Below are 128,413 nucleotides of genomic sequence, written 5' to 3'. Positions count from 1 at the left end.
CAGGAGGCCACAGCTATGGGCAACTGGTGACTGGCAGCTTCATCATGACAACGCACCCACTCATGCATCACGTCTTGTGCACAGTTTTTTGGTGAAACATCAAATCAGCCAGGTGACTCAGTCCCCTACAGCCCAGATTTGGCACCCTGAGACTTCTGGCTTTTCCCAAAAGTAAAACCACCTTTGAAAGGAAAGAAATTTCAGAATGTCCATGAGATTCAGAAAAATACGACAGGGCAACTGATGGTGATTGGGAGAACTGTTTGAGGTCCCAAGGTGCCTATTTTGAAGGGGACTGAGGCATCATTGTCCTATGTACAATATTTCTTGTATCTTCTATTTTTTTAAATAAATGTCTCTTTTTCATATTATGTGGCTGGATACCTTCTGGACAGACTTTGTATGTTCTCTGGGCCTTTTAAAAAACATGAAGTCGTCCCTTTGGCCACATACGTGCGAGTCTACAGGAAAGGTAATGTAGCAGACACTGTTTGAAAAGGAATGCCCCAGCAATGTTACCACGCAAAACCGGAGGGTCTACAGTGTCACTCAGCACGCGGCAGACACTGCTGTGAACGAACAAGTTAAGGGCAAGATTCTTGCCAGGAGAATTAATGTACGTATTGAGCACTCTAAGAGCTGAGATAGCTTCCTGAAGTGTGTGAAGGAGAACAATCAGAAAAAGAAAAAAGCCAAAGAGAAAGGTACCTTGGTTCAGCCGAAGTGTCAGCCTGCTCCCCGCAGAGGAGCACACTGCGTGAGAACCAGTGGAAAGGAGCCTGGGCTACAGGAACTCATTCCCTATGAGTTCATGGCATGTAAAGAGTGAGAAAAGTAAAAGACCTGTGTACTGATTTAAAAAAAAAGAAAAGAAAATGCTAGGTTAATCTTTTTTTTTTTAAGTTCATAGGTTGTAAAACTGTTTTAAAAAGTTATGATAAAATAAAAATTTAGGATAGTCATTTCTAGGAGGAAGTCCAGGAAGATGGCAGAGCACACTTGGGGCTTCATAATATTAGTGATAACGGCCTATTTGTAAACTGGTTGTGTATACATGGGTTGTACTTAATTATCCTATACAATTTACAAGTACAAATATATTATACACATTATGTTTAATTTTTTAAACATTGAAATATTTTATTACATATGTATGTGTGTGTGTGTGTGTGTGAGAGAGAGAGAGAGAGAGAGACTGATCCATACATTAAAAAAAAATTATGTCCAAAGCAATGTGTTAGAGGGGAGTTTCAGGAGCCTTAAGGTGAGACAGACATGTAACTGAATTGCAAAGTGGCAGCAGGTCACTTCTTGAGGATGTCATGGTACTGACTTTTTTTCAGATTCACATTGATGTGGGTTTACCCTAATATTACTAGTCCTATGCTATTTCATATTAAAAAACAAACAGACAAGAAGTTCACATAGCAGTGAAAATATAAAAGATTATAATGGCTATCTGTAAATGTGTATAGACATGACATTAAAATTTTTAATCTATTTAATTGATATATAATTAAAATATAAAATTCACCAATTTTCAGAGTTGTTTGATGAGTTTTGTAATACATATATGTCGTCGTCGGCAGCCGTCCGTCTCGGGAGACGATGGTGTAGCTTCTTAAGAGTCTATCTGCACCGCCGAGAATGGCTGTGCAGTCCGACTCGGGAGTGACACGGTATCTGTCTCCTCCCGTGTTGAATCGACATCTTGCGATGACGCTGGAGTGTCCTCTCCAGTGAAGCTGAAGCTACAGAGCCTGGGCAGGGTGATATGGAGGGTCTGCTGTTGCCCATGCAGCAGACCCCCCCTCTCTTCGCAGCTGAAGGGTCCAAGGGAAAGACGGAGTCAATACAGCTTGGCTTCAGGTGCGCCGCAGGAGTTGCCGGTGTTGACTACAACGTCAAACCGCCTTAGGGACTCCGGCTCCGGATTTTCTGTCGGGGTTTACTCCCTTAGCCTTTCCCCTGAAGAGGTATGCCGCAAGGCAGCGGAGGTTTTTTGGAGTCAGAGTTTTCCTTCCTACATACATATATGTAGATTTAGAACATTTCAATCATCTCAAAAAAATTTTTTATGTCTCTTATATTAATCCCCTCTTCCATCCCCTGCCCCTGGCAACCATGGATCTGCTTTCTGTCACAAGTTTTACTTTCCTAGAATTTCATATAAACAGAATCACACAGTGAGTAGTCTTTGTTTCTGGTTCCTTTCACTTAGCATGATACTTTGGAGATTTATCCATGTTGTTGCATGTATCAGTTTTTTGTGTTTATTTTTAAAATAAGTTTTATTGATTATGCTCTTACAGTTGCCCCAATTTCTTTTCCCTTTCCTCCCCTTCAGCCAGCACCCCCCTCCCTCTAGTAATTCCACTGCCCTTAGTTCATGTCCATGGGTCATGCATAAAACTTCTTTGACTTTACCCTTTCCGGTACTATTCATAACTTCCCCCTGTCTATTCTGCACCCTCCTACTGTGCTTCTTAATCCCTGTACCATTTCCCTCCTTTTCCCCCTTCCCCCCGCAAGATGACACCCCACCACATATTTCCCACACCTATGATTCTGTTTTCATTCTGGTTGTCTGCTTTATTTGTTTTGTTTTTATTTTTTAGATTTTGTTGTTGGTAGTTGTGATTTTGTTGTCACTTTAATGTTCATAGTTTTGGTCTTCTTTTTCTTAAATAAGTCCCTTTAACATTTCATATAATAATGGTTTGGTGGTGATGAACTCCTTTAACTTTACTGTGTCTGGGGAGAACGTTATCTGCCCTTCTATTCTAAATGATAGCTTTGTTGGATAGAATAATCTTGGTTGTACGTCCTTGCTTCTCATCACTTTGAATACTTCCTTCCAGTCCCTTCTTACCTGCAAAGTTTGTTTTGAGAAATCAGCTGATAGTCTTATAGTTACCCCTTTTTGGGTAACTCTCTTATTTTCTCACTGCTTTAAAGATTCTCTCTTTATCCTTAACCTTTACCATCTTAATTATGATGTGTCTTGGTGTGGTCCTCCCTGGGTCTAGTTTGTTTGGGACTCTGTTTCCTGAACCTGTATGTCCATTTCCTTCCCCCAACTGGGAAGTTTTCCCTCATTATTTTTTTTACATAAGTTTTCAATTTCTTTCTCTTCCTCTTCTCCTTCTGGCACTCCTATGATTCAAATGTTGGCACGTTTAAAGCTATCCCAGAGGTTTCTAAGCCTCTTCTTATTTTTTTCAATTCTTGTTTTCTCATTTTGTACTTGTTGACTGTTTATTTCTTCCTTGTGTTCCAGTTTGTTGATCTGAACCCTGGTTTCCTTTCTCTCACCACTAGTTTTGTGTGGATTTCCTTCATTTAACTTAGTATAGCCTTCATTTCTTCATGCTTAATCTTTTCTGTCCAGTCTGTGAGCATCATTATCACCAGTGCTTTGAACTGTGCATCTGTTAAGTTGGCTATCTTCTTGTTGCTCAATTCTCCCACTGGAACCTTGACCTGCCCCCTATTTTGGGCCACATCTCTCTGTCTCCTCAAGTTGACAGGCTCCTGTGTTTGCCTCTGTGTCTTAGGTAGAGCTGTCACACCTGTTACATCATAAGGGGCAGAGCCTTAGAGCCTTAGGTATTCATCAGTACAGGTCAACCTGTTTGACCACGTTGTGGCGCTCTGTGTGGGGGAGGGGTCTGAGAGGGAACAATGCTGCTGGCCCCGCATTTTCCCCTTTTCCAGGCACTTCTTCCCCTTCCCATACTAAACAAGCTGCCTCTGTTGAGAGACTGGCAGTTTCTTCCTCTGCCCCAACGCCCCACTGGTTTTCACAGTCAGAAGCAATGTGGCTCTATTTTCCCTGGCCCTGGAGCCATGATCTGTGTGGTCTGGTCTGGGGCTGGGAGTGCTTCCCAGGTTTAAAATGTATGACTGCACTTTTTGTTGCAGCTACAGTCCCTGTGCTGCTGCCGCCGCTGCTACCGCCAGCCACCACTGCTGCCAGCTGTCCCCACCAAGCTCTGCACCCCGCAGCTGCTGCTGCAGCACCGCACTTCTTTCTCTCCACCCTGTCTCCACCCTTCCTACCTATCTGACTGAATATTTCTTCTTTATTTCTTTGTTTGTTGAACTTCAATGTAGTTTGATTTTCTGGATGTTTTTTGTTTTGAAGTGGTTGTAAATTCCTTCCTAGTTGTGAGGGAGATGCAGCATCTCCTATGAGATGCCTCCATCTTGGCCAGAAGTCAGTTTTTTGTTCTTTATTGCCTAGTAGTAGTAGTACTCAATTGCAGAGATATACCACAATTTTATCTATTCACACTGATGAACAATTGAATTATTTCTCTCTGTTTTTGTATTTCTCATTTTAATTGATTTTTTAATAAAATAACAAAGCTTGTTATTTTATTCATTTTAAAGTATACAATTTAGTGGCATTAATTACATTCACAATGTGTGTAACCATCACCACTATCTATTTCTAAAACTCTTTTATTACCCTAAACAGAAATTCTGTAATCATTTGCCCCTCCCACAGTCCCTGATAATCTCTAATCTACTTTTTATTTCTATGGGTTTGCCTATTCTGGATATTTCATATACATATGTGGAATCATGCATATTTGTCCTTTAGTGTCTGGCTTGTTTCATTTAGTATAATTTTTTCAAGTTCCATCCATGTTGTAGCATGTAACAAAACCTCATTCATTTTTATGGCTGACTAATATGCCATATATATGTATATGTATATGTATGTAATACATATCTCACATTTGCTTACCCATTCGATTAATCTGTTGGACACTTAAGATGTTTTCCTATTTCTAATTTTTAGTTATTATGAATAAATCTGCTATGGACATTCACTTACTAGTCTCTCCATGAACAAGTGTTTTCATTTCTCTTGGATAAATTTGTAGCAGTGGAATTACTTGATCATTTGGTAAGTGAATGCTTAACTTTATAAGAAACTGCCAAGTTAATTTTTCAAGTGGTTGTTCTATTTGCGTTATCATCAACTCTCTCTGAGAGTTCCAGTTGCTCTACACCCTCACCAACACTTGGTATAGTCCAACTTTGTAACTGCAACAATTCCAGTGGGTGTATATTAGAGAGTTAATTTGGTTTTAATTTGCATTCCCTTATGTTAATGATGTTGGGTGTCTTTTCATGTTCTTAGTTGTCATTCATATATATATTTTTGTGAGATAAAGTGAAGTATCTTGAAATCTTTTCTCCATTTTTAAATCATTGTTTGTCTTCTTCTTTTAGAGTTTTAAGAGTTTGTTATGTATTCTAGATATATGACATTTGTCAGATGTGTATGTATTCATATTCACAAAATATATGTTGTGAGCATTTTCTCCTATCATGTGGTTTGTTTCTTCATTTCTTTTATTATATCTTTTGAAGGGAAACATTTTTTTAAGAGTTGAATTTGTCATTTTTATGGATTGTACTTTTTGTGTTTTATATAATAAGTCTTTATCTAAACCCCAAACCCCAATGGTTTTCTCTTTTGTTTTCTTCTAGAAATTTTTATTAAATTTAGATCTATGGCCCATTTCAATTTAATTATTGAATATGATTAGGAGTAATAGTCAAGGCATATATATTTTTTGTTTTGATATAGATTGTTTCAGCACCATTTGTTGAAGAGACTGTTTTTTTCTCACTGAAATACCATCTTTTTAAAAATAATTTGATAATATGTGTGTAGATTTCTGAACTCTCTAGTCTGTTCCAGTGGTTTGTATATCTTTACATACATTACTTCACTATAGTAATTACTGTAGCTTTATGTCTTGAAATTACATAGTGTAAGTTCTCCAAATTTGTTTTTCTTTTTTGAAATTGTATTTGGCTAAGCTAGGTCCTTTGTATTTTTATATAAATTTAGATTCAGCTTTTCAATTTCTAAAATAAAATAAAATAAAATAACCCTGCTAGGATTTTGACTCTGCATCAGTTTAGAAAGAATTGGCATGTTAATGATAGTCTTTTGACCCATGAACAAGGTATGTATCTCCACTTTTTTAGGTCTTTTTAAATTTTTCTTAGCTATGTTTTGTAATTTTTAGTGTACAGGTCTTGCACATATTTTGTTAAATTTATCCGTAAGAGTTTTCTAATTTTGTGCTATTGTAAATGGCATTTAAAAAATTTTGACAATTTATCATTGCTTATATATAGAAATATAATAGAATTTTTGTATATTAATGCTTTATTCTGTGATCTTGCTAAACTCACGTATCAGTCCTAGTAACTTTAAAAGAATAAATTTATTTATTTTTCATTTTTAGAGAGAGGGTAAGGGAGGGAGAAAGAGAGGGAGAGAAATATCAATGTATGAGAGAAGTTGGTTGCTTTTCACACAACCTGGCCTGCAACCCAGGCATGTGCCCTGGTGGGGAATTGAACCAGCAACCTTTTGGCTTGCAGGCTGGCAATCAGTCCATGGAGCCACATCAGCCAGGGCAGTCCTAGTAACTTTTTGATAGATTCCTTAGGATTTTCTACATAGATAATCATGGTACCTGTGAATAATGACAATTCATCCTTTCTTATCTGTATGGCTTTGCTTCTTTTCACTTTTTTATTGTATGGAAAGGACCTCCTGTACAATGTTGAATGTGGTGATAGTGGCATCTTTAAAATGACATCTTTTAAAGAGAGATTTAAAAATTTATTTTTCTGTACCAAATAGAAATAATCACTGGCTATAATAGAGGTACAAACAAAATATGATGGGATGAGGAGTGTGTGTGAGTGGAAGCTGGCAGAAAATGGAGCAATTAAATCCTATCTGTTGGGGAATATTTATGAGGCAGAATTTTTAAGCAAGTACTTTGGCTCTTCTTGATTTGACCCTGGGAGGTGACAATATCTGTAGTCTGTTTCCCTCACCTCATGCTCCTAGTAGCAGAGCTACCATGATCTTCCTTCCATTGTTTCAGGACACTCTCCCCTCCCTGCATGATGGCATGCTCAAGGACCTGCTCCCGGATCCTGGGGCTGAGCCTCGGGACTACAGCCTTATTTGCTGCTGGGGCGAACATGGTGCTCCTCTTTCCTAACTGGGACATGACCTACTTGTTAAGGGGCCTCATTGGCAAGCATGCCATGCTGGGCTCTGGGCTCTGGGCAGGAGGCCTCATGGTAAGTGTTCTGGGTTCCCTTAGTGTGAACTCCCGAAGTGCTCCCCAGGGGTGGAGCAGAGAGGTGATGAGGGAGGAGTGTTTTGGTTCCTTGCAAAAAAGTTTGATCTAACAAGCTGTTCTTGAGTCTATAGCAACTCCAAGGGATGGAAGACTCTAGGAAAACTTGTCAAGGGTTGCTGAATTTTGGACTAGGCATACTAGGTGTGAACATTGCCATCAATGAGTCATATCAGTCTAGTCATCCAAAACTGGGTCCTGACATTCAAAGCCAAACCTTATGGGAAAGATAGGGTAATCAAACCCATTTGAGGTGCCCAGCTACGCTATTTCAACAGTCACAGGTGGTAGCTAGAAATGTAAATTATGCAGTCTCTTCTTAATACCCTTCTCTCCTCTCCCAGGTACTCATTGCAGCTACCCTCATCTCCTTGATGGGCTGGAGATGTGGCTGCTTCAGTAAGAGCAGGCCCTGCCGAAGCGTAAGCACCAGATCCCACTCTTCTAATACCTAGAATGTCCCCACGTTCCATTACTTCAGAGGCAGAGTGGTAAAAAGGCAATTTTGATCTTGGGAAGTTGCTTAACTTTTCTGAGCCTCAGGTCCTCATCTGTAAAATGGAAGTTAACAGGATCAAGTCAATGATCCTGTTATTTAATGAATCATAAAGGTCTGTACAAATGTGAGAACTGTTATTATTATTTGTTAGCCTACTGAACAATATGGGCATGAGTTATGTACATTGTAATCATGTGTTATGACAGAAAATGTCCTGGCTATTTTACTTAATTTTACTGAGAGCTGGAAGGTTCTCCAGAGCTCATCTAATGACTAGATTCTAATCTAACCTCTCCATTTCACAGATAATGCAACTGAGGTCCAGAATAAATTTGTACTTTATTAATTACAGCATCATCTATATTTATTTGAAAATTCTCAGTATTCTTACACACTATATTGCTTATTCAGTCTCAGACACATGCATCTGTGGCTTCCTTATAGTAACTCCACAGCCTGCTTTGATATCTGCAGCCCATATATTGGGGACCCTACTGATTCAGAATTAAATATAAACACCCACACATTTCATTCACTATCTGTTCTCAGTCATATCTGGTTTTCCCCTAAGTGAGTGTGCATCAGAACTCCTGCAGGGTTTATTAAAACATAGATTGCTGCCCCCCCCCCCCAGAGTTTCTGATTCAGTTGATCTGGGGTAGAGTGGGAAAATTTGCATTGTTTCCAGGTTTCCAGGTGATGTGATGCTGCTGGGACATTTGAGAATCAGTGTTCTAGGCTTCCATCAGACTAATTCACCTTGAATCCTTTAACTTAGAGTCAAAACTTAGTATATACCTTTCTCTGTGTCCTCCCAAGCTCCAAACCCACTTGACATCATGGGTAAATGACCATGATTCTGTACAAAAACTATTTGTATGTTTTATTTAAATATTAAAAATATGTATTATTTGGAAGGGAGTAAAAAAATCCAGTATCCTGGCAAAGAAGCCAATTTGGAAGCAAGCTAGAATCCTGCCAAGAAAATAAACTTCACTGTTATCTTTTGAGAGGGAAGAGTGGTGCACAGTCTGGGAAAGCACAGGGACAGAACTGGTGCCATTTCAGAACTGGCTAATTTTTCTGTCTCTGTTTCTCTTCTCTGTCTCTGTCTCCCTCTTTCCTTTCTTTCCTATCCTCCTTCCCTCCTTCCTCCCTTCCTTGCTTTAATGCCTGATTTGAAGAAGACAGGAATCAGGGATGGTAGCTTGGAACTTTTGAAAATACAGCTTTCTCTTAAAAGAGTCAGAAGTGGGCGTGCAATAATCTGACAGTCGAACTCAGGGGCTGCATGACTGCAGTCTGAGCTTAAAAGTTTTTGATGTCAGCCTGTTGAGAAGCTTGGAAGAGCCTGCTGAGTCAGGGAGACCCAGGTTCAAGTGCCAGTGTTCCCCACTTCTCAGTCGGTTCTCTTCCATCCCTTCCTAGCTCTACCCAGTGACCCATCATTAGCGATCCTACCTTGTTAAGCTTTAAAGGAGGTGCCATGGGTAGGAGTAGTGCCATGTGATGTTATGGGGGAAAGCCTGAGCACCAGAGAAGTTTCCAGGTGGCCCCACAAGTCACCTAGTTATGACCCCACCTCAGGCTCACTGGTTCTCCTCTCCCCCTGCAGATACTCACTGCTTTGTTGTCAAGTGGCCTGGCTTTGCTTGGAGCCTTGATTTGCTTCATCACGTCCGGAGTAGCCCTGAAAGATGGTCCTTTTTGCATGTTCGACGCCTCATCCTTCAGCCAGACACAAGCTTGGAAATATGGTTACCCATTCAAAGACCTACATAACAGGTAAATGGGTGGAGACTTGGATGGATTTGCAGCCTTTTCAGAGAGAGAAAGAGAGAGCAACTACAAACTCCTTTTGGTGATACTCTAGCATCTCACTTCTCTGATGCTCAAAATGCAACAACAGAGCTAGCTTCTTCCACCCGTGTCCTGCCACTGGGCTCCTCTGACCACATGTCCTGCGCTCTGAGCCGCCCTCCACCTTCTGCCTGCTGCCCGCCACCCACTGCCCACTGACGCCATGGCCAAGCCCCTGACTGACCAGGAGAAACAGGGCAGATCAGCATCCACAGTATTGTGGGCATGGAGAACGTGGCTGAGCTGAAGAAGGGCTTTAACCAGCACCTGCACTTCACACTGGTCAAGGACCTCAATGTGGCCACCACCCTCAACTACTTTTTCAAGCTGGCACACATAGTGTATGACCACTGGGTGGGGCGCTGGATCCGCATGCGACAGTATTACTAATGAGAAGTACCTCAAGAGGGTTTATTACTTTTCCTTGGAATTTTATGTGGGCCAAACATTACAGAACACCATGATCAATTTGGCCTGCAAAATGCCTGTGATGAGGCCATTTACCAGCTTGGATTGAATATAGAGGAGTTAGAAGAAATGGAAGAAATGCTGGACTTGGCAATGGTAGTCTTGGGAGGCTTGCTACCTGCTTCTTGAATTCCATGGCAACCTTGGGACTGCAGCCTATGGATATGGCATTCTATATGGATAAGGAATCTTCAATCAGAAGATCTGAGATGGCAAGCAGTTGAAAAAGGGGGTATAGAATCATACAGACTTCTCGTCAAGATGGTGGCATAGGTAAACACAGCTTGCCTCCTCGCACAACCACATCAAAATTATAACTAAAATACAGAACAACCATCACTCAGAACCATCAGAAATCGAGTTGAATGGCAGTCTGATAACTACAGAATTAAAGAAGCCACATACATTCAGACAGGTAGGAGGGCAGAGATGTGGAACAGGCTCGGACTGGTCCCACACCCACGTGTGGTGGATAAAAATTCAGGCGGGATATCTCAGGAGCAAGGAGTTCCAGCCCCACACCAGGACCCCAGCCCAGGGTCCCAGTGCCAGGAAGATAAGCCCCCATAACTTCTGGCTGCAAAAAACAGAGGAGATTGAGTTGGTGGATGAAACTTCTGGAGTCCCAAGCAGTTCCCCTTAAAGATCCCACACATAGACTTACTCAGACTCACTCCCTCTGAGCTCAAGCACTGGGGGAGCAGCTTGAAAGACACCACTGGCATATGGGGAGGGACTGAAGTGTCTGACATCAAGGTGAGAGCTGGGGGACAGCTTTCTCCCAGACAGAAAGGTGGGCAGAGGCCATTGTCCCTTTTCTGAACCATCCCCCACCAGAGCCACAGAGCCGGCAGGTAGGAGCCATATCTGAGATTCCACCAACCTGGCTAACACTGTTTGCTCTGCCCTGGAGAACCCCTGAGACTCTGTCACACCCAACTTACTGGCCTACTCAGATTGTTAACAGAGACTTTTCCATATGAATGGCTGATTTTTGAGCTCCCAGCCCTTGTATGGCTTGCTAAGTGGCCCCAGGCCTGTCATTACCAGAAGCCAGCTTAGAGTCACAGTTTGGCTTCTCCTGAGAATCTCCAAGCCCAGCACAAGTAGCAGCCATCTCATATTGCTTTGTAGTTCAGGCAGGGTGGCCCCTGGGCAGAACACAGTTGGGAGCTGAACTTGGCCTGTACCACTCAGGAAACCCCAGAGCCTGCGCACCCAGTAGACAGCCACAGAACACATTGGAGCACAACCATCCTGTCCCTGCACAGCTGATCCTCCAGAAGGGCAGAGATTGGTGGTCAGTGGTCACAGCCAGTCCTTGCAGCTGATTGACTTGGGTAAATCCCTCCCATTGACCTGCCAATAACAATCAAGGCTTAACTACAAAAAGAGGGTGTACTCAGCTCACATGGAGGGTGCACTTCAAGTACCCAACTTGGGTGATACAGGAGGCTGTGCCACTGGACCCTACAGGACACCTACTACATTAGGCCACACTACCAAGACAGGGAGTCATAGCAGCTCTACCTAATACATAGAGACAAACATAAGAAGGCTGTCAAAATGAAGATACAAAGAAACATGGCCCAAATGAAAGGACAGATCAAAACTCCAGAAAAAGAACTAAAAAAAATTCAGATAAGCAATCTATCAGATGCAGAGTTCAAAACACTGGTGATAAGGATGCTCAAGGAACTTAGTGAGGACCTCAACAGCATTAAAAAAGTCGAGTCATAAATGAAGGGTATAATGAACAATTTACAGGGAGACAACAGTAGAGTGGATGAAGCAAAGAATCAAGTTGATAAGTTGGAACATAAGGAAGCAAAAGACAACCAATCAAAATGGCAAGAAGAAAAAGAATCCAAAAAAATGAGGATAGTGTAAGCAACCTCTGGGACAACTTCAAGAGATCCAACATTTGCATCACAGGGGTGCCAGAAGGAGAAGAGAAAGAGCAAGAAATTTGAAACCTATTTAAAAAAGTAATGCAAGAAAACTTTCCTAATTTGGTGAAGGAAATAGACATGCAAGTCCAGGAAGCACAGAGAGTCCCAAACAAGATGGATGCAAAAAGGCCCACTCCAAGACACATCATAATTAAAATGCTAAATGATAAGAAGAGAATCTTAAAAGCAGGAAGAGAAAAGTAGTTAGTTACCTCCAGGGGAGTTCTCATATGTATGTCAGCTGATATCTCAAAAGAAACTTTGCAGGCTAGAAGGGATTGGCAAGAAATATTCAAAGTAATGAAAAGCAAGGACCTACAGCCAAAATTGCTATACCCAGCAAAGCTATCATTTAGAATGGAAGGATAGATAAAGAGCTTCCCAGAAAAGAAAAAGCTAAAGGAGTTCATCATCACCAAATCATTATTATATGAAATGCTTATTCAAGACAAAGAAGCTCAAAACTATGAACAATAAAATGGCAAAAATACATACCCATCAACAATTGAATCTAAAAAACAAACTAAGCAAGCAAGAAGAATAGGACAGAATCATGGATTTGGAGAGCATTTTGATGGTTGCCAGATGGAAGGGGTTGTGGGGGAATGGGTGAAGAGATAAGGGGATTAAGAAGTACAAGTTCATAGTTACAGGATAGCCATGGGGATGTAAAGTACAGTATAGGTAATGGAGCAGCCAAAGAACATATACTTATAACCCATGGACATGAGCAATGGTGTGGGGATTGTCTGAGGGGGTGCTGATGAAGGGGAATAAAGGAAAAATTGGGGCAACTGTAATAGCATAATCAATAAAATATAACTTAAAAAATGCAACAGTAGTCATCCCTAAGTGTCTAGGCCTGTGACTTGAGCTCAGGTGGGGAAGGCCCCAGCTGTCTGTTGAGGTTTTTTATTTGGCTTTTCTTACTGATTCCTCAACCACTGGTCTCTTTATTTTTTGGGACAGGAATTATTTATATGACTATTCACTCTGGAACTCTGTCTGCCTGGAGCCTTTTAAAGCTGTCATCTGGCACGTGTCCTTCTTCTCCGCCCTTTTGTGCATCAGCCTCCTCCAGATTCTCCTGGCGGTCATTCATCTCTTCAACACTTTCCTGGGCCTTTTCTGCAGCCTCTGTGAGAAGCCATAGCTAATGCTCTTTCATGGATGGGAGTTTTCATCAGAAACTACCTTAAATGTTTTCTGCAACTAAGATTTATGGGTATGAATCATAAACAAACTTCCCTTTTAGGTATTCTTGTAGTATAACAATAATAATTCCTTGCATGTATGTTGTAATGCATTTTAAATTACATTGTAAACTGCAAGATGATATATTAGTAGGAGGAATAATTGTCATTATTATTGTGTGAGAACTTATAGTCCATAAAATGTCCTCTAGGCACGATTCCATTTCAGCCTCTCCACAACCCCATAAAATTTGCCATATGTAATGGCTAAAGTTAGGGCTCCTAGAGGACAGTGGGCTTGCTGCTCAAAAGCACTCTGCTAGGTTCAGATAAAGTCAGTGCTTGAGCCCCTATCTTCTAAATGCAAGTTTACCAGTTGTTATGGACTAAACTGTGTGGCCCCCAAAATCAAAGATTGAAGCCCTAACCCCCAATGTGACTTTATTTGGAGATAGGACCTTTGAAGAGCTAAGAAGATTAAACTAGGTCATAAGAGAAGGACCCTAATCCAGGAGGGCTGACATCCTTATAAGAGGATGAGATAGCAGATCTCTCTCTCTACATAGTCGGCAGCCGTCCGTCTCGAGAGACGATGGTGTAGCTTCTTAAGAGTCTATCTGCACCGCCGAGAATGGCTGTGCAGTCCGACTCGGGAGTGACACGGTATCTGTCTCCTCCCGTGTTGAATCGACATCTTGCGATGACGCTGGAGTGTCCTCTCCAGTGAAGCTGAAGCTACAGAGCCTGGGCAGGGTGATATGGAGGGTCTTGCATGCAGCAGACCCCCCCTCTCTTCGCAGCTGAAGGGTCCAAGGGAAAGACGGAGTCAATACAGCTTGGCTTCAGGTGCGCCGCAGGAGTTGCCGGTGTTGACTACAACGTCAAACCGCCTTAGGGACTCCGGCTCCGGATTTTCTGTCGGGGTTTACTCCCTTAGCCTTTCCCCTGAAGAGGTATGCCGCAAGGCAGCGGAGGTTTTTTGGAGTCAGAGTTTTCCTTCTCTGATGTGCCCTGACTGGAAGATCGAACCAGCGACACTTAGCTCGCAGGCCGACGCTCAATCCACTGAGCCAAACCAGCCAGGGCTAGATTAGAAATTAACGTGCTTAAAAGGACACATGAGGATATAGCCAGACAGTTGCCACCTGCAAGTCAAGGAGAAAGACCTCAGTAGACACTAACCTTGTTGGCACCTTGTTCTTGAACTCTCAGCCTCCAGAAAATAAATTTCTGTTGTTTAAGCCACCCAGTCTGGGGTATTTTGTTACAGCACCCTGAATTGATTAATCCACCAGTGTTCTTTTCATTAGTGTTCAGTGCAGTTCATTAAGCGGTGTCCAATGACTATCCACTGTGTGCCTGGTATTCACTGCTCTGCATGCTGCAGATCCAAAGATGACTGAGACATGGTCCTCGACCTTGGACCCTTCCCTGTTCTTGAAGAGCTCATGGTCAGGCTAGAGAAATAAACACCAATAATTTAAATGTAATATGGTCAGGACCATGTTAGAGGTCAACACAGTGAGGAATGAGAGCTCAGAGGAACAACAGACCTCCAAGGAGAGGATCTGTGAGGGATCAAGGAAGGCTTCACTTGCCTCTGACCTGATTCCTGAAATAGCCAAGCAAAGGAGGGGTTCCCCAGAGGAGGAAACAGTACACTCAAAAGCCAGGAGGGAAAACACATGATGGGGTGTGTGGGAGACTGGGATGCCACAGCTGCATCTCATGTGGAATGGGGAAAACAGAGGGCCTCCACTTCTCCCACTTTAGGACCTTTGGTTAGGGGTGGGTGTTGGATGGTGAGTAGAGTCAGGTGTGGGATGAAGGAGATCCTGGTGGGAAGATTTGATGGCAGAGAAAAGAATGAAGCAGGTAGAAGCAACCTGGTAAGACCAAAGAAGATGGATACAGTGAAGAGAAGAGGTAGTGGGCAGGTCCAAGAAATGAGCCAGAGAACCCCCAGCTTGGAGGCCACAGAGTGAACAAAGCCTGGAAGGGAATGTGGAGGCCCAGATGCTGCTGTACCCCTTCCACAGTCCCTTGGACCCCAGCTCCATCCCAGCACTCTCCCAGGTCAGAGAGGGTCTGGTGAAGCACCAGAGGCTTCCAGAATATGGCAGTTCCTATGTTCTCAGGGCTCTTCAGCAGGACTGAGGAGCATGGTTCTGTCTTCAGACAGCTAAGCTAGCAGAGCTTGTAGAAGTCAGGTCATTCCAAACACCATCTCACCCTTTCCTCTCTGGAGCTGATAGCTCAATAGCCCTGCCCAGGGTGGGTGGGTGGGGGGGAGGGGGACAGATAGAACTGTCAGGGACAGAAAGAGGCGTAGCCTTTTCAGTAGGAAGAGTGTCCTGAGGCCCTAACACCCCACATTTTACCCACATATAGTGTCAGACAAGCGTTGCCTGTGTCTGTCTCACATTTCCCTGCTGGTTGATTTAGTTTCAGGGTTATGGCTAGGATGTGCCTGATCCACAGGAGCTTCTCCTGCAGGGGAAAGCTGCTGAATCCCCCACCTAACTAACGGAGAATTTAAAGATAACTTACGCCTAGATTTGGACACATTAGGCACACATACACATAGTCATGCACACTCACACACATGGCAGGTTCACAACCCCCATCCTGGCTCAGCTCCACTCTGATGGCTCAGCAGCACATTGAGAAACATCTGTCTTTGGCACTAAAACAATTCACAGTGAAGAGTTGGCTCTTGCCTGAGCCTCCTCCATCCTTTCAGGAGCTTCAGACTGATGTAATCGTAGACCTTAACAGGACTTCAAAAGACAATGTCAGCAATTGCTGCCTCAGATAGGCCAATTGTTCTCTCGTTCAGATTCTGCACATTTAGTGTGGATCTTTCTATAGTTGTCTGCTGACACTCATAGATCTCAAGCGCACAAGGTCAAATACAGAAGTATGGGAATAAAGCCGACAGCCCCTTCTTCAGTCCCATCAAATGAGGGGTGCAGTGTCCTTCTAGAGAGGAGCTATAACAGCTCACTTACCTTCTCTATTCACAATTCAATTTACTGTGAATTGTGAAGGGCTGTTGTGGGGAAGGAGAAGGACCTTGGAGAGGCAATAAGGAAAGAAGGGGAGAGCAGAGGGGAGGGAGTTCTGCATTCATTCTGCCATGAGCCCAATAGCCCTCTACACATGGCTATTGGCTGCCTACTATGAGCTTCCGGAGGGCCACTGCATCCCCTTCCTTTTACCTACATCCTAGGACCATCTCACATGAAGAATGGGCTTTCAGCTTGGTTTTTTCTCCCCAAACAAAATCTACATCTGGCTCTCGGCTTGACTTCCAATCAAGCTTTGGGAAGAGAGTCTGATGCTAATCTGTTTATCAGGACAGTGTTAAACATTTTATTAAGAAGAAAAGATGTCTGGGACTTCCAGCCAACATGGAGGCGTAGACAGACACTCTGGGTCTCCCTCCACAACTAAGAAGGAATACAACTACCTCAAAACTTGAGACAACCAGAGGTTCCAGAAAATCAAGCTGCATGGAAGTCCAACAAACAAAGTTATAAAGAAGAAATACTCATCCAGACAGGTAGGATGGGTGGAACCGGGGTGGAGGGGATGCTGTGTGGTGGTGGCAGCGGCGGCGGCAGTGGCAGGCCAGCGGAAAGCGCAGTTATACATTTTAAAAAGTTGGAAGGGACACCTGGGGAGTGTTCCCAGCTCCTCACCAGAGCAGAGCACAGAGCTCACGGTCCCAGCACCTGGGAAAATCAAGCCTCATTGCTTTTGACTGTGCAAACCAGTGGGCTTTGGGGCAGAGGCAGAAACTGCCGGTCTCTCAGCAGAGTCTGCTTGTTTAAAGGGCCCCCATAGTCCTAGAATGTCCGCAGACCCACCCACTCTGAGAACTGTCGTCGGCAGCCGTCCGTCTCGAGAGACGATGGTGTAGCTTCTTAAGAGTCTATCTGCACCGCCGAGAATGGCTGTGCAGTCCGACTCGGGAGTGACACGGTATCTGTCTCCTCCCGTGTTGAATCGACATCTTGCGATGACGCTGGAGTGTCCTCTCCAGTGAAGCTGAAGCTACAGAGCCTGGGCAGGGTGATATGGAGGGTCTGCTGTTGCCCATGCAGCAGACCCCCCCGCCCCCCCTTCGCAGCTGAAGGGTCCAAGGGAAAGACGGAGTCAATACAGCTTGGCTTCAGGTGCGCTGCAGGAGTTGCCGGTGTTGACTACAACGTCAAACCGCCTTAGGGACTCCGGCTCCGGATTTTCTGTCGGGGTTTACTCCCTTAGCCTTTCCCCTGAAGAGGTATGCCGCAAGGCAGTGGAGGTTTTTTGGAGTCAGAGTTTTCCTCCTCTGATGTGCCCTGACTGGAAGATCGAACCAGCGACACTTAGCTCGCAGGCCGACGCTCAATCCACTGAGCCAAACCAGCCAGGGTAGACTCTGAGAACCATGGCCAAGGTAACAGCTAGAGAGGCGCCAGCCCCATATGGAAGTGGGAGAAGTGCCTGGAAAAGGGACAAGTGCTGAGCAAGTGACATTGTTCCCTCTCAGACCCCTCCCCCACATACAGCGCCACAATGAGGTGAAACAGGTTGCCCTGTACTGACGAATATCTAAGGCTCCGCCCCTTACAACATAACAGGAGCGACATAACAGAGGCAAACAAACACAGGAGCCTGTCAAGATGAGGAGACAGAGAAGTATGGCCCAAAAGAGGGAACGGATCAAGGTTCCAGTGGGAGAACTAAATGATGAGGAGATAGCCAACATGACAGATGCAGAATTCAAAATACTGGTGATAAAGATGCTTACAGGCTTGACAAATATGCTTGAGTACAGCAAACACATAAGGGAAGAAGTGAAGTCTATACTAAGTGAAATGAAGGAAAATCCACACAAAACCAATGGTGAAGGGAAGGAAACTGGGGTTCAAATCAATGATTTGGAACATAAGGAAGAAAACAACAGTCAACCAGCAGAGAAGGAGGAAACAAGAATTGAAAAAAATGAGGAGAGGTTTAGGAACCTCTGGGACAACTTTAAACGTGCCAACATCCGAATCATAGGGGTGCCAGAAGGAGAAGAGGAAGAGCAAGAATTTGAAAGCTTATGTGAAGAAATAATGAAGGAAAACTTCCCCAATTTGGGGAAGGAAATAGACATACAGGTTCAGGAAACACAAAGAGTCCCAAACAAGTTGGACCCGAAGAGAACCACACCAAGACAATATCATAAGTTAAGAATAATATAGAAAAGGGTGAAGCCAAAGAATGTATATGCACAACCCATGGACATGAACTAAGAGGGGTGGGATTGCTAGAGTGAAGGGGGGTTCTGGGACAAGGGGAGCAAATGGAAAAAAAAGGAACTACTGTAACAACATAATCAATAAAATATGCTTAAAAAAATAAAATATTTAAAAAAAAGATGTCTGTTCCTTACCTTATATGTGCCTTTTTAAATGTCATCCTGGAATGACGAAGATGTTGCTTTGTTTGTAATCCTGCTCAGAGAAGAGCAGGCCCATCTTTGGAACAGGTTGTCCCTCAGCTTTCTGTTATAGAGAGTGCCCCCCCCCCCATTTAGAAATAATTAGTTTAGCCCACTGTTGCTCAGCCAGGTCTGTTTACTCTTTAGGGCAAGGCCTGGGTTTTATTCATTTTGTTATCTCCAGTGCCTAGTACAGATGGCATAAAAATGTTTATTGGATTGAATTATGCACCAGCTCTACTGTGTTTTTAGTTGAATTGTAGTAGACAGGGTGAGAGAAACATAGGTGAAAAACTCATTAAAGGAGAGGGAAAGTCTGAATCATAGGGGTATGAGTTCTTAAGGCTGGTGAAACAGTAAGGGGAAAACACATTACCTGCTCCTAGGAGACATTGGACTTCTGCGCCAGGCAGGGACCAGGCTGGTGTGTGAACTGATGACCTCAGCCAGAGATGGAGCTGGTGCTGCTGAACCAAGCGGGCAACAGAGAAGGTGTGATTGAGGCAGCACTGAGCTGGTGCTAGGTGCATACCTGGCCCTGTGGCCCTTGCACAAACTCCACTCTGCTGGCCAATGCCAGGAAGAAGGTTTGGCAATCTAGCCAGATCATGAAGGGTCTTATCTGCAAGCAAAAAAGTGTGCTGGACAGCCATAGGGAGCCATCACAAGATTTCAAGCAGACCATTGACAAAGGAAAGCCATTCTGGGGGCAGTGTGAAAGGTGGACTGGGAAGGTGAGGGTGAGGTGAGTTTATTGGAGTCTGGGAGACCAATGCAGGCAATACTATCAAGAAAACACTTTGTAAAACAAAACGTGGAATAGTAAAATTAGTTGGGTTCTAGTGGAACTTGTAAAGGTATACTTTTATAGGAACTGCCCCTTGCATATTATGGTAGCATGTTTTCTAATTTGTTGCTCCAACCAATAGGTTAAATGTTATCAAAGGAAGCCTGGATGAATATTGGGGGAATTTTTTTTCTTAGTTTTTGAAGCTGGAAGAGGCCAGGATACTACAGTCTTGTAAAACAGGACCAGAGACTAGTGCTTATTAGCAGGGAATGCACCCGAAATATGCTCCTTCTGAATTTTTGGAGCAGGAGTGTGGGCGAGGCTGGGGAAATTGCAGGTTGGCAGTTATGGATTAGAGCAGGGTACTGAAAACTTTTTCTGTAAAAGACCAGATAATATTTTAGAATTTGAGAGCCATAAGGCCTCTGTTGCAACTGCTCAGTTCTGCCAATATAGAGCAAAAGCAGCCATAGACAATATGTGAGCATGGTTATGTTACAATAAAGCTTTATTTCTGGTTACTTAAATTTTAATTTCCCGTAATTTTCACTGGCCATGAAATATCATTCTTCTTTTGATTTTCCTCAATCACTTAAAAATATAAAACCTGTTCACGAGTTGTACAAAACAGGATGAAGGCTGGGTTTGGCCCGCAGGTCATAATTTGAAGACTAATTAGTCAGGGGCTGCCGCTCACCGGCTGTGTATTCTTGGACCTCTATGCGCCTCACGTTCCGTGTCAATTTCTTAAGCGAGTAGCGCGGTTAGTAAGAACTAGTGCGTATTAAAGTATTTTGTTAATCAGGCAAAACGACATCAGTTTAGGCCGAAGTTAGTCACCCGCTCGGCCGGTGCCTGCCCAGCAGCGGTGCGCACGCGTCAGGTCCGCGCCAAGGGCGGCCCTGTTGCCCTGGCGACGGTTTCCCAGCTCCGTGCCGCAACCCGTCAGGCTTTCATCGCGAGATACAGCGGGCCAAGAAGCCCGGGCCATGGCTTTGGTGGCCTGTCCGTCCTTCGCTATCGGCGCGTCCTTCTCTGCTGCAGAAGGACTGCCTGAGACTGAGAAGCACTCCGGGGAGTCCGAGAACACCTATATTCTGAGGCCCATTTTCCATCAAAGGCGGGTAGCGGACGGGTTGTGATGGGGCAACCTGCCAGACTGCTGGGCCAGGCAGGCAGAGCTCGCCTGGAAGCCTGGGTGTCGGGAAGGATCCCGCTGGGGAACAGCGGGCTGGGGCGCAGCAGGGCTGGGGAGGGCCGGGCCGAGGGCCCAGGGTAGGGGGTCAATGGGGCTGTGGGCGGTGCTGAAGAAGGAGGGGCGAGTGGGGGTTGGTGGTGGAGAGGGACGCTGTCTTCTCCGGCTTCAGCTGCAGGGGGCGGCAGAGGACGCTACGGGTTCTTGCAGTGTTAGAGCGCCGTGGGGGTGGTTGGCTGGAGTCTAGGAGGCCCAGGACGTACGCATAAAGGTAAGGAGATGACTGGAGCAGAGAGGAGCAGAAAACAAGCAGCTTTTTGAAGGTTGCTGTGTGCTTACGTGTGCCAGAATAACCTACGCTTCTGCAAGGGCAGAGGCCCGCCCCTCCCAAACCGGAATTATCTTCCGAAGTACAGGCCCCTGTTACTGTAGGCTTCTCTCATTAAATGAGTTTTCTAGGAACCTATCTGTAGCAGTGTATTAGCTGGTGGTGTTGTGAGAGGCTGTGTTGGGCTTTAGTGAATTATTTTTGAATACTCAATGCATTTTCCCATTTCATGATGGGTGATTTAAGAGCATACTTGCCCACGTCCATGCTGAGTGTTCAGTTTTTGACAATTAATGTCATGACCCCTGTGCCCCACTCTCCCTACTCACATGATCTCCATCCGAGTGACTTTTTTTTTGTTTCCCCGGATGAAAAAAGTCCTCAAAGGCAAACATTTTGCTGATGTGTAAGAGGTGAAACAAAAAATGGCAAAAGCACTAAAAGGCATCAGAATCAACAAGTTCAAAAACTGTTTTGAGCAGTGGAAAAAGCATCTCGATAGGTGTATTGCACCAAATGGAGAGTAATTTGAAAGTGACCGAAGGTGAAACGTGTAAGAATAAATACACAATCTTTAATAAATAAATTCCGGTTTATTTGGTTTCTCCCCTTGTATGTGGACGCTCTTGGCCTGCCACTCTTATACCTTCCCAGAATTAAGGCACACAGTCTAGTGCATAGGACAGTCTGCTAGACCAATAGGGATACATCACTAACTTAATTTTCACAAGAAAAAACATATTTTTAAGTAAAAGATTTCCCAAGTCCTTCCTCTGTTTCTTGAAACCAGATTGCTGGACCAAATGCTTCCCAAGTATCAGAAGCCAGGAACTTTGGTTATACTGTGATAAAACATTTCATGCAGCAGTTTTCTGATGGGTAGAATGTTCAGTTATCTTTGTAAAAGATTCTAAATGCATAGAATGTCATTTGCCTGTGTAACAGTGCAGAACATGAGTTACAAAAAATATGTGAGAATAATCCTATAAAGTGATTTATGACATGTCTGAAAAAACTTTTAACATTAACTGAGAATGAAGAAGGCTTAAAGGAAGAGCCAGATATAGTATGTTTATTAATAGGTAGACCACATTTTGAACAGATCACTGCAAGTTTGTCAGTGATCCTGAAGTTCATCTGTGAGAAGAAAGCAGGCAAGAGACGAAAGAAAATACTGTTAAAATGTAATAAGGGGCCACTAGTACTACCAAATATTAAACCACACTATCAACTCAAAAAACTTAAAAACATTCTGGTGACTTGGCACATGATAGACAAACCATCTATAGAATATGTATCCCAGAAAAGGAACTGAGTCTTATATGACAAATACAACTAAAATGCTAATGGTGTCGTTAGGGTGGTGAAATTAGGGAAGATTTTTTTCCCTCTGTCTTCATTTATTCAATTATCCATTTCTTTAAATAACTTTATTGTCTACTGTGTGCTGAGTGAGTGCTTTTCTAAGAAATTGGGATTTAACAGTGAACAAAACAGATGGAAATCCCTGTCCTCTTTTAGTTTATGGTCTAACTAGGAAAAAGGACAACAAACAAGATAAATAAATGGATCATGTTGTGTATCAGATAGTAATAAGGGAGATATAAAGTGGTATGGTAAGGGGATGGTTTGAAATTTTAGAGAGGTTGGCCAGGAAAAGTGACTTGTATAAAGGCTTGAAAGAAGTGAGGGAGCTCTGCATAGAAGGGGGAACTGAAGTTCAGGCAGAGGTTAGCAGTAAGTGCAGAAGCATTGAAGTTTGCGTGCCCGTTGTGGTTAAAGGACATAGGGAAGGTCTGTGGGGCCTGAATGGAGAGAACTAGGGAAAATAGTAGGAAACAAGTCAGAGAGTTTGTAGGGTAGATCAAATGGGACCTCGCAAATCACAGTTACAATATTGGTCTTACTCTGAGTGATGTAGGAACTATGTGGGGTATTTTGCATAGAGGAGTGTCATGAGCTGACATATAGTTTAATAGGACCAGTCCAGTTACTGTGTTGAGAACAGGATTTGGGGACAAAGGCAGACACAGAGGGACTTGTTAGGATGCCACTGTAGTCCAGGCAATAAGTAATGGTAGCGTGGAGTAAGGTGGTAGGGGTCGGGTGATGAGAATGATTGAATTTTAGATTACTTTGAAGGTAGAACTGATAAGATTTGTTCATGAGTGGGAGATGGGCTGTGAGAGAGAAAGGCAACAAGACTGACACCAAAGTTTTTGGCTTGAGCAACTGGAATACTGGAGTTACTACTGACTGAGATGGAGGTGACTGAAGGAGGACCTCAGTGTTGGATGTATTAAATTTGAGTTGCCTACTAGACATCCAGAGGGAATATGTGTTGGAATATGTGGTCTGAAGTTCAGGGGAGAGATAAGACTTGTTTTATTAACTTATTTTACTACTTTTATAATAAACAATATGAAAAAGAAGGATTAAATGGTTCTAATGACAAAGAGCTGGAGGAAGTTGAGCTGTGAAGGTAAGTTGGAGTTTTGTAGTTAACCAATTAGATGTTTCAACCTGTTTTATTCAGGTTCAAACCCTCTGTGGTTAAAGACTGTATCCATGTTGTGCTCAAGGAAGAACTGGCAAATGCTGAATACTCTCCAGAAGAAATCCCTCAGCTCACAAAACGTTTATCAGAAAATATTAAAGATAAATTAAAAGGTAATAATGCTGATAATTAGAAACGATTTGTTCCCTTCAAATGTACAGTTTTACCCATTTGTATCCTTCCCCCTCTTTAAACAAGGGACATAAGCTGTGGATTCTGTTCAAGACACATTTTTCTTTAATGTCTAGTTTTCCCAATTATTTGGTAACTTCTACTCATATAGGTTTTTGCAGATCGTGGGAAAGGGTAAAGATGTGAAATAAGACATTATATGGAACAGGTCAGGGCTTTTCTGAGATTCTGTTATGTATCTTGAATTAGGGTCCATGTCCCACATAGAAGGGTACCTGTAGTGTTCATATTGTTTGCCTGATTTACTGTGTAAATCTGAAGCTTTTACTTTCATCAGTAAGAGTTGGCTCTGCTTCAACTTTGCCCATTTCACATTTTTGTTGTTGTTACTGTTTCTACTATTCTCTGGTCAGAAAAAGGGAACGATAAAAATGCTCATTCAGTTTCTTCTCTCCAGATTTGTTGTTAGTGAGAATTTCCAGGATTTTGCTTTTCTAAGGTTACACACTTACAAGCTTACAGTTAGGATTTGTCCTTCATTCTCTGTGACTCCCAGGCTTCTTGTCATGCTAAGTGCTTGAGACTGAATGCTAATATTCTTTTCCAGGCGCCTTTATGAAGTAATTTTGCCATATATTTGCTTATGGATCACTTTCTAATTTTTTCTTTCTAGAAATGGGATTTGACCGATATAAAATGGTGGTGCAAGTAGTGATTGGAGAACAAAGAGGTGAAGGAATATTGTGAGTAGTTGGTTTTCCTTCTTGTTTTTATTCTTATGTGTTTATAAGGTATTTACCTTCTTGATAATTCAGTAAGATTGTATCTTTTCAAGAGTGAGAAGAAAGGACAGTATAAGATAATACAGGTGTGAACTCAAGAGATCTGGGTAAGATTGACAGTCTGGTTGAGCTCCAGGGAGTAATTCACTTTTCACAGTATCTGTAGGCTACTAAGTCTTTTGGGATTTATGTATACGAAGTCTGTCCAGAAGGTATATAGCCATGTAATATGAAAAATAGACATTTATTGAAGAAGATACAAGATACAAGAAACGTTGTACAGAGGACAATGATGCCTCAGTCCCCTTCAAAGTAGGCACCTTGGGACCTCACACAGTTTTCCCAATCGCCATCAGCTGCCCCGTCGTATTTTCCTAAATCTCATTGACAGTCTGTAATGTCTTCCCTTTCAAAGGTGATTTTAATTTTGGGAAAAGCTAGAAGTCAGAGAGCACCAAGTCTGGGCTGTAGGGGTACTGAGTCACCTGGGTGATTTGATGTTTTGCCAAGAAACTCCACACAAGATGTGACGCATGAGTGGGTGCATTGTCTTGATGAAGCTACCAATCACCAGTTGCCCATAGCTGTGGCCTTCTGACTTCTGAATCACCCGAATAGTTTCTGCGGAGGAATGTTCAAGCTTAACACAAAATTTGATGCAGACTTGTTGTTCTACTTGCTCAGTCATTTTGAATGTGACAGCCACACCGTACACATGCTCACTCAATGGCGTCTACCACCCCCACTGACTAGTACAGTGAAGTTGTCATTGTTCATGCATGTGCATTCCAGTCCATTCTCCATGGCTGCCAGGTTATTGGCAAACTATTCTCCTTATATTAACAATGGCTGGACTTTTCCAAACAGACCTCGTATATGTTCCCAAAGAAAATATGGGATTATGCATATATGTTTCCTTCCATATTTCTTGTTGCCTTGTTGTTGGTCCCTACCATTATTCAAAATTAATTCCTTTAAAATTGTCTGAGACCTCCTTATTATCAAATCTAAAAGCTCTTTCTTAGCTCTCGTATTGACCTGGGCTTCTGTTTCTTAAAATTCACTCTTGTTATATTGGCCCTGATGTCACTTATCTAACTTGTTTCTCTCCTGTTTTTCTAACTGATTATTCTCTTTCCTTCACTGGTTCCTCTGTATCCCCTACATCACCAGGTGTCAGCTTTATTCAAGGTTCAGTTCTTATTCTTCTGCTCTTCTATATGCTTTCTCAATGAACTCATTCATTCTCATGACCTCAAATTGTCATTCCTGTATTGGTGAGTTCAAAATATGTATTTCTTCTTGTCTTTTCCTATGCCAAAGTGTTAATCTGCTGGTTTCATTTGTAAATAGTGCCTTCCATAGTAGTATTTTGTAAGAAAGTACTAAAATATTTGTTGAATGAATTTTAAAAATACCTTATAGATAATATCACTGAGAATTTTCACTATAAAATGTTAGGTTTGAAAGGGACTACAAATAGTGGGTTGACCAAAAAGTGTGTTTAGTTTTTTCCGTAAAATTAAAGACACTTTTAAAAATTTGCACTAATAACTTTATTGATTTGGATATTTTGAGTATGTTAGCTATCTCCTGTGTGGTATAATGTTGATTGCTCTCAATTAATGTCACAATTTCATCGCTATCAACCTCAGTTGGTTGGAACATCATCCAGCAAGAAATCCCCAGTGCGAAACTTTGCAAACTGCTTTTGACGTATTTGATCAGTCCCTGTACCTTCTCCACAAATCTTTTTTGTGTTTCAGTTGCATTTTTACCTTTCTTGAAATAATAAAGCATGATATGCTGAAAATGTTGCATATTTTCTACCATCCTCAATATTAAAATGGCTACACAAAAACTCACCAATTTTGGTAAGTTTAAAAAAAATGCATGCTGATATGACAGCTGTCACAATATAATCTAACAAAATTGTTTAGAATGAAGTTAAAAACAAGTGCTACCAAAGCCACCTACGGAAAGAAACCAAATGAAATTTTTGGCCAACCCAATATTTTTTAGTATCTAGTCCCCCTATTTTATGATGACACTTGGAGATTCAGCGTGATTTGCTCAAAATTATAGATATGGCGGGTGTCAGGGTCACCACTAGAATCCACCCTTCTGACTCCTGGCACAGTACTCTTCACCATGGTGTCCTCTACTGTTTGTTCAAACTGCTTCAGAAGATTTTCTCACCACAAGGACTAAGAAATACTTTACTATTGTTTGTCACCTCAGATTCAATATGTTAAGAGTTCCAAATGTCTCTCCCTTCCTCTCCTTAAATCATCTTGTCATTTTAATTTCTTAGTCTCTCACAGTATTACCAAGCTTCTACTGATTTAGGCTTAAAACCTAGAGTCTTCTTTTATCTTATTTAGCCATTACTCCCTCCTGTCGCATGCACTGTAATCTGGATGCCAGGATTACTTAACAGCCCCTTATCAGTACTTCTTGACTCTGATCTCTCCTCTACAATTCATTCTGTGTACTAGACTAGTCTTCCAGGAGTACACCTTACTTTCCTTCCACAAACTCTATATAGAGTTTATTTCAAACTCTGTCAAATATAAACTCCTTTAAATTGACTTGGTTAAATGTGATCTGGCCAAACTCTAAATGATGGCATACCAGGTGTCCCCATCCCCTTTTAAAAATTTTATTGTCTAAAATTTCAAACATATGCAAAAGTGTAGGGACTAAGGATTCCATGGATGTGTTACTTAGCTTCAAAGGTTATCGGTACATACCTATGTTTCATTTATACATCCATCTATTCTCCCTGCCCCAGCTAGGTTATTGAGAAGAAAATTCCAGTTGTAATACCATTTCATCTGTAAATATAACAGTATATATCTCTAAAATATAAAGACCCTTTTAACATAATAAAATAGCATCACATCTAAATATTGTTGGTCCTTAATATTATAAAATACCAGTTAGCATTCAAGTATCCCCAGTTGTTTTATATATACATGTATATATATGTGTGTGTATGTCTGTATGTGTATTTATGTATATATTTTACAGTTTGATCAAATCAAGACCCCAAGTCCACACATTATATTTGGTTGATACGTCTCTTAAATTCTTCTAATATATTATTTATTTCCCTCTTTTGCTCTCTCTCCCTTTTTACCTTACCATTTATTTGTTGAAGAAATTGGGTTGTTTGTCCTATAGAGTGTCCTATATTTTGACATTGGCTGATTATATTCCCATGGTATTGTTTACTATGTCTTCTGTCTTCTGTATTTCTTGTAAATAAGTAGTTAGATATAGTCTTAATCAGTCAGAGGTTTGAGTTTTGGGCAAGAATATTATACAGGTGTTTAGTATACATCCTACTGCATCTCATTAGGAGGGACAAAATGTCTGGGTGTCCCTTTTTCAATTGATAAGATTGATCATGGAGTTCAGATGTTGTGAAATAGATCCATCTATTATAAAGCTCCCTATCTGCTTTATCATTAATGGTTTTAGCAGCCTGTCCTATATCCTTTATTCATCAGAGCTTACAAAATAGTGATCTTCTAGTTCTACTATTGTTCTTTATTTATTAGCTGGAATTCTATTAAGAATGACTTTTCTTTCAACTGTTTCTTTGCAGTGAGATATAACTTGTACAGGAAAGGAAGGCTAAGTTTACTAATTTTCAGAATAATGAATGGATTCCTTAGCATCCTCCAAAGGTTACCAGTGAGTTGTTCTTTTTTTCTGTATATGAACCCGTGGTGTTAAATATATGTTAAATATATTTGACATGTTTAAATCCATTGTGGTTATTATCCTTCTTAATGTTCAGATTGTCCTATCTTTTGTCATTGATAGTTTCTTCAAGTTAACTCCTGACCCTTTTATTTCTTTTCCTTTAAAAACAAAAAAAAAACAGAAGGTTTATTTCTCTTCTCAAAACACACCACACCAGTAGGAGTCCAGGTCTGGTGTGGTGCCTCACAGGTGTCAAGGACAGAGGTTCTCCTGCCTGCTACTCTGCTGTCTCATTTGCATGGTTGAAGATGGCACAGGACTATATTTACATTCCTTAAGGGAAAGAGATAGAAGGAAAGGCATGTGCCTTTCTTTTTTCAGCAGTTTAAAGATGTGATTACATTGTCTTCTGGTTTCCATTGTTTCTTTTGAGAAGTCAGTTCTAACCGTTATTACTGTTCCTTTGGAGGCGCTGTGTTTTTTTTTTTTTTTCTAGCCACATTAAAATGTTTTTCTCATTGTCATTTTACTCTGATTTTCTTTTTATTCATTCAGTTTAGGGTTCTCAGAGCCCCTTGAATATGTGGGCTATTGAATATTTTTTGTATCAGCTTGGGGAAATTCTTAGTGTGTGGATAAAGTTGACTCCATCTTGAAGCTAACCCACCTGCTCAACTTATGAGTGAATAAGTCTGGACTTTTGACGCCCCCTCCTCCCTTTCTCTTGGGTGTACTCTGGATTGTGTCCAGAGGTTTCAGGCTAGTCACAGAGCTTCCATTAATTCTTCTGCAGCAAGGAGCTCTAGAAGTTACCTATTTCTTAGCTCACTGTGGCACCAGGTCTGCTGGTATTTGGCTTTTCTGTTCCCCCTGACCACCCACACAGTCATTTTGGAACATGTAGGTTTGTCTTTGAGTGGGGATGAAAGATGGTGGTCTAGGGCCCTGGCCGGGTAGCTCAATTGGTTAGAGCACCCTCCCAATACACCAAGGTTGCGGGTTTGATTTTTGGTGAGGGCACATACAAAAAACATCTAATGAATGCATAAATAAGTGGAACAACAAATTGATGTTTCTCTCTCTCTCTAAAAAAAAAAAATTATTACATTAAAAATTTTAAAGATACGAAAGAAAGATGGTGGTTTAAAAGGGGAAAATTGGAGATTTGACTGTTTTGCAGCCAGCCAAGACAAGTGTTTCCTGTAAATTCTTTAGTAAACGCATTAACCAAAAAGCTGGACTCTTCTGTCTCATTTTTTGGTCTCTCAGTCCCTTTGTCGCCACTTTGCCTACATGGTCTTTTTATGGAATATTTAGCCATTATCTTCTTAAAAATAAACTTCTTATTTTATAATTATTTTAGATTTGTAGACAAGTTGCAGAGATAGTATACTGAGTTCCCATATACTCCACATCTAGTTTCCTCTGTTATTAACATCTTGCATTATTGGTATGGTATGTTTGTCACAACTAAGAACCAATATTGATGCATTATTATTAACTAAAGTTCATACTTTATTCATATTTCTTTACTTTTAACCGAATATCCTTTTTTTTTCTAGGATCTTCTCTTGGCTATGGTAGTTACTCAGACTTGGTTTTGATGACTTTTGACAGTTTCGAGAAGTACTGGTTAGGTATTGTAGAATACCCTTGAACTGAGATTTGTCTGCTCATGATTACCCTGGGCTAATAGGTCCTTGGGAGGAACATCACAGAGATAAAGTAAAGTGCTGTTCTTATCATATCAGGGTACATATTATCAACATGACATTTACAATTGATGTTCACCTTGATCATCTGCCTAATGTAATATTTGTCAGACTTTCCCCTGTAAAGTTACTCTTTTTTCCCCTTTCAGACTGGATAAAACTACCTTGTGAAGCCCACACTTACTAGAGTAGGAAGTTATGCTTTATCTCCTTGAAGGCAAGAGTATTTACATAAATTATTTCGTATTGTTAAGCACAGATTTGTTTTTTTTCATTTATTTACTTATTCAGTAATGGATTATAATCTACTATTAATTTTATTGCTCAAATTGTTCCAGCTTTGACCATTTGAGCTCTTTCAGTTGACTCCTCTATCTGTTTGACATACTCTACTATTGTGAATTTTGGGGGGCATTTCCTTAATTGCTTGCACTTTAAGATGCACCATATCACTCATACCCTGCTCCAGCCTAGAATCAGCCATTTCTCCAAGAAGCCCTCATTCATTTTATTGGAGAATGGCATTAGAAACTAAGATCTGAGTGCTAGGTGTGGCCATTATCTTTTAAGAATATCGCTTCTGCTCTATTTGCTCTCTGTTCTCCTTTTTTAGACTCCAATTACATGTACTTATATCTTTTTTACTGTATTCCATATGTCTCTTACGCTCTTGACTGAATTTTTGTTTTTTTCTCTTTGTACTTCAGTTTGAACGTTTTTCTGTTGATCTTTCAGTTGACTCGTTCTCTTTTCTGTTGTGTCTAATATGCTGTTAAATCCATTTACTGAATTCTTAATTCCACTTACTATATTGGGTGGGCCAAAAAGTTCATTTTCTTTTTTTTTCTGTAAAATAAAAGACACATTTTTCATGTTCACCAATAACTTTATAGATTCGGATATTTTGAGTATGTCGGCTATCTCCCACTATTGGCTTTTACTGGGCAGAGGCCAGGGGAGCTGCTAAACATCCTCCAATGCATAAGACAGCCCCACAGCAAAGAATTATTTGGCAAAAATGTCAGTATACCAAGAAACTTGGCAAAACACTTTTGATATATTCGGTCAGTCACAGTACCTTCTGTCTACACTGCACAGATCTTTTCTTTTTGTGTGTGTTTCAATGGCATTTTTACCTTTCTTGAAATAATAAAGCATAATATACTGAAAATGTTGCACGTTTTCTTTCATCTTCAATATTAAAATGGCTCTACAGAAATGCACCAATTTTGGTGAGCTTTTTTAAATGCATGCTGATATGACAGCTGTCACAATACAATCTAATTAAATTGTTTTAAATGAAGTTAAAGGCAACTAACCACTACTAGAGCCATTGTGCAGAAGAAATGTAACAGACTTTTTGGCCAACACAATAATTTTCAGGTCCAGAATTTCCATTTAAATATTTTTTATAGATTCAATTTTCTAGTGAAATTCTATGTTCTCTATTCTTCTCCCTTTTTACATTTTAGTCATAGCAGTTATGTTAGTCATTTTCTGCTTATTCTAGTGTCTGGATCATGTGTGAGTCTGTTTCCACTGATTTTTTTTCTCTTGGTAATCCTTCATAGGGTTCTGTCTCTTGGTATGCCTTGTTTGAATCCTGGACATTATGTTAAAAAAACGGTAGAACCTCCAGATAATAATTATTTTCTTTCAGAGAGGGTTGACCATTTCCTTTACTATTCACTTAAGAGTATGGGCTGCTTACCTTAATCCAGTCAGGTACAGAGCTGAATTTAGGTTTGGTTCCAGTTTTGATAAAGCTCTATCTTCAGTTCACTCTTCTTTCTTGAAAACAGCTCTCCAGATCTCTCAACCAAGAATCTGCAGTGTTCATTTAAACTCTACTCCAGCAAGTACTGACTTTAGTCCTTGTTTGCTCAGTGTAAAATGACTCTTCATTTCAGAGTCTTTTTCCTTGATGTATTAGTCTCCTATTGCTGCTGTAACAAATTACAATCCAGGTGGCTTAAAATAGCACAATATGTTATTTTACAGTTTTGGAGATCATAAATCAAAAATGGGTTTAATTGTGCTAAACTCAAGGTGTCCGTAGGGCTATATTCCTTCTGGAGGCTCTAGTGGAGAATCCATTCCCTTGCCTATTCCAGCTTTCCTCCATCTTCAAGACCAGCAGCATACCATGTTCAAATATCTCTCTGACTCTGACTCACCCGCCTCCCTCTTCCTTTTATGAGGACCTTGTGATTACATTGAGCCCACCTGGGTAATTCTGGGTCCTCTCCCCATCCCAAGATCCTTAACTCATTCATATATGTAAAACCCTTTTTGCCATGTATTATAACATATTCCTAGGTTCTGGGGTTTAGGACATAGACATATTTGGTGGGAGGCTATTATTTTGCCTACCACACTTAGTTTTTTTGAGTTCCTGCTTGCACAGTGTCAGAGTTCAGCATGTTCTGAGGGGAAACCTAACATGTAATGTTAAGGCTCAGTTCTGCTCACTCCATTTTTTTTACAGGGATCTTGGTCCTTCAAGTCTCCAATTTTATCTCCCTAGCCCTGCAAGACTGCCAGCAGTCCTGATGGTTTATTTTTCAGTAATTGGTCCTCTATCTGGGCAAAACCCATATTCTCAGCCTGTGGCTGTGTGCCCGGAGTTGGCAGATGCCTCAGGGAGAACTCGGGTGCAGAATATCAGTTTGTCTCCTAGTGTTCACCTCTTTAGAATTTTGGCTCCCTTAGTCCTGTTTGCTTCAGCAGCTCTGATTCATTTTACTCAATTTTAAAAATTGATCTGGGAAGGAGCATTGACCTGCTACAAACTGTTCAGTCACATTATGCTGTCATTTTGACACAATTTTATAAATACATATATTTAATTACTCAAGGTTTTGATATAACCCAAATATTTCAGGTTTATTTTCTACATTTCCAGCCCTAGATGTGGAAGTGGCCATTTTCCCAAGTTGCTCTAGTTCCTTTTACTGGGAAATGGTGTAAAGAGTTCACAATTTGAAGGCAACAATTGTATTTTATGCATCTCTATCATTTGCACCTAGCGCTTTGCTCACATAATGATACTCAAAAAACATTTGTTAAATAACATTTTTAAAATCTTCACCCGAGGATATACGTATTTATTGATTTTAGAGAGAAAGGAAGGGAGAGAGAAAGAGAGAGATCGATGTGAAAGAGAAACATTGATTGGTTTGCCTCCCATATGTGCCCCAACCGGGGACCGAACCTGCAGTCTAGGTATGTGCCCTGACTGGGGATCAAACTCGCAACCTTTAGGTGCATGGGATGATGCTCCAATTGACTGAGCCACCTGGCCAAGGCTGTTAAATATGTGTTTATATTTATGTCTTCATTTGGTTCTGCTCAGCTTATGTACCACTTCCTTCATGAAGTCCTCATTGGCTTTTCTCCTCTCTAAATTCTCTAAATTTCTGTAGCACTACTATAGATTTAATTCAAATACTGTGCAACTTGGACTTGGAGGCTTGAACTAGATAGATGTTATAGTCCCTTTTAAACCTAATAACCTATAAATTAGCACAACTCTACATTATCTTATGCTTTTGATGTGTTAATTTTTTCACCTAATTAAATGGAGAGTTGAGAATAAGCCATATTTTGCTCTATTTGGCATATGGTAGTTAATAAATAATTGTTGATCAGTCAATTAAGTAGGTTTATTTTATTTCATATTGTTACTTTGCAGCTTGGAAACAGGTAGAACTTTTTTGATTTAAGAATGTGTAAAATATTAGGTTAAGGGGAGCTCTTCTATGTAAAACTTTTAAGAAAGTTTTCAAAATTGAACCAATATAATATGGTATATGTATATCTTTTGCTACACACTTGAAGCTAAATTGCCTAGGTTCAAATTGAAGTTTTGTCAGTTACTATTTGAATGACCTTGGACAAGGTTATTTAATTTCTATGACCCTCAGTTTTCATGTTTATTAAATGGATGTAATAATAGTATCTACATCATAGGATTAAGTCAGTTAAAATATGTTAAGCACTTATGCCAGAGGCTGGCACAAGGTAAGCATTCAATAAATGTTATTCATGAATCATACATATACAGTTAATAAAAATGTAAAATATGTGTAATTACTTTTTAAACTTAATATTATATCGTGAACATTTTTTCACATTCTTGAACTTATTTTGTAAAAATATATCTTTAATGCCTGCATATAATTTCATTGCCAAGATATACTGCAATTTCATTTACCAATCTAATTCTACTGGGAATTTAAATTGTTTGCATTTTTAAATTTGTTTTTATTTTGACTGACATTTTTTCTTACCAAAAACTGGAGATGAGAATGGTCAAATTGGGAATTTAAAGGTACCATAACATCCTGCAGAAATAATACTGGGTTTAGAATTAGTTAGAAGATTGAATTCTAGTTCATAGTTTGCCTCCTTTCTTTTCTATGTTGGAGTAAACAATCTGTTGGGTCCTTTCCAGACTTACCTCCTCATATTATTGTGCAGGAATTAAGTCCATATTAGTGATAAATTCTTTAAAAGTCACACACAAATATCTAAGCTGAAGAAATCTATATAAAGAGCTTCCCACACACAGTACCAAAGACTTCATGGTAGTGACCCCTTTAGTCATTAGGCAGCTAGTCAGAGTCTGTGGCTACTGGAACCTTGGGCTGGTCACCTCCAACTGCAAGCAGCCTTGTCTGTGACTCCAGTGCCTTCTAGTTTACCCAGTATTCTCTGCTGTAAAGATGCTTTTCTGTTTGCCAACCTGTGAAAAGGTTTCCAAGTGCTGATCTAAAAGAACGTATCAAAGAAAACTTTTGCTGCTGGCAGATGTATGTGGTTCAGATCCTTGTTATATTGCTGATAGTTCTCCATTCTTTGAATTTCTAGTATGGCTGCTCGCTGTTTCTGGGATGCTGACACTGACAACTACACTCATGATGTTTTCATGAATGTAAGTCTATTTTGGATCTTTTTCTTCCTTTCAAAGGACACAGGGGCATTCCAAATGAAATTACTTAATATTTGTTGAGATGTGAGAACTCTTTGGTTTTAGAGATATCTCTTAGACTCCTTCTGGATGGGATGACTTTTCTTTTTTGTGTTACTAAAGCAGAAGCTAGTGTGCTGCATATGGGCAAGGACACATATGTGTACAGATGATATAAGTCTTCACAAGTTTGAATTTGGGAATAGGATATTGTTTAGTACTAATAGACACATAGCACTTTGCTAAACTGCAAAGAAATTTGGGTGGCAGGGATTCCATGAGCAAAGGTGATCTTTCTTTCAGTAACCAAATTAATTACTTAATTTTTTAAAAATCCTCACCCTAGGATATGTTTTGTTTTTTTTAAAGTATATTTTATTGATTATGTTGTTACAATAGTTCCAATTTTTTTCCCCTTTGCTCCCCTCTGCCCAGTACTCTCCTTCCCTCCAGCAATCCCACCCCTCTTAGTTCATGTCCATGGGTCATGCATATAAGTTCTTTGGCTTCACCCTTTCCTATATTATTCTTAACATCCCCCTGTCTATTTTGTATCAACCGATTATGCTTCTTAGTCCCTGCACCATTTCCCCATTTCTCCCCCTTCCCCCTCCCAGCTGATAACCCTCCAAATGATCCCCATACCTATGATGCTATTCCTATTCTGGTTGTTTGCTTAGTTGGATTTTGTTTTTATTTTTTAGATTCAGTTGTTGATAGTTGTGAGTTTGTTGTCATTTTAGTGTTCATAGTTTTGATCTTCTTTTTCTTAAGTAAGTTCCTTTAACATTTTATATAATAATGGCTTGGTGATGATGAGCTCCTTTACCTTTACCTTGTCTAGGAAGCACTTCATCTGCCCTTCCATTCCAAATGATAGCTTTGCTGGATAGAGTAATCCTGATTGCAGGTTGCCTTTCATCAGTTGAATATTGCTTGCCAGTCCCTTCCTGCCTGCAAAGTGTCCTCTGAGAAATGAGCTGATAGTCCTCTAGGCACCCCACATGTGGGCAGCTCTCCGCCTCTCTCTTGCTGCCCCCAGGACTCTGTCTTAATATTTCACCTTTGACATCTCAGTTGTGATGTGTCCTGGTGTGGTCCCCTCTGGGTCCAGCTCGCTTGGGACCCTCCGTGATTCCTGGACCTGTATGTCCATCTCCTTTGCAAAATTTGGGAAGTTTTCCTCATTTTTTTCAGTTCTTGCTTCCTTATTCTGCACTGGTTGACTGTTTCTTTTTTCCTTATGTTCCAAATCATTCATTTGAACCCCTGTTTCCTTCTCTTCACCATTGGTTTTGTGTGGATTTTCCTTCATTTCACTTAGCATAGCCTTCACTTCTTCTTTTATGTGTTTGCCGTACTCAAGCATATCTGTCAAGCCTGTGAACATCTTTATCACTAGTGTTTTGAATTCTGTGTCTGTCAGGTTGTCTGTCTTTTCATCTGTTAGGTTGGCTATCTCCTCGTCACTTAGTTCTCCCACTGGAACCTTGATCCGTTCCCCGTTTTGGGCCATACTTCTCTGTCTCCTCATTCTGACAGGCTCCTGTGTTTGTTTGCCTCCACGTCCCAGGTAGAGCTGTCACTCCTGTTACATTGTAAGGGACATAGCCTTAGGGATTCGTCAGTACATGATGACCTGTTTCACCATGTTGTGGCCCTGTATGTGGGGGAGGGGCCCGAGAGGAAACAATGCTGCCTGCCCAGCACTCACCCCTTTTCCAGGCACTTCTCCCACTTCCGCACTGGACTGGCCCCTCTCTAGCTGCTGCGCTGGCTGTTGTTCCTAGAGTGGGTGGGTCTGTGGTCGTTCTAGGACCGTGGGGGCCTTTTAAACAAGCGGACTCTGCTGAGAGACCAGCAGTTTCTGCCTTCACCCCAACCCCCACTAGTCTGCACAGCCAGAAGCAATGAGGCTTGATTTTCCCTGGTGCTGGGACCGTGAGCTTTGAGGTCCAGTGAGGAGCTGGGAACACTCCGCAGGTGCCCCTTCTGACTTTTTTAAACGTGTGAGTGCACTTTCTGCTGGCCTGCCACCGCCGCCACCACATCGCATCCTCTCCACCCTGGCTTCCCCCCTCCTACCTGTCTGGATGAGTATTTTTCTTCTTTATATCTTTGTTTGCTGGCGTTCCATGCAGTTTGATTTTCTGGAACTTCTGGTTGTTTCTAGTTTTGAGGTAGTTATATTTCTTCTTAGTTGCGGATGGAGACGCAGCTTGTCTGTCTACGCCTCCATCTTGGCTGGAAGTCCTGTATTTTTTAAATTGATTTTAGGACTTCCAGTCAAGATGGATATGTAGGTAGACATGCTTTTTTTCTTTGCACAGCCATAAGAAGGATCACAACTGACCTCAATACAAAAAATACCGAGAAACTGCCAGAAAATCAAACTTCATGGATGTCCAATAAACCAAGGATTTTAAGAAGAAATTTTCATCCAGACAGGAGGGGCAGAGCTGGGGAGTCAGGGTAGAGAGGATGCGGTGTGGCGGTGGTGGCAATGATGGTTGGTGGAATGAGTGGTCCAACATTCACATGTGGTGGATCGAGCAATCCCAGCCCCAGGCCAGACCATATAGCCCAGGGTTCTGGTGCTGGGAAAATAAACTCTCATCACTTCTGGCTGTAAAAACCAGTGAGGGTTGGGGCAAGGGAAAAAACCGCCGGTCTCTCAGGAGGGTCCTTTAAAGGGCACACGTTGTCCTAGGAAGTATGCAAACCCACTCATCTGGGAACCAACATCAGGGCAATAGCGCCAGTCGCATTTGGGAAGTGGGTGAAGTGACTGAAAATGGATAGAGTGTCAAGCAGTCCTCCAGCAGTTAGGCAGTGGTATTATCCCTTCTCCAATGCCTCCTTCACATACAGAGCCAAAAAGTGGTGAAGTAAGTTGTCCAGCCCTGGTGATAACCTAAGGCTCCAACTCATACAATGTAACAGGGTACACCAAGACAGGGAGTCAAAGCAGCTCTACCTAATACACAGAATCAAATACAGCAAGGCTACCAAATAGAGTAGACAAAGAAATATGGTTCAAATGAAAGAACAGAACAAAACCCCAGAAAATAGAGATAGCCAGCCTATCAGATGCAGAGTTCAAAACACTGGTAATCAGGATGCTCAGAGAACTCATTGGCAGTAAGCATAACCCTGTGGGGAACTTTTTAAAAAATTCAGATTCACTGATCCAACCCCTAGCTTATTTGATTAGAATCTACCTGAATAGTACCCAAGGATCTGTATTTTAAACAAGTTTCCCAAATAATTCTTAGGCTGCCACAGCCAGTCTTTGGGAAAATCTAGTAGTTTCCTAATGTTACTGATACAACAGACAAAAGTCCAATGACTTACCTAAAGTCATTAATTACAAAATTAGGGACCTGGAAATGGAATCTCTCCAAATTCACTCAGTCCAGTTTCTGTTCTACACTGCTATGCTTAATTCTGACTCTACTAATTCACAACCTGGGAGCATTTGAATAGAGGAATCAAGTATGAAACATATTGTTAAAATTTATAAAACATTCATGCAAATACTTCCTAATATTTAAATGAAAGCTCTTCTAAAAAATTCCTCACACTGGCTGGTGTGGCTCAGTGGATTGAGTGCCAGCCTGTGAACCAAAACGTTGCTAGTTTGATCCCCAGTTAGGGCACATGCCTAGGTGTGGGTCAGATCTCCATTTGGGGATGCATGAGAGGCAACCAATCAATGTATCTCTCACACATCAATGTTTCTCTCCCTTCCTTTCTCCCTCCCTTCCCTTCTCTCTAAAAATAAATGAATAAAATATTTTTTTAAAGGTTTTAAAAAATTCCTCTTTATTTTTGCCTAGTTTTGAGAAATAGCTTTAAGATAAAGTAATTAGCCCTGGCTGGGTGGCTCAGTTGGTTGTAGCATTGTCCTGTACACCAAAAAGTTACAGGTTCGACCCTTGCCAGGACCCTTACCTAAGTTTCAGGTTCAATCCCCTAGGGAGGCAATTGATCAATATTTCTCTTTCACACTGATGTTTTTTATGTTTCTCTCTCTCTCTCTCTCCCCTTACCTCTCTCTCTTTTTCTCTCTCTTCCTTCCTCCTTATCCTAAATCTATTTTTATTTTTTATTTTTTAAGTATATTGTATTGATTACGCCAATACAATTGTCCCAATTTTTTCCCTTTTTCCCCCCTCCACCCGGTACCTGCTTCCCTCCAGCAGTCCTCCATCTTAATTCATGTCCATGGATTGTGCATATAATTTCTTTGGCTTCTCCATATCCTTACTATTCTTAACATCCTCCTGTCTATTTTGTACCTACCAATTATGCTTCTTAATTCCTGCACCATTTCCCCATTTCTCCCCCTTTCCCATCCCAGCTGATAACCCTTCAGATGATCTCCATACCTATGATTCTCTTCCTATTCTGGTGGCTTGCTTAGTTGGATTTTGTTTTTATTTTTTAGATTCAGTTGTTGATAGTTGTGAGTTTGTTGTCATTTTAGTGTTCATAGTTTTGATCTTCTTTTTCTTAAGTAAGTCCCTTTAACATTTTATATAATAATGGCTTGGTGATGATGAGCTCCTTTAGCTTTACCTTGTCTAGGAAGCACTTTATCTGCCCTTCCATTCTAAATGATAGCTTTGCTGGACAGAGGAATCTTGGTTGTAAGTCCTTACTTTTCATCACTTTGAATACTTGTTGCCAGTCCCTTCTTGCTTGCAAAATTTCTTTCGAGAAATCAGCTGATAGCCTTATGGGAACTCCTCTTTGTAGGTAACTCTCTGCTTTTCTTTTGCTGCCTTTCTCTTGCTGCTTTTAAGAGTCTATCTTTGTCTTTTACCTTTGGCATTTTAATTATGATATGTCTTGGTGTGGTCCTCTTTGGGTCTAGCTTGTTTGAGACTCTCTGTGCTTCCTGGACTTGTATATCTATTTCCTTCACCAAATTAGAGAAGTTTTCTTTCATTATTTTTTCAGATAAGTTTTCAATTTCTTGCTCTTCCTCTTCTCCTTCTGGCATCCCTTGTGATTTGGATGTTGGCACTTTTGGAGATGTCTCAGAGTCTTCTTATTCTCTCCTTGTGTTTTTGAGTTCTTGTTTCTCCATTCTTTTCTGGTTAATTGTTTCTTTCTTTCTTTTGTTCCAAATCATTGATTTGAACCATGGCTTCCTTCCCTTCATTGTTGGTTCCCTGTATATTTTTCTTTGTTTCACTTAGTGTATCTTTCATGTCTTCCTTTATTTTGTGGTCGTACTCAGTGAGTTCTCTGAACATTCTAATTACCAGCGTTTTGGACTATGCATCTCATAGGTTGGCTGTTGCCATTTCATTTAGCTCTTTTTCTGGGGTTTTGTTCTGTTCTTTCATTTGAACCATATTTTTTTGCCTCCTCAATTGGGTAGCCTCCCTGTGTTTGATTCTGTGTAATAGGTAGAGCTGCTTTTACTCCCTGTCTTAGTAGCATGGCCTATGTAGAAAGGGCACCTGTAAATTGTGTGGGGCAGAGCCTTAGGTAGTTGCCAGGGCTGGGCACCCTGCTTCACCACTTTGTGTCTCTGTGTGTGGTGATGGTGGTGGGGGACGGATCAGAGAGGGGACAGTGCCACTGCTTGGCTTCTGGAGGTCTGGTTGGCACTTGCCCCACTTCCAGTCACTTCACCCACCTTCTGTATGTGATTGGTGCCCTTCCAGCTGCTGCTGGGGTTTGCATATGTGCTAAGACCACACAGGCCCTTTAAGTGGTGACTATCTGGCAGTTTCTTCTGCTGCCCTGACCCCCACTTGTTTTTACAGTCAGAGTAATGTGAGTTTATGTTCTCGGTGCTGGAACTGTGGGCTGTGCAATCTGGCCTAGGGCTGGGATCTCTCACTCCCAAGGTATTCCTTCTGATTTTTATCCACCACTTGTGAATGTGGGACCATCCATCCATTCCACCAGTTCTGCCTCTCTGCACCACAACGCCTCTCTGCACCATGTCTGAGACTCTGTCCCTAATACCTGTCTGGATGAGTGTGGCTTCTTTAAATCCTTGGTTATCAGACTTCCATACAGCTTGATTTTCTGATAGTTCTGGGTGTTATTTGTTTTTGAGATCTGGTTGTAATTCTTTCTATGGTTGCATGAGGAGGCGAAGCGTGTCTACCTAAGCCTCTATCTTGACTGGAAGTCTGTGTAGTAGATCTTAAGGTACCTTTTAGCTCTAAAATTCTATGGTCTTACCAAAGTTTTATATTATGCTCAACTACCTGAGGGATCAAGGGCTGAGTGCTGAGAAGTATTATGTAAATCTTCATTTATCAACTCTCTGGGGAAAGGGTCAAGTTAAGGTGTTAGTTTTCCCTGCTTTTTAGTGTTAAAATTGTTTATTTCCCTGAGTCCTTTTATAATACAAATTTAACAGATAATTCTGAGCTCCTCTTATGTGCCAGTCTCTGTGCTGGAGGTACTAGGAATAAAATGATGAATAAGATAAGCATGGTTATTACCTGTAGGGACCTTATAAACAGTGGGGACCAGACAATACTCAAATTAACAAATATGTAGTTTAAAACTTTATCAATTATTACTTAAAGTTTCTAGAACCAGGTGGTACAACACAGGGTTGGTGGGTGGGGTGTCTAAAAATCATTTTTGAGAGCCTGGTTTAGCTTGCTGAGGTAGTGTACTGTATCTTTAGTCCAGTTGGTTGAGTCGAGTGTTTAGGTGTCATTCTCAGAACTTAAAGTAGTTTATTATTTGGGAAAAGATCCCAGGTAGAGGATGAAGAAGTAAAAGAGGGGAGAGAAAGGCATATGATTTTGAGCTGATAATTACTGTGGGTAACTGGTTCAATCCTGCTGGAGAACGCTGGGTGACACTATAGAACAGTACCAATCAAAGTGGGGTCCACAGACTAGTGCCATGAACCATTTGTTACAGGTCCTTAATGAGGTAAGTACATAAATTGAATGTAAGGGTTTAGAAACTCTTACAGGAATTTGACAAAGTAATTTTATGTCCATTAATTCTAATAATAAGACATTTAGCCTGCATTTGTATCTTTTTTTCATTTTGTTTTCCTATTTACTAATTTTATTGTATTTTACAAAAGTATCAGTGCATGAGGGATTGGAAATTAGAAAAAAACAAATAAAAAACAGGTCCCTCACCTCAGATAGCACTGTTATAGAACACAGCTCATAGTTATCCCACCCAAGGAGCCAGGTAACTGAGCTAACCAAAGAATTTTGCTTTTGGTTATTAATCAGGTATTTGAGTTCAGATTTTCTCTCATTACTGTTGGGCTGGAGATGAGGTTGCTAGGTCAGGTGTTGCTGAGGCAGGTGGAGCTCCTATAAGAAGTACCTAAAAAGTGTTTTAAGCCCTGGCCAGGTAAAGCATCGTCCAGACATGCCAAGGTCACGGATTCTATCTCCAGTCAGGGCACATACAAGAAGCAACCAATGAATGCGTAGATATGCAGAGCAAGAAATTGCTGTTTCTCTCTTTCTCTCTCTCTTTCCCCCGCTTTCTCTCCCTCCTTCTTTCTCTCCCTTCCTCTCTCTAAAATCAATACAAAAAATTTTTAAAGTGTTTTAAAAAGTTTAACTGGGATCTGTAAAGCATTTTGATATTCTGAGCTAAAAGATAAACAAATGAATTTTATAAATTAAGAACAAACATCCAGAGACTTTTTGCTCTTATGACAAGGTACTGTTATTTTATTATGCTAGTTTTATTATTTTTATTATATAAAGTAGTTCTTTGAGTTGGGTAATACATTCACTCCAAAAAAACTCAAAGCATTTCATATATTATTTCTTGAATAAATCAGGAAAAATGAGAATGCTTATTTTATGAGTATGTATTACATAAAGTTTATTAGTTTGTGGTTTATTTCTACATTCAGAAAACCTAATTCTTTACTCATCCTAACATTCTGGATTTGTGTGTGTTTTCTGTTTTGTTTGTTTTGTAGGACAGTTTATTCTGTATTGTAGCAGCATTCGGCTGTTTCTACTATTGAATCTTTGAATGCTGGGAAAAGAGATGACCATGAAGAAATATGGACTGTTCTGTATTGTTAAATATCTTGACAAAATAAAGATAATTTGTCAGTTTGCCAACTGACTCTATTGAGTTTTAGGGCTTATAGTTAATGTTTTGATTTTGTTACATGTTATAACTACATTTGGAAAGTAGAGAAAAATAATAGGAGAAAACCCATAATTCAGTTGCTCTACGTAACCAACTATAAATATTTTGGCATATTTTCTACCAGTGCTTTTTATTTGCAAGGTTTAAAATTTTTTATATACAATTTTGTAACCTGATTTTTCATTTCTCATAATGCCATGTGCAGTTTTATGTCATTTCCATGATGATTTTTATAAACATAATTTAATAGTTGCATTTATTCCATTAGGTTATACTATTGGTTATTTTCACCATGTCCTTATTGAGGGATGTATATTTCTAATTTTTCATTGTTACTACTAAAGTGAATTTATTTGTGCATAAAGTTTTTTTTCTACATTTTGAATTGTTTCCTTTACCTGTCGTTCATTGTTGTTACTCAGCTCTTTCCACCCTACACCTTACACAGCTTATTGGCTAAACATGCATCTGTTTTCTTCAGGGTTTTTCCAGTGTCTGAGTTTCTGATAAGTCTGAGAGTTTCCAAGCTATGTATGAAATTAGCCCTCCCTTAAGACTCTCTGAAATTATGTTGGTTACTATCCCAGTTCCCACTATCTTTGTAGTGATCTCCTTAGAGTCCCTAGTGTCTTCTCCAGCTAGCTGTTCTTATTTGGAACACCTTAGTGTCTATGAGCTGACAAGGAGAAAATTCTGAGATATTCTGAATTAACTTATAGCAGCCAGAGAGTGAGAGAGACAGAACCATTAGTCTGTTAATAGCTGTGGACCAGCTAACAAAAGACTGCTCATATTCCTATGTCGAAATTTCAAATTAATTTTCAGGTGGCTATTACTGCGATTATTCAAAAGAGACAATAGCCAGGTGCCTTCTAACCCCAGGAGCCTCCACTTCTTGTTTGTGCATGAATTTTCTGGACTGTTGCCCACCAATCCAAAGGAATGGACACTTTTTCCTAGTGGACTCTGCGCCTATCCCAGAGCTGGCCCCACTTCACCTTCTCCCACCCTTTTTCCCTATAGCTAATGTAAAGTTTTTTAGGCAGTTTACATTGTTCTCCTCAGCCCCACTGCCCAACTGATGAGTAAGAAATGATTGCAAACTCCAGGATAATAGAAATGTATGCTGCTTGTTTGGACTCTGCCCTCAAGACTGGTCTTCTTGGCTAAATAAAACCTTTCTTGGAAAAAAAAAAAACCAGACTTTCAACTGTGGGAGTTAAATTTCTGTTTAAAAGAGCCTTGTTCAAATAACTGTTTGAAACTCAAAAGGGAAAGGGTCACAATTTAAATCTTTTTTCTCCCTGGAGGTTTCTCAGCAGATACATAAGTTTACCCACTCTTTTTCTTCTTAAACACTTTCAAGCATGTAGACAAAAATAAAAATGAATAAGAAAATATAAAGTTGTTTTACATACTTCTGCCATAGCATTGGGTATCTACTTGCCTTACATCTATAGAAGCTAAAGAAACCCCTCTGAAGTTTCATTCTAGCAAAAGAAAACGTTTCTTTTCACCAGAAACCCTGCAGTGTGATTTCCTATCAGTGGTCTCCCTCAAATCTGCTTGTTGACCCAAGAGAAGTCCAACCTGTAGAGAATTTTAATGAGTTTATTTGAGCTAAACTGACAGCATATGTCAGGGAACAAGATCTCAAATGCTCCCCTAAATAAGTTTGCAGCTACTTGTATGCATTTGAGATTATGGAGGGAACATAAGGAAGATCACATGAAAGGTGGGGGAGAAAGCAAGCTGGGGATCGGATTATATAATAAACTCTTGAGGGTGGTCATCGTTTAGAAGGAGGGGTCTGAAAGGGTTTTCAGATGTGGGTTAACGTAGACGTACAGAAACAGTGGACAGGACTTGCTACGCAAAGATAAGCCTTTTAAGTAAAAACATACGCCTGGGTCTGACTACCTACCGTGACCTGCTCAGTTAGGAGTTTATGATCAGGTCACCCTGTGAGGTCTCTGTTCCTCAGAACCCTTTTTTCTTCCACACTGCTTCCGCTCAACTATCCCTCAGTTGACTCCTAGGGGCCATTTCTTGGTGCTCCAATGTCCGTCAGAAATAACAGGATTCATTATATTCATTATATATAGGTAATACTATTCAGGAAAGAGTTTGGAGCCAGCCACGGGCTTCCACAGGACTGGGAGGTGGACCTAAGTTCTCTTTACATCACCCAGTAGGGAAAAGTTGGCGCTGTGGTGAAGCAGTCGCAGGCCGGTGGGGCTTGGGCGGAAGGCCGCACAGCCATCTGAATTGTGAATAACCCGGTACGAGTGTCTAGCACACGGCGCCAGGCGCTGGGGGCTAGAGTGGGAAGGATCCAGGCGGCTCCGCCTGAGAGGGACGGAGCTCGGAGCCGCCGGGTTAACGCTGCCTCTAGACGGATTGCGGGGGGTCACGCGGGTCAGGCCACATCCGTATCTCATTACAAGGCGGCCACTGCGTACACAAGTTCCGCACAGAGACTGACCCTTAGCCAATTTATCTCTTGTCTGGTGTTCTCTGCTCAGTCACTACGTCCGTGGGGCCGCTGTGGAGGCGGAACTACTGTGTCAGCGGTCGGTCGCGGTTTGCCGAGAAAAGTCGTGGTCGGATTGACAAGAGGGCGGGCGGTAGGCGGGATTTCCGGCCGTGTTCCTTCAGCTGCCTTTCCCGGGCGTCTCCCCATAACCTCCTTAACTTCCCTTGTCCGTGACGCTGCGCCCGGGAGAAATCCGACGGGACAGGGGTCAAGGGAACGTGAGCTGCAGGTGGGGACTCGGTGTGTGCATATCCTTGGGGCTCTGTTTAAGAGGAGAAACTGGGGGGCTGGGACCGCGAGGAGACTGAAAGGAGAGTGGGTCAGTGACAGCGAGGGGAGCGTGAGGCAGGGACTGCGAGGCTACTGTGACCCAGGGGCAGTGACAAGCGAGGGGACTGTGACTGAGATGTAGCTGCTTACGAGGGGTCTGCGACCCAGGAGCAGTGAATGCAAAGGGGCCCTGACCTCGGAGAGCACGCGGCAGACGTTGCGGGAGAACTATGACCGAACAAGTGGGAGGCAGTGACTGCGTGGGGACGGTGACCAAGGGCCAGTGATTCGGAGACTGATCTGCGGATAGTGACTGTGAGGATACTTTGACCTAAGGGAACATGAAGCAGCGGCTTTGCAACACTCTGACCAGCGAGCACTAACTTGGAAGGCTGACTTGGAGAAGAGTGTGGGACCAGGGACTGGAGATGGTACTGTAGGGTTGTGTTTGGCCATGGGGTGTGATTGAGTGGCTGTGACTGGGCAGAGAAGGTCTTTGGTGGAAAGAACACTGGTTTGGGACTTATCATACAGACCCAGGTTTAAGTTTATGGACAAACTTCTTGTTGCTGGAAAATTTACTTCACCACTACTACAGTTCCTTCCTCAGTGTATAGAAAATTTGGACTAATGTTTCCTCAAGTATGGGTTCCATCCTATTGCTAGGTTGTGAAATTCATTGAGTGGATGGCACCTGAATTTTTTAAAAAATAGAATAGAAATTTTTAGTGTGTTCACATGGTAAGGGTATTATTTCATGAAACTTGTTTCAGTTTTGTGTGTATGAGAGTGTGATATAAAATGGATTTCATATATCTTAAAATATGTGAAATAAAATATAGTAAAAAAGTGAAAACATTGGCCCGGATTATTTCTGAGTTTTCTTTCAGGTCTGAAATATGCTGATTCTATGGCTATTTGTAAGTACAAAGATGCAGTTGGGAAGATTGGCTCTATTGAGACACAGGCCTTACAAGATACACTTAACGGCAGAAGGCTCCCCAAATATAATTGAGGTGACTAGTTATGAAAGAGGATTGAAACTGAGGATCTCAGTTGGGAGAACAAGAACTTATATATTGAAATAGGGACAGTGATATTTATAGAGGCAGTGAGGATATAGGGGTTTATAATAGGAAAAGCTGCTAGGAATAGACATTGAGGAAGGGGGAACTTTGGGACAGATAGGAATAAGGCTTAGGAAGGGAACAGTGGATAGGGACAGATGACCTTCTGCCAAGACTAAAATGGGTGTAGGGAGATAGAACCTTCAAGGTCCTTTTCAACCTTGATATTTAACGATTCTGAAAGTACAAAGAATTGCTAGTAAAAAGATATTAGTTGAGAATAGAATTTGGTGCAGTAATCAGTGGCAAACAGATGATGATCATCGTGTAGAAGACAGGATGACTCTGGGAAGGTCAACAATAGTGACTAGAATGCCACATGGGGGAGGCTTTCATGTATTTAGCTATTCAGCTCAGAGATTTGTGCACTGGAGGCCAAGACTGGCATACTGGGAATGATGCTATGCCGTGGGGTTGTTCAAATGATGATTTAGCTGCTGGTTTTATTTCCTACCGATGCCCTTTCATGAGGGCTGTTTGTGATGCAGATGAAATGAACTAAAGTTACATTACCTCCTCCTCTTACAGCCCTTTGTAGAAGGTGCTACTGATTATGCCACCCAAATTTTTAAAAAGTATCTTAATACAAGAAGCTTGAGGGAATTTTAATTTATCAGACACTGTACTTATCTGATCGCCTATTAGTCACTCCCCACCTCCTATACACATATACACTTTGTGTTATGAAAAGAGTTTAGAAGGATTCTTGGATGGAAATGAGTTGGGAATCGTGAGGGATAGTCTTTGTTTAGCTAAAACAAAATGGCTAATTAAAGCTTTTCCTAGAGCATTAGATGTTTACTTGGCTTACATTATACATAATTAAAAGGAATTAATACTGAAGAATTTCTTTGTAGAACAATATATGCTTCCAGGTAACTGGCCATAGAAGAGAAGAGCTTTAGGCTTGGGAACTGCAGCAGTGCTGCCTAGGGTGTTTTGTGTTTCCTGAACGAAATAATTCTGTTTCACCTACCCTGTTCTGCCAGTTCCCCTTGAAAACCAGTATAGTGGCCTGATTGATAAAGAATTAACTTTATTTCTTCTTCAGCCTATGATTTCTCCTTCCATAAACAGGTGAGGGTTTTTTGTTTTTTTTCTTTTGAGCCCTCCTTTTTGGATATTTGATCCCTTGAGGAGAATAATCTAGTCACATAGAGCCTTGGATTTAGAAGTCCCAGTTTACTTTATCTGACGACATTGTGACTGTGGGAAGAATTAGTGCTCTCTTTTGTTTTAGATGTTCTAACTGTGGTAGAGGTAATGGTTCTTTTGGTTAAACAACCCTTTGATAATCTGAAATATATGCATATTCACCAAATTCTGTATACAGTCTTATGGAGTTTGTAAACCACCCGACTCCATTCGTGATTCCCCTGTGGAGCTGTCTAACCTCTAGGATGACATGATTCCCCTGGATAGTTGAGTAACTTCATCATGTTATAAACACTGATGAGAATTAATTTATGAAATAGTCATAGAAAAAGCAAACATAATAATTTGTTATTTAATTGCATAACTGATCTTAACTCAGATCATCTGGCTTTTCTACTAACAGAGATAATCCCCTTTCTGAATCAAACAGAACTTGGTCTGTCTCCCATCAACATCTGTGTTACCCTAAAATAGATTGGCAAAAATAAATTTTTCCAAAAGTCATGATTTTGGAGGGAATTTTTTCGGTTAGAGAATCCCTGAAGTTGGAGTACTTCCTAATCATCCTTAGACTGTGAGAGTTCGGTTTTGCTCAAGATTGTGACGGCTTTGTCACTTTTTACATTATTGCCATGTCAGTCACGTTGGAAAAACAATATGACTTAGGAAGGAGAGAGTGAGGAGGGCAGGGCTTTAGGCTCAACTCTCCTGCTTATCTGCTCAAAGGATGACTTTCAGCACCTTCTCTTTCCTAAGCTTAAACCTTTCTGTTTCTAGTCCTAAACTTCTCTTTTCAGAATATTTCTGTCAAATGGGTTCTTGGACATGTGTTTGAAGTTTGATTTTTTTGTTACTTGCTTTATGAATGCTTGTGGCAAAATTTAAATCCTCACTCCCTTCTACAATTCAGTCAGTAAATTTAAGGAATACACATTTTTACACACTATTTTGTAGCACATACCAGAGTACCACTCGAGAAGGGAAGAAACTGTGAATGTCTAATATGTATTTGGCACTTTGTTAGATTAGTTTATATACATTATTTCATTAATATAAATAATTGAATTGACTATATTTTACTGTTTACAAACCAGTTAGTATGTAGATATACAGCAGGCTTTTGTTGTTGTTGTCTTCTTTCTTTCTTTTGGTAACTCTCTTCTTGAAAGTTGAAAATTATATTATTTTCAAGCTTTCTGTGTTCGGACTAGAATGGCTCCCAATAAGCCAGTGGAATCCATGTGTCTGCTAGGCTGTTATGTCACATTCACAATTATTTGCAAACCAGTCACTAAAAATAGTGACATTTGATTTTTGCTCTATACTAGAGAACAAAATGAATGTATGGCACTTAACAGAAAATAGGTAGTGTTTTTTAATCTACAGAGCATTACCTTAGATGTGATTATATTTGTTTATTTTTTGGTCCTAGAGCAGAAGTCTTAATCTCTTTGTGACATGAACTTTTTTGGCTGTATTGTGAAACCTTATGAACTCCCTTTTTGGAATATTTTTATATGCAAAAAATAAAATACACAGAATTATAAAAGAAACAAATTATGTTGAAATATAATCAGAATGTTTTTAAATGTGTGATATAGCACTTATGTGCTTTTTATTAATATAGTAAATAATGTTTACTATCAGTGGGTCTTATAATAAAATAATTTATATTAAAAATTTATTTTTATCCTCACCTGAGGACATTTTGTCATTGCTTTTAGAGAGAGAGGAAGGAGGAGAGAGAAAGAGAACATTGATTCGTTGTCCCCAACCAGGGATCAAACCTGCATCCTGCACATGTGCCCTGACTGGGAATCGAACCCGTGACTGACAAAGTTCCATCCAACTGAACCACACTAGCCAGGGAACTATAATTATTTTTATTTTTATTTTTTAAAAAGATTCTATTTATTTACTTTCTTAGAGAGAGGGGAAGGGAGGGAAAAAGAGGGAGAGAAACATCAATGTGCTAGAGATACATCGATTAGTTGCCTCTTGTATGCCCCCAACTGGGGATTTGGCCTGCAACCCAGGCATGTGCCCTGACTAGGAATCGAACTGGCGACCTCTTGGTTCGCAGGACAGCTCTCAATCCACTGAGCACTATAATAATTTCTTAATATCATGTATTTAAATAAGATATTTGTAACAAGTGTAATAACATGAAAACATCTATGATTTCTATTGGTGACAAAGTCTATTATTCTAGTGAGTCTACTGTTACAGTTGTGGCTTATGTTCATAGTTGAAGGAAATGGTGAATTTGCCAGAGGTTAGTAAAAATAAACATAATTTTTGGGGGTCCAAATCCCAGACTCCCTGAATTTATCATAGACCTTGCTTTAGAGATATAAATTCCATAACCCACTCTAGACAATCTAAACACAGGGTTTACTCACTGAATCTTTTAGTACAATAGGACAGTGGCAGAGCAAAATCATTCAACTGTAGCAACGATTAGAACTGTCCTTTGTGGTTTTTAGGATAATCTCTTTCCTTAAATATCCTATTGTGTGGCTAGGACCAAGCATAAGCTTTTTTTTTTTGTTCCAGAGCTAACCCAGGGTTTGGCACAGAATAAGTGCCCCCTCAGTGTTTGCTGAATAAGGGTTTTTCTGGAGAAATGAGAAAAGAGTTCAAGTTCAAAGCTAAGATTTTAGGTGTGACAATTTACTGGCCTCAAATATTGAAGAGTAACATTGAGCTCTGCTTTAAAAGTAATCTGTCAGTGCAGGTCATGCTGTGAAATTTACCTTTACATTTAGAATTTCCCAAATCAGGCATTCTTTTGACTTACTTTATATAGTGTGGTGATATGTACCGGTTAGTGACATAAACTGAAGTAATCCTGTATTAGAAAAATATGTACAATTTCTTGAGATAATCCTATTCCTAGCACTGCTCTCCTCTTTAGAACTGTTTGCATAATCTAGATGAAATTTTCTACCAAATTATTGATAAATCTGGTCCTGTGTTCATCTAGAATAGGAGTTGGCAAACTTATTCAGTAAAGGGCCAGGTAGTAACTATTAGGCTTTGAAGATCATAAGGTTTCTGTGGCAACTACTTAACTGCAGTTGTAGCACAAAAGCAACCATAGACAATGTATCAATGAATGAGCATGGCTTTGTTTTAATAAAACTTTAATTACAAAAAGAGGCAATGGGACTTTTTTTGACCTGCGAGCTGTAGTTTGCTGACCCCTCTGACCCCCGATCTAGGATATATGATTCTTTAATCCAGGACCTCCTCCCCACTGAGTTAGACATATTCTCCCTCAAGCTTCAACTGCGTTTACAAAAGGGTAATGTGGCTGCACTGTTGTCTGTGGAAAGGCTGAATATAAAACAGATGCCCTGATTACTGCCAAGAGTATTAGATTGCACTTTAACCTACAAGTTCACAGAACTTGCCTCTTAGAGCATCACTTTATTAAGCTTTACAGTGGTAGAAGTTGGTAAAGATCCCCAATATGAAGTATACTTACTCTGCTTTGGAACTGAGCATTGGTATGCCAATAGAAAATTACTGAGCATAGGGTTTTATTGAGGAAGGTAATGTAGGCCCAGAGATGGGGAAGCAGAAATAGAATGCAAAGGAAAAATTTGTTTCCTCTTTTTGCAGATAGTGCCTAGTCAAATTTGAATTCAATTTTTGAAATTTTAAGAGTATATGTGATTGCAACTTGCTACTATTTAGGTGGTTACATAGTTTAGAAACAGGGTCCACCTCCTTTTTCACCCTGGGGTGCTTATACACCTACTAATAATCAGGAGGTAGAATGGAGGGGATTGGGCGGAGCCCCTAAAACTGCACTTATAGGAGACTTTCGTCTTTAAAACACAAGCATGTGCATGCCAGTGCCCAGATGCCATCTTCTGCAGCACATTCGTATTGGAAAAACAGTCCGTCTCACCGCAGCTCCTCCCGCCTCACACTCATTTCCACTTATGCTCTACTTCCTTAGTAGCAAAGTTGATGTATCCAAGCAGGCATCTACTGAAACACTGAAGAATAAAGCAAGCAGTATGTACTGGGAGGTGAGTCAGCAGAAATGAAGCCACAATTTGTGAGTAAAAATCAAGGCACAATACTGCATTCTGTATCTTGAAAGCAATTGGAGACACTAATGCATTTAGGCAGGGTGGTGGTTGGTGGCAGTGGTGTGGGCAGTTATGTCCATAATTAGAATATGTGCTTGAATGGGCAGTTTGAGTGACTAAGATAAAGTGACTTACTAGGGTCTGAACAGGTAACAATGTTAGAAAGATCAGGCCTTACAAATGTTAGCTGCTAGCTCCCTTTGTCTTCCTTTCACTATAGATTCTTTTAACAAACTTTTTTGGAGGATAAACTTATAAGGAAACAGGAAGTTTGGCCCACCCTAATGGACTCAGAGGAAGGCTCTGTATTCTGTCTCTAACTACTTTCATTCTGACTCAGCTCAGTTTAATGAACGCGGGTGCTATGTCTGGAAGTCTGGATCCGCTTGCTAAGTATTAGGCAACACCCTGCTCCCTATCCCCGTTTTGTTTTTCATATTGTATTGGTTTTGAGGAGGTGCCATCATTTTCCAGCTTCCTTGCCTGCTGGACAAACTGATATTTAACCAGACCGTGTGTATGTGTATTTTCTTCCCCCTCTTGAATGTAGATACTTAAAGCCACCTCTGTTTTCAGGGCTTTTGCTGTACCTTTACTTGAGTGGTGTTGGTTGATTACAAAGATACAGGTATCATAAATAGAGAATTTGGAAAGTCTGATCCTCATTGTTGGAGGTAATCAATAGTTAATGGGTGATTGTGGAAGTTGTAAAGGTGGTGTGGCTTTAGGCCTGCTGAGTTTCAGTGTAATGAACTAAAAAGCCAACATTTGTTTACTGTCCTCAGTGTGTCCTCCCCTGCCCACTACATTTTGTCAGCAGCAAAGTTGATGTGCCCTAGCAGGCATATACTGGAACTTTAAGGAAACAGGATAATTTTTTCTATCATTTTGGGCACTAATTATTAAATCATTCTATATGCTTTTGAGGTGCATAAGTTAGTAGATGTGAGGGAACATGGGGATGGTCTAAGAGAACCAGTGAAAAATGAAAAACTTGAGAGACCTATAAAGTCAAAGTTTAAAAATTAGTAGTAGTTCCAGAGGAAAGGTGTGAGGGTTAGTCTCTATACCTTCTAAATTCTTTTAGGGTTATTGTTATGGAATATCTGTGAACTTGGTGTTTTCCATCTCCTAAGAAAGTAGATAAAACATAGAAGTGTTCTACATTAAAAACCAAAAAAATATCAGCTGTGTTTGTTCTAAATCAAAGGCTCTTAAGACTTCAGTTTAAGTCTAATGTGTAATGTTCAAAGTATAATGTAAAATATAATGTAAGACACAAAAATAATCTTTAGAAAGCAGAAAAACTGTATGTAAGCAGATAAAGAATAGTGTAAGCAGATAAGGAAAAATAGTTTTGAGAGGGTGAGAACTTTGTTGCACCATCTTTGATGCACTTACCCCTTACCATCAAAACAAAACAGTAATGTATATAGTACTTTTCAAGATTTCAAAGCAATTTTCTATACTTCCTGTATTTATTCAAATAGTTATTGAGTGCTAATTGTGCTCCAGGGAGCATTGCTACATATAGAGTACATTAATAATGATTTTTGTGGTTCCAAGTGATAAGAAACTCAACTGAATTCAACAAAGTGGAATGTATTTGGTTGGCACAAATTAGTTCAGGGTCTAACTTCTCTCATCAGCTTTGCTTTCTCTCTGTTGACTATTTTCAAAAAATGCCCTTCTGGTAATAGGTTAGCCATTACATTGTCATGAGATTTTTCCTAAAGCTATGTCTTCAGGTTCAGATCTACAAAGATGCGATAATCTTTGTCCAAGCATCCCCATCTGGTGACTCCAGAGATTCATTCTGATTGGACTAAGTCATGTCACCTATCATTGCCTTATCCTCCCCTCTCCTCCTGCCTCTCTTTCCTACTCTGGCCCAAACCAAAACAAACCCCTGGACTTCCTCAGTAATCTGCCAGTGATATGCCCAGTAGGCAGGGAGCCTTAGTTTTTATGAAAGATGCAATAAATTCCTGCTTGGCGCACTATAGCACATGACCAGAGTTCAGTAAGTGATTTTGATTAAATTCGTTTATGACCATTTTATTCCTAGGCAGTACAATGTTGTCATTAAGTGCCCAGACCCTAGAGCCAGAATGTCTGGGTTCAAATCTTAATTTTGCCCGGTCCTAGGTGTGCGACCTTGGGCAAGTTATTTAACCCAGCTGTGCCTCAGTTTCCTCATCAGAAAAAAAGGGATAATATAGTATTAACTACCTCATCAAATTGTTGTGAGGATTAAGTTCTTTAATATATGCTAAAGGTTTATAACCTCCTGACACGTAGGAAGTACTCTGTAAGTATTAGCTACAATGATCATCATTGCTCTTATCATAATAACCTTTAGAGCTGTGATAGAGAAATGTTGGTCATGTGATAGTACAGTGAAACAGGTTTACATTGGATTGAATACCCTAATTCATTAAGATTTCTAAATATATTCTCTATTCTGTTTTCTAAAGATAAACTTTACTGGGTTTTAAATTGTGCTAACCTAAAGAATGTTAGGGATGGACCTCGACGAAGAAACAGGGTTCTAGTAGAATGTCACATTGGCATATGGTGACATATCTATCCCGATCAGTATTTTCACTAGTGACTTGGATGGAGACATAAAAACTATGCTTTTCAAGTTTATAGATTACATACAATTGTGGTAAATAGTTAATATGATAGATGGTGGTCAAGATTTGAAATTTTTACAAAACAAATTGATACAAACAAAAAAATCAACTAAGTTAGACTTTAGTAGGATTCTGACCAACAAAATGAATAAAGGTGTTCCTATACAATCTCTGCTTGAATGTCATGGTGTGCCAAAATGAAGTGTCTCCATGTCTCCTGACATCACCCACATCTCAGATAGTGCTTGTTCCCGAAAGGTTTTTATTAGGTTTAGTTAAAATTTATGTCGCTATATTTTCCAACCACAGATCCATGTTCTATTGTCTGAACTTTCACAGAGTAGTGTCCCTCACCCCCCTGGTTTTTTAACATGACAGGCATTTAAATATTTAGAGATAATTATCAGGTACCTTCTTGTATTATGTCATATGAAATACTATAGTAATAGTAAAGGGGATGTAGTCTGCAGCCAGGCTGACTGAATTTGATTTTTTTTTTTTTAATTTGACTTCTAGCTCTACTATTTACTAGCTGTGTGACCTCATCTTCTGTGCCTCAGTTTCCTCATCTGTAAAATAGCGATAAAAATAATATACCTGTATGGAAGGGTTGTGAATATTGAGCTTGAATATTTTCATTAAATAATTTTTTATTGATTGATTTTTAGAGGGAGAGTGAGAGAGAGAAACATCGATTTGTTGTTCCACTTATTTATGCATTCCTTGGTAAATACTTGTATGTACACTGACCAGGGATTGAACGCATAACCTTGGTGTATCAGGATGATGCTATAATCAACTGAGCTAACTGGCCAGGGCTTTTAATAGTTTTAAAGTGTTTAAGCATAAAGGTGTTCTATAAATTCTTGCTGTTAGGAGTAGTATAATGTTTCCTTCTTCATCGTAGTTTAACATCAAACTCTAGAAGAGTTCTTGCTACAACAGTGATTTTTAAATAGGGTTGGGGTAAAAATAGGGGCGATATAGCTTACTTCATATTTTACCATACTTTTATATTACGAGTTTACTTTTTATAATAATAATCATAGGGGGAAAACTTGACAAAAATATTTTTTGGATATAGGGGGTACATAGAATACTTTAAGGCAGATGATAACCACTACTACTAAATAATAATAGTAGCTAATACTTACAAGCACTTACTGTGTGGTAGGGACTGAACTAAGGTTTTACATGGATTATCTCATTAAACCTCATTTGTTAGATGATGCAACTGAGGATTGGAAAGGTTAAAAAATTTGTCTAAGTTTCCATGGCTAGTAAGTGGTAGTGATGAGATCCACACTTAGGTAAGCTGACTTCTAATGACTATACTATGCTGTTGGTGATGTTAAAGATTTTTACATTTCTTAGAATGGAGCACGGATAAAAAATATTGATTAATATTGCTGTAGACATTTGATTAAGGTGTTTATATAAGGCAGATGAGAGATTTTGTTGAAGAATGTATGTACTCAACTGAAATACAGGTAAAATATATTAGTATTATTATTATTTACTGAAGGTCTTTGTACTGTGTTAATAATATGGTTGCCTTGTTTTCTTCTGTTTGTGAATTTTACTTTAGCCTTAAATAGCTAGTCAGACAACTTCTTTCTCTTGCCTCAAGTCCTCATTGTGATATTTTATTTTATTTTTGTATTATTATTTTTAATCTAGTTGAATAGTTCTAGTGTCACAAGATCTAGTGACTCCATATATTAATTTGGCTAGGTAAGCCTTTGCTTATCTAGTATAATGATATTCACCACGTGTTTGGCTGGTAAAGTTGAATCATATGACAAGATAGTTCAGTACTTAAAGAAGTAAGCAGTTACAAAGCAAAGCAAATTTATGTTATTTACACTTTACCACAATATAAAACATAAAACAAACAGAAAAGCAAAGCAAAATCTGGGTTGGAAGAAAGAGTTAAATTACTAAGTGGCATGAGGAAACTTCAGAGTGATAGGTATATTCATTATCTTAATTTTGATGATTTAATGGGTGTATAGGTATGTTAAAACACACTAAGTTATACACTTTAAGTATGTGTAACTTATCATTTGTCAATTATACTTCAGTAAAGCTGTACAAATATTACAGTACACATTACCCCTTCCCCCAACACAGAGAACAAAGACTTCTGAGAAGTGCCTATAAGCATGACTTTGGATGTGTAAACATTAAGGAATTTAAACCTGCAGTTATGGAAAATAACTGATGAAAATATGAAATGGCATTTACCTCCTTGATTTTTTTATGGCACTCTTAAAACTTTTCTATTGTGAATGAAGAGTACAAGTGCTTTTAAAATACTACCTATTTGTAATGTCAGAAGATGGAGGAACAGATATTAAAAAATTCTTTATTGCTTAAGTTGAAGGGTTATCAGGAAACCGTAGCTAACCTGTCCAGCAGGAAAGATCTACAAATCTGTATAGCTGGCAAATCAGGCAGCCTCTGAACCAGTAGCCATGTCAGTTCTATTTGATTGGTCCCGGAACCTTGTTTACTTTTAAGTAACTGTGACCTTTTATCTTTTATTCCACTGTTCAATTAAGCAGGCCTGATTTAAGTGTGAAAAAGCACAGGGGGCCCTGGTCGGGTAGCTCAGTTGGTTATAGCTTTTTCCTGATAAGCCAAGGTTGCCGGGTCAATCTCCAGGCAGGGCACATACAACAAACAGACAATGAATGCATAAGTGGAACAATAAATTGATATTCTACCCCCCTAAAAATCAATTAATAAAATTTAAAACAAAACATAAGGGACCCATGCTGTAGAGAGAATGTTCTTGATATAAAGAAGCAATAGTAATGACGAGACAGCTTCTTCTTAAAAAATCTTAGATTTCTGGAAGACAGCAGAATATATTGGTAGGGACTTAGGAATTAGGCAAGCCTGAATTTACATCCTGGCTGTTCTAATTACTAGCTGTGTGATCTCTTAGATATGTTGCTTAACTTCCCTGATCCTTAGTTTTCTCACTTGTAAATTGGGACTAATAATACTTGTATATATGTGTATTAATTGCCTAGCATAGTACCTGGAACATAGTAACTATTCAGAAAAGATGGCCATTATTATCACTGTTGTTGTTAATTTACTTCCTTGCAAGACATTTGGATTACTAGACATACTTTTTGGAATATATGTATCATGTGTATTCTGACTTACAGACTCAGAAAGGAGAGAGAATCAGTTTCTAGAGACCCCCAAAGACAATGGAGGGCTTCTTTGTGTAGAAATTGTTATAGAATATTTTAAAAAATAAATTTTTTATTTTGAAAATAAAAAAGCCTACAAAAAAGTTAAAAGAATATTAAAATGCACTTTTATGTCCCACCTACATTCATACATTGATAACATTTGCCATATTTGCTTTACCTTTCTTATATGTAATATAACATACACATATACCTTTTTTTTTTTTTTTTTTTTTTTTTTGCTGAGGGTAAATCACAGAGATTATGACCCTTCATCCCTAGTACTTCAGCACTTATCTTCTAAAAACAAGGATAGCCCTAGCTGGTGTGGCTCAGTGGATTGAGCGTTGGCCTGCAAACTGAAAGGTCTCTGGCTCTATTACCTGTCGGGTGTATGCCTGGGTTCTGGGCTGGGTTCCCAGTTGGGGGCATGAGAGGGCAACAGATCAATGTATCTCTCACACATCAATGTTTCTCTCCCTCTTTTTCTCCCTCTCTTCCTCTCTCTCTAAAAAATAAATAAATAAATAAAAATCTTTAAAAACAAGGACAGTCTTTTACGTAACACACTGTAAAATCAAATCTGGGAAGTTTAACATTGATGCCTAATATTATCTGATACACAGTCTATATTCAAATTTTATTGTCTTAATAACTATTCTTTATAACAATTTCTCCTCCAATCTAGAATTTTGCATTACATTTAGTTGTCATTTCTTTGATCTCTTAATCTGGAACAGCCCCTCAGCCTTTTGTTGTTTTCATGATTGACATATTTTGAAGAATACAGGCTTTTTTTGTAGACTGTCTTTTAGTTAAGGTCTGTCTGCTTGTTCCTCATAACTCCATACAGATTATGCATTATTGGTGATATTAATTAACTTTGATCACTTAGCTAAGATATTTTTTCACTATAAAAGTAATGCTTTCCCTTTGAAACTGTTCCTCAACAAGCTTTCCCCCAATGGTTTTAGAATCCTAGAAGAGCTTTTTAATGTCATAAACATGGTTTCCTCACCTTGATTGAGAAAATAGTTTTTTTTTTTTTTTTTTAGAGTTGATAATATTCTTTTTTTTTTTTTTTAATTTTTAAATTTTTTAATTTTGGTTTTTCAATTACAGTTGTCCCCTTTTCCCCCAATTTCTCTCCCCCACCCAACCCACCCCCTCTCCCACAATGATATCCCTCCCTGTTGTCCATGTCCATGAGTCTTTCATACAGGCTCTTTAATTAAACCCTTCCCTTACTTATCCCCCTTCTCTCCCTCTCCCCTCCCCCCTATTGACTGCTATTCTGCTCTTTGTTCTATTTAGTTCCTTTGTTTGTGTTGTTCTTTAGTTTCCTGTATTAGGTGATATCATATGGTATTTTTCTTTCTTTGCCTGGCTTATTTCACTAAGCATAATTCTCTCTAGTTCCATCCATGTTGTTGCAAGTGGCAGGAGTTCCTTCTTTCTTTCTGCTACATAGTATTCCATTGTGTAAATGTACCACAGTTTTTTGATCCACTCATCTACAGATGGGCACTTAGGTTGTTTCCAGCACTTAGCTATTGTAAACAGTGCTGCAATGAACATAGGGGTGCATAAGTTCTTTTGAATTGGGGTTTCAAGATTCTTCGGGTATAATCCTAGTAGTGGAGTCATTGGTTCAAAAGGCAGTTCCATTTTTAATCTTTTGAGGTAATTCCATACTGTTCTCCATAGTGGCTGCACCAGTCTGCATTCCCACCAACAGTGCAGTAGGGTTCCCGTTTCTCCACATCCTCACCAGCACTTGTTGCTTGTTGATTTGTTGATGATGGCCATTCTGACTGGTGTAAAATGGTATCTCATTGTGGTTTTTATTTGCATCTCCCTGATGGCTAATGATGTTGAGCATTTTTTCATGTGTCTATGGACCTTCTGTATGTCCTCTTCGGAGAAGTGTTTGTTCAGGTCCCTTGCCCATTTTTTAATTGGGTTGTTTGTTTTCTTGATGTTGAGTCGTATCAGCTCTTTATATATTTTGGAAATCAGTCCCCTGTCTGTGATGTCATTGGCAAATATGTTTTCCCATATGGTTGGTTTCCTTTTCATCTTGCTGATGTTTTCTTTTGCTGAGCAGAAACTCTTCAGTTTGATGTAATCCCATTTATTTATTTTTTCCTTTATTTCTCTTGCTTTAGGAGATGTATCCGTGAAGAGATTGTTACATGAGATATCTGATATTTTCTTGCCTATGTTTTCCTCTAGGACTTTTATGGTGTCACGGCTTACATTTAAGTCTTTGATCCATCTTGAGTTTATTCTTGTGTGTGGTGTAAGTTGGTGGTCTAGTTTCATTTTTTTGCAGGTCCCTATCCAGTTCTCCCAGCACCATTTGTTAAAGAGGCTCTTCTCACTCCATTTTATGTTCCTTCCTCCTTTATCAAAGATTAGTTGACCATAGAGGCCTGGGTTTATTTCTGGACTCTCTATTCTGTTCCACTGATCTATATGTCTGTTCTTATGCCAGTACCATACTGTTTTGATTACAGTGGCTTTGTAGTATTGTTTGATATCTGGTGTTGTGATTCCTCCTGCTGTGTTCTTCTGTCTCAAGATTGCTTTTGCTATTCGGGGTCTTTTTTGGTTCCATATGAATTTATGGAGTATTTGTTCTAGGTCTGTGAAATATGTCATTGGTATTTTAATAGGGATTGCATTGAATTTGTAAATTGCTTTGGGTAGTATGGCCATTTTGATGATGTTGATTCTTCCCATCCAAGAACATGGTATTTGCTTCCATTTATTTGTTTCTTTCTTAATTTCTTTCTTCAATGTTATGTAATTTTCAGAATACAGGTCTTTTATCTCTTTGGTTAAGTTTACTCCTACGTACTTTATTTTTCTTGTTGCTATAGTAAATGGTATTTTCTTTTTTGTCTCTGTCTCTGCTATTTTATTGTTGGTGTACAGAAATGCCTTAGATTTCTGTATATTTATTTTGTACCCTGCGATTTTGCCAAATTCACTTATTATATTGAGTAGTCTTTTAGTGGAGTTTATAGGATTTTCTAGGTATACTATGAGAAAATAGTTTTTACTTTAAAAATTATGTTATAGTACCTTATACACAGTAAGTATTATTGATGACCTAATCTTGAGCTGCTTATCACCAGATTGCCGATTACATTTCTCCACTGGATTTTGTCTGCTTACCCTGAGAAGAACTTAGTGGATTCTTACAGAGAAGTCCTGTCAGATGCAAGTGAGAAATGGTCACTAAATGGACTAATTAGGCATTCTTTGCAGACCTGTCAGACCAGTTAGTTGGGAATAGTAATACTGGCTTGGATATTTTGAAATGATGATGATGATGATGATGATGATGATGATGATGAAGAAAAGCTCTGATCATCATCCCTGGAAAAATTTGTAAAAGTATAGTATCCTCCCATTTTAATTTGCATTTGTGATGAAAGGGAGTTTCTGGGTTAGTGTTTGTCTTTCACTTTGGAGTCATGTTTTTTTTATTTTTTATTTTTTATTTTTATGTCAGCCTAATACTTAAGGTATTAGGGTGTCACCTTCAATCTCTTAAGAATTAGGTCAGGTTTCTTATAGATGTGGCCACTTGGAATTTAGCTGGAGGAAAGAAAGTAAGGCTCAGTTGCTTTTGTTTAGATGAGAAGGGCTTATTAGAGTCAATTAGGCAGAGGAGAATGTCTTCATTCTGTCTGGCAGTTGTTGTTTTCCACCTTTGCTCTGAGGATCTCTCTTCCATCTTTCACTGTACCATATCTTAGGCAGAGATGGCAGCTGATCATTAAAATTCTTTTATCCCCAATTTCTGGCTGATTCTAAAATTTCATCAATACCAAGAAATTAAGTTGTTTGTGTAAATTATGTTACCCAAGAAAAATGCAGATATCCTTGCTGGGCATTCATTGGAGAGGTAGCACAAGCCTACATCTAAACATGAAATATCAAACATTCAGAATTTCTATATGATAGCTGGTTGCTAGACACTCTCTGCTAAATGTGTTGGTGATAAATAAGTTTTTTCTTGGGGGAAGGAGAAGCCTTGGTGGGGTTTTAATAGTTGGGAACTCTGAACAAACATAAGGTGCTTAAGATTCTGCAAGAGTAAGGGAAACTGAGTATTGAAGAAGGAAGAGGAAGGACATTTAGAAGATATAGTACATTTACACTACAGTTTTCATCGATCCCTGGTGGAGTGTTCTCTGTAATCTACAGAGCATTTGGGGTTAAGAAATCCATGCCTTGTTAAACCAGGAATTGGTGATGGTCGTTCCTTTAAAAAAGGCTCTTCTCCCCATCTGCATGGAAGACATACCTTTTACATTTCCTTGCTCTGGTCATACCTCCAGATGTCCCCGAAATGATATAAGTGGTAGTATTAAAATCTGTATAACTAACTTTCTCAACCAAGTTATTCCAATCTATTGAATGCAATCAAAATATGAAATTAGTAGTTAGTGTGCAGGCTTCATTTGTCAGGAGGAATAATTTCCAAGGTCAGGTGATTAATTATGGCCAGTGTTCCACAGAGAGGCACTTCAGAGTTTCTACTGGAGCCTGTGTTTTGTGAAGCTTTCTTTTTTCCAGATGCAGTTGGCTCTTCTTTGTGAAATGTGTGCTATGGAATTGATCTTTTGCTGAGTATATCTGTGTTAACATCTCTGAAATACTGGTGACAGACTTTTTTCTACCCCAATGAGAAAAAATTCTTTTTCACTTTGTATGACCGGTTCAAAGAAGATGGATGCACAGAGTTCAGCCAAAGTCAACACAAGGAAGAGGAGGAAAGAGATGCCTGGACCCAATGGGGCAACAGAGGAAGATGGGATTCCTTCTAAAATGCTACGCTGTGCAGTTGTAAGTAAGGAAGAGATTTCTGTGTTGTACATATAACCTGGTAGGGGGGTAGAAAACTGATATAACATTACAAGCTTTTTAAATAATGGAGAGAATGAATAGTAAGTGTGGATAGTATTTTCACAGTTGTTGGAAATCTTATATTTCTTATTAAATTATAACTCAGCTTTACATTGGAATTGGATAAATTTGGAGATTGTGTTGTATATTAGGCAAAAGATCAAATTCAAACTAATGAAATAAAGAAACTGGGACTCTAGGCAGTGATTTGATCTTGGTATCATCTCATGGTGCTTAGCTGTCTGTGTCTTGCTATCTTTTCTTCCGTATCACTTAACCATTCTATTACTGCTTATCTCTCAGATGAAAACTTTTTTCTATTGCTGCTTACCTTATGTTCCTTTATCTCTGGAACATTATCTTTGTATTTCTAACTACAATATTCCCTCACTTATTGCGGGTATTACGTTCTAGACTCCCCCGTGATAGGTGAAAATCCTCGGAGTAGGAACCTTACATTTATTTTAGTATTTATGTATATTTTAATGCTTTATAAACCCTTCCCACACACTTATAAAGTGTTCCCAGTCCCTTATTCACCTTTTCCACTCCCTTATTAACCTTTTCCACATTTTTATAAACACTACTTATGTTCTTAAACATATTCTACACTCTTAAACCTACGTAACTTTAATAACATATGTATACAGTACCACAAAATCCCACGATATAGTGAAAAATCCACGATAAATAATTAAATATAATCCCGTGATACAGTGAGGCCGCGATAAGTGAGCCGTGATATAGAGAGGGACTACTGTATTGCCAAGCCTTCAATGAAATACCCCATTCCAAATTGCTCATCCTGTCTCAGGTTTATATCCTTCCCAAATCTTCCCCCTAAAAAACCATGTCAAAGAACACACAATTGAAGTGATTATTGATATACAATATTGTTATGAAATGCATGTTTCAAAATCCCATGGCAAAATTGCATGTTTCTGTATTTTCTTTACCTATGTTGGCTATTAGCCAGTGATCAAACTGCAGTTTCCATATGTTAGTTCTGGAGCTTCATAGCCCAAATGAAGAAACATTTCTAGTCTGACACAGTTAACAGTCATTCCAAACCAATACTCTTTCTTGAGCAATGAAGGAACTGGACTTCACAGATAGGAAGCATGTGCTCCAGGCCTGGTATTGATGATATTTGTGGGGCAAGTGTATTCATTTCTTATTGCTGCTGTAATAAGTTACTGCAAGTTTAGTGGGCTAACACAATACAGATATATCTTTCAGTTCTGGAGGTCAGAAGACTGAAATGGGTCTCATGGAGCAAAAACCAAAGTGTTGGCAGGGCTGGAGGCTCTAGGGGAGAATCTGTTTCCTTGCCTTTTCTATCTTCTAGAAGCTGCCTATGTTGCTCTGCTCATGGTGCCACCCAGCAGTTGTATCAGATATCTTAATTCTGACTCTCCTGCTTCCCTCATTCACTTATGAAGACCCCTGTGATTACATTGGATATGCCTGGATAATCCAGGATAATCTCCCTGGCTCAAAATCCTTTAATTTAATCATATCTTCAAAGTTCATTTTGCCATGTAAAGCATAGCCATATATTCTAGAGCAGTGGTTCTCAACCTTCCTAATGCTGTGACCCTTTAATACAGTTCCTCATGTTGTGGTGACCCCCAACCATAAAATTATTTTTGTTGCTATTTCATAACTGTAATTTTGCTACTGTTATGAATTGTAATATAAATATATGATATGCAGAGTGTATTTTCATTGTTACAAATTGAACATAATTAAAGCATAGTGATTAGTCACAAAAACAATATGTAATTATATATGTGTTTTCCAATGGTCTTAGGCAACCCCTGTGAACCGCTGTTCTAGAGAGTAAGATGTAAATAGATATCTTTAGGGGACCATTATTCTGCATACCACAGCAAGTAAACGCAGCAAATGACTCAGCAGTCAACAAAACAGCGCATTGGTAATTTCTGAATATTTCTTAGACAGTTTAGATTAAGGAAATGGTGGTAGACACCAATTCAGCAATCTCACTTGGAGTGGGGACAAGTTATGACCAAGTAGGTGGTACTCTCAGGCACTTGCCATAGACAGGAATAGAGCAAAGAAGGCCTGTCTTAGTGGAATGGGCTCTGAGAAGACTTAAATTCTTTGGTCCTTAGAATCTGAGGAATCTCAGTGCTTTAAATTACTTTGCATCATATACTCATATCACAAATCAGTTGAGCGACTTCTGTTACCTATTCCACACTCTTCTCTGGCACACACTGGCTATTTAGTATGGGCTAATGTTTAAAGATTCACTCATCCAACTGGCTGGACTGATCCTAATGAGGAGTATGTGTTAAATAAACTTGTTTGTCATCTTCATCATATACCTGTACTTTCTGTCTGTCTCTGAACCCCTTTCAACTCTGTGGCAAAAGCAAACAAGATATGTTTTTAATAACAGCTTTATTGAGATCATATAATCTACCAATTTAAACTGTACAGTTCATAGAGTTGTGCAACCATCACCACAACTAATTTTAGAATACTTTTATTCTCCAAAAAGAAGCCCCTTTTCCTTCCAACTTCCCCAGACTCTGGAAACCACTAATCTATTTTTGGTCACTATAGATTTTTCTATTCTGGACATTACATACAAATGGTATCATATAATATGTGGTCTGTTGTGGCTGGCTTTTTTCACTGAGCATGTTTTTAAGATTCATTAATGTTATAGCATGTATCAGTACTTCATTTCTCTCTGTTGACTTAAATAGCATGCCATCATATATCATGTACCACATTTTATTTATCCAGTCATTAGCTGACATTTGGGTTGAGCAGACAAGATTTTATCATACACTTATAATATGCCAGGGTGGCAGTAGGTACTAGGAGTGTAAAGATAAGCAAGCCCTTCCCTCTGAGACATGTGAGCATAACGTAGAGCTCCATGGCTCAGAGTTCATGAGCTTTAGAAAAGTGCTTTCCTTGCAAGTGGGGAAAGGAATGGGAAGGATCACCAAGTATTAGGTAGCTGGGTTGATGGGTAAGGATGAAATGGATAAAAGAGAGAAAAGAATTGAGGAAAAATTAAGGTATAACTTTGATGGCTAGTTTGTTTATAAGTATAGAGAATTTACTGATACATATGTTTCAAAGGTATAATCAAAAAGATCACAAAAATATTTACAAAGAATAAGACATTTAGCCTATCATAATATTTATCATATGTATGAATAAGTCACAAAATACCTAAACTCTGGGGGTAATTTGCCATGGTTCTGCTTATGGAGATATCATAATCTCATTTTAATCAACATATATTGAGAACCTCTGTGTGCCAGTTGCTGGAATTGGAGATACAAAGATGAAAAGATGACTTTCCCCTTAAGAAGTTCACAGAAAAATATGGGAAAGAGGCATAATTAAGATACAATATGAAAAAGACAAAATGAAAGGTTAGAGGAACTTTGATTGAAGGGTGTGGACAGTGATTTTTGAAAAGCTTCATTGAGGAGATTATTTCTGACCTGAACTTTGAGGGATAAGTAAGAATTCAAGAAATGGACAAGAGCCTTCCAAACCAGTTACCTCTGAAGTTGCACATGTGAGGTCTTTCTACCGTCTCTGAGATGTGCTACTTTGCCTCCTACTTGCTTGCTCCCCTCTGGGGCATTGTCTCTTCCAGCACCAAGGAAATCAAGAAGGTCCTGGATAGTGTGGGCATAAAGAAAACAGCATAGGGACAACTACCTCAAAACTGGAGACAATTAGAAGTTCCAGGAAATCTAGCTGCATGGAAGTCCAACAAACAAGAATACAAAGAAATACTCATCCAGACAGGAGGGGTGGAGCCGGGGTGGAGAGGATGCAGTGTGGTGGTGGCAGCAGCTGCCACAGCAGCAGGCCAGTAGAAAGTGTAGTCACACGTTTTAAAAAGTAGGGAGGGACGCCTGGGGAGCACTTCCAGCACCAGACAAGACCACAAAGCTCATGGTCCCAGCGCCTGGGAAAATAAAGCCCCATTGCTTCAGACTGTGCAAACCTGTGGGGGTTAGGGCTGAGGAAGAAACTGCTGGTCTCTCAGCAGAGTCCGCTTGTTTAAAGGGCCCCCATGGTCCTAGAATGTCTGCAGACCCACCCACTCTGTGAACGACGGCCAGGGCAACAGCTAGAGAGGCACCAGTCTCATACAGGAGAAGTACCTGGAAAAGGGATGAGTGCTGAGCAAGCGGCGTTGTTCCCTCTCAGACCCCTCCCCCACATATAGCGCCACAACATGATGAAACCGGTCGCCCTGAATACCTAAGGCTCCGCCCCTTACAACGTAACAGAATCGACAGCTGTATCTAAAATACAGAGGCAAACAAACACTGGAGCCTATCAAGATTAGGAGACAGAGAGGTATGGCCCAAAACAGGGAACAGATCAAGATTCCAGTGGGAGAACTAAGCGATGAGGAGATAGCCAACCTAACAGATGAGGAGACAGCTAACCTGACAGACGAAGAGTTCAAAACACTGGTGATAAAGATGCTCACAGACTTGACATATATGCTTAAGTATGGCAAATGCATAAGAGAAGAGGTGAAGGCTATGCTAAATGAAACAAAGGAAAATCCACACAAAACCAATGGTGAAGGGAAGGAAACCGAGGTTCAAATCAATGATTTGGAACATAAGGAAGAAAAAAATAGTTAACCAGTACAGAATGAGGAAATAAGAAGTGAAAAAAATGAGGAGACGCTTAGGAAACTCTGATACAACTTTAAACATACCAACATCCAAATCATAGGGGTGCCCGAAGGAGAAGAGGAAGAGCAAGAAATTGAAAGCTTTTGTGAAGAAATAATGAAGGAAAACTTCCCAAATATGGCAAAGGAAATGGACATACAAGTCCAGGAAGCACAGAGAGTTCCAAACAAGCTAGGCCCAAGGAGGACCACACTGAGACACATCATAATTAAAATGCCAAAGGTTAAAGATAAAGAGAGAATCTTAAAAGCAGCACGAGAAAAGCAGAGAGTTATCTACAAAGGGATGCCTATTAGACTATCAGCTGATTTCTCAAAAGAAACTTTGCAGGAAAGAAGGGACTGGCAAGCAGTATTCAATGTGATGAAAAGCAAGGAGCTACAACCAAGATTACGCTATCCAGCAAAGCTATCATTTAGAATAGAAGGGCAGTTGAAGTGCTTCCCAGACAAGGTAGAGCTAAAGAAGTTTATCATCACCAAGCCATTATTATGTGAAATGTCAAAGGGACTTACTTAAGAAAAAGAAGGTCAAAACTATGAACATTAAAATAACAACAAATTGACAACTATTAACAACTGAATCTATAAAATAAAAGCAAAATCTAACTAAGCAAACCAGGATAGGAGTAGAATCATAGGCATGAGGATCATTTGGAGGGCTATCAGCTGGGAGGGGGAAGGAGGAGAAATGGAGAAATAGTGCCGGGGTTAAGAAGCATAATTGATTGGTACAAAATAGACAGGAGGAAGTTAACAATAATATAGGAAAGGGTGAAGCCAAAGAACTTATATGCACGACCCATGGACATGAACTAAGGGGGGTGGGATTGCTAGAGGGAAGGGGAGTACAGTGATCTCTCACTTATCGCAGGTATTACGTTCTAGACCCCCCCGCAATAGGTGAAAATCAGCGAAGTAGGAACCTTACATTTATTTAGTATTTATATATATGTTAATGCTTTATAAACCCTTCCCACACACTTATAAAGCGTTCCCCGTCCCTTATTCACCTTTCCCACTTCCTTATTAATCTTTTCCACACTTTTATAAATGCTACTTATGTTCTTAAACATATGCTACACTCTTAAACCTATGTAACTTTAACAACATATGTATACAGTACCGCAAAATCCCGCGATATAGCGAAAAATCCACAATAAATAATTAAATATAATATTTTAAAAAATCCTGTGATACAGTGAGGCCATGATAAGTGAACTGCGTTATAGAGAGGGACTGCTGTACTGGCTGGAGTGGAACAAAGGGAAAAAAAATTGGGACTACTGTAACAACATAATCAATAAAATATACTTAAAAAAAGAACAGCATAGGAAATGTAGTCAATAATATTGAAATAACGATGTTAGAGCTATTGCGGGGAACACTTTGTAAAGTATATGATTACCTAACCTCTATGCCATGTACTTGAAACTAATACAAAATAATATTGAATATAAACTATAATTGAAAAAGAAAATTATGAAATAAAAATAAAATAATTGTTGATAGATATGTATTTTATTATTCATATTTTGGGTTTTTTTATCCCCCTTCTTCTTTCTAAAGAAGATTCTTTAACATTTCTTGCAATATTGGTTTGGTGGTGATGAACTCCTATAGCTTTTTCTTCTCTGCGAAGTGCTTTTTCTGTCCTTCAGTTTTAAATGACAGCTTTTCTGGATAATCTTTGCTGCAGGTCCTTGCTTTTTATTACTTTGAATATTTTGTGCCGGTCCCTTCTAGCCTGCAAAGTTTCTGTTGAGAAATCAGCTGACAGTCTTTTGGGAGCTCCTTTGTAGGGAGCTGTCTTTCTCTTGCTGCTGTTAGGATTATTTGTCTTTAACCTTTAGCATTTTAATTATGATGTGTCTTGGTGTGTGCCTCTTTGGGTTCATTTTGTTTGGGATTTCCTGCGATTCCTGGACTTGTGTATCTTTTTCCTTCACAAGGTTAAGGAAGTTTTCAGTCATTATTTCTTCAAATAGGCTTTTAATCCCTTGCTCTCCCTCTTCTCCATCAGGTACTTCTATGATGTGGATGTGGTTATATTTGATATTGTCCCAAAGTTCCCTTCCACTATCCTCATTTTTTTGGATTCTCTCTCTCTCTCTCTCTCTCTCTCTCTCTCTCTCTCTCTCTCTCTCTCTCTCTCTCTCTTTTTCTTTCCTGCTCTGACTAGGTGTTTTCTGCTATGTTGTCTTCCAAATTGCTGATTTGATTCTCTGGTTCATCTAACCTGCTGTTGATTCCTTCTAGTGTAGTCTTCATTTTAGTTATTGTATTCTTCATTTCTGACTGGTTCTTTTCTTATGGTTTCTGTGTCCTTTTTATGTTTACTGTCTCTTTGTTTAAGTACCCATTGAGTTCCTCCTTTCTTCCCCTGAGTTCCTTGAGTATCCTTATAACCGTTGTTTTGAACTCACTATCTGGTAGATTGCTTGTTTCTGTTTTATTTAGTTCTTTTGGGGGAGATTTCTCTTGTTCTTTCATTTGGAGCATGTTTCTCTGTCTCCCCATTTTGACTGGTATTTGGTATTTATATCTGCTATGCCTCCCAGTTTTGGTAGGGTGGCTTTATGTAGTAGGTGTCCCATGGGGCTCAGTGGCACAGTCTCCCTGATTACCTGAGCTAGGTGCTCTAGGAATGTCCATTATGTAGGTTATGTGAACCCTCCTGTTGTAGTTGCTATTGGCCTATCTGTGGGTGGTGTTGACCCTTGGGCTTACTGACTATGAAGATTGATCCTGACCACAGTGTACAAACTGCTCTGCAGGGTCTGACCCCATGAATTGGAATTCCCCCCAACAGGGTCTGGTGCCTACCAATTCTTCCTTTGGGTGTGCCACTTGTGGATCTAATTGGGTTGTGCTCTGCTGTGATCTGAGTCCCATTGCCAGTGTGTTGGTTCTAGGGCCTCTTGGGAGGGACTCTGGTGCGGGTCAGTGTCAGCCTGTTACCAGCTCTGGGCTACCTGTTTGAAGCTACAAAGTAATCCAGTTTGTGGCTGCCTCTGCCTGGCCCATGCTGTGTACCAAGGAAGGTGTCTAGCAGCACCAAGACTTGGGGCACATCAGCAAAAGGCTCAAGGTACCCTGAGATCTGCCTCCACTTGCTGGCTTTCTGTTAGGCTAAGTCACGGAAATAGTCCTTGATGGTTTCTGAGTTGCATGAGGTAGGTTCTCAGTAAGTCACCAGGTAGAGGCAGATTAATATTGCTTCAAACTCAATACCAGTGCTGCAATTGAGGCCACTCAGCAAAACTCTCAGGTTATACCAAGGCCAGCTGCCACTTGCCGAGTGCCTACAGACCTTTGTGGTGGCATGGGGTCTCAAGGAGTCATCAGGGTGAGGCCAGCAGAGTTTATCAGACCCAAATAGACCAAGATTTGGCTGTGTGAAGGGAGGGCTCTGCACAGGAATGGTAATGTGGGTGGGGTGTGGGAGGGAAACATGTCCCCCAGTGTAATGCTGCAGAACTGCCTCCCTCCTCAAGAGACTTCCAAGAGAGTCTGCAGCAAGGGCCCAAGCTGGCCACAGCCATCTGACTCCTCAGCAGGGTGAGAGCTTAGCAGGACAGGGCCACCAGATGTCAGGAAGGTGGGGCTAGTGGATCTTGCATGGGGGGCAGTGGCATTGGTCAGCCTAGGAGTGAGGGGAAATGGCCCCTGCCCCGGAGCCACACAGCTCAGTTTCTGATACCCCCTGAGTTTACCATCAAGAACCCTACAAGAAAGTCTACACCATGAGCCCATGCAGGTGACTCCTACACAGGATGTGAGGTTGGCAGGGCAGGGCGACAGGGAGCTGGGTTGGTGGGGCTAGTGCATTCCTCCAGGCTGATTCAGTACAGAGGTAGTGCTTGACCCAAGAAGGATTGTGTCTGTGGGTAGTGTGGGAGAGGGACCCAGCATAGGCACACAGGCGGCTCTCCTTCAGCTCTCCCCGGAGCCATGCAGCCCAGTCTGTCCTTATGTGACTTCAGTCTGCTCCAATTTACCCTCCCTCTGCAGGAGCCCGGGGTGAGTGGCCAGGAATGAGATTTTGGCACTGGCCTTTTAACAGGGCACTTGGGTTTCTAGAAGACTCCTGTTTCACCCGGGCATACAGAATCCTTGCTGGTTTTCACAGCCAGATGTTGTGGGCTCCTTTTTGGGCTGGGGGGATCCTTGCATAGGGTTGAGATTCCCTACTCTTTAGGGGTCTCAACCTTTGCAGCTGAGATATGTGGTTACAGTGCCATATCTTTTCATGTCTCTACCCTTCCTACCAGTCTTTATTTGGTTTATTTTGTAAATCATTGGTTATAAGACTTCTGTTCAGCTAGTCTTCAGTTGGTTATTCAGGCTCATTGTTCTATGATGTGGTTGTAATTACAATTTGGACCTGGGAGGAGGTGAGTGTAACTCCCATCTCCTCCACTGTCATATTGGATCTAATAATTACTTTAAATGCAAATGGATTAAATTCTCCAATTAAAATAGATAGGTTTGGTGAATGGATAAGTTAAGAAGACCCTTACATATACTGTCTACAAGAGACTTTGGATCTGGAGACACACAGACTGAAAGTAAAGGGATGGAAAATGATATTTAATGCAAATGCAAAGAAAAGAAAAAGCTGGGTAGCAATACTTACACCAGACAAAATAGACTTTAAAACAAAGGCTGTAACAAGAAACAAAGAAGGACCCAGCAATTTCACTTCTGGGTATTTATTCAAAGAAAACTAAAACACTAATTCAAAAAGACATATGCATGCATATGTTTATTGTAGTAGTATTTACAATAGCCAAGGTATGGGAACAACTTGTGTCCATCAATAGATGGACTGGTTAAAGAAGTGGTGCATATATGAGTATACAATGGAATATAACTCAGCCATAAAAAAGAATGAAATATTGCCCCTTGAAACAACATGGATGGACCTAGAAGGTATTGTGCTGAGTGAAATAAGACAGAGAAAGACAAATGTCATATGATTTCACTTATATGTGAAGTCTAAAAAACAAAATAGACAAACAAACAATAGAAACAGACTCATTGATAGAGAATATTTTGATGGTTGACATGGAGGGATGGGTAAAAAAGGTAAAATGCCCTGGTTGTGTGGCTCAGTTGGTTGGAGCATCAATCCATAACTGAAAGGTTGCAGGTTCAATTCCCAGTCAGGACATATACCTATGTTGTGGATTTGATCCCTGGTCCAGGCGTGTACAGGAGGCAACCAGTTGATATTTCTCTCTCTCCCTTTCTCTCTCCCTCTCTCTCTAAAAGCAATGAAAAAGTGTCCTTGGGTTAAAATTTTTAAAAAAGGTGAAGGGATTAAGCACAGATTGGTAGTTATGGGATAGTCATAGGCATGTAGAGTACAGCACAGGGACTATAGTCAATAATGTTTAATAACTATGTATGGTGTCAGATGAGTTCTAGTTTTATTGAGGTGATCACTTTGTAAGTTATATAAATGTCTAACCACTGGACTATACACCTGAAGCTAGTATAATATTGTATGTCAACTCTAATTGAAAAATGAAAATTATTTAAATGTAAAGAAAAAGAAGCCTTAGAAGTAGAAAGAGTACTGGAAAGCCAATATTAAGTTCTAGTCTTAGATTATTTGAGTTATCTCTATTTCCCTTCTAGTAAGGACACCAGAATTTCTTCTTTTTCACTAGAATTTTGAGGAATAATGAGTTTATGTATGTGAACAAAATCAGGGAAAAGTTTTTATGGAAGCAATATTGCATTCAGACAATCATTATTAGTTATAATTTTTAGTTATAATGGTGTTAGTTATAATTTGCATAGGTTTATAAACTTTATATAGCAGTTAGAAGCTAACTTCTTAGATTAATACAATTTAATTAATTTTGTTGGCATAATGAAACCTATGTTCATAGAATGGAAGAGAAAGTGAGCTAACATTGTTGATGATGAACTAAATTTGTTGAGTGCCTACTACAGGTGAAATATTTTGTTACTTTGCATATGCTATTTTATTTAATCCTCATAATAACATTGTGGAGCAGATAGTATTATCTTCTGTTTTATAGAAGATTAAATGAAAGCTTTAGAAGCATGCTGTGATTTCACAGCTATTAAGTGATAGAGCTGGGATTTAGATCTAAGTTCTAAACCCATTCCCTTTCATGAATACTTCACTCTCCGATAGTCAAAAGACCTGGAAGCAATATTATTCTGTAGGATTCTCTTCAGGCCAAAATGAAGGAGGTATGTTTTATAGCACAGGTAGAAATACTTAGTCCTACTTTTATAAACCTCAATGTCTAGAGACGCTGTTCTCTAACTGAGATGAGAGTGACAGGGTATTTTAAAAAATACAACACTTTCTAAGTGGGGGCAACCCTGGAGAGAGAAAGATTTTGCTGATCTGCTGTAGCTGAAGAATCCCAGGTTTCATTCTCTATTATTCGGAGTTGATTCAGCACAAATCTTAGCCAGGAGAGACAGCTGCTTTTGCCTTGTTTTGAATGTACATGGTATACTACAAGGAAGATTGAGGAAATAAGAGTTATGAAAAGTAGGATACTTAATGTATCTTTTTAAATTGAGGTAAAATTCACATAACATAAAATCCACCATTTTAACCATTTTGAAGGGTATAATACAGTTGTTTTTAGTATACTCACAATGTTTTGCAACCTTCACCACTAATTCCAGAACATTTTCATCCCCCCAAAAAGAAACCCCCTACCCATTAGCAGTCACTCCCCATTCCCCTCACTCTCTACCTCTAGGCAATCATTAATCTTTCTGTCCCTAATTCTGGACATTTCATATAACTGGAATCATACACTATGTGGGCTTTTTAGTCTGGCTTCTTTTATTTAGCATGTTTTTTAGTTCTGTCTAGCTGGTAGCATATATCAGTGTTTCATTCCTTTTTATAGGTGAATAATATTCCATATGGACATATCATTTTGTTTATCCATTCATCAGTTGATGGGTATTTTGATTGTTTTCAGTTTTGGTGATTGTGAATAATGCTGTTATGAACATTATTTATGTACGAGTTCTTTTTAAAACATATATTTTTATTTCCTTGGTTATATACCTAGGAGTATAATTTCTGGCTCATATGGTATTCTATGTTTAGTAGTTTTTTGTTTTTATTTTTTTATAAATGCTTCCTGTTTTAAAAGATTTTATTTATTTATTTTTAGAGAGAGGGGAAGGGAAGGAGAAAGAGAGGGAGCAAACATCAATGTGTGGTTGCCTCTCACACGCCCCAACTGGGGACCTGGCCAGCAACCTAGACATATGCCCTGACTGGGAATTGAACCGGCAACCCTTTGGTTCGCAGGCCAGCACTCAATCCACTGAGTCAGGGCTGTTTAACATTTTTGAAAAACAGTTTTCCAAAGCTGTGCACCAGTTTACATTCACAGCAGCAGTGGATGAAGGTTCTAATTTCTCCTGGCCATTATTGTTATTTCTTGTCTTTTCTGCTTGTAACTATCCAAATGTGTAAGAAGCTGTAGCTTATTGTGGTTTTGATTTGCATTTCCATAGTGACTAATATTGTTGAGCATCTTTTTATGTGCTTTTTGGCCATTAGCATATCTTCTTCTGAAAAATGTCTAGATCCCTTTATCTCCTTAACTTTCAAGTCCTCTTTTTTCTCTCTTCCATTCACCAGGGCCTATTTCTCTTCCTGGACCCATTAACTTGGCTACTATAGTTTCTAGCTGATCTGAATTTGAATATAGTGCTCAATAGCCTCATTAATTATTTGGTAATGCTCTAATACATTTTCCATGAAACTATTCCATATATTTTCTTCTTTCCTCAAGTTTTCAGTCTCATTCCAGCCTACCTGTTCTTCATAGGTAAATTTATTTCCTTTTCTACTATACTGAGAAAATTGAGGCCATCAGATACAAATTTGTACATCTTTCCTTTTTACATTCAACATTGCTCTTTTTATCACCTTTCCTTTCTTCTGCTCTTAGAAAAATGTGATCTTTCTTATTTCTAGAGCTAACATCTTTCTCCTGCTTTCCTCTGAGGCCATTTCCCTGCCATTCTTCTAGCATCTTCCTTCCTTAATTCTCTGTTTTTCCTTCTTCAGTATTTTCAGTCTCATTGGCTCCTTTTCTTCTGTCTTGGATATGTACAAATCCTAATTATAAAAAAATACTGCCACATGATCCTTCTGTCTCCTCTAGATACCTTTCTGTTTTACTCATTTTTATGGTCACACATCTCTATTGAGAGATTGCTATTAATTTATTTCATTGTCTTCAATTTTCTTAAAGGCGCCAGTGTTCTGACTTTCACTAATATATTCTAGAAGTCTGTAATAATCATTTGAATCTCCAAATTCAAAGACTTCCCTCAGTTCTCACTCTCTTTGATCTCAACCCCGTCTTTTAAAAATTCTCTATTCCTGGTAATGGTACCATAAGCTTATTTTCTTCAGATCAAAACCTCAGTTATTGTAAACTCTTTCTCAGGTGACAATATTTTTTTCTTTTTATGATATCCTACTTATTCTTCCTTCACAAAATCTTTTATCTGTCACCTTTTCTATCCCCACTGCAACATTAATGGACAACTCCCTAAGTCCATGCCTTCCCTATAATAACCTCTGACCTGATCTATTTCTAAGTATACAAAATAACCAGTGGTATCCTGGTACACTGGCTTACTGGGCGGGGGGGTGAGGGGTGGAGGGGGGGTGGGGGAAGGGCGGCTCTGACATGTAGCATTTGCTGATTTCTGTGGTTGATTTTAAGCTACCAATGATTTAATAATTGGCCCACAAAATTCCTCAACATTTAACGGCCAAATCTCAGCATATCCTTGGTAGTAACTTTCAGAGACGTAGTAAGGCTGGTCTTTTATTTACATGTGTAGGCAGCTAGACAAGCATGGGAAGAGCAAGCATGATGGGCCAGCCAAGTACAGAAGGTCACCAAAGTGGAAAGTCCCAGGTGCCTAACAGTGGGCAAAACTGGAAAAACAAGGACCTTGTCCTACCCAGGGTAACCTTTCCTCCTTTAGCATATTGCTAGTCATGTAGTTAAGACCTCCTGACCTCTCATATCTCTGGTCATGTGGTTCAGAGCCTCCCTGACCTTTCCTCTTCCGGCAAAATGCTAGTCATGTGGGTTAGACTCCCTTTGAGGGGGAATGAACAGAGGGGCCAGAGAACAGCCCTTAGCATTAAGCCCCCAAGACACTGAGGTTCTGATCTACATCAGATACATCTAGGCCTCAGCTGTGTTTCAGTTCCAGGCCCAGAAAAGCAGCAAAGCCAGGCAGGTAACACAGTGGCTGACATCAGGACCAGCTGCATTGACTAATGACCGCCTCCCTGCCTTGGTGCTGAGTAATCAGTAGACACTAGGACCTGGAAGGACACACATGGAAAACTGATGAATATTCTATTGAGATCCTCTCCTGGGACCTCCCCTAAAAGCCCTTAGGATGGAGGACCCAGCTGCTCTCTAGAGCATGCCCACTCCTTTCCCCACCCCCTTCCCCCAGGGCATTTTCAAACTTGCCTCTCTCTGTCTCCTAAGCTCCAAGGGCCCTTTTTTTTTTTGCCTCTGTAACCTGTTTCCTGAGCCTATTTCTTTTGCAGCTCACTTCTACTTCTGTGACTTTCTAATAAACTTTTTCTTATAGTTGGAGTCTTGGCTCTGAATTCTTTCTTAGCCAGAACTCAAGTACTGAGGTTGCTGAACTAAGGTCTAACTCCTGGTGCCATTTCTGCTGCCAACACGTGTTATTGTTAATAATCGGATTTTTTTCTATTTGTTTCATATATGAGGGGGGACCCAAAAAACCCCAGAATTATCTTCTGGAGGGCAGGCCCATTGTAGTACAGGCTTCCTCCACTAGATGTGTGTTCCAGGAACCCATCTGTATCAGTGTACTAGCTGGTGGTGTTGTGAGAGGCTACATTCAGCTTCAGTGAATTATTTTTGAAGATTCTTTCAATGCCTTTGCCTATTTCATGATGGATGATATACGAGCATATCGGCCCACACCGCGCTGAATGAATGTTCAACAGTTTTTGACCAAAAAACGGCATGACCCTATGCCCCGCCCTCCCTATTCACCTGGTTTCTTCCCGAGCGACTTTTTTTGTTTGTTTGTTTGTTTGTTTCCCTGATGAAAAGAGTTCTCAAAAGGAAATGTTTTGCCTATATGGAAGTGGTGAAACAAAAAATAGCAGAAGCACTAGAAGGCATCAAAATTGATGAGTTCAAAAACTGTTTTGAGCAGTGGAAAAAACATCTCGATAGGTGTATTACACCAAATGGAGGGTATTCTGAAGGTAACTGAAGTTTAAACATATAAGAATAAATACACAATTTTTAATAAATAAATTCCGGTTTTTTGGGGGTCCTTGTATGTTTTTTATATTTTACATATGTACAAAACAACTTTATTGACATACAACTCATATACTGTTAGAATTCAATAACCATTTAAAGTATATAATCAAGTGGTTTTTAGAATATTCAGTTTCGCAGCCATCATATTATCCATTTTAAGACATTTTCATCACCCCAGAGAGAAACCTTGTATCCACTAGTAGTCACTCCTCATTTCCCCCCAATCTTCCCCATCCAACATAAACACTAATCTACTTTCTGTCTAAAAATTTTCCTGTTCTGGACATTATGTATAAATGGAATCATATAATAAGTAGTCTTTTGTGGTTGGCTTCTTTCAATTAGCATAATTTTTCTGTGTTGTAGCATGTATTAGTACTACATTCCTTTTTTTGGCTGAATGTCATCTGTTTCTTGAGGTATATCTTACATATAGACTAGCGCACAAACCTTAATAGTACAGCTTAGTAAATGTTTATATATGTAATCACCAGTACTCCCAGAACTCTCTCATACCCTCTGCTAGTTAGTATCCTCTTTTCCAAAATGTTCTCTTTGTTCTCTGGCTTCTATTTTATTAGCTTTGTCTGTTTTTGACCTTCATATAGATGAAATCATAGAATATATATTATTCTGTGAATAGCATATACTTTTAGAAATACAAATTACTGTTAAACAACTCTTTGAGTGCTAACTTCTAGAGGATAAATTGTTCCCTCTACTCTGTAGGAAAATCACTAACAATTTCAGAAAATTGCACATTTGGGTCCTTGGTCTCATTTTACCTCTTTTTAAAAATGTTCTAAAAAGGATAACACACATCTAAAAATGAGTGTTTTTGCTTATTTTATAGCTTTAGTATATTTTAAACTAAGCTTATGTAAGTGATTTTTTAAAAGAAATATACTTTAATTTTTAAAACAATTAAAAAAATCTATCCTTATCTGAAAACAGAGCAAAATAATGTCTTCCCAGTCTTTGGATTTAGCCCAATCAGGATATGATCTGTTTAGAATTTAAAATTCTAAGGGAACAGCCCAAGAGAAATTAAAGGGATTGTAAGGGAATATTATAAACAACTTCATGCTCCCCCCCAAAATTGACATTTTAGTTGAAATAGACAAATTCCTAGAAAGAGACAAATTATCAAAACTGATCCAAAATGAAATAGAAAATGTTGAACAGACCTATTCCCCCACCCCCCCAAAAAAATTGAATTAGTTTTTATTTATTTTTTTAATGTGTTTTATTGATTATAATATTACATTTGTGCCAATTTCCCTTCCCTCTGCTCCCCTCCACCCGGTGACCCCCCTCCCTCCAGTTGTCCCCCCCTTTTAGATCATGTCCATTAGTTGTGCATACAGTTCTTCTCAACCTCTCTCTGTCTATTCCATTCCCTCCTACCATGATCCTTAATTCCTATATCATCTCCCTCCCTCTCCCCATTCCCCTTCCCTGTTGACCTCCCCCCAATATGTTCCCCGTACCTAAAGTTCTTTTTCCACTCTCGTTGCCTGTTTAGTTTGCCTTTGTTTCAATTCCCTAGCTTCTGTTGTTTCTTGTGATGCAGTTTTCATTTTAGATTTCATTGTCTTGATCCTCCTTTTTCTAAACCAGTCCCTTTAACATCTCATATAACAGTGGTTTGGATCTAATGAACTCTTTCAGTTTTATTTTGTCCTGGAAACACTTTCTCTGTCCTTCTATTCTGAATGACAATTTCTCTGGATAGAGTATTCGTGGTTGTAGGTTTTGGATTTTCATTACTTTGAATATTTCTTGCCAGTCCCTTCTTGCCTGCAGGGTCTCCCTTGAGAAGTCAGCTGATAGTCTAATTGGGACCCCTTTGTACATAATTCTTTTCTTCTCTCTTGCTGCTTTTAAGATTCTCTCTTTATCTTTAATTTTTGACATTTTGATTATAATGTGTCTTGGAGTGGTTCTCCCTGGGTCCAGTTTTTTTGGAACTCTCTGTGCTTCCTGGACCTGTAAGTCTATTTCCTTCCCCAAGTCTGGGAAGTTCTCCTTTATTATATTTTCACTCAATTTTTCAAGTTCTAGTTCATCTTCCTCGCTCTCTGGCAAACCAATGATTCTTATGTTGGGTCTTTAATAGCTGTCCCAGAGGTTTCTGATCCTCTCATCGTTGCTTCCCATTTCCTCTCTCTGCACTGGTTGACTGCTTGTTCCTTCTCCATATTCCGGTTTGTTGAGATGAACTCTGGATTTTATTTCGTCACCATCTGTCTCATATGTGGTTTTGTTCCTTTCGTTATGAGTGTTTTTCGCTTCTTTCTCATCTTTTTCCAGATCTTTTGTGAATTCTGTAAGCCACCTGATAACAATGGCCCAGAACTGAGCCTCTGACAGGTTTCTTATCTGTTCATCTGTCAGGTTCTACATCTGTTGCCTGGTGAGCTGTGCCACCGGGATTTCTATAGTTGTCTGCCTCATTTTGACAGATGCGTTTTGTTTTCTTGGGCCGGCTGTAGGGGGCAGTGCCTGTGTACTCGTAATGACCCAGCGACCGGCGCCGTTCAGCAGCCTTTCTTGTTGTGCCGTGGTGCTTTGTCGTCACAATCCAGCGACCGGTGCCTGTCCGCGACCTATTTCGCAGCCCTGTGGCGCTTTGTGTGGGGGCGGGGGTCCAAGATGGATTCACACAGTTATTCCGCTAGGAGACCGGGATCTGTCCTCCCGCCCCCCTGGGCCTCACTGTTCAAGGCGATATGGTGGCTGCTTTCCCCAGCGTTGGGGTCGCGAGCTGCCGGGGGTTCGACTGCAGCCGGGGTTGTTCTCCCCGCCGCTGTCCCAGGTGCGACCGCAAACAGCACCGCCCCCTTTCGCTCGTCCTACGTGCCCAAAGAGCGCCGCTGGTTTATAACTTCATATGTTGGGCTTCCGTGTAGTTTTATTTTCTGGAATTTCTAGTTATCCTTTGTTTTGAAGTAGTTGTATTCCTCTCTAGTTGTAGAGGGAGACCTAGCGCGTCCGTCTAAGCCTCCATCTTGGCCGGAAGTCCCTGAATTAGTTTTTAAAAGTCTTCCTACAAAGACAAGTCCAGGCCCAGATGGCTTCGTTGGTGAATGCTATTAAACATTTAAGGAAGAAAAAAATACCAATCCTATACAAATACTTTCAGGAAATAGTGGAGAAGAGAACACTTACAATAACCTATTTTATGAGGCCAGATATCAAAGCCAAGAAAAACAGCACAAGAAAATTTTAGTTCAAAATCCCTCACAAACTTAAATTCAAAGTTCTTAATATATTAACAAATTGAATTTAAGAACATATAAAATGATTTATTATAATATGACTAAGAGAGTTTTCACTCAGGTATTCAAGGCTGGTTTAACATATTAAAATAATTAATTTAATACACCATAATTAATAAAAGACAAAACCAAAATATGATGGTTTCAGTAATGCATAAAGAGCGTGTTACAAAATCCAACACCTGTTTATTATAAAAACTCTCAACAAACTACAAAAAGAAGGGAGATTTTTCAACCCGATAAAGGGCACCTACAAAAACAAGGAACATAATAATTAATGGTAAAAGATTGCCTCAGATTGGGAAGAAGGCAAGAATATTTGTCCTTCCCACTTCTATTCAACACTGTACTAGAGGTTCCAACTAGTGCAAGAAGGGATAATAAAAGGAAATTAAAGGAATCCAGATTGGAAAGGAATAAGTAAAGCTGTCTTTATTCACAGATTACATCATCTCATATGTAGAAAATCCTAAGGAATCTACCAAACAAACTGCTAAAATTAATCATTGAGTTTAGCAAAGTCATAGGACATAAGATCAATATACAAGAACTGAAATTGCACACACAGATACACACACACACACTAGTGAGGAACAATCCAAAGGTAAAATGAAGAAAACAGTTGCAGTCACAATAGCATCAAATAGAATAAAATAGGAATAAAGTTAACAAAATTCTTGAGTAATGCTTTCCTTTGTAAAGGAAAGACCATACCTGCTTTATTTTAGCTTTGCCTCTTTAAGTAATGGGGTATAATTCATATAACTTCTCTGAACCTTGTTTTCCTCATCTTTAAATTGAGGATATCAACTATTGTACTACTTGCTTCACAGAGCTATTATGAGCATTAGAACATATTTACAGTGCAAAGATTTACACAGTGATAATTGTACTCAGTCAAGTACAGAGGAGCTGTTTGCCTTCCCAGTCCCTTTGTTGAAGCGATTTGAAATGCATTTATGAACATTGGCAATTTGAACACATAGAACAGGGTTGACTAGTTCTGCCATGCAGCAGAGGAGCCACCATTCTGTGCCCAGTTAGTTGGGACTGTTCCCAGCCACCTTGCTCAGTCTTTACCCTAAAATCACCAGCAAGACATTTATCTTTGAGACCTTGATTTACTCATTTGGTAAAAGGTCACTTTCACTTGTCATTTTAGAATGCCTTTTTTTCTTCTTTGTGTTATGAAGTTTTAGGAGGAATTTTAGTCACAGCATATTGAAAAACCGATTGTTCTTTAAAGCTGTCATTTTTTGAGTATTTCAGTTTGTACCATTGAATTTAACTTTTTTTCCATCACTTTCCTCTTTTAAGGGCTTACGGCAGCCAGCCCCTTTTTCTGATGAAATTGAAGTAGACTTTAGTAAGCCCTATGTCAGGGTAACTATGGAAGAAGCCAGCAGAGGAACTCCTTGTAAGTAAATGCCCAATTATTTTGCTGTTTTGTCATTGTTTTTAGCATTTAATTGTATTTATCAAATATATACCTATATTTTATATTCTTTCCTCAGTTTACCTATAAAGGCTAGTTGGGACAAGAGGGGCAAATTCCTTCTATGTCCCTTTCTGTTCTTTTGGGAGGATAACTGTATGCCACAAAATTTCACTTTTTTTCTTATTATTATGCGCTTGTTCCCCAGGATGTTGTCACAACTCTGAGACATAGTAGTACACACTTGCTTCCCAGGCTGTTGTCATAGTTATGAGATGGAGTGTAGTAGAGACAATAAGATATTAGCCTGAGCTGGATTTTAATCTTGTCAATTTTTACAAAGGTCCAAATAATACGTCAGGCTGTCCATCTCATTATTAATAACCTTCAGAATTGTTCCCCACATCTTCCTGTCAGTGAGTACCTTAGCTATGATACCGTTGATCATAGAGGACAAAAATATCCCAAGTGTGGAGGTGCTCATCATTTAATTTTATCTTTATTGATATTATAATTTTTCTGTTTTTTAAGTCACTTTATTATTATCAAAGCCCATACTCTTTATTTGTATGCTTAGTTTACATAATATATGTATTCTAGATACTTTTGTTTTGGGCAACTGGTTTTAGGGGTCATCCTAAATAGAAACTTCCATGAGCATTTGTTTTGAGTACAGAGTCATATAGGCAACTGTCCTTAACTTCCTAATGAATTTTTTAATTCTCCTTTTTTTCAATTTTTAAAAATTTTTTCCATTTACTATGTTAAGTATTCTGTCTACTGTGTAAACATAGGTCTAGACTTAAACTCAGGAAAGCACTATGGAATAAGAAGCAGTTATAGCCACAAATCTTTATAGAAGATATTTGTGGTTATTTCTTAATTGTGTTAGTATATTTGCTCCCTGTTGTAAAACTGAGGAATAGTGGAATACGAATAGAAATGAATGCTGGGATGCTGGGCCGTGTTAGGTCTGGGCTCCAATACCCCCGGACTATATTTGACTATATGGAGTATAGTTTCTTGGGTTCTCAAAATCCCAGAGAATGCTTTCCTTTTGAAAAAGTGTTTATGCGTGTTGGTCACAACCCTTCTGATTCACAATGTGATATTCTGGGTTTAGCTCCCCTTGCTTGAGTAATAGACAAGGCTAATGGGGCAGGTAATATGACAATGCGGAAGAACAGGCTACACGTAACAGGGTGTAATGGTGGCAGGTCAAATTTCAAAATGCCACCAAATTGTTCAAAGGTCACATTCAGATGTGATAGTAGAGTTTGCTGAGGGCAGGAATTGCTCATGCAGTCTCTAGTGGCACACATTCAGAATGCAATACCTCTCTCAGATCTGATCACGTTAGCTGTATCACCCAGCTTGTTGCTGATCTATCCATACCACTTGTGAGACATAAAATGTATGTGTGTGTAGATATACTTTTCATAAGTTTGGAAGCTTATAATTAACAAGCACTAACTAATGAATCTAATTTAAAAATTTTAGAGTAATAGAGATTTACAAGTAGTTTATTTTTGAGATAATGTACTTTATTTATACTCTCTTTATTATATACATGAAGCAATTAAGGTCCATAGAAACTTAGAAGTAAAAGCTCCTCTAACAGTAAAACAAATAATTAGTGATAGAATTGAAGCTAAAACCTAAGTTTTTCCATTTTTGTGTTCTTCTCACCCTGGAGTGGTGCAACTCTTCACAGGCATTAGTTATTAACAATAGAAGACCATCGGCCAACTGATTGTGTTTTAGACTGTATAGATAGTCACAGATTAGCCTATAAAGTTGGCCAGTCTAATTCCATCTCCAGTGGTTCTCCTATATCTCATTATGTCTGTTTAGTTTGATATTAAATAGCCAAATAACCAACTGAATTCATGCCAGTGCTAGACAAGGGATAAACCAGTAAGGAATCTACATATACGTACCACAGTGAATTTTAAACAAATAACTGGTACAAGGGAGCATTCCTCCCTTTGCTCCCAGGTTTTCACTTAGGAGGTTAAGGGAGTACAAGAGGGCAGTTTGTGTAATCTAGGAGAAAACTCACTACCAAGAGGAAAAAAAACAAATATGGCTTGAGAAATGAGATTTATCTCTTCTGAAAGATTTTAAAAATCAGTGATATGCTCTCTTAGAGAAAGGCAGAGAAAGCAGAGTCTGAAGGGCAATGGAAATCTGTTAGGGATAAAATGTTTTGGTGATAGGTATTTGAGAAAATATATCAAAAGAGACATTAAATTGAAACCCAGGTCTGTTCAGCCTGAAGGAGAACATCTAATGACTTAGCCAGCAGTCGTGCAAGGACTATAGTTTGTTATCCAGTCAGGACCATTTTGAGAGTGAAAGGGTTTGCTCTTAATAATATACTAAGACAACAGATGTAAATCAGAGGGAGGGTATGGTTATCCTGGCCAAGGGCCAGTTGGTGAAAAAATGGATAACTTGTGCTTTCTCCTGAGATTTTCTAGTTTGACAATGGCCCCTTCTGGCCACTTGGTTAATATACTAGCCTGGATTCACCAAAGACTTGGGGTGAAGTCAGAGGGAATTGAGAAGTTGGGAGGTTGGGGAAACACTGAAGAGGGCAAGAAGCGCATCTGGGGTTGGTCTAAGAAAAGGATTCAGTGGTGACAGGGCCCAGTATGGATGGATAACTACGGGCAAACAGCATTCTGTGCTGTTTCCACTATTGGGAAATCTCACTTTGCCCTTGATGTGAACACTAATGGCAAAAACAAAAACAAACAAAAAACCAAAAAACAAAATTATTCTTAATTTTTCTATTCTATCCTTTATCTTTTAGGATCAAATAAAGTAAGATCATAACCACTCTGGTCTTGTTTATGAAAGTGGAAGTATGTTAGTTACTTCATGGTCATTATTTCTAGAATGTAGATGAGAGATTATACTACTCAGGTTTTGTTTTGTTTTGCTTTGTTTAATAGATGAGGAAACTGAGGCTTAAAGAAGCTAGAAGTATAGAGGAAAGAGGATGATTGGCAAGCTGAGCTGTAACCTTTCTGACTTTTTAGTTCATCATTTTCTCATTGTATTGGTATATTTATTTTATTAAAAAATTTTATTTCCTATATTATAAAATCAATATGTTCCCATGCCTAATATTCATAAAGGGCAAATATGTATATAGAGTGAAATGTCTTCTTTTTACCACTGTCTCACAGCTCCCTAATATCCCTTTTATGGGCAACCAGTTTTACCAATCTCTTGTGGCTATCTGAGCAAATAGTGTGTATATCCTCCTACCCTTTTAATGGGTGTGTCATGGTTTAGTCAGCGTTCCACTGAATTTAGGTTGTTTCTAAACTTTTGTTTTTACAAACAATGCTGCAATTAATAACATACATTTTTACAAATATATCTGTGAGATAAACTCCTAGAATTGGAATAGCTGGGCCAAAGGGTATAAGCATCTGTCATTTGACTTTTGATAATATATTGCCTAATTGCCCATCTTAAGTTGTATCAGTTTATGTTAGCAAACTATGATTTCTCAGTTTAAAAACTACTTGCTTATGGATAAAGCTATCCAGAAAGAAAAATTCGTAAGCTTCCAAAGAACCAGTTTCCTCCCCCTTGATTCATTGTCTTGGTTCACAAGACAGGAGAGAGAGGTAGCTTATTGCCGCTTTCAGTGTGGTAGATCTGATGATACTCTGGCCCTTCTTTCCCAGAGTGATGTACATGCTCCTACTCTTTCTGCTGCTACAGTGAAATAGCTTTTCCTTTCTGCGCACAGTGGGAAGATGTTACTAGGACTCATTAAATTTATCATTTGAAGTATGATGAACCATAATATCAATTTCATTCTCAGTGTATTTATTTGGATTTGGAATTAGTCTTGTGCCCCAAGAGATCATTTCCTGGCTTTTCTTTAATAGTCCCTGACCACAAAAAATAAGTTGATGATCAATTATTTTCTCACTAATGGAGATGAGAAGAGGAAAACCTTTAATATAAAGTCCTAAAGTATTTACGTTTGATTTTCAAATACTTAGTACATCACCCTCTACTGAGAAAGTATAACATCATGCTCACTATCAAGAAAAAATGCTTGGCCCTGACTGGTGTGGCTCAGTTGGTTGAGTGTCATCTGGCAAAGTGAAAAGTCATCAGTTCGATTCCTGGTCAGAGCACATGCATGGGTTGTGGGCCCATTTCCCGGTTGGGGTGTGTTTGAGAGGCAACTGATTGATGCTTCTCTCACATATTAATGTTTCTCTCCCTCTCTTTCTTCCTCCCTTCCTTTCTCTCTAAAATAAATAAATAAAAATTTTTGTTTAACAAAAAGAGAAATGCTTGAAGGAATTCCATCTGTTATCCCAGAATAGGTATTGAGTGTGAATCTGGGACTAAGAAGCAATAAATTGATAACTGGTACTTACATTCCTTCTTTCTTAATCTCACTTTTTTTGATCATTCCTTACTCTCTGGGCAATAGTAGGGAGGTTTATTTTCAAAACAAAGCATTAGTTATTAGTATTCAGGGCAGCTTGAAAATGAGAGAGCAAACAGCCAGATTATAGTATAAATGTATTTTGTTTATATGTAACTGAAGTTTAACATAAACTGAAGGGGAGGATTTTGAAGTTTTTGACTTGTCTGTTATATAATTCTTCCCTTTCACTTCTAAAATAACTTTAAGAAAAACCAATCATGAAATCCAGTTACCTGAGCATTTGGTACAACCACGCTAACAAAGAGAGTTAATGGGTATGATGTCAAAAGGGTCTTTGTAGCCAACAACGTCTGTGATGTTATTCCTCACAACCCCCGAATTAGGGTGACTACCCAGAAACCACCTTGAGAGAGGGGTGGAAAAGTCACACGGTGCCATTTCCATTTGTCGAATGTGAAAGATTGAATCAGTGTATTTTTGTGATAAATTTTCTTTTGGATTTAGGTGAGCGACCTGTAAGAGTTTATGCAGATGGAATATTTGACTTATTTCATTCTGGTCATGCCCGGGCTCTGATGCAGGCAAAGAACCTTTTCCCTAATACATACCTCATTGTGGGAGGTAAGAAAATGTCTTTTATCTTTATAACCTGAGTATATTGGCTCTTCTTTTGGCTTTTAAATGAGGGATATAGTATAGCCTCTCTAAAACATGGTACAAAAACCTGGAGAGGGAAGTTCCAAGCTCATTGACCTGAAATGTCACTTTTTTTAGCTGAGTTTCTGCAGTCATGAGAGACCCGTCTTGCCTATTTCAGAATGGCATTTACTCTGGATTTCAATTTATCACTTTCAATCAACTGAATTACAAAATTCAACTTAACAAATGTTATATGGTCTACTCCAGTCTTATAAAAATATCATATGAAAACATTTTTAAAAACTTAATTGCTGCACTAATACACAGCAGGTTTATTTCAAAGGCAAAGATGTTAGTCCTGTTGGAGCTTCTCTTCTCCAAAGTGTGAACATACCATTTAGTGAGTGTTGCTCCTGAAGGTGTGTCTTGAATTAGAAAAAGCATTGTTACCTGGACTGAGCTACCTCTAGAAGATTTTTCTCCAGGTGGGGAGAATGGCTACAGTCCTAGGGAATGGGAAAGGTTGGTGACTGAGGAGTGGTTAAACCAAGGGGGCTTTGACTTACAACTTTCTGATTTGGGGAACTCAGTTTGCAGTGATGAGCTGACACACAACTTCAAAGGCTTCACAGTGATGAATGAGAATGAGCGCTATGATGCGGTGCAGCACTGCCGCTATGTGGATGAGGTGGTGAGGAATGCCCCCTGGACCCTGACACCAGAGTTCCTGGCAGAGCACCGGGTAAGAAACTGAGCACATGTCCCCAGTCCCTGCTCCAGAATTTCTTCAGTTCTCGGGGCTTTTGGTAGTTGATAGTTTTCCATTAGCCTTATTTTATTTCTACCTTCTGTGTAAATTTCACATAGTGTAGAGATGACAGTGATATTACTGCTAATAATGGTCATGCCTGACACTTGGGGTTTGATGGTTTATAAGCACTTTTACATCTATTATATTTTCATTTGCTCCCCATAACAATCCTGTTGGGTAATTATTATTTCCATTTTATATATGAGAACAAGGCCAGAGAGACCAAATAACCTGGTCCAGACCCCACTGTAGCAGGTAGAAATTGAATGTGTTAGTTTGGTGACCACCCTCCCCGGCCCCCGCCACCACCACACACTGTAGGTGTCCATCCTCATAGCATACCAGTCTCTATTTTTTTTCCAGGTGACTATGAGGATACATTTGTTAAAGCTGGGTACAGTGAAACAATAGGAGAGCCTAGGCTGGGTTAGCTTAGCTCACTGGGAAGTCACAGAACAGGGGGCCTTGGGATGGGCTCAGGGGATAAGCCTGGGACAAGCTGCCAGCTGCCCATTGCCTTAGAGTTCAGGATATGCGTGCCTGTGGGTAAAGAAGTGGGAGAAGAAAGGAAAAGGAATGGTGTGGGCTGCTTTGCAGAAGGAGGATGCGCACAGTGGGACCCGTCTCTTTAGAATACACATAGCCCCAGCCATGTTCTCAAGTTCACATTCCAGGAAATAAGACAGATAAACATAGACTTCTCTTGTGTTGACTTAAATTTAGTTTTGGGACTTTGATTTTGGACTAGAAGTTCTGTGCAACCAGAAATGAGGGAGAATTCTCACTTTTGCTCAGTGAGTTGGTATATAAAGCCCCTTACCTCCTTTTCATTCTCCCACATTAAATCAACAGGGTACCTGCAAAAGGCAGGTATAAAAGATGAAAGGGATTTATCAGGTCAGGTTGAAGGCCCTCAAGCTTGAGGAACCAGCGAGCTTATCATCAGTTCTCTAGAGGGGTGTGTGGAATGTTGAAAGTGAACTGTTCAATGAAACAGGAGGGAACAGAGTTATAGCCAAAGTGTTTCGAAAGCAATACTTTTGAAGGGAAGGTCTGAAGCTAAGGGATATTTGTTCTAACTATTTAGGATTAGGACACACCTTTTACAGTTCTATAGCTTTTCTGTGCCAACATTTAGCAGCCAGTGGTACCAAAGGTGATAAAGAAGATTATTCTTAGTAACACAGGTAGACAGGCCCAGGCAGAAGAGGTTAGAGAAACGTTTAATTTTGCTTTTCTTCTTGTTAGCAGTGTATCCTTAACCACAAGTCTTGCTTGCCCACCAAAGTTTCACTTTACTGCCTATGGATCCCTGATAAGTTGTTTATGGGTAACCAAGATGTTAGCTGAGAGTCCCTGACACAGTCCCGCTGAGTCTGCTTTGCACCGCAGTGGCTTTTGGGAGTTGGTTGTGGTACAATTATGTTAGCACAGGGTATGTGGCTTATTCAGGAAGGAGTAGATAAGTGGGGTTTAGCATATTTCCCAGAAAGATTATTGATCTCAGTGCCAGTGGTCTCTTCACTGTTGCAAGAGGCATATACACTAGTAAAATGGTAGACCGTGAGTCCTGAAGATCTTTTATGGCTTTGGATTTTGCATTTCTCAGCAGTTCAGATGTATCTATTCAAGTTAAAGGCTCCTTGGTTGCCATTTTTATATTCCCACTCATCTGGACTGAGAGAGAAACCAATTAATGAAGGAATTAACTTCTTTCTCATAATTTCAAAAACTCTTATTGGACAAACTCATATAGACTCAGGGCGATGAGAAGATTTCGTTTCTTCTTTCCTCGGCTCCACCTACTAACTAGCATGCTCAGCCCAATTCTCCAAGCATGGTGACTGGTATACAATGTGACGATAGCCCTTCCAGCAGACCAAGAAAAGTAGCTAAAAAAAGAAGTTTGGTGACTTCATATTTATGATCTGTAAATAATTGAGTGGCTTGTAAATGAAGCATGGAATTTATGAGCAAAACAGAGATAAAGAGAAAATGTCCATTTGAGGACTGGCCTCTCCTTTTTGTTGTTTTTCTGGGCCTGAGAGTATGTATTGGTTCTTTCTGAATGGCCGGTATCCTGGGTTTTAAATGATGTTTCCTTATTTTCAGATCGATTTTGTAGCCCATGATGACATCCCTTATTCTTCTGCTGGAAGTGATGATGTTTATAAGCACATCAAAGAAGCAGGTGAGTAAGTTGATGTGTATTCTCAAGCTTTGAGTGAGTCTCAAGGGCAGTGACAGAGATTCATCCACATTGCTGCCTTACAGAGAAAAGTTTATACATTGAGAAATTCAGCCCTGGCTGGTGCGGCTTGGTGGGTTGAGTGCCGGCCTGCTAACCAAAGGGTTGGCAGTTTGATTCCTAGTCAGGGCACATGCCTGGGTTGCTGGCCAGGTCCCCAGTTGGGGGTGTATGAGAGGTAACCACACATTGATGTTTATCTCTCTCTTTCTCCTTCCCTTCTCCTCTCTCTAAAAAATAAATAAATAAAATCTTTATTTAAAAAAAGAAAGAAAGAAATTCAACATCCACTTTCAGGTCACTCTTTGGATAGGAGGTTAAGGAGAGCATAGTACTGAGATCCAACAATTCTCAGTCTAAACATCTATTATTGATATCTCTTTTAATTTCAGGAAACCTTTCTCTAGCCCCGTGTTTTTCTTTATTAACGCCATATAGCTCCTCCTCTTTTTAATCCCTGTTCTTTGATTCATTCCTCCTTCTGTATGTCAGTATCGCAGACCTCCCTATTAGCCTGTTCTGCTTTTTGAGGAAAGGAGAGGAATGTTGTTCCCAGTTTCTATCTATTCCTACTGCCTGAGTTAACCAGAATGTTACAGTGTTTATATGTGTTTTGGGGTTAGGCATGTTTGCTCCAACACAGAGGACAGAAGGTATCTCCACATCAGACATCATCACCCGAATTGTTCGCGACTATGATGTGTATGCCAGACGGAACCTACAGAGGGGCTACACGGCAAAGGAGCTCAATGTCAGCTTTATCAACGTGAGTTCCAACCTCATCCCAGAGTTCCCCAGCCCTATTATGTTATTATGTTAGACACACATCTGAGCTGAACTTGCTTATCAATCTGCTATAATTATCTCCTCCAAAAGCTCAATGAATCCTCTTTAAAGATAATACTATGCTGAGCTCTTTACAAAGAGAATGAAACAGAGGCATTTTCTGCCTTTATGGTCTTGTATCAACACACTGATATAAAGACACACAGCCAATTAAATAAATAAGATTGTGTAACTTACAAAGTACAATATGTATATTAAATACAATTAAGCCGTGGCTGGTGTGGCTCAGTGGATTGAGTGCTAGCCTGTGAACCAAAAGGTCGCCAGTTCCATTCCCAGTCAGGGCCTGGGTTGTGGGCCAGGTCCCCAGTTGGGGGCGTGTGATAGGCAACCAGTTGATGTTTCTCTCCCTCTCTTTCTCCCTCCCTTCCCCTCTTTAAAAATAAGTAAATGAAATCTTTTTTTAAAAAATTTAAAAAAATAAATACAATTAAAATAATGGTCTTAGTGTTTTTGTTTTTCGTTTTTGATTTGATGGTCTTTTGAAAATCTGCTGAGGACATGTAGACCTAAGTTTTAAAATTTAATTTATGAAAGCAGTTTTTCTTTAGGTAAATATTGCCCTTTAGCAACAAACTGCTATACATTTTGTATATAAATTATACCTCTATAAAGTTTATTTTAGAAGAAAGCTGCTAACTATATCTTCTACATTAGTTTACCATGCTTCTTCACCTGTTCCTCATTATGAATTATCAATAGGTAAAGTGCTTTGATCTGAATATGATTTATCTATGCAGATAAACCCTAGCTGTTGTTAACCCTTTATGACTGGGAAATTATGAGAATACTTTTCATTTGACTAAAGGCTAAAGACTCCACTTCCTGCTCCCCACCCCCAGGGCAGTGCTGTCATTTTCTCTTATCTTTAAGGAAGCTGGTAGGACCAAAAAGTATCATCTTTATTTTGTGAAGAGCAAATAGACCTCCAAATACTAAAAATAACTCTTTTAAAATCTTAAAATAAGCCAGTGATAGAGGAGAAATCCAATACAATAAATAAGTGAAAGATCTACTACTTCCACTTTCAACCTATGATAGTTGGCTTATTCTTGGCAGTATTGTGCGGTGGTCATGTTGCTCCCTTCTCATCTCTGTCTAGAATGGGGTTTGGGTTATGCTGGGCATGTTTATGTTCTAAGTTTGCATTTTGTCCTTAAAAATGTAAGTTTCTTTGGTTATATACATGTTCCTGGGCCTGCCCTATGCATTTAGTTAAGTCAGGGTTTCCAAGATGTTAGAATTATCACACTTTTATATAAGATGACCATCCAGAGCATTTCTTATTATGCTAGACAAGTGTGGGATAGATTAAGCAAAGTGAAATTGTAAAGAGTAAAAAATGCCAGTAAAGTGCCAAACCATGTTTTTTCCCCCCCTCTATTATGAAAGGTCAGAGTGGGTATTATTTCTCAAACTAGTCCTTTCTTTACCTAGGAGAAGAAATACCACTTGCAGGAACGAGTTGACAAAGTTAAGAAGAAAGTGAAAGATGTGGAAGAAAAGTCAAAAGAATTTGTTCAGAAGGTAGAGGAAAAAAGCATTGACCTCATTCAGAAATGGGAGGAGAAATCCCGAGAATTCATTGGAAATTTCCTGGAAATGTTTGGTCCAGAAGGTGCACTGGTATGTTCTTCCCTGCTGGATTATTTAAGGAATTCTCATGCTTTGGAAAGAATTATAGAATCCTTGCGCAGAAACGGACACTGACATTCAGAAGTTAGAGCTATATTTCAACTCTTTCCAAAAACTTCTTTAAGATATTTCCAGAAAGAGATTACATATTCTCCTAAATAATTTTGCCAGCTCTCTATCAATGTCTAAATCCGGTGACCAGGTAAGTGAGTAGCCTTGCCCACTTCTGCACTATAGTTTTAGATAGAATGAAAGGGAAGAACAGGGAAAAGAAAGCTGCACTCCACTACAAACAGCTGCTGCTGGATTGCTCCATGCAGTGGGAATTCTGTCCTTGAGGAGTAGCAAGGTCTCTTCAAGCCAAATAGAAGGCGTGTGTGTGTGTGTGTGTGTATCTATTCAGCAAGTGAGCCCTAGGTTAAATAGTAGGAAGGATCTGACTGTGAGAGTGTTTGGATACCAGAACAGATTATTCAGGGAAAATATGAATTCCCTTTGCAAAGGACTCTGAAACTCAGAGTTAGTTCTTTTGTTCTTGCCTGGAACCTGGACTGTAAGCCAGGTAGGCTTTTGAGAATTCCATTGACATAAAAGTCAGGATTTAGTGGTTGGATAGCAGGTGGGAAACTTTAGATAAGTTATATAACATAGACCACTTTAGAGAGAAAATTACTTAGAATTATAGCTATGTCCCTCCTCTGGCTTACTTGATCACTCTTGACATTGCAGAGGGCACTCATGACAATTTGAAGTCTCAGAAACACCAGTGGTGATTTAGTAAGATCCATAGGTTTCTTCTAACTCTTCTTTTGGTCTCCCCAGAAACATATGCTGAAAGAAGGGAAGGGCCGGATGCTGCAGGCCATCAGCCCAAAGCAGAGTCCCAGCAGCAGCCCCACTCGTGAACGCTCCCCCTCGCCCTCGTTCCGATGGCCCTTCTCTGGCAAGACGTCCCCTCCATCCTCCCCAGCAAACCTCTCCAGGCACAAGGCTGCAGCCTATGATATCAGTGAGGATGAAGAAGACTAATTTTTCATCCCGCCTTTCCTCTCCCCTCCCCATGTCCCATCACCTTCAGAAGCTCTCTGTTGAATTCCAAATTGTATCCCAACAATAAACCTAAAGACAGCTACAAAAGAAAGACATTGGGGTAGAAGGACCTCAAATGGGGGGATGAAACATCACCCACCCACACCGAGAATGAGGCTGACTACACCTTACTACATCCATATACCCTCCCTACGGACTTTGCTTTACTGTTTATGTTCATGTGGTCTTGACAGGGAAATTGTTGTTTTTGTTAATTTAAAAAAGAAATTAATCTTTCAAATACAGTAAATAGAACTAATTCTTTTGCCCCTGAGGAGGTGGCAGAAGGGAGTGGGGTAATACCCAGAGGTCTTTTCCTTCTAGTACACTATAGGGTTTGCCTTCTGTTCTGAGGCGAACTGTCTTGCCAAGTCCTTCAAGCAGTGAGCCATGCTGATGGGTGATTTCGGGATGAGGGGGATATAGTTTAGTTTTGGTTTCCTTAAAAAAAATGCTAAAAGCTGGGTAATAGTCACAAACCCCCTAATGGTATTGCTGGCACATATGTCAGTGTGGCTATGAGAAGAAGGAGATCTAAGCCTAACTTTTCTTACTCCCTGAGGAGTTTCTTGTTGGACCCAATGGGGCCCATGAAGACACTGATGGCTTCCGCTGTGGCTTTTCTGCTGTGCTCATCTTCTCAGAAAATCCTGTTGCTCGGTTATGTGGGAGCTCTTGTCAATCTCTTCCCTGTAATCTACTGTTAAAGGAAGGAACACTTTCAGATTTACTGTGATTGTGGAGGGGAGTGGGACAATACTCAGTCCTGTACAAAATCATTCATTGTCCTCCTGGAGTTAAGTCCCTGACCCTGCTACTCCTCTTTCTATGCTTATTGCCTAGCTTTTAAGGGTACGTTGTATGTACGTTCATCCATGCTGCTCATATCTTATTGAATATTTTAGAGAGATTTTCATAGAGGATAGATGCAAAAGCATAAGGGAATGTCCACCTTCCTATCTTGACCTTTGCCCCTCTTCAGAATGTTCTTGACTGGAACCAGTGCTCCACACAGTTTGCTTTCCTTTGAGAGTGGCAGCTGGCAGGGACTTACTTCCTCCACTGCCCCTCTGGCAAGCCACCACACAAGGGTTCACATTACAAAGATACGGTAGGTTCTCTCCCTCTCCCACATGTGTCTGGTGGCTATACCTCCACTTCCCCTCTTAGGTTGCCCAGGGGATTCATCACTTAAATTTCACATCAGAGAATGCTGAAGCTTAACACTTGCTGTTGGGCTTGAACTCATTTAAACCTACAGCATCCTACGGCTGCATGACTTAGCAATCACCATCCATCAGTAATCCTGTAGCTGGGTTCAGGGGAAGACTGTGTATGTCCAGGCCCCACCCTGTCACTCATCAGTACCCCTTGTGGGGGTGGAGTTTCTTGTTTTCAGCTAAGAAAACCACATTTTATCTTGCCCCTGTGCTAGGGCTATGGGCATCTCATAGTCATCTCCCTTAACACCCCCTGGTGAAACCTACCTGCCTGCCTGTGCACGAGGACTACTCAGGTTCTTAAAACCTAGGCTCACCCAGAGGCAGAGCATGGCAGAGTAGAGGGACAAAGCAGGAGAACCTCTTGTCCTGATGGCCTGTGAAAACTACATTTCTGTCTCTTCTCATGAAGTGCTACTTTTACTGTCAAATTTGCTTTACACGAGCTTTGGCTTGGAATCCTTTTTTTGAAACAGGTGAAATTAACGTTTACTACATTACCCAGCTTCATATGATCATGTTTTAACTTCTGCTTTAGTCTTCCTTCTTTGGGAATTCTGCCTATTTCCATCTTACTCTCCCTGGTACAGAAAGGCAATGCCGTCCCCTCTGAAGCCCACCTACTTGTTCCCTCGAAGTACACATTTTGCTGTATATTTTGAAAGGGAGATGCCCAAAATGTGGTTTTCCTCCCCATAGTCACTCCTCTCAAGTATGTTGTCTGGGTCTTAAATCTTTGGGCCCTCCTCTTCGGTTCTGCCAGTGGGCTGCTTTCGGCATGCCTGGCCCTTGGAATAGGATCTCTGGGCTGAAAGCTCTGTGAAGTCTCAGAGCCTTCAGTGCCAGCATGTGCACACATTCTTAGAAAACCCCTCTGTCCCTTTTTGTTGATGAGCCTCTATGGCCTCAGTCTCCTAACACTAGTATATTCTAATAATTTTGACTGAAATCAAAACTTTTATGGTGTGGCATGTTAGATGCTTTGGGATACATGTGATCCTAAGTGCTGGATAAGGATGGGTGGATGGAAGAAGCTGTTGGGATGAGGCATTGTTTGATCATTTGTGCCTAATTAAATGGGGTTAGTGGTTTGCATACCACAGCCATACATGTGACTTATAAATCGAATATTAATGTTTGAGGTTGTGGAGCTATTTCTCTGAATGCCACACAAAAAGCTGTTAGCCTGAATAGGCCAAATACGGCAGAGATGGTAGATCTTTAAAAGCTGGTTGGCCCCAGAGTCTCTGTGTGCAAGATGGAAGGAGAATGGAGAAGGAAGCCCCATCACTGGTGCCGAGGAGGTGCCATTTCAGCAGTTTCCTTGAGATGAGATGAGCAGAAAGTTTGATCTCTTTCATAAACTAGACTCAGTAGTACAGAAAAACGGGCTGAAACTTTAGAGGAATAGAAATGGATCATTTGTACTGCTACAGCTGCTTCTGATAGCACTAGTCAAAGACCATTGTTTTGCTGAGACTTGGGTAAAAAGGTTGGGGATGTGAAGTTAAAAGCCCTGAAAAGGAGAAAAAATATGAGTGAGGTCAAGAGAACTTTTGACCTTTTCTGATCACTGATAACTTCTTAGGCAGCACTTGAGTTACATTTAAAAATTTTTACTTGTGACCGCACAACTGGTTAGGCAGTCTCTGGGTATTCCTTCTACACTAGTTCTTCACAGTGCTTCTGTTACTCTCTGTTTATCTGGATTTGTGGGTAGCTTTGGATTTTCTGGAGCTTATTGCCTTTTTAATCCTGTTCCAGATCTCATATTTAAAATCTTTCCAAATCAATTATACTTTGCTGCTTTTCTTTAATTCCCTAAAGCCGTAGCTTCTGCATCTTCTGTCAGCACACACTCTCACCGGAAGCCGAATCAGTACATGCAGAAAAGAAAACTCCCTTAACAATATTTTTAACTAACGGTATTTTTTAAGCTTACCAATATAAATATTTTTAAAGGCTGTATATTTTCAAAGTCATATGATGATTATTCTTGTTTTCTCTTGTAGAATAGATTGTCATGGGGTAGAGTGGTCCCTAGTTCCTATTTATCCAAATAAGTAGAGCATATTCTTGGGATTCTACTATTAAATGTTAATTTTCTTTAAAAGAAGAAAGATTTTCTGTCTGCCAAACTTAATACTTAGATTGGGGTAGAAAAGTGTGAGGTTTAACATTGAGGATGACTCGGGTTGTGTTCCTTTATGTTTGAAATGGGATTTCCCACTCTTTTTAAGAGGCACTGACTGTTTTGAACACAGAGACTTGATTGGCTGGATTTTGTGTGTAGTATGCATGTGTGTTGAGGAGCCTGAAAGAAAATAGTCTTGTAAAGAAATGCTGGTCTTGGCATGAAAGTTAACCCCATCCCCAGAGCCGACATCCACAGGAATGTTTTCTTCAATTGATGTTCAGTATATTATTTTCCTGAGTGTTGTTCATTTGTTCAGAGTCATTTTGGCTTTTGTCATTTAGCCAAATAAAAGCAAAGTCGTGTTACCTAATGTTTTATTTTTTTGTGTTTTGACTTGATATACATGTGTATGATATATTTTATATATTGGGGTCTTTACCTGTGTTCTCAATTTATTTGTTTTTGCACCCCAATTTGTTGCCTCAAAATCAAGCTCCATGACCATATTTATTGGGGATTCCTTTTTCAGAAGACTTAAAAAGCAATTGTCTCACAAAGGGAGGCTGACCCAGCTCTCCCAGGTCTAATGTCATCAGTGCTCTAATAACATATCTGTAAGGAAAAAAACACCTTCAATCTATTCTTCAGAAACCTGGTTTCTTTGAGACTTTGGACTTGTACTATTCTGGCTGAGTTCTACTCATTTTTATAGCAAACTGCCATATACTCTTCCCACTTTCATTTGCTTTGAGAAAACTCAGAGAGACCTTTCAATATACAAAGTTTCAGGCGTGCTAGTGGCGCCCACAGGTATAATGTGCCCAGTTATATGGGTCCAAACTCCATCCTGTTAGTGTATTATAAAACTTAAGTTACCTTGCCCAGGAAAGATCCAAAACAATTTCATCCTATTGCATAATTCATCTTCATCTCTATAGTCAAATGTAATTTGCCAGCTTGTGCTGATAATGAAATCCTTCCCATTTGGTCAATGGTGAGGGACAATAAAGAAATTTTGTGCACATCTCGTGAGTACAGTGTCTTTCATTGTCCAAGCCATCGACCTCAGGCTCTGAGGTTCAGATCCAGGTCTGGAGAAGAGAACGGTTCATATCCAACCTTTTCGTCTTTCCTTCTGTAGTATATTCGTGTCAGCACAGTTATCAGAAAAGTCTCCAGTACAAGGAGGTGGCAATTCATCACTGCAGTGTAGGGTGAAATATAATGTAAGTTATATTAAATTATGAGGTGGTATCCCACCAGCAGCCCTAGCATGTGAGTTGACCAATACATTCTGCAATTTATCCTCAAACCAGGACCTAGAGGTTGTCTTAGTAACATAGCAGGTTAGTGGTAGAGCTAAAACCAGAACTTGGTTCTCAACCTGCAATCTGAGGCTAATATTAAACCTCATTTCTTCTGTGTGTTTTATCTCCTTCCTAACCACACCCATTTCTCTCCTAAGAGCTAATTGAACCCATGACTTCCTGGGTTGGCCATCAAGGCTGGTCTCAAGCTGTGAAATTGCAGTTCTCTTCTGTGTGATCAGAGAAGTCAGTCATAGTCTCCCTTTCTGAGTATTTGGAGCAGCAGCCTCCTGGTCCAAGCTCTGTTCTAGGGTCTGCTCTTCCCTGACCCTTCCCTTTTCACCCATCCTGGAATAGGATAGGAGCTTCTGTGTGCTCACCTTGAGACCTGATTTTAGAGGAAAAGGGAGGCGAACAAGCAATCTGCCCACCATTGGCCAAGACTGAGAAGATGGACGGCTGCAGGGCAGTCAGAATGAGCAGCACCTGAAGAAGAGAAAAGAGAAGAGGGTAGGGTGGGCCCAGCGTGCATAGTGCTGAGGCCAGCTGGTCTAATGCCATGTTTGTCCTGCCACTGTGCTTTTGGCCAAACTAGATCTGTGCGGTTCCAGAAGGTTGAGATTCACACTTGATTAAAATTTTGTGGAGTTTCTTATCTTTAGGAAAATTGTAACCTCATAGTCAACCAATATTTGATGAGAGACCCTGGCAAGAAACAAGAACTGATTGGAGGTGCAAGTTTATTCCCCTATTTCAGCCATGGCTGCTAATGAGCACTTAATGGATGAAAAGGGTGGATGATTAGGGAAGAGTCAGTCCATCTACCTCAAGTATCTGAGATCCCTGCTGATAGAATGATGGATAATTAACCATGAAAGTGCCCTCTGAAGAATCTCTACTACATCAGAGGTTGGGAGTGAAGGGGAAGGGGATTTAGTGTTCAGTGGGTACAGAGTTTCTGAGTGGAAGATGAAAATGTTCTGGGGATGGATGGTTGTAATGGTTGTACAACAGTGTGAATGCACTTAATGTCACTGAACTATACATATGAAAATTGTTAAAATTGTAAATTTTATGTTATATATTTTATACCACAATAAAAATTTTTTAAAAAGAAAAAGATCTCTGTTCAGAGGCCCCAGGAGCACCGTGTCTTAGACTCAGCTTGTCCAGGCTTCCCCACAATAATCACATGCCAGCCCGGCAGTCACAAGCTTCTACCTTGTAACCTGACCGTAGTGCTTCTGGGGCCCAGATCCTTTCTGGCCCTCAGTCCCTGACTCAATTTCAAGCTCTTCTTTCTTTTTCCCTGGTCCCTTCCAGTCTACCTACTGTGCGCCTGGAAGTTCACATTTCAGAGGCATCTGCTTAGATCAAATGATAATTCATGTGAAATCATGCTGTTAACTATAATACAGTTATTATTTCTTGTGAGTAGGAGAAGGGCCCAGCAAGGAGACAGAAAGGATAGAGAGGGAAAGAAACCAAGATACTGCATTTGGACTTGGAGAATGGAAAGTGTACAAAGTGAACAGATGTGGCTTTGAGAGAACTTCCAGAATAAGTGAGAAGACGAGAGGCCATGTGATGAGAAGAAGGAATGTGGGTTGGGGAGTTAAGACACATCTGGCTTTAAATTCTAGCCCATCCCCATGTGCCTTTGGGTAAGTCCCATACCATCTCGTGGTGTCAGTTTCCTTATCTGTAAAATAAAAAGAATAATGTATGAAAAGTGCCTAGCATATGGCGTAGGTAGTTCATGTTGTAGCTGAGATAATGCTGATGCTAGTGGTGGTGGTGATTTTAAGATTTTAGGAAGTAATCATAGAAAAGAAAAAAAGCAAAGACAGAGAATTTAAGGTTTGATAATATACATGTTATGGGTTGAAATGTGCCCCACGAACAGATACGTTGAAGTCCTAACCCCAGTACCTCAGAATGTGATCTTATTTCAAAACAGCATCATTATTTTGGTTAACTAATTATATGTAATTGGTTAAGATGAAGCCGTAACTGAGTAAGGTGGGTCCTTATTCGAATTTGACTCATGTCCTTATTAGAAGAGGAAAAGAGACACAAGACACAGTCCCGTGAGGGGAGAAAGCCATGTGATGCCAGAGGCAGAAATCAGAAGGGTGGAGCTACAAGTCACAGAATGTGGAGATGGCTGGCAAACCTGCGGAAGCCAGAGAGAGGCAAGGAAGGCCTGTTCCCTCAGGTTTCAGAGGGAGCATGGCCCAGGTGGCATCTTGATTTTGGACTTCTAGCCTCCAGAACTGAAAGAATAAATTTCTGTTGTTTTAAGCCACTTGGTGGGATTTTGCTACAGCAGCCCTGCCAAACAATTACAGCATAGAAAAGCAAAAACCGAGACGTGGCAAGGATCATTTTCCAAATCTCACAGGAAACTTAAGACTTAAGATTCCCAGATGCGCTTTTAGCCTCTATTAGTCTCACCTCCTAACCCCAATTATCTGTAGCTCTGTTATAAGCCACCTTTTCTCTTTCAGGATGTGGTTACCTGGAACAGAGCAAATTTGGCTCCTATGTTCTGCTCGCCCAGGTGCAGCTTGGCTTGACGGAAAAGGATGCCCAAGGTCCAGAGAGCCAACAGGGTGGACACACCAAGGAAAGTGTTGATCCATAGAGCTGTGCTCTCCTCAGAGATCTGGTGGCAGACCAAACAGGAGTCAGTGAAGGAAGCAAGCCCTTATTCTCTCCCTTAGTTCTCCCCCCAAGGTGGAACAGTTAATTTAAAAAGCCCCATAGCCTTGGCCTATTCCATTCTCCTCTCTCCCACCAGGTAGCAGGGGATGTTGGCTCCAGCTGTTCCTTCTAGAGCTCAAAGGTCCCAAATAAGTCTTGAACTTCACCACCCCTTACTCCTGGCTTACATCTGCTGGGTCATAGATGCCATCGGGAATGAGAAACAGGCCCATCAGGCCCAGTGTTATCTTGAAGAAGGCGTACTGGAATGGGCCCAACATCAGCAGCTGAAGCTTTTTCCTGAGGGGAGAAGAGGGTTAGGAATACGGATCCATAGACTACCCACCCCAAGAAGACTCATCTTCCTCACTGGGCTCTGGGCTGAGGCTTGGCTGCCATCAGAGACACCAAGAAGCCAGATGTTGAGAGCGCTCGCAGCTCTTCTTGCTTCCCACTCACTCCCAGACCAGAATGCAGCCTTTTGAGCAAGAACTATCAGTGCTAGCCCAATCTCATTAACCAAAATGAGCAAAAGGGGGCAAGTAAAGAGCCTATAGCCCAGTTAGCTCCATGTGGCCACACTTGGTAGGTGGTAGTAGGCTGAAGTGACAGGAACTTTGGAGTTCTCCTTTCTCTGCTCCCCTTACTCCTGGGTGGAATGCCCACCCTGTCATCATTGGGTTTGTGCCATACAAGGCTAATTCCAGGAGGCTTGGAGCAGGGCTGAGAGAGCCAGCAGACGCTCTTGGGAGAGTGCAGGAAGAGATAACCTGCTTTTCGAGGATGCCTCTCCCTCCTATCTTACCTGGTGAGCATGAGTTTGGGGCAGCAGGGGCAGCAGCAGCAGCAGGGGCCTGTATGGATCATCATCGGGGTGTTCTGCAGGGTCCTCACTACTGCCTCCTTCCCACCAAAGCCTTCCACCATGACACGCATCAGCAGGTAAAAGCACACGGCATAAAACCTGGAGTAGAGGCAGAATGGGGGTGCTTACTTAGGGGATCAGGTAGGGACTAGGCATTCTGAATGTGTAACCAAGAGGAGCCAGAGAAGAAGACAGTGTCCAGGGGCCTGGGAAGGGGGAAATTTCAGGCTATGGGGATGAAATGGTGACTGAGAATAAACAGATCCAGAAGTTCAAGAGACCTGACATAGCACAAGTTGGAAATGGATCAATTTGTGATCAATACTAAATGGCTTGCAGAGATTTGTGGAAGGGAGAGGGGGTAAAAAAGACATGGGCTCTGGTGTCCTGGGTGAGTAGGGAACAGAAGAGGACCCCAGAGTGATACTGGGCCCACAGCTGGGGTGAAACGACACTCACGAGGTGATGGCCATTTCCACAAGCATGAGGGAGCGAGGGATCCAGAGACCGAAGCAGCAGAGTACAGACACCACCTGCTTGGAGAGGAGCAAGAAGCCAGTTCAGGGAAGTAGGGAGACTTTGTGCTCACCCTCCTGAATCTTTTGTGACAAAGTCTTCAGAAAGAAAAACCTAAACATTTGAGGTACTATTACTTAAAAGTGGCCAGCTGGAAAAATCACTAATTGAATTAAAAAAAATTTTTTTTTTTTTTTTTTAAATTTAGCTGTCAGTTCTTTCTATGTCTAGGGTTAGAGACAACAAGTCACCTTGAGTCAGGGTCTTTTTTTTGAAGACTCTCATCCTATAACCCTGGGGATAAGTTCATTCTTAGGAGTAAATGAATTAAGACCCAACCTTCCTTTTCAACCTCCCATGTTATTAGAGCATCACAGATGACTTAAGATGGCCCAGGCAGATGTCATAGGTCAGGAAAGGACCTCACGGGACCCGCTCTCCACCCAAAAGGCACTCAGAGCTCACCAGAAGGAAACAGAAGTCCAATTTTTCAGTCTCCGAGTAAGCCAAAGACCTTTATAATGGCCGTGGGAGTTTTAAAAGCCTACAATGTCAAGATAGAGCTAAGCACGACCCCATGGGGAAAATACGTTCCCTCCTACACTCTAAAGAACCACTGCTTGCCTGTACAAAAAGGAAGCTTGCTTTTAACAGCAATACTGTGGTGGAGAAATGGTGACTGGGCCACTGGTGGGTGGGTGGTTTCTTTAGCTGTCTCTGTGGCTCAACAGTTCGAACACTCCATTCCACTGTCTGTCAGCCTTCCAAGCATGAGGCCCTGAATGCAAATGGAGCTCAGAGTAGAAGTCCCCACCTTAAGGTGACAGAGGTAGGCAACCCTTTGCTGACTTGTGTTGTTGAGTTTAGAGGAATTCTCAGAATGGTCCCTGCTTCCTCTCCGGTCCCTCCCAAAGGGCAACTACAAGGCCCTCACCGTGGGTGCAGAGCTGATCCAGAGCAGAGTCCTCCTCTTGATGGGGCAACGGGTGTTCTTGTACAGGTAGATGGCATCCTCCAGGAAGATGGCAATTGAGCCCAAGACAAGCAGAGTCATGATGATCGTGAGGGCAATTTCCATAGGGCCCAATACTAGAGTGGAAAGAGGGCAGACTCCAGTAAGCTGAAGACCAGGACTGAGGGGAAGAAATGGGGCTTCCTCACTTGCTTTCCTGTATGTAGAATTATCTGGCCTTGGTTCCCATCCATGCATAAGAATGGCTTTTTCGCTTCTGGCCAAGATGGAGGCTTAGACTGACATGCTTGTCTCCCTCCACAACTGACTGGGAATACAACTACCTCAGAACCAAAGATAACCAGAAATTCCAGAAAATAAAACTACATGGAAGACCAATGTATGAAGTTATAAACCAGCGGTGCTTGTCTGGATGGGTAGGAGGGGCGAAATCGGAATTGGGACGGGAAGGTCGGACTGGGCTGTCTGCGGTAGCAGCGGGGATAGCGGCGGGACTGCGAGAAACATCAGAGGAGCTATTCCAACTGCAGTTGAGACCCGGCAGCTGGGGAAGGCAGACCCCCCATTGCCTTGGACAGTGAGGCCATGGGGAAGGAGAGAAACGGCAGGAATCCATCTTGGACCCCCGCCCCGAAACAAAGCGCCACAGAGCGGTGGAAAAGGTCGCCAGTCACTGGGTAGTGATGAATGCACGGGGCGCCGCCCCCTACAGCCCACCCAGGAAACAAAGGTTTACAGAAAACTGACAGGATGAAACAGACCATGATTGAAATCCCTGTGACGCAGCTCACCAGGCAGCAGATGAGGGACCTAACCGATGAGCAAATAAGAAATCTTTCTGAGGCTCAGTTCAGAGCTATAGTCATAAGGTGGCTTACAGAATTAACAAAAGATTAGGAACAAGACGGGGAAGGAATGAAAGCTAGTCACACTGAAACGAATGAAAACACAAACGAGACAAGTGGTGAGGAAATGAAAACCAGGGATCAAATCAACAAATCGGAACATAGGGAAGGAACAAACAGTCAACCAGTGCAGAAAGAGGAAACAAAAAGGGAGGAACACGAGGAGAGGCTCAGAAACCTCTGGGACAGCTATAAGCAAATGAACATTCGAATTATAGGATTGCCAGAGGGCGAAGAAGAAGAACTAGAAATAGAAAAATTATGTAAAAAAATAATGAAGCAGAACTTCCCAAACTTGGGGAAGGAAATAGACTTACAGGTCCAGGAAGCACAGAGAATTCCAGAAAAACTGGACCCAGGGAGAACCACTCCAATACACATTATAATCAAATTATCAAAAATTAAAGATAAAGAGAGAATCTTAAAAGCAGCAAAAGAGAAGAAAAGAATTATGTACAAAGGGGTCCCAAGAAGACTATCAGCTGATTTCTCAAAGGAGACTCTGCAGGCAAGAAGGGACTGGGAAGAAATAGTCAGAGTAATAAAAAGCAAAAACCTACAGCCACAAATACTCTATCCAGCGAAGCTGTCATTCAGAATAGAAGGGCAGAGAAAGTGCTTCCAGGACAAAGTAAAACTGAAGGAGTTCATCAGATCCAAACCACTGTTATATGAGATGTTAAAGGGACTGGTTTAGAAGAAGGAGGATCAAAATTATGAACATTAAAATGAAAACCGCATCACAACAACCAACAACAGAAGCTTGGGAATTGAAACAAAAGCAAACTAAGTAGGCAACGAGAGTGGAAAAAGAATTATAGGTATGGGGAACATTACGGAGGGAGGTTAGCGGGGAGGGGGACGGGGAAAAGAAGGGAAATGGTACAGGAATTAAGAAGCATAGTAGGAGGAAATGGAGTAAACGGGAAGAGGTTGAGAAGAACTATATACACAACCAATGGACATGAACTAAAAGGGGGGGACAACTAGAGGGAGGGGGGTCACTGGGCGGAGGGGAGCAGAGGGAAAAGAAATTGGGACAACTGTAACAGTATAATCAATAAAACATATTTTAAAAAAAAGAATGGCTTTTTCTTAGACCTAGAATATCCAATATAGCTTAAAAAATAGTCGTTCTTCTGTATGTATGAAAGACTAGACCAGACAATTTTTTAGGGGGAGGTTCCTGGATTTTATTTTGTATTCTATTTTAAGTATATTTTATTGATTATGCTATTACAGTTGTTCCAACTTTTCATTTTTGACCCCCCTCTGGCTGGTACGTCCTTTCCCTCCAGCAATCCCCCCTACCTTAGTTCATGTCCATGGGTCATGCATATAAGTTCTTTGTCTTCTCCATTTACTTTACATTCTTAACATCCCCCTGCCTATTTTGTACCTACCAATTATGCTTCTTAGTCCCTGTACCTTTGCCCCCATTCTCCTCTGTCCCCCTCCCTGCTGATAACCCTCCACATGATCTCCACATCTATGATTCTGTTCCTGTTCTAGTTGTTTGCTTAGGATTTTTAAAAATTAGATTCAGTTGTTGATAATTGTGAGTTTGTTGTCATTTTACTGTTCACAGTTTTGATCTTCTCTTTCTTAAATATGTCCCTTTAACATTTCACATAATAAGGGCTTGGTGATGATGAACTCCTTTAACTTTACCTTGTCTGGGAAGTGCTTTATCTGCCCTTCCATTCTAAATGATAGCTTTGCTGGATAGAGTAACCTCAGTTGTAAGTCCTTGCTTTTCATCACTTTGAATACTTCTTGCCAGTCCCTTCTTTCCTGCAAAGTTTCCTTTGATAAATCAGCTGACAGTCTTATGGAAACTCCTTTGCAGGTAACTCCCTGCTTTTCTCTTGCTGCTTTTAAGATTCTCTCTTTATCTTTAACCTTTAGCATTTTAATTATGACATGTCTTGGTGTGGCCCTCTTTGGGTCCAACTTATTTGGAACTCTCTGTGCTTCCTGGACTTGTATGCCTATTTCCTTAACTAAATTTGGGGAGTTTTCCTTCATTATTTTTTCAAATAAGTTTTCAATTTCTTGTTCTTCCTCTTTTCCTTCTGGCACCCTTATGCTTCAGATGTTGGTACATTTAAAGTGGTCCCCGATGATCCTAAACCTCTTCTCATTTTTTTCAAATCTTGTTTCTTCATTCTGTACTTGGTTGACTGTTTATTTCTTCTCATGTTCCAAATGGTTGATTTGAACCCCAGCTTCCTTTCCTTGACCATTGGTTTCATGTGGATTTTTCTTCATTTCACTTAGTATAGCCTTCACGTCTTTCCTTAGGCATTTGTCATACTCAGTCATTTCTGTGAGCATGTTATCACCAGTGTTTTGAACTCTGCACCTGTTAGGTTGGCTATCTTCTTCTCTCTTAGTTCTCCCACTGGAACCTTGATCTGTTCCCTCTTTTGGGCCATACCTCTCTGTCTCCTCACCTTGACAGCCTCCTGTGTTTGCCTCTGTGTCTTAGGTAGAGCTGTCGCATCTGTTACATTGTAAGGGGCAGAGCCTTAGGTAATCATCAGTGCTGTGTGACCCATTTCACCACCTGTGGTGCCGTATGTTGGGAAGGCATCTGAGAGGGAATAATGCTGCTTGCTTGGCACTTGCCCCTTTTCCAGTCACTTCACCTGCTTTTCCTATGTGACTGCCGTCACTCTAGCTATTGCCCTGGTAGTGGTTCCCAGAGTGAGTGGGTTTGCAGATGTTCTAGGACTGTGGGGGCTCTCTGAATGGACTCTCCTGAGAGATCAGCAGTTTCTACTGCTGCCCCAACCCTTGCTGGTTTCACAGCCAGAAGTTATGAGGCTTTATTTTCCCCGGCACTGGAACCATGAACTGTGCAGTCTGGCCTGGGACTGGGATTGCTCCCAGGTGTCCCTCGTGGCTTTTATAATGTGTGACTGCTCTTTTGATGGCTGACCACAGCCACTGTCACTGCTGCCACACCAGCTCCCCGTCTCTGCCCCTCCTAGACAAGTATTACTTCTCTATATCTTTGTTTGTTGGACTTCCATACAGTTCGATTTTCTCATAGTTCTGGGTATTTTTGTTTTAAGGTGGATGTAAGCCTTCTTATGGTTGTAGAAAGGGATGAAGCCTATCTACTTACACTTCCATCTTGGCAGGCAGTCTCTTGACCAGATAATTTTAGGTATAGTGAAGTTTACCTGAGCAAGGGTACAGATACCAAACAAGTTTTTACATAATCAGCAAAAATTTTGGAGTAGGAGTTCAGAAGGGCCTACTCCCTTTTCTACCTCTGGTGCCATTGTCATGGTAGCAAAGAGGGACCAATTAACACGATAATTGAAGCAGAATATATTTAGTGGTATACTCTAGAGCTGTTTAAATTTGATTTAAAAAAATTATGTTATGAAACTGGGGCAATTAGGAAGGGATTTTAACCAGAGAAATGGATACAAGTAAAGACTCCAAGGACCTTCAACCCATGTTGGTCTCGCATTTAGTCTTACATATATATACATGGCACAGTGGCTCTCTTTAGTGTTTATTACATTTATTTGAGGAGTTGTTAAAAAGTAGCTGTCCAGGTCCTGCCCTCAAAGATGCTGATTCAGTGGATCTGGGATGGGCCCAGTAATTGCATTTTTAACAAGCTCACCTGATGATAATGGTCAGGGGATAAACATTTTGACAAATACCAATGATGCTCCTCAGGCTTCACCATTGCTCACAGAAAGAAATTAATCTAGTTACAGTATGTTTTTCTGAACATGTGACTCATCAATGCAACAACTAGTTTTAAAGGGTTCTGGGTCCTTAGTGACTAAGCCCAGAGCCTCATTTATCTAAGTCTCTCCCCTAGTTGGCGGAATAACTCTTTTCTGCCTCCTAATGGATAGAGGAGAGGAAGAAGGGGGAAAGGAAGATTGACAGAGCCCGGTCCACTGTTCTCGTGCATTGGGAGTGTTAGGGATAAAGAAGCAAGCCAGTGACTCTCAAGCCAGTAGGAGATAATTAACAGATGAATCATGGAAAAGGGGTGAAGAAATGACGTTCCGCAGCTCCTCACACATATCTCTGAGACTAAAAGGAGGAAGATTGTCATCACCTAACACAGAGAATTGGAAAGGTGTAGCTAGATAACTTTGTAAATAAATTGGAGACTCTGTAGACCTGTAACTAGATTACCCTTACTTAATCACACCCTGAGTTAAGTAGTTAATCACATTAGATTGTGAACCCGAATTAATCAGTAATGGAGAAATGGGGGAGAAGGAAAGGGGGGAGGGGGAGCTAATCGCGTTAGGGAGGGGGAACTAATCACATTCGTATAAAACCAGTTTTCTTAGTCTACTTTGCGTGTACACGCTCCTGGCTGGTGGTGCGCCCGACTCTGCAAACTTGTGAATAAACGCCTTTCTTTGCTGCTCAAGGCCTGTGTCCTGGTTTTTATTGTGAGCATCTCTCACAGGAGTAAAGTATGAGGAAGTTATTGGCTAACCTGCCCTATGTTTTGGTGACTGAGGGCAGCTCAGTCAGAGAGATAATACTACTGAAACCAAACCAGGGAGGAAGAAAACCACACCACAGAAGAGACTTGTCATCTGGATCAGTCATACCTGGTGGCACCACAAGGAGCAACCAGGCAAAGGTGAATCAGTCAAAAAAATATCACGTTGATCCCAGTGGGTCTTCCAGGCACACATTTTTCTCTCTGTTTGTTTTATCAAAGGGAGGCCCTCTATCTCTGATCACAATCAGATCTAATGGCCAATCCAGAGGACCTGCCATGGGGAAGGTGGCTCTTGGATTCCAGCTCCCAAGCAGGACTTCTGAAGCTAGTAGTAAACTTTTTCTTTCTATTGCAGGCCATAAAAGACAATATTGTGCTGTTTTTCTTTCCTCTTACTCATCCCTTTCTCCACTCAGTTCCATTTAGTTAAAATAGAGCCCTCTGGGTGTCTAAACTACTGGCTTGGCAGGGTGATCACACTGTAAGGTATAAAAATGTCAAATCACTATATTGTACACCTGAAATTAATATAACTAATGTCATATAACAAGTATATGTCAATAAAAATTAAAAGTAAATGAAAAAAATGACTGGTTTGTTATTACTGTTACTGTCTCAATTACCTCTCCAGATTCTATTCAAGTAAGCTCTGCAAGTTTTGAATATGAAAAACTTGTAGTTCTGCACTAAAAAAAAAAAAAAAAAAAAAAGACTTTACCTTTTTCTACTTGAAAAACTTAAAATATAAATATACAGAAGATTTTTTTTACACAATGTTATCCTTTTACAACAAAAAAATGTGTATTTAAAACAATTATGGAGATACACATAAAGCCTGTCATGTTTCAAAATAATTCCAAATAGATTAAAGAGATCAGTCTTTAAAAATCAACCAGGAAAAATTGAGAGAGCAAAGAAGAGAGAGAGAGTTGCATTTTCATCAAAACTTTGGAGACAAGACACCTTTCTAAGCTTACAAGCAATCCAAGAAATCACAAAGAGAACAATGGTGAAATATTGTATAAAGAGTTTAAACTTCTGAATGGCAAAAAAAGGGATGAAACAAACTGGGGGAAAGCATTTTTAATAAATGTGTACTAAAGTTTAACATCTTTATTACTTAAAAAAATTGATAACAAAAACAGGAGGCTCTTACCTGTGGAAAAATCGTCAACCTGTCTAGTAGTCAAAGAAGAGTAAAGTAACAGTGATATATTATTTTTTGTTCTATTAAATGATAATGTTTAATATTAAAATGATAATTTTTATAATATTATTGAATAATAGCCCTAAAACAACATAAATGTCTGAAATTTTAAAATCAACAACCCCATAGAATATTATTCAGACATGAACATTTCGTGCATGCCATAAGATATCTTTCCAAAGAGTATATAATAATATGTTTAAAACTTATTAACACTCAACTAAAAAAACCAAAAAACTTCTTAGCAGACCCACTGGAAGATACAAAAGAACATTGGCCCCTTCCTCATATCATACAAAAACACCTAAATGTGAAAGATAAAGTTTTTAGAAGAAAACACAGAACTACATCTTTATGACTTTGAGATAGGCAAAGGTCTTTTAAAATAAGTCACTAAAACAGTAATCATAAGATATTGATAAATTGGACTTCCTTAAAATTAAGAATTTCCATTAATCAAAAGAAACTATTAAGAGAATGAAAAGGCAAACTCAGACTGAGAAAAGATATTTGTAATATAGATACTCACCAAGAGACTCACACATAATACATAAAGAATTCCCATCAATAAGAAAAAGAAAACAATTTTTTTACTTAAAAAAAATATTTAAATAGTTACTTTACAAAAGAAGATACCCACATGTTCACAAAACCTACAAAGGTGCTAAGTGTTTACAGTCAACAGAAAAAGGAAAAAAAAACAACAACCCCCAAAGGGCTAAAATAAAGAGTACTGACGATTACAAGTGTTAGTGGAGATAAGAAATAACTGGAGCCCTGGCTGGTGTGGCTCAATGGATTGAGTGCTGACCTGAAAACCAAAGGGTTGCCAGTTCAATTCCCAGTCAGGGCACATGCCTGGGTTGTGGGTTGGGTCCCCAGGTGGGGGCACACGAGAGGCAACCACACACTGATGTTTCTTTCCCTCTCTTTCTCCCTTCCTTCCCCTCTCTTTAAAAATAAATAAATAGATAAACAAACAAACAAACAAATAAATAAATAAATAAAATCTTTAAAAAAAATAAGTGACTGGAACTCTCATATACACTGCTGTTGGGAGGAGTATAAACACTTTGGCAAACAACTTGGTAGTACCTATTAAACACACAGCTACTCTATGACACCAGAAATTGCACTCTTGGATACCTATTCACTAGAAATGCTTATAATCATAGAAAGAATGTTCAGAGCAGCCTTATTCATAATGACCAAAACTAGAAACAGCCTCTAGAGGAAGTCAGAGATGCAATATGGCTCCAGCAGTGAAGGTACTTGGAAAATGTTGGACTTTCTGTTTAACCTTCTGTGATTGTTTAACTCTCTGTAGCCTCAGGCTAACTGACAGTAATTGAGAAAGCCGGACTGCCTCCCAAAGAGAAACGTCAAGCCTAGAAGGAGGTTAATGAATGTACAAGTGTGGATAACTGCCTAATGTTATCTGTTAACTTAGGGATGCATTGTTCTTTCTGGTGCTTTTTGTGACAACCCATCCTATGGTTTTACTATTAACCTCCTATAAAAAGATACCCTATCCAGAGAGTGGTGTTGACTTCTTCCCAGCCGATCATCACTGGGAACAAGCAGCTACTTTGCCTATATATGTAAGTTTCTCCTACTAAAGCTCTTATAAATGTGAATAAGGCTATGCATCAGTTCTTTGAAATTAATCCTGAATTTCAACTTTTGAGACTTTTCCCCAACACAGCCCATGTTTCTTCAATAAGAACACAGAGAGAAGTCTTCCAGTCTAGATGGCGATGTAGGCAGACATAGCTTGCCTCTTTCCACAGCCACATCAGATATACAACTAAAATATAGAACGACCATCACTTAGGACCACCAGAAATCGAGTTGAACAGAAGTCTCACAACTAAGGAATTAAAGAAATCACATCCATCCAGACTGGAAGGCGGGATGCAGAATGGGCTGTCCCTCACCTACATGTGGTAGATAAAATTTTGGGAGGGGTATCTCGGGAGCGAGGAATTCCATCCCAACACCAGGCCTTCCACCCCAGGGTTCCAGTGACAGGAAGATAAGTCTCCATAACTTCTGGCTGCAAAAACCAACAAGGATTGAATCTGTGGGAGAAACTACTAGAGCCCCAAGAAGCTCCATCACTGGGGTAGCAGCTTGAAAGGCACCAGTGGTAGACAAGCAGAAACTGAAGTGTCTGGCATCAAGATGGGCAGAGGCCATTGTTTCTTTTCTAAACCCTCCCCTCACAGGGCTGGCAAAGTGGTGCCATATCTGAGACTCCATCAACCTGGCTAACACTGACCCACCTTGTATCCCCAGAGACTCTGCCCTACCCAACTTATGGGTCCACTGAAGCTGCTTATCCATATGGATGGCTGGTCTTGGCTCATGCTTCATAACTTCTCAAATCCTATTAAACAAGCAACAGCTGGCCTCAGTGAGCCCCAGGCCTGGCACTAGCAGCAGCCAGCCTAGATTCACAGCCTGAGGCTTCGCCTGGGAATCTCCAAGTCCAGTATAAGTAGCAGCCACCTCAGATCACTTTATAGCTCAGGAAGGGCAGCCCTGGGCAAAACACAGGTGGGGGCTGACCTTGGCTTGCACCTTCCAGGAAACCCCAGGGCCAGCTCACTAGTGGACAGCTATAGACCACATCAGAGCACCAACATCCTGCTTCTGCACAACTGATCCTCCATAGAGGGTGGAGATTGGTGGTCCGTGGTCACAGCCAGTCCTTGCAGCTGACTGGCATGGGTAAATTCTTACCATTGATCTGCCAACAGCAACCAAGGCTCGACTACAAGAGGAGGGTGTATTCAGCCCACATGAAGGGTGCACCTTGAGTACCCAGCTTGTATGATAGGACACCTACTACATTAGGCCATGCTATCAAGACAGAGTCAAAACAGCTCTACTAAATACACAGAAACAAACAAAGGGAGGCTGCCAAAAGAGGAGACAAAGAAATATGGCTCAGATGAAAGAACAGATCAAAACTCCAGAAAAAGAGCTAAACAAAATGGAGATAAACAATCTATCAGATCCAGAGTTCAAAATGCTGGTGATAAAGATGCTCAGAAACTCAGTGAGGACCTCAACAGCATAAAAAAAGTTTCATCAGAAACAAAGATACACTAATTGAAATAAAGAACAATTTATAGAAAAACAACAGTAGAGTGGGGGAAGCTGAGAATCAAATCAATGATCTGGAACATAAGGAAGCAAATAACAACCAATCAGAACAATAAGAAAAAAAAGAGGGTAGTATAAGTATCTTCTGGGACAACTTCAAGAGGCCCAATATTTGCATCATAGGGGTGCCAGAAGAAGAGAAAGAGCAAGAAATTTTAAATTTATTTGAAAAAATAATGCAAGAAAACTTCTCTAATTTGATGAAGGAAATAGACATACAAGTCCAGGAAGCACAGAGAGTCCCAAACAAGATGGATGTAAAGAGGCCCACACCAAGACACATCATAATTAAAATGCCAAAGGTTAAAGATAAAGGAAAAATCTTTTTTAAAATTTTATTTATTTATTTTTAGAGAGAGGGGAAGGGAAGGAGGCAGCGAGAGAGAAATATCAATGTGCAAGAGAAACATCTCACAATGCCTCTTGCACGCCACCAGTTGGAACCTGGTCCACAACCCAGGCATGTGTCCAGACTGGGAATTGAACTGACAACCTTTCAGTTCACAGGCCAGCATTCAATCCATTGAATGCCAGGGAAAATTTTATTTTTTTTTTAAAGATTTTCTTTATTTAATTTCAGAGAGAGGGGAAGGGAGGGAGAAAGAGAGGAAGAGAAACATCAATGTGTGATGGGTTGCCTCTCACATGTCCCCAACTGGGGACCTGGCCCGCAACCCAGGCATGTGCCCTGACTGGGAATTGAATCAGTGACCTTTCAGTTCGCAGGCCAGTACTCAATCCACCGAGCCACACCAACCAGGGCTAAAGAGAGAATCTTAAAAGCAGCAAGAGAAAAGCAGTTAGTTACCTCCAGGGGAGTTCCCATAAGACTGTCAGCTGATTCCAAAAGAAACTTTGCAGGCTATAAGGGATTGTCAAGAAATATTCAAAGACATGAAAAGCAGGGACCTACAGACAAGATTGCTCTACCCATTGAAGATATCACTTAGAATCAAAGGGCAGATAAAGAGCTCCCCAAACAAGAAAAAACTAAAGGAGTTCATCACCACCAAACCATTATTATATGAAATGTTAAAGGGACTTATTTAAGAAAAAGAAGAAGCTCAAAACTATGAACAATAAAATGTGAAAAAACACAAATCTATCAACAATTGAATCTAAAAAACAAACTAAGCAAACAAGAAGAATAGGACAGAATCATGAATACATAGAGCATTCTGATGGTTGCCAGATGAGAGTAGGTTATGGGGGAATGGGTGAAGAGGTGAGGGGATTAAGAAGTACAAACAGGTAGTTACAGAACAGCCATGGGGATGTAAAGTACAGTATAGGAAATGGAGTAGCCAAAGAAAGTGTTCATGACCCATGAACATGAACAACGGTGGGAGGATTGCCTGAGGGAGTGGGGGCTCCTGGGTGAAGCAGGTGCAAAGGGGGAAAATCAGGACAACTATAATAGCATAATCAATAAAATATAATTTAAAAAAAGAATACAGCCAAATGAATTGTCTTATATTCCCCCAAGGGAATATCACACAACAATTAAAAAGGATGAACTATTGATACATGCAACACAACACATTACTTCTAAAAACATAATGATGAACAAAGAAAGCCAGACTCAAGAGCACAAACTGATTTTGTTCATGTGAATTGAAGAACAGAGAAAACCAATCTATAATGGTGACAGAGGTTAGAATAGTGGTCTTTGTAGGAACATTAATTGGAGCAAGTATGAGAGATGTTGCTGGATGCTGGAAATGTTGCATATATTGATCTGGATGGCAGTTTCACAGATGCACACATAGATAAAAATTTATAAAGCTATATGCTTAAGATCATTGCCCTTAAATGCATGAATTATACCTTTAAAAAACCTTATGTGGGCAAAGCAGAATGAAAAATTGGCTTTCCAATTTAACCATGTAAAATTATAACCATGTTTAAAAGATTTAATTGGGAAGAGAAAGGTACAAAAAAGCTTAAGAAAAGAGTGAGGCACCAATATCTTTATCTTACAAAATGGAGAGTCAAGAAGTACTAACCATAGCTAGCAGAATAGGAAATAAACTATAGGTATAGTACATAAACGTATAAAGATAACCAACTAAAAATATTGACATAATTATATGGATGGAATGAAAGAAGCTTAGTGCTGAGTGAGCTAGATCCTCATGTATCATAGAGGCAGCTGCAGGTAATGCCCAAAGCTGATACCCAGAAACAATGATGTGCATATATTGGCAATCTGAAGGTTACATCAGCTAAAAAAGGAGGAGGACGATTAGAAATGAGAATGGATAGGGAAGGGGATTGTCGATTTTCATTAGTAGCCTTTTTGTACTATTTAAATTTTTAACCATGTTCACGTACTACTTGGATAAAATAAAAATATTAAAAAATCGTTGTGAACACCTGGCTGTTGTGGCTCAGTGGATTGAGCGTCGGCCTGCGAGCCAAGTGTCACTGGTTCGATTCCCAGTCAGGGCACATGACTAGGTTGCACATCAGGTCCCCAGTTGGGGGCGCGAGTGAGAGGCAACCACACAGCGATGTTTCTCTCCCTCTCTTTCTCCTTTCCCCTCTCTCTAAAAATAAGTAAATAAATAAACAAACTAACAGACAGATAAATAAATAATTAAAAAAACAAAATAAAACTGACAACAGCCAACACAAAGATAGCTGTCCAGGGTGAATGAATTAAAAAAAAAAAATGTGTAGAAAAATGCCTAGAAATACTAAAAACAAATAGCAGTGATGTTTTTGGGTGATGAGATTGTGGATGGTTTTTGCTTTCTTTTCTACCTTTTTCAATTATTCTATAATAAACATGTATTTTATAACAAAAAATTTTTAAAAGATACATTTTGAGAAACATATACTAATATGCAAAATTCGTATTATGTCATTATCAGAATCTAAATGTCAGAATCTAAAGGCAGCTGGAACGAACAACTGCTGACCCCATGGCTAGAATAACAATAATCGGGGCAAAACAAGAACCTCTCCGGAGTATCTGGTGCCACAGTTGTCTGTCGCACTTTGCTTGCTTAAAAGTGCGCCTCAGCAGAGGCTGTGTGGGGCTCCTATGGGCTCATGAGGGGGTCTGGGAGTGTCTATTAACCCCCTAACCCCTCTCCATTTCCCTAACCCCTCTCCATCTCCCTAACCCCTCTCCATTCCCCATAACCCCAATAAACCTGCTGCTTTCTCCTACTTCAGCAGTCCCTCTCATCACCCTGGCTTGCTCAATAAACTGCTTATACCTTACACCCCATCTCCAGACACACCTTCTAGCTACTGTGCCTGCCAGTCAGGCTTATAAAAACAGGACACAAAGTTGTAGGGATAGTATGATTTCTAATTAAATAAAAACATAGGAAAAGGAAACTACAAGCAATGCCTGTCTATGAGTGGTGGTATAAATGATTTTTCCTCTTTTTACTTTTCTGGATTTTCATATTTACTATTCTAAACCTGAATTATTTTTACAATAGAAATATTTAGTTAAAAAAATACACACAAAAGATAAAGTATAGATAGGCAGAAACCAAAGTTAATTCAGTAGATTTCTAAAAGCCAATGTCCATCGCTGGGAGGGGGAGTCCTGCCTGACCCCCACTCCCTCCTTGACTCTTGTCCTCATCAGCTCACTGAGAGCTGAGAGTGGAAACCGCCCTTTCTCAGGCAAGTCATCAAGGCGAAATCCTTCACCAGTCTTCACTGTCCTTCCCTCTTCCCTCCTCCTTGAAGCTCTTCCTTCCGCTTGGCTCACTGAACCACGTTCCTCGCAGTTCCCCGCCTGGCTTCTGACTGGGGTCTCCTCTGCTTATTCCTCATCCTTTCCCACACCTTGTGTTCTCCAAACGCAGTCACTGCAGCTCAGCTCTTCTCTGTTCCTAGAGGTTCAGGATTTTCCTACCACTCCAGCCTCCCAACAACCGCGTGAGTGTTCCCACTGCCAGGACTTCAAATTTGGCTTCTGTTGGTTCAGCTTCTCTCCCTGAGACCCTAGTGGATTTTTTTATTGTTGTTGATGTGTATGAGTTCTTTATATATTTTGGATATTAACCCCTTATTGGATATTTGTAATGAAAAATATTTGTTCAAATGCCCCTCCTCAGGCAGCCTCTTCTAAAAGCACAGTGTGATCTGCCCCTCCCACAATGACGTTATTTACATATTTATTTACTTGCTGTGGTTGGTCAAACTAGTTGGAAACCCATTTCCAATCAGTCATGGGACCAGAAGTTTACACTGGAACTAGACAGGGTAAGATGAAAAACTTTAAACTTGAATTTTTATTCATTTTGAATGTAAAATTAATGTTTCATAAGACTTTGAGAAGTTTTGTTTTTAACAGAATAGAAGAACCTAGTATTTTTGACATTTGTCATCTGTTGAGTTATACCTAAATCTATCTACCTTAATATAGAGGCAAACATTAGATTGCTGCTGTAGCTTTCATCTGTGCAGTGATTTGAAAATGTATAGTTTGTATTAACCTGAAAGATTAGCAATCAGCTAAAGATCTAATATTAAAATATATTTTATTTTAATAATGCACTTTCTAACCACTAAGGCTATTCTTCTGACTCACCATTTCATAGGTTATATTATCAAAGCTGGATTGAAAGGAGCCGTTATGCTTATTCAGCCAGCCAACCCTCCATGTGTCTCAATGGCTTTCGTAAATGATGTGCGTGGCTAGAATGCAAACTATCGCCATAGAAGTTAATCGGTCCACAGTAATTTTAAATTTATGATGATAAATAACTTTATTATTTATATTCTAATATATCCATTCGAGTATGGGAATAAAATATTAATAATTACAATTTTATCTAAAAATAAAAGACAGCTTTTTTATCAGTTAGTATTCAGATTGATGGTAATATGTCACATTAAAAATTACATATATTAATGAAAGCAGATTCACAATCCTTAATGATGATATGAGGTGGTGGTTACTGCTCTAGCCTCTACTTTTCCAATTTATAATTGTTTTATCCTCAGAGGCAGCATCTTAATCAGGCCCTCATCATTGCTTTTCTCGGTTTCAACAATGTGTCTGCCACTTAAATGTTTATGTACTTGAGCAAAACACTTAACCTTTTATGTGTATCAGTTTCCTTATCTTTAATAGTATATATGTCTCTGAGATGTGTGATGATTAAATCCATGTAAAAAATTTAGAATAGTGGTAAGAACTCAATTAATATAAGAACATAATTAATGTTGGGTATATTTACTAATTTACTGACTTATCTCCATGTGTCTGAGAACCAAACTGCTCTTTCATAGAATATTACTTTCATCTTAGCATTCATTCTCTGGCTGGTTTGGCTCAGTGGATTGAGCGTCGACCTGCGAGCTAAGTGTCGCTGGTTCGATCTTCCAGTCAGGGCACATCAGAGAAGGAAAACTCTGACTCCAAAAAACCTCCACTGCCTTGCGGCATACCTCTTCAGGGGAAAGGCTAAGGGAGTAAACCCCGACAGAAAATCCGGAGCCGGAGTCCCTAAGGCGGTTTGACGTTGTAGTCAACACCGGCAACTCCTGCGGCGCACCTGAAGCCAAGCTGTATTGACTCCGTCTTTCCCTTGGATCCTTCAGCTGTGAAGAGTGGGGGGGTCTGCTGCATGGGCAACAGCAGACCCTCCATATCACCGTGCCCAGGCTCTGTAGCTTCAGCTTCACTGGAGAGGACACTCCAGCGTCATCGCAAGATGTCGATTCAACATGGGAGGAGACAGATACCGTGTCACTCCCGAGTCGGACTGCACAGCCATTCTCGGCGGTGCAGATAGACTCTTAAGAAGCTACACCATCGTCTCTCGAGACGGACGGCTGCCGCCGACGACGACGATTTACTTGCTTATTGTCTGTCCCGCACCTCACTGTAAACTCCACCAAGGCAGGGACTTGTCGGTCTTGCTCTCTGTTCTATCTCCAAGCGTTTGAAACAGCAACTGTGACTATTTGTCGATAGAAAGAAATAACCCAATGAGAATTTCAATTGTCAGCTCCATTTTACAGGCTTTTTCAGGAAACAAAGCTTAGAGTGTTAAGCACTTTGCCCAAGGTCACAGGGCCTTGAAGTGAAGGAGCTAGGATTTAAACCCAGGGGTTTCTCAGACTAAACCCCTGCCCTCAATCATTACGCATGCTTACTATTGGTTGGGTTCACATCAATAGAGTGATTGAAACAACCAAATGCAACCCTGAAAGAGTAAGTTAATGAAGGAGGGGGAAGGGCACATTCTGACTGTTCAACGCAGAAATGCTTCTGCACCTTCTTGTAACTGCTGACTTCGGTACTTCTTTCTTTCTCATACTTGCAGTTATCTATAGGCTCTTGTATCCACCTCCACTGCGCAAAAGCTGAGAAATAGAGTTCTTTAGCATCATAGCCTGGCACCACTGCTCTCCACCAAACATTTATCTCTTAAGAGACTGTCCCCTCCCCTATTTTTCTGCATCTTAATCAATATTATGGGATAAAAGTGTCTATACTTATGTTTTTATACTCTGTTTTCATGAAGCACTCCTTGGGATTAGTATTCCAACAGAAACGCTTGTCTAACTAAACATTTTGAATACAATTACAACTGTAGCAACTAGAAAATTTCCCACTGTCTCTAAAACACTGAAGATTACTTTTTATATAATGAAAACAATACGAGAACATTAAAATTTTGAAGAAAGAGTATTATTCATAATCCTAGCTGGTTCTTAGTCAAAAATTATTTGTTTTTGCATATCTGTCTCCATGGAGGTTAAGAGCATAGACCCTGGAGTCAGAGACATGAATGCAAAGTAAAATTCCACTCACTACTTGCTCTGTGACTTTGGACAGGTTACATATCTTCTCATTAAATCTCTTAGCACAGCCCCTGGCATGTAGTATTTGCTCAATAAAAAGTAGTTTAAAAAATCATCCTGGTTAAGTGATATATTTTATATTACTGCAATCATACTATAAATTTTTGTATTCTGTTATTTTAATCTACATTTCAAAATGACTTCTATAGTTATATTTTTAATTATAAAAATATCAAAAGTAAAGAGAATAATAGAGCAAACATTACTATACCCATAAGCCATTTTAAAGTGTTATGATATTGCTGATTTTGCTTCAAAAGTTATTTTTAGAAAAGCTAAACATTACAGATGCATTTGAAGGCTCCTATGTATACCTCCTAGATCCTTTTCCCATCTCTATCTCACCTCCCAGGGCTAACTAGTATTAAGTTGATGTATGTCTTTTCCATTTATGTTTTCTTTTTTTAATGGACATTTTTCTGCTATTAAAAAAAGATCTTATTTATTTATTTTTAGAGAGAGGGAAAAGGAGGGAGAAAGAGAGGGAGAGAAACATCAATGTTTCTGGGGACCCGGCCTGCAACCCAAACACTTTGGTTGTTTCCATGTCTTGGCCACCATGAATAATGCTGCAATTAACATAGGGGTGCATATATCTTTACTAATAAATGCTTTCAAGCTTTTCAGGTAGATACCCAGAAGAGGGGTTGCTGGGTCATATGGTAACACTATACTTAATTTTTTGAGGAACCTCCATACTGTTTTCTTTAGTGGCTGTACCAGTTTACATTCCCACCAGCAGTAGTGGGGGCTCCTTTTTCTCCACAAGCTTTCCAACACTTGTTATTATGGGTCTTGTTGATAATAGCCATTCTAACAGGTGTGAGGTGATATCTCATTGTAGTTTTCATTTGCATTTCCCTAACAGCTAGTGAAGTTGAGCATCTTTTCATGTATCTATTGGCCATTTGTACGTCTTCTTGGGGGAAGTGTCTGGTCAGGTCCTCTGCCTCTTTTTAAATTGTGACATTTGGATTTTTTTTTATTGTTGTTGAGGTGTATGAGTTCTTTATATATTTTGGATATTAACCCCTTATTGGATATTTGTAATGAAAGATATTTGTAATATTTTTTATTCAGTTGGTTGCTTTTCTGTTTGACAGTTTCTTTTGCTGTGCAGAAGCTTTTAGTTGGATATAGTCCCATTCATTTATTTTTGCTTTTGCTTCCCTTACCTTTGAGGTCAAATTCATAAAATCTTCTCTAAGACTAAGGTCCATAAATTTAGTACCTACTGACATTGTTTTCATGATTGTTGTTATTTTCATTGACAAACAAATGCTACAATAAGCATTCTTGTCTCCTTGGCACATACAGGAAAGTTCCTCTATTCATATACCTAGAATTAGAATTGCTAGGCTGTAGGAGATGAGAATCTTCAGTGTTACAGATATATAATTACACTCTGAAGTGGTTATACTATCTGTAATCCCACCTGTAATCTATGAAAGTTCACAGTTCACCTCAAATTCACCTTCACTTGGGATTATCAGGCTTTTTATTTTGCCTATAAGAGTGTAGTGAAATGATATTTGTTGTTTAACTCTTGGTTCCTTAATTCCTAAAGAAATAGACAATCTTTTGGTATATATTGGTCATTTGGGTTCCCTCTTCTGAGAATTGCCTGTTCATATATTTTATCCAATTTTTATTGGGTAATTTTACTTAATACTGACTACTTATCCTTCATTAATTATAGGCTTGAAATTATTTTCTTCCAGTCTGTAGTTTGACTTTTAACATTTTTTTAAGAGGTACATTTTATTTTTATTTTCTAAATATGCTTTATTGATTATGCAGTTACAGTTGTCCCAATTTCTTTTCCCTATGTTCCCCTCCACCCAGTGACCCCCCTCCTTCCAGTTGTCCCCCCTCCAGCCTTAGTCCATGCCCATTGGTTGTGCATATAGTTCTTCTCAACATCTTCCTGTCTACTCCACTCCTTCCTACTATGTTTCTTAATTCCTGTACCATCTCCCTCCCTTTCTCCCCTTCCCCCTCCCTGCTGACCCCTCCCCAAAATGTTCCCCATACCTATAATTCTTTTCCCACTCTCATTGCCTACTTAGTTTGCCTTTGTTTCGATTCCCAAGCTTCTGTTGTTGGTTGTTGTGATATAGTTTTCATTTTAATGTTCATAGTTTTGATCCTCTTTCTCCTAAACTAGTCCCTTTAACATTTCATATAACAGTGGTTTGGATCTGATGAACTCCTTCAGTTTTACTTTGTCCTGGAAGCACTTTCTCTGCCCTTCCATTCTGAGTGAAAGCTTCTCTGGATAGAGTAATTGTGACTGTAGGTTTTTGCTTTTCATTCCTTTGAATATTTCTTGCCAGTCCCTTCTTGCCTGCAGAGTTTTTTTTTTGAGAAATCAGCTGACAATCTTATTGGGACCCCTTTGTATGTAATTCTCTTCTTCTCTCTTGCTGCTTTTAAGATTCTCTCTTTATCCTTAATTTTTGACATTTGGATTATAATGTGTCTTGGTGTGGTTCTCCCTGGATCCAGACTTTTGGAACTCTCTGTGCTTCCTGGACCTGTAAGTCTATTTCCTTCCCCAAGTTAGGGAAGTTCTGCTTTATTATTTTTTCACATAATTTTTCAATTTCTAGTTCTTCTTCTTCACCTTCTGGCAACCCTATGATTTGGATGTTGGCCCGCTTATAGCTGTCTGATAAGTTTCTGAGCCTCTCCTCATTTTCCTCACTTCTCGTTTCCTGTTTCTGCACTGGTTGACTGTTTGTTCCTTCCCTATGGTCCTATTTGTTGATTTGATCCCTGGTTTTCTTGCCCTCACCACTAGTTTCGTATGTGTTTTTGTTCATTTCAGAAGGACTAGCCTTCATTCCTTCCCTGTCTTGTTTAAGATCTACTGTTAGTTCTATAAGCATTCTTATAACTAAAGCTCTGAACTGTGGCTCAGAAAGATTTCCTATCTGCTGAGCCATTAGATTAGATATTTGCTGTCTGGTCAGCTGCATCACTGGGATCTCTATCATGATCTGTGACATCTTGAACAGTTTTGTGTTTACCTTTGCTTCTTGGGAGGGGCTGTCACACCTCCTACACTATAGTGGGTGGAGTCCTGTGTACTCGTCACTACAGGGTGACCCTTCTCACCACACTGTGGCACTTTGTGTGGGGGCGGGGGTCCAAGATAGATTCCTGCTGTTCACTTTCCGCTGAGAGACTGGGAGCCTCCTCCTCTGTCCCCACCCTCTCTGGCCCTCACAGTCCATGGCAATGGGGGTCTGCCTTCCCTGGCGTTGGAATCACGAGCTGACGGGTCTGGTCTGCAGCCGGGGGTGCTCCCCTGGTGCCTCTCGCCTCCCCTTAAATACGGGTGTCTGCTTACTGCCATCTCCGCATCATCGCCGCTGCTGCTGCCGCCAGCACAGCTTGACCTCTCCGCCCCAGCTTCGCCCTTCCTACCCATCCAGATGAGCACCACTTCTTTATAACTTCATACATTGGACTTACATTTATTTTCTGGAACTTCTGGTTATTTCTGGTTTTGCAGTAGTTATATTCCTTCTTAGTTGTGGAGGGAGATGGAGCGTGTCAGTCTAGGCCTCCATCTTGTCCGGAAGTCTCCTGTGTGTCAACTTGTAACATTCTTTATAGTGTTGTACAGGAGTTTGTTTGCTTTATGTAGTTAGTCTCCATGATCGTTTATGCTTCTTGTGTTTAAGAAATTATTCTCTACTCTCATAAAGAGAGCTTTCTATTTTTATTTTGTACAAATGTTTGCATTTTACATTTAGGTATTTAATCTACCTGGATTAAAGCTATGTTTGAGTTTTTTAATGTTTATTTATTTGCAATAGGGACAGGCAATGGCCCGGCATCACTTCTTGAAGAGTCCACACTGCCCCACTGAGTGGGCATGGCATTATTTCTGGGTCCTGTATTGTGTTCCATTTTTCTACTTGCTATCTTAATCACTCTAGTCTTATTATAAGCCTTAATCTCTGGCAGGGAAGGTCTTGGCTTTTCATGGTTCTTTACAGTTCTATAAAAAGGTTTGGATAAGTCCATTTAAAAAAATCCTGTAAGGATCATAATTGCAATTATTTCACTGGCATTTCAAAAACTGATTATTGAAATGTTCAATAATCCTTCCAGAATAGCTCTTTCTGAAATGGCATTTATTTTAAGGGACGACAGAGTTTAAAGATGAAGGAAGGGGTTTCTCCACATCCTCCAGTGGGCAGCTCTTTCTGACATGCCTGCTTCTGTCAGTGTCACCACCACTGCCCATGTCCCCAGAGGCATCATAAGTTTCTTTTTCCTTCACTTCACTTGTCTAGGTATTTATTTACCAGATGGCCTGCTCTTTCTTAGAATTTCCTGTGCTTTCCAACCTTCCCTTTCTTTCCCTGATATTGCTCTGACTCAGACTATTGTTCCTCATGCTGGGCTGGGGCAATAACCCCCAGTTTATACCCCTGATTCTCAAGGCTCTTCTTCCTTAAAGTCCAGCCTCATTACTGATTAACGGTCCCGAGGCAATACCCAGCCCCTCCCAACCTCAGCGCCCTCACCAGGCTCCTTCTGCCCACAGGATAAAGTACAACTCTTCTGCCTGACACTCACTGGGCCCCACCTCACCTGCCCAGCCTCTCAATTGTCCACTTCCCCATCAGCAACCTTGGATCCTGCCTGATTTAGCTCCTCAGTGTCTGGGGATCCTGCCTGCTCATTGTATTTCTTCCCCACCCTAGCAGTGCTCACCACCTGCTCGTGGCTTCTAAGTGCTACCCACTCCAACAGTTGCACCTGGGAACAGGCAGCTCGTCAGACTACCAGGCCCAGAATGGTCTCCCTACTTTGAACACCCTTGGTCCTTCTATTTTGCACATTTTGTAGCCAGGCAGTATGAGATCCATTTTCACTGCATAAGGCTGGGTTTCTCAATCTCCACTGACACTTTGGCCAAGATAATTCTTTCTGGGAGGTTTTCCTTTGTTTCCAGGGCAGCATCCCTGGCCTCTATCCACTAGATGCCAAGTAGCACCCTCTAGTTGTGACAACTTAAACTGTCTCCAGACATTGCCAAAAGTCCCCTGAGGGACAAAATTGACTCTGGCTGACAACCACGGGTGTAGGGGAAGACTTGTATCACCAGATGCACTCTGTGAACAAGAGGTTCCTGGAGCTAGATGTAGCAGCTGCCTACTGACAGCTAAGAGGTTTCTCTGGACCCTCTCTGGCAGTTGGCATTCACTCTGGTTCAGAACATCTGAAACAAGGCTGAATGTTGTTCAAGGACATGCCCATGTGTGCTTCCTAAGGCACACTGACCACATCCTGCTCTTCAGTAAGAGTCTACTCCTTTCAGGTAGACGTTTTGGAAAAGCATTTAGGTGCCATAGAGACACAAGCTGCTATGTATTATTTTCTCAAAGGAAGTTAATCATGCAACAGGAAAACAAAATAAAACGTGGGTGAGCAACGTTTGCTGTGAAGATGCTGGGGTAATTTGAACGTCATATTTTGTGCGTCCGGGAAATAAACAGAGTCCCATCTTCAGCCTTTCACTTTCAAAAAATTCAGTAATAGAAATCTAGTTGGCCAGCACTGTCAGAATACTTCCGCAGGTTCACCTAAGTTTTAAGAACATTATTCATAATAGCCACCGCTCTTGAATGATATAGGCCCTTCCCCAAGAAGGCCATTGTGCAGGCCTCAAGGGGATTCTGTGGGGCTTGGGTCATTTGAGCACCATCTTGAGGCCCTGGATGGTCTTGGGGTCTGAAAATTGTTCTAGGCCAGGGTCCCCAATCTGAAGGAGCTTTGAGGCAAGGATAGATGGGAGGTCCAACATTCAGGTTTGTCTCCTGGGCTAGGTTGTCACGCCCTTCTTTTGGCCTATTGGCTCCTTGAGGAGTTGTTCTTCTCCAAGGCCTTAACTGTGATAGACTGACCCTGGGACAGCCATCCTCCCATGCTCTCCAGGCTGGCCAGCTGAGGGCCACCGCTCCTCTGCTCCTCTCAGCTGTCCTGACTTACCACGGGGACGCTCATTTCCTTTTTTTTGTTCCCTCCAGAGATGGTCCAACTCACCTCTCAGAAGCTGGGCTGCAGTGGGAGGTAGAGAGAAGCAGGCAGAGGGGATGCTGTAATTGGTTTTCAGTACTTCCATAAGGTCTGCTGTGTACCTGCAGAGACACAGCCTGTGTTCGGATACAAGTACTTGTGCACAGGAGAGGGTTCCAGAAGGGACACCAGTTACTGGACACTCCCTCAAACACTTCTGGGTTCAGGGAGCTTGTCCATTTCCCCTCAAGTTCCTGATTCTTGGAGGGAATGGAGAACGGGCCCTGTTGAGTCTGTAAGGCAGCCTGCCACCTAGGCCGTGGACAGGCTTGCTTGGGCACCCACAAAACCCACAATCCATTCACTTCACGTTCCTTGGAGCAGCAGCCAGGGAGAAAAAGAAGAATCCCAGGGAAAGAGTGACCCTTAGCACAGGGATGGGTCCACAGTTGATGAGGGGTCTGTGCATGCACCCTCCTCCCCCAGCTCTCAACCCTGGGATCCTTCTCTCCTTGGACGGGGAGAGAAAGCCAAGGCTCTGAGGAGTCATGCACTGGCCAGACCTCACAGTGTCCCTGAGGACTTCAGGGACAGCCAGACCATTATCAGTTCTGTCTCATTCTGTGTGCTGGAAACCAAAGGGTACTGGGAGGGAGGAAGGGATAGGCCAGCATGATAGAGGCCACCTGCTGCTTAGCAACTTGCTCCTGGCTCAGGGCCTGCCGCCTTCACTCACCTGGGGTCAAGCTTTATCTGAGTCCTGTCGGGCTCCATTGACTTCCCTCCTTCTCAGGTTCTTGATTCTGGATCTTGGCAGGCACTGAATGGGAAGGAGAGGCAGGCAAGTGGGAACCCTGAGGTAGGTGGCTCCTGGCCCTACTGACTGCCAGCCTCTTCCTAAGGTACTCAGGTAGAGGATAGGTAGAGTGGCTGGGTCGTCCGTGCTGGCTCTCTCCCTCCTCAGGCCTCCTTGCCCACAATTTCTATCTCAGAGTTCATCCCAGAGTAATTTGAAATTTGATCCTCTCAGCTGGCTGAGTTCCCAGGTTCCTGACTCCGCCCTGTCCTCTAGGTGTGGCCCCTCCTGCCTCCCTCCCATAATACCTTTGGCCATCCTTTGCCCCTGGCCCACCCCCATCCTGTATCTTCCCCCACCCCTGCCCTTGCCCCCAAGAAGTCTTCTAGAATGGAGATAAGGACAAAGTTCTCAATCTTTCCTTCAGTGTCCCCCAGTCAATAACTACTTCTCCCCAAGAACCTGGCTGGAACTCAGGCTCTGGGGCCCTGGGGTGAGAGAATCAGGACTGAGGTCTTGACTGTGTTGGTGGTGGTAGCTTAGAATGTGAAAGGAAGGGCTAGTTGGAAAGGCCAGACGAGCCCCTGTGAGTTTCCTAAAGCCCAGCCCATCATATCTTAATGACCGGTTTATCCAGCCAAAAGCAGCTGAAGATGCAGCAGATGGGAGAGGGAGCCTGTATGTAAGAGGCAGAATTGTGAATGAGATTTCTGAGCATATTGACAGATTTTTAAAAACTGTGCCAATTGCTTATGAACTGTTTTATTGATGGGTAATTTTTTGTCTCTCTCCAAATAGAT

At 40.4% G+C, this 128,413-nt stretch overlaps 3 protein-coding genes across 10 annotated transcripts; 2 read left to right on the top strand and 1 right to left on the bottom strand.

The window, feature by feature from the left end:
- Positions 1-6,942: 6,942 nt before the first annotated feature.
- TM4SF19 (transmembrane 4 L six family member 19) lies at positions 6,943-13,125 on the top strand. Its single transcript, XM_090266211.1, has 4 exons — positions 6,943-7,134; positions 7,538-7,615; positions 9,308-9,477; positions 12,942-13,125. Exons 1-4 carry the CDS (start codon positions 6,952-6,954, stop codon positions 13,123-13,125), a joined length of 615 nt encoding a protein of 204 aa, XP_090122337.1. The 5' UTR covers positions 6,943-6,951.
- Positions 13,126-20,337: 7,212 nt separating this feature from the next.
- LOC150021714 (choline-phosphate cytidylyltransferase A) lies at positions 20,338-94,552 on the top strand. Of its 8 annotated transcripts, XM_090278142.1 has the most exons (12): positions 20,338-20,551; positions 23,491-23,624; positions 24,317-24,386; positions 34,724-34,787; positions 62,736-62,855; positions 82,607-82,706; positions 87,661-87,777; positions 88,386-88,537; positions 90,719-90,797; positions 91,478-91,620; positions 93,138-93,326; positions 94,158-94,552. In XM_090278142.1, the coding sequence occupies exons 1-12, from the start codon at positions 20,421-20,423 to the stop codon at positions 94,362-94,364; spliced, it is 1,506 nt and encodes a 501-aa protein (XP_090134268.1). In that variant the 5' UTR covers positions 20,338-20,420; the 3' UTR covers positions 94,365-94,552. The 8 variants fall into 8 exon arrangements, with proteins under 8 accessions (XP_090134268.1, XP_090134329.1, XP_090134277.1 ...); XM_090278151.1 differs by lacking the exons at positions 20,338-20,551; positions 23,491-23,624 and adding an exon at positions 25,599-25,702 and having other exon boundaries at positions 24,324-24,386; XM_090278160.1 differs by lacking the exons at positions 20,338-20,551; positions 23,491-23,624; positions 24,317-24,386; positions 34,724-34,787 and adding exons at positions 45,667-45,715; positions 52,009-52,081.
- A 3,586-nt stretch (positions 94,553-98,138) lies between these two features.
- SLC51A (solute carrier family 51 member A) lies at positions 98,139-127,805 on the bottom strand. Its single transcript, XM_090278130.1, has 9 exons — positions 127,554-127,805; positions 126,845-126,939; positions 104,110-104,264; positions 103,119-103,192; positions 102,600-102,758; positions 101,983-102,094; positions 101,610-101,756; positions 99,469-99,574; positions 98,139-98,983 (listed from the first exon to the last, which is right to left on the bottom strand). The coding sequence occupies exons 1-9, from the start codon at positions 127,589-127,591 to the stop codon at positions 98,847-98,849; spliced, it is 1,023 nt and encodes a 340-aa protein (XP_090134256.1). The 5' UTR covers positions 127,592-127,805; the 3' UTR covers positions 98,139-98,846.
- Positions 127,806-128,413: the final 608 nt, after the last annotated feature.

Source organism: Furipterus horrens, unplaced genomic scaffold (genome assembly GCF_987537825.1).
Source record: "Furipterus horrens unplaced genomic scaffold, mFurHor1.1.pri manual_scaffold_1, whole genome shotgun sequence".
NCBI lineage: Eukaryota > Metazoa > Chordata > Mammalia > Chiroptera > Furipteridae > Furipterus > Furipterus horrens.
The sequence above is the reverse complement of the archived record's forward strand: the minus strand, read 5'-3'. Positions and strand labels throughout refer to the sequence as shown.

Bases quoted from the DNA above. Each gene is read 5' to 3' on its own strand.
- TM4SF19 (XM_090266211.1), top strand. From the start codon at position 6,952: ATGATGGCATGCTCAAGGACCTGCTCCCGGATCCTGGGGCTGAGCCTC. The intron at 7,616-9,307 runs GTAAGCACCAGA...CTCCCCCTGCAG, and splicing joins AGAGCAGGCCCTGCCGAAGC to ATACTCACTGCTTTGTTGTC. The intron at 9,478-12,941 runs GTAAATGGGTGG...TTTTTGGGACAG, and splicing joins TTCAAAGACCTACATAACAG to GAATTATTTATATGACTATT.
- LOC150021714 (XM_090278142.1), top strand. From the start codon at position 20,421: ATGGCTTTGGTGGCCTGTCCGTCCTTCGCTATCGGCGCGTCCTTCTCT. The intron at 23,625-24,316 runs GTAATAATGCTG...TTTTCTTTCTAG, and splicing joins TATTAAAGATAAATTAAAAG to AAATGGGATTTGACCGATAT. The intron at 24,387-34,723 runs GTGAGTAGTTGG...TTGAATTTCTAG, and splicing joins CAAAGAGGTGAAGGAATATT to TATGGCTGCTCGCTGTTTCT.
- SLC51A (XM_090278130.1), bottom strand. From the start codon at position 127,591: ATGGAGCCCGACAGGACTCAGATAAAGCTTGACCCCAG. The intron at 102,759-103,118 runs GTGAGTGTCGTT...CCTCTACTCCAG, and splicing joins GTGGAAATGGCCATCACCTC to GTTTTATGCCGTGTGCTTTT. The intron at 98,984-99,468 runs GTGAGCACACAG...CCTACACTGCAG, and splicing joins CTCTAAAATCAGGTCTCAAG to TGATGAATTGCCACCTCCTT.